This window comes from Schistocerca gregaria, chromosome 11 (genome assembly GCF_023897955.1).
Source record: "Schistocerca gregaria isolate iqSchGreg1 chromosome 11, iqSchGreg1.2, whole genome shotgun sequence".
Lineage (NCBI taxonomy): Eukaryota > Metazoa > Arthropoda > Insecta > Orthoptera > Acrididae > Schistocerca > Schistocerca gregaria.
The window spans coordinates 121,483,352-121,627,530 of NC_064930.1; the positions used below are offsets into that span (position 1 = coordinate 121,483,352).

The 144,179-nt window shown below is 40.9% G+C and overlaps 2 protein-coding genes across 4 annotated transcripts; one reads left to right on the forward strand and one right to left on the reverse strand.

Moving 5' to 3' along the window:
• Positions 1-8,514: 8,514 nt before the first annotated feature.
• On the reverse strand, positions 8,515-70,925 carry LOC126295273 (F-box/LRR-repeat protein 14-like). Of its 3 annotated transcripts, none has more exons than XM_049987700.1 (4): positions 69,790-70,925; positions 53,571-53,981; positions 28,505-29,149; positions 8,515-9,384 (listed from the first exon to the last, which is right to left on the reverse strand). In XM_049987700.1, exons 2-4 carry the CDS (start codon positions 53,969-53,971, stop codon positions 8,760-8,762), a joined length of 1,671 nt encoding a protein of 556 aa, XP_049843657.1. In that variant the 5' UTR covers positions 53,972-53,981; positions 69,790-70,925; the 3' UTR covers positions 8,515-8,759. The 3 variants fall into 3 exon arrangements, with proteins under 3 accessions (XP_049843657.1, XP_049843656.1, XP_049843658.1); XM_049987699.1 differs by having other exon boundaries at positions 53,571-54,000; positions 69,790-70,894; XM_049987701.1 differs by having other exon boundaries at positions 70,333-70,563.
• A 1,089-nt stretch (positions 70,926-72,014) lies between these two features.
• LOC126295304 (triosephosphate isomerase B-like) lies at positions 72,015-114,304 on the forward strand. The gene is made up of 5 exons (XM_049987746.1): positions 72,015-72,313; positions 87,689-87,802; positions 104,485-104,579; positions 106,408-106,626; positions 113,403-114,304. Exons 1-5 carry the CDS (start codon positions 72,205-72,207, stop codon positions 113,610-113,612), a joined length of 747 nt encoding a protein of 248 aa, XP_049843703.1. The 5' UTR covers positions 72,015-72,204; the 3' UTR covers positions 113,613-114,304.
• The last annotated feature ends 29,875 nt before the right edge of the window (positions 114,305-144,179 follow it).

Consider the following 144,179-nt stretch of genomic DNA (forward strand, 5'->3'; position numbering starts at 1 on the left):
AGGAAATAATTTTCCCAAAATGTCCACGATTTAATGGAGCTCAGACACCTTATTCTTAAAGCCTGCAGTAAAATCACATCAGACATGTTGCAGGGTTATCTCTAACATCAGAGTTTCGATGAAAGGAGTTAGGAATCAAAATGGTGGACATATTGAGGGTGTACTAAGTTAGAACAATTCTCCATGGAGCATTTTCCATGGTAGTATATATATTCCTTAGAGTTTGTCTTAACTGTAAAATGTTTATTCAGAAAATCAAAATGGTGACACCTTGTGTGTGCCACAGTGTACGTCTTCACCTCACTAGAACCCACATTCAAACCCTGTTCATACAAAACCAACCAATAAACAATGTTGTTGTTGTTTTTGTTGTTGTTGTAGTAGTCTTCAGTCCTGAGACTGGTTTGATACTGCTCTCCATGCTACTCTACCCTGTGCAAGCTTCTTCATCTCCCAGTACCTAATGCAGTCTACATCCTTCTGAACCTGCTTAGTGTATTCATCTCTTGGTCTCCCTCTATGATTTTTACCCTCCACGCTGCCCTCCAATGCTAAATTTGTGATTCCTTGAGGCCTCAGAACACGTCCTACCAACTGATCCCTTCTTCTTGTCAAGTTGTGCCACAAACTCCTCCTCTCCCCAATTCTATTCAATACCTCCTCATTAGTTTTGTGATCTACCCATCTAATCTTCAGCATTCTTCTGTAGCACCACATTTCGAAAGCTTCTATTCTCTTCTTGTCCAAACTATTTATCGTCCATGTTTCACTTCCACACATGGCTACACTCCATACAAATACTTTCAGAAACGACTTTCTGACACTTAAATCTATACTCGATGTTAACAAATTTCTCTTCTTCAGATCCTTGCCATTGCCAATCTACATTTTATATCCTCCCTACCTCGACCATCGTCAGTTATTTTGCTCTCCAAATAGCAAAACTCCTTTACTACTTTACGTGCCTCATTCCCTAATCTAATTCCCTCAGCATCACCCGACTTAATTCTACTACATTCCATTATCCTTGTTTTGCTTTTGTTGATGTTCATCTTATATCCTCCTTTCAAGACACTGTCTATTCCGTTCAACTGCTCTTCCAAGTTCTTTGCTGTCTCTGACAGAATTACAATGTCATCGGCGAACCTCAAAGTTTTTATTTCTTCTCCATGGATTTTAATACCTACTCCAAATTTTTCTTTTGTTGCCTTTATTGCTTGCTCAATATACAGATTGAATAACATCTGGGAGACGCTACAACCCTGTCTCACTCCCTTCCCAATAAACAATAATACCCACATTTTTATAGCATTCACTCCTTCCACATCAAATGCTCGCTTTCCAAAAGCCTATGCATCCGAGGCAAATATATCGGTTCCAGTACCAAACCCCTTAACACGTACAGTCTTCCCCAGGCTATCCTTCTCTGTCACTTCCCTAGAAACGTTACTCACAAACAAATTTCTCAGACAGAATCCCTCTCTCACCTTCTGATTAGTACAGCTCCCACTTCCAAAATATCACAAGGATGTCCCTCGTTACTCACTACTAGTCTGGCATTGAGTCCCTCTATAGTTTACTACACAAAGACTACAACTTTCTCAAGTCGGGTCCTGAAATGAGATCCTCCCGCTGATATATCTTTGTTGTTCTCTTTTTTCTGCTTTACACAACTATTTCTTCTACTCTGGTACGCAAAGAGTAATATCTTTACTGGAAAAATTGTACAATGGCAAAATAACTTGAGAGACAATGCATGTTGTTATACTGATTTACTTGTGTCCTCTGCACAGTATTTTATACAGGATGATTTTTTCCACTGTGTAAAAACTCCAGGGATTGATCAATGAGACAATAGAGAACAAAAAGATCTAATTAATTTATGTTCAGAAATGCATGGTTTCAATACTAGAACCATTTATTTAATCATACATTGTTACAGAGACTGTGGATTACTAGGTGCTGTACCATGCAGCCACAGTTACAGTATGTGTTAAAAATGGTTTCCACATGCGTCGACACATGCGTGTATGCACTGCAGCATGTTCTGTCTTTCATGCTTACATCAGCCAGGCTGCGTCCAAACGGTATGAAAGGCAGCGCGAATATGCTGCTGCGGTGTATCCACATCTGGAATGGGCTCTGCATACATGATACTTTTGAGATGGCGCCATAACCAGAAATCAAACAGGTTGAGATCCGGTGAATGAGCAGGCCACGCACCCGGATCCCCTCGTCCAATCCACCAACCAGGGAAGACACGATTGAGATGCGTCGGGACATTAATGGTGAAGGGTGCTGTAGCACGATCATATACGAGGGTCACTCCAAAAGAAATGCACCCTTTTTTTTTTTTAAATCCATCTTTTATTCTACATGTTTGAAAGTTTTACAGTGTGTAGATACATCCTTTAGGAACAATATTTTCATTTCTCCACATAATTTCCATCCCTCTCAACTGCCTTACGCCATCATGGAACCAGCGCCTGCAAACCCGCACGGTAAAATTCTGGACCAACCTGTTGGAGCCACTATTTGGCAGCGTGCACAAGGCGGGAGGGGGAGGAGGAGGAAATTACTGTTTAACGTCCCGTCGACGACGAGGTCATTAGAGACGGAGCGCAAGTTCAGATTAGGGAAGGATGGGGAAGGAAATAGGCCGTGCCCTTTCTAAGGAACCATCTCGGCATTTTCCGGAAGCGATTTAGGGAAATCACGGAAAACCTAAAGCAGGACGGCCGGGCGCGGGATTGAACCGCTGTCCTCCCAAATGCGAGTCCACTGTGCTAACCAATGCGCCACCTTGCTCGGTTGCACAAGGGAGTCATCATCTTCAAACCTTGTTTCACGAAGAGAGTCTTTCAGTTTCCCAAAGAGATGATAGTCACACGGAGCCAGGTCAGGACTGTAAGGTGGGTGTTTCAGTGTTGTCCATCCGAGTTTTGTGATCGCTTCCATGTTTTTTGACTGACATGTAGCCGTGCAGTGTTGTGCAACAGCAAAACATCCTGCTTTTGCCACTGAGGTCGAACACGACTCAGTCGAGCTCGAAGTTTCTTCAGTGTGATCACACATATGCATCAGAATAAATGGTGGTTCCACTTGGCACGATGTCCACAAACAAGAGTCTTTCGGAACTGAAAAACATCATAGCCATAACTTTTCCAGCAGAAGGTGTGGTTTTGAAATTTTTTCTCTTGGGTGAATTTGCATGACTTCACTCCATTGATTGCCTCTTTGTCTCTGGTGAAAAATGATGGAGCCATGTTTCATCACCTATCACAATTCTTCCAAGAAATTCATCTCCACCATTCTCGTACTGTTCCAGAAGTTCGCTGCATACCGTTTTTCTTGTTTCTTTGTGAGCCACTGTCAACATCCTGGCAACCCACCTGGCACAAACCTTTTTTAATGCCAACACTATCAGTATTCTGCAAACACTTCCTTCCCCTATCCCAAAGTAGCGTGAGAATTCGTTCACTGTGATACGTCAGTCAGCAGTCACCAATTCGTTACCTCCCTGCACATTGTCTGGAGTGTGTGCAGTGTGAGGCCTGCCGCTGTGAGGACAATCCTCAATATTGCCGTGCCCGCTTTCGTCACGTAACCTGCTCCCCCACCGACTAACTGTACTGTGATCGACAGCAGCATCTCCGTACACCTTTTCAAGCTCTTGTGGATGTTTCACACTTTCTTGTTTTCACAGCACAGGAATTCTATGACAGCACGTTCCTTCTGACAAATGTCAAGTGTTGCAGCCATCTTGAAGACACGCTGTGTCAGCGCCACTCGCGGGAACAGGTTGAACTAAGTTTGAAAAGAAGTGGGAAGGATGCATCTACAAACTGTAAAACTTTCACACATGCAGAATGAAAACTGTATTTTTACAAAAATAGTGAGCATTTCTTTTGGAGTGACTCTTGTAGCAGCCACATAACCCTCGAATCATCAAAGGCGCTTCTTCCAGCAGGGGAGGCAAAGTCATCAACAAGAAATGCGTATAGTTTCAGCGTGTTAGGTGATGTGGAAGGAAGACTGGTTCCAAAATACAGTCAGTCACCAGTTATCCCGGCCCACCCATTCCAGCTACACTGATGCTGAAGATTCAATGTCAAAGTACCATAGAGATCCTGCAGATTATCCCACAGATGACTGTTATGAAAGTTGAAGATACCACTCCATCTAAAGCTGGCCTCGTCTGTGAACACGATGGATGACACAGATTCTGGAAATGCGGTTGCCTACCGAAGAAACCAGCAACAAAATGAAACTGCTCCCAAGGTGGAAAGTCTGTCACTAATAAGCCCTGCAAACACTGTAGGTGATAAGGGTGGAACAACTGTCATGGAGAATGTTCCACACAGTCATCTGGCTTACCCTGTATGGGTGGGCCAACTGCCTGGTACTGACACGGTGGTCCTCTTACACACTGTTAATCAAGTCTTGTATCCGAACATTTTGGATACGTTCTTCATGATTTCCTGCTTCCTCAAATGATGCTGTCTCAGACAAACTACAAAACACTGTTACAAACATTGAATGCTGACACTACCTTGCTGCCTGCCGCCTGTTGCCATTTGCCTATCTGTAAGTAAACACCATGTTTGCAAGCTCTCGATTCGAATATAGAACTTTTGTATAAAATGCTGTATCACATCCACCAAAATATGAGTCAGTAAGAGAAGTGAACTGGACACAACATTATCAATTACTATGGCAAGAGAGGGACTAGGGAATGACATATGAGAAACAGTACCACCCTCCAGGAGGATGCCATGCATACTTAACTGTGGCTGCATGGTACAGTGTGTATTAGACTGCAGTCTCTGCAACAGAGTATGATTAAATAAATGGTCTTTGACGCTGAAACTATGCATATCCAGACATAAGTTCATTAGACCATTTTTGTTCCATATCCTCACATGGATCAAACCCTAGAGTTCGTGCACGGTGGAAAAAAATCGTGACCACCATTAAACTGGCTGAGCACATTAACAGATATAAAACAACTATCTGCCTTGGGGACACTGAGTATCCATTTGTCAAGTATGCTCTACAGCACAACTCGAGGGGCTTCAGAGCCTGTTACACCACACAGTCTATTTTGATCTTCTCACCCCATACTAGTTTCCCTGAACTCAGATGATGGACGTTTCTTTCTCTCAGCTGATCACAGGCTGTGTTCGAAAAATGAACAGCTTAGAGAAAGTAGTGGTGACAGCTTCTGTAGGACCCACACTCCCCATACTTCAGCCTTCAGGACTTCACCTCGATTCCTAAACTGATGGAAGCACTTCACAGGATTTGCTTTGGAACTGTCACAGAGATAATTCGAGCAGAGGTAGATGGTTCCATTCAAATTACCGACACAACATGCACTGCTAAGTGTATCCTATGACTTTCATATCACTGGCTATACATTATACACAATGCTAGTGACAACATCGAAGGACAGTAAAACTTTGAAACATATATCTATTATGTATAAGTTGTGCATAAATAGTTGCCATTATTAAGCTACAAAACTTGTACAAAACAAACAGAAAGGGTCCCAATACACTTACCTGGGGCACACCTGAAGTTTCTTTAGACATTTGCTGATAATTAACCATCAAAGATAACATGCAGTGTCCTCTCCATCATGAAATTATGAACCCAGTCACAGAATTCATTCTATCCCCATATGATTGTAACGTATTTAATAAGCACATCTATGGTACTGAGTCAAATGTCTTTTGGAAGTTATGCACACACCTGACTCCCTTAATCTACATCTACACCGACATCCATTCTCCACAAGTCACCTGATAGTGTGTGGTGGAGGGTACTTTGGGTACCTCTTATCGGTTCTCCCTTCTATTCCACTCTCGTATTGTTTGTGGAAAGAAAGATTGTGGATATGCCTCTGTGTGGTCTCTAGTCTCTCTGATTTTATCCTCATGGTCTCTTCGCAAGATATACATAGGAGGGAGCAATATACTGCTTGACTCCTTGTTGAAGGTATGTTCTAGAAACTTCAACAAAAGCCCTTACCTGCTACTGAGCGTCTCTCTTACAGAGTCTTCCACTGGAGTTTATCTATCATCTCCATAATGCTTTCTCGATTACAAACTGATCCTGTAATGAAGTGCAATGCTCTCCATTGGATCTTCTCTATCTCCTCTATCAACCCTATCTGGTACAAATCCCACACCGGCGAGCAGTATTCGAGCAGTGGGCGAACAAGTGTACTGTATGCTACTTCCTTTGTTTTCGGATTGCATTTCCTTAGGATTCTTCCAATTAATCTCAGTCTGGCATCTGTTTTACTGACAATTAATTTTATACGGTCATTCCATTTTCATTCATTCCTAATTCCTACTCCCAGATAATTTATGGAATTAACTGCTTCCAGTAGCTGACCTGCTATACTGTAGCTAAATGATAAAGGATCTTTCTTTCTATGCATTCACAGCACATTACACTTGTCTACATTGAGATACAATTGCCATTCCCTGCACAATGCGTCAGTATGTTGCAGATCCTCATGCATTTCAGTAGAAGTTTCCATTGTTACAACCTCTCGATATACTACAGCATCATCTGCAAAAAGCCTCAGTGAACTTCCGATGTTATCCACAATGTCATTTATATACATTGTGAGTAGCAACGGTCCTACGACACTCCCCTTCAGCACACCTAAAATCACTTTTACTTTGGAAGACTTCTCTCCATTGAGAATGACATGCTGCGTTCTGCTATCTAAGAACTCTTCAATCCAATCACACAATTGGTCTGATAGTCCATATGCTCTTACATTGTTCATTAAATGACTATGGGGAACTGTATCAAACGCCTTGTGGAAGTCAAGAAACATGGTATTTACCTAGGAACCCATGTCTCTGAGTCTTGTGGACGAGTAGCGCGAGCTGGGTTTCACAAAATTGTCTTTCTCGAAACTCATGTTCTGATTCATACACAGAATATTTATAGTCTCCAGAAAAGTCATAATACTCTAACACAATATGTTTTCCAAAATTCTACAACTGATCGATGTTAGAGATCTAGGTCTATAGTTCTGCACATCTGTTCGATGTCCCTTCTTGAAAACGAATGACCTGAGCCCTTTTCCAGTCTTTTGGAACGCTACGCTCTTCTAGAGACCTACAGTACACTGCTCCAGAAGGGGGAAAGTTCCTTCATGTAGTCAGTGTAAAATCAAACTGATATCCCATCAGGTCCAGTGGCCTTTCCTGTTTTGTGCGGTTTTGATTTTCTATCCCCCTGTCATCTATTTCGATATCTACCATTCTGTCATCTGTGCGACAATCTAGAGAAGGAACTACAGTGCAGTCTTCCTCTGTGAAACAGCTTTGGAAAGAGACATTTAGTATTTCGACCTTTAGTCTGTCATCCTCTGTTTCAGTACCATTTTGGTCACAGAGTGTCGGGACATTTTGTTTTGATCCACCTACCGCTTTGACATAGGACCAAAATTTCTTAGGATTTTCTGCCAAGTCAGTACACAGAACTTTACTTTCGAATTTGTCAATGGCTTTCAGGATTTCATGTCGAGAAAAGCATAAGCCAGGTTTCACAAAATCAATCTTTTCAAAACCCATGGTGGTCAGCATTCCATTCATGATATCTCATTTCTTTTGAACTCAAATTATGCTCACTGCCTGTTCTCTCTGTTGTGCCCTCACTCCCCTGGCCCCCTTCATACGTGCCATCTCTCATCCTCATTACAGGTGGCTTTCCATCTTCCTGGGGTTTGAGCAACATGTCCTGCCTTTTTAAGTTCCCCAAAATCATTTCTCTCCCCTCCCAGCGACGGAATTATTCTTTTGGTGTGAAAAAAAATTTGGCCATGAATATCTTTTGCCATAAAATTATTACTGGGTGTTCACTATATTCACACAATACATTTTTGATGCCAACAATTATTTTGGGATTAGCGAAAGTGTTTTGAGGCAGTGAAATTAGTGAACCAGCAGTTTGGCTAAACAAAATGAGTATAATTCTGTTCTTTTTTTATAGCTGTACTGGAAGATGAAACCAATTTAGATGATTTACTAAGAAGCAAATTGAAGCAAAACAAATTATTGCGATGAAGGTGAAGAGCACTCGAGCTTAATCCTTGATCACCTCGAGTAAAACATTTTTTATTATTTCTGGTTTACAAACTAAATCATCTGAGTAGAACTGCTGTAGATTTTGATGAAGACATAGATGTAAGCCTGACTTTATTTTAATTCTGGCTTACCATTCCTCATGCAAGGTGCTGTGAGTGCACTCTAAATAAATTTTACCACATATCATAACCATGCTGAGCCAAAATGTTTTAAACAGTGTTACTGTGCTAATTAAACTACTCTGAAGGAAAAATCACAGTTCATAAATAACTGTCACAGTACACGAAGCATTTCCATTTCACAACAGCAACCAGAAGAAACCTCCTTTTGGTTATGTAGTAGGTACTTTTACACGAAGTGTCTAATCAGTTTGTTACTGGGCAACAAATATTCTGTTGGGTTTACTTTGTTTGTTTTTATTTGTTGTGTAATATCATTAAATGTTTGCTACCTGGGTATAGTCTGAAGATAGCTTAGAAATTCACCTTATGATAAGAATAGATAGTATTTCAGTATTGTTCCCAATAACTTTGCATTACATCAATTACATAACGTGACATTTTGACATAAATGTATACAGGATGTAAAGGAGCAAAATTTCTTCGGCCACACGAGTGCACACAACACCCGACGCAAAGGCACACATCACAGCCGCACCTTGCCCTTTATTGACAGTTTCGGCAGGAATGCGGTGAGCCGTTGCAGTTCCTCCTGTCTGACACCCCGGCACCCGTAAACGGTGAGTGTCTCGAGTTCAGACAGCCGTCCCACCGTCTCCTGCAGCGGCACACCCTCCAAGTCGGAGCCGTGCAGGTCGAGGTGCCGGAGGCCGGACGCGTGCCGCAGGTCGGAGTAGGCGGCGGGCGGCAGGCCGGCATTCTCGCCCACGTCCAGGGCGCGCAGCTGCGGGCAGTGCCGCAGGAATGACAGGTCGCGCACCCCGTCCCCTGCGGTCCCGCCTACGCCCGACACATCGAGCCGCTCGAGAGCGGGAAGGTGGGGCAGCAGGTCCGCGGCCAGCTGCTGCCAGCCAACTACGCCGCCGCAACGCGAGAGGCGCAGGGCACGCAGCCGTCCCAGGTGCCGCAGCTCCCGCACCACCGCCGCGTCCACCCATGCGCACCATGACAGGTGCAGCTCGGCCAGCCCGGGCGGCAGGCTGGCGGCACACGACTGGCCCCCCACGACCGACGTCCCTGACAGGACGAGCTCCTCCAACTGCGGCAGTGACCCCAGCACGGCGTCCAGCGAGACGTTGCGCAGGTCGCACCTTGTAATTAAAAATTATTTAGTTTTATTAAAAAACAGTTGTAATTGAAAATATTTTATGTTAAAATGCTAACATTGAAAGCAATGGAATAACTTCATGTGGTGTGCATACTGTAAGACCTTCGGTACACACACCATCAGATTATTTGACCTGTCGCTCTAACGAAGTAGGCGAGTGTCAGCAATATGTCTCGTGGTCTTATTGTGGCGTGTTTATCTTCTGCCATTAGGTCAGACAATAGAAATGCCACTTGCACGCTTAAGAGTAGCATATTGACAGTGACCAACTTTAAACAGAACTTGATTAATTTTCACACACATTTATTAAAATAATAGACATTAGATGATGATACCTCACCTGTCATCAACATCATCTTTGCCTCAGCACTTCCGCCTTGACTGACATCTCTGCCCAAACTCTTTGACTTTAAATATGTCTGCTTGTGTCTGTATATGTATGGATGGATATATATATGTGTGTGTGTGTGTGTGTGTGTGTGTGTGTGTGTGTGTGTGTGTGTGTGTGTGTGTGTGTGCGCGCGCGCCCACGCTTATATAGCTATCCTTTTTTCCCCCTAAGGTAAGTCTTTCCGTTCCCGGGATTGGAATGACTCCATACCGTCTCCCTTAAAACCCACATCCTTTCATCTTTCCCTCTCCTTCCCTCTTTCCTGACGAAGAAACCGCCAGTTGCGAAAGCTCGAAATTTTGTGTGTGTGTTATTTTATTGTGCCTGTCTACTGGCGCTTTCCTGCTTGTTTAGAATATATATAATGCTACACATCTAATCTGTATTACCTCTGTTAGCAGAACAAAGAAATGTGTTGTCATTAAAAACTACCAGTGAAATTTTCAGCAAGTTTTTGTTTATTCACTTGGCCTGTTCACTTAAAATAATGTTTCATTATACAGAAATTACACACGGCTAAATCACAAAAAGGCGGTAGAAAATATAATTTCTTACTGGCAGTAATGATTGTGTTGGCACCGGATGACTTTATGGGAGATGCACAACAAATGATATCCTAGTTATTTCCTGCCCTTTTGATCGCAGTGCTGAGTTAGCTGTGTGCAAATGAACATGAGTTTTTCCCACGTTGAACATGTGTTCATTCTTCAAAGTTACTTCAAATCAAAATCTTTCTCAAAATGTCAGGAAAACTTTAGTGTAGCTTTTCCTAAAAGAAGGCTGCCTAACAAATCAATGATTTGACACACAGTAGCTTGTTTCAGAACGACTGGCAATTGGAAGTGTGTATGAATGTGAATGTTCTGGCCAGACTTCAGTCTTAAGTGATGCCTCATTGGAAAATAATAAGCTTCATTGTTACTTTCACCAAGGAAGTCAATACGAAGACTGTCTCAGCAAACTGGAATGTCTTACAGGAGTGTTCGCAAAGCTACAAAGAAGCTGAAACTCACAAAGAAGCTGAAACTCCGCCTTATCGCTTTCACATTTTGCATGAACTTCCAGAACCTGATAAGAGGAGAAAGTCTACATTACTGTCAATGATTCTTGCACCTTACTCCCAACTGTGTTTTGGTGATGGATTCTGTTTTCTACTCTGATGAAGCATGGTTTCATCTATGTGGCTATGTAATCCATCAGAAGGACAGATATTGGAGTTCAGGAAGTCCTCATGTTTCCCAAGAGACCCCGCCACATTCACAGAATGTTGGAGTTTGGTGTGCAATTTCATCCAAAAGAATTGTAGGCCCAACTTTTTTCTTGGAAATAACAGCAGCTGAACTTTACCATGACATGATCATGCAGTTTACTGCAATGTTAGTGGACGATGAATTATATTGTTGGTTGCAGCAAAATACTGCAACAGTGCACAAGGTGAATAGCAGCACAATAATGATGTGCATGTCCTTTGGGGGGACATTATTTTACATGATCTGTGGCTGCCTAGATCCCCAGATTTATCTCTCTCCAACCTTTTTTCTTTGCGGAAATGTCAAGGATACTGTCTATAATAACAGCTCTCACACAACTGACCAACTGAAGCACAATGGAAAAGGTGTAATATACCGCAGAAGTGTAGTGACCATCCAAAAAGTAGCAGCTAACATGAAGAAACGTGTTGAGATGTGTGTTCCAGGACATGAAGGACATTTCCAGCACCTTTTATGATAAAATATATATTGCGAGTACACTGATCATTCAAAACATTATAACCACTGCCCACCACAATGTTGGATGCGACCTGGTGTCATTGTGGAAACATAATGAGGTAAGAAAGGTATGTAAGTGGAGCAGATGTGGACGCAGAATCACCCGAGTGGAGATACGGGCTACAAAGAAGGGAATCCATTGAGATAAGTGTCTTTGACAAAAGGCAGGTTATAATCATTATGCAGAGACTGTCAAAGAGTATACCAAAAATGGTGAAACTGGTTGAATGTTCACAAACTACTGTAATGAGCACCTGTGGAAAGAGGCAGGAGGACAGTGAACCTACCGCTAGGTCAGAGGCGGGCAAACGTTGCACGCGGCCATGAGCGCACTGCGCTGCATTTGTGCTGCTCGCGTGCAATTGTCGAATGGGGCAGTGGCCACAGCCGGCAGGTTGCGCCAGTGTAGTGCCAGGCTAACCTGCGGAGCGACCACTACGTACTGAGCGTTGTATTTCAAGAACCGGAAAACGCAGAGTGAATCAAGGCAACGGAGAAGTGGAGATTTGCTATCTCTGAAAAAGGAAATGGAAAATCATTTTTTCTTTGTGCAAAAATGTAAAAATTCAAAATGTTTAATATGTGGCAGTATTCTCGCTGGTTAGCGGAAGTTTAATATTGAACGCCATTATAATAAATTTCAATATGTTCCCGTACTTAGTGCAATAAAAGAGGAATTTCTCAAGCGATTTGAGGATATATCATACTTATCCCAAGGTTTTGAATAGTTCTCGAGACAATTTGCTGTTTCTGTAGATGATATTCATCCCAGTTTGCAAATGGAATTAATAGATCTACACTGTAGATTCTACAGCGTAATTCTTGTATGAGAGACAAGTTCCTTTTGGCAAGCTGTGTAATAGATTTTTATCACAACTTTTCACAGCAAGATTTCCCTCGTCTCCATCGTGAAGCCGCGAAGATAATATGATTGGCTCGACATACGTTTGCGAGAGATTTTTTTCTGTTGTGAAAATTAATAAGTCTCGGTTAAGAACAAACATCAGTGATGAAAATTTACATAACTGTTTGCGTTTGTCCGTATGTAGAAATTTTGTTCCAGACATTAAACGCATTGTAAACTCCACCTGTGATAAATAAATACAACGTATTGTAGGTAATAGGTACTCTTTCAAACCATGATTTCTTTCAAGCACATTACAGAGGAAGAAGTGGAGAGATGGTATGGTGGGGAGGGGAGAAAAGCGGGTGGCCAGCTTGACCCTGTGTGCACGCAGAACACCTGTTAACTGCACGTGTGCAAGTGCACCGCACACGTGCAGGATTCCTGCCCGCCCCTGCACTAGGTGCTAAATGGTGGGATGTCAACAACTCTTCACAGAATGTGGGTTTCGAAGGCCTGTCTACCAGTAAAGTAGGATAGCTGGTGATCTGTGGCATCTCTGCCAAAAGAGCACAATGGTGATGCACACACAATTGTTTCGGAGCACACTGTTCATCGTACACTGTTGAACGTGGAACTCTGCAGTGTACCACCCCTACAGCTGCAGTGAATTGCAGTGGGTACATGACCATCAGGATTCGACCATCAGTCAACGGAAACATGTCAGAGGGAATCACATTTTTGCTACATTAGGTTGGTGGTCATCTCGACAAATGCCACAACTGAGGCGAATTGCAGCTCAAAACGTGCAGCATGCCGTGGATGAAACTTTGCCCTTGATATGTGTGTTTCAGGTTGGCAGGATAATAGTTTACCGAGTGAAGAATGAGAAGCATGTGGTGCCAGGTGTGTGGCACGAATCAGTCCCAGTGCAGTAATCACTTCCTGTCATGACGTCAAAGCTCCCACGTTGCTGGCTTTGTTTTGTGTGTACATAAGCAACACATATTGTGGTTGGTTTCTCCTGTGTGATTGCATTGTTCTATGCTTCAGGAAATTCTGACATGAGGAAAAAGTCACAGAAAAGAAATCATTTATACAATATGTTGTGTCAAGGTGTGCCACCAAACAGCCAGGCACTGGAGTTATTACAGAGAACTATTGAGTTTTATGAGCAGGGAGAGTATATGTAAGTATTCACGAACGGCCATCGGTTCCTGCCAATAAAGTAGTAAAATACACAGGAAAAACTCTTAGACTTATTGGAGGAACGGTAATAGGTAAGGGAGTGATACTGCAAAAGCTGAGAGATGGAGATGCGGACCGTAATGATTCAGAGGCGTCTGGATTGGATAATGTAATTTTAGTAACTCCTGGAAAGAAGAAAAGGCAGCCTGCTCCCCCCTCCCCCCTCCTCCCGCCCCAACAGACTTAGATTCCTTTCAGAGTGATGGTATTTGCAGTCATCTTTATGCTTACTGCAGCAGGAAAGAGTAGCCTACCATAGCAAAGTTGCAATTATCGTTAAAAGAAAGTGAACTTTTCAGGGGTGGGAAAACTTCATTGAAAATTGTGCTGGAAAGTATAGGTTTCCATTACAAAGTGCTAGATGGATGGAAAGTCCTGTTAGAAAAGATGCATATTGTAACAGTTCAAAGCATATTCTTGCACAAAGTTGTGGGCACAGACATTAATTCTGTAATATGGCTAGACAAAACATGGGTTAATGCCAGGGAAGCTGTCAGTAAATGGTGGATGCATGACACTCCAAGTAGTAGTGGTCATCACACAATGGTAAGAGGAGCTAGATTAATTGTAGTCCATGCAGTTTTCTCCAGTGGTTTTGTTCCCGACACACTTTCAACTTTTTGGTCGAAAAAGACAGGTAGTTACCATGAGGACATGGATCACACATGATTTGTTGAGTGGTTCTGGAAGATATTAATGTGTACTCATGGTTTTCTTCAGCAAATCTGTACATACTGTAAGGTCACATCGCTAAATATTATCATGTCCTATTTAAGGACAGCAGTGATTGAAAAGGGAGCGTGACAGGGCTGTAGCCTATCCCCAATGCTATTCAATTGGTACACTGAGCAAGGAGTCAAGGAAGCAACAAAATACAGAGTGTCCCAGGAGGTATGATCAATATTCAGGGTTCGACAGGAATAGCAATTTGAAACAAAAAAAGGCTAGTAGCCATGGACTCTAAAATTCATACCTTAGGAGCTTTGAGCACTTGTTCAGTATAAGGGATTTGTTTCACAATCATGAAGATGAACAAGTGCTCATGGCTCCTGACTTATGCACTTTAGAGTCAATGTTTACTACATTTTTTTGCTCTGAATGAGCATCTTATCATCTCCCTGAACGCTGACGATTCCTTGTTGGACACCCTGTACATGAAGAGAGAATTAAAGTTCCAGCAGAAAAAATAATAAAAAAACTCTGAGACTAACTGATGCCACCGATATTGTGTCAGACATCAAAGGACTCGGCAGAGTAGATGAATGGAATGGTTGTTGTTGTTGTTGTTGTTGTTGTTGTTGTTGTTATCTTCAGTCCAGGGACTGGTTTGATGCAGCTCTCCATGCTACTCTATTCTGTGCAAGCTTCTTCACCTCTCAGTGCGTACAGCAGCCTACATCTTTCTGAATCTGTTTAGTGTATTCATCCCTTGGTGTCCCTCTACAATTTTTACCCTCCACACTGCCCTCCAATACTAAATTGGTGATCCCTCAATGCCTCAGAATGTGTCCTACCCACCGATCCCTTCTTCTAGTCAAGTTGTACCACAAACTCCTCTTCTCCCCAATCCTATTCAATACCTCCTCATTAGTTTTGTCATCTACCCATCTAATCTTCATCATTCTTCTGTAGCACCACATTTCGAAAGCTTCTATTCTCTTCTTGTCTAAACTATTTATCGTCCATGTTTCACTTCCATACATAGCTACACTCCATACAAATATTTTCAGAAACGAATTCCTGACACTTAAATCTATACTCGATGTTAACAAATTTCTCTTCTTCAGAAACGCTTTCCTTGCCATTGCAAGTCTACATTTTATATCCTCTCTACTTCGACCATCATCAGTTATTTTGCTCCCCAAATAGCAAAACTCTTTTACTACTTTAAGTGTCTCATTTCCTAATCTAATTCCCTTAGCATCACCCGACTTAATTCGACTACATTCCATTATCCTCGTTTTGTTTTTGTTGATGTTGATCTTATATCCTCCTTTTCTTCTTTGCTTAGAACTGGGTTCCATCTGAGCTCTTGATATTCATGCAAGTGGTTCTCTTTTCTCCAAAGGTCTCTCTAATTTTCCTGTAGGCAGTATCTACCTTACCCCTAGTGAGATAAACCTCTACATCCTTACATTCGTCCTCTAGCGAGCCCTGCTTAGCCATTTTGCACTCCAGTTGATCTCATTTTTGAGACGTCTGTAATCCTTTTTGCCTGCTTCATTTACTGCATTTTTGTATTTTCTCCTTTCATCAATTAAATTCAATATTTCTTCTGTTACCCAAGGGTTTCTACTAGCCCTCGTCTTTTTACCTACTTGATCCTCTGCTGCCTTCACTATTTCATCCCTCAAAGATAACCATTCTTCTTATATTGTATTTCCTTCCCCCATTCCTGTCAATTATTCCTTTATGTTCTCCCTGAAACCCTGTACAACCTCTGGTTTAGTCAGTTTATCCAGGTCCCATTTCCTTAAATTCTCACCTTTTTGCAGTTTCTTCAATTTTAATCTACATGGAATGGTTAGTGTCTTGAAAAGATATTATAAGATGTACAGCAACAAAAGTAAATGAGGGTATGGAATGTATGATCACTTTGAATCAGGTCATGCAGTGAGAAAATGAGTTAAGACATTTTGGGCAGCAAAATAACTAATGCTAGCTGAAGTAGAAAGGATATAAAATGCAAACTGGCAACAGTAAGAAAAGTGTTCCTGAAAAAGATGAAGTTCTGTATGCTGAATATATGTTTAAGAATTAGGAAGTAATTTTTCTGAAGGCATTTGTCTGGAGTGTAGCTTTGTACAGAAGCAAGATGTTGACGATATGCAGTTCACACAAGGAGAGAACAGAAGCCTTCAAAGTGCAGTGCTACACAAGAATGCTGAAGGTTAGATGGGCAGATGGCATAAATAATGAGGACATATTGAACTGAATCAGTGAGAAAAGAAATTTGTGGTACAATTTGACTAAAAGAAGAGATCAGTTGACATAAAAAAATCTTGAGGCATCATCAGCTTGTTAATGGTGGGAGGATAAAAGCTGTAAAGGGAGACCTCGGCTGGACTACAGGATGTAGGTACAATTGGGGGTATGTTGCAATGGTTCATTCAGCGATGAAGAGGCTGGCAGAAGATAGACTAGCATGGAGAGTTTAATCAAAGCAATCTTCAGACTGAAGACTGCAGCAACAACATCATTTTTGTTTCAATACAAACCACATGTTTTTGCACTAGAAAAGGTTTTTGTTTGTTTTGGAGACCCTCAGGATAAGGTTAAAGGAATGAACTCTTGATAAAGAAAAAGCATCCAAATGAAGAAAGCTCACAATAACTGTGTCCATTCTGCCAGAATGATGTTCATGCAAAATCTGTTGCTCTCTTACCATCTTGAAAGGCTTCAGATGCCGACAGTGTTGCTGACAAACAGATAGAAACTGCAGAAAGGGTCAAATCAATTTTGCCATGCCTTCTCAGAGGTTTGATAGATGATACATTTCTATAGCAAAATTGAAAAGCTTACATCTGAAATACATTAGTACCAGCTAGGACACTATTTGATACTGAAGACAGCTCATTTGTGGACCCATATCTACTGGTACGATTTTGCTTCTTTCACTCTAGTCAGTTTATACTATTAGATATGATTAATGACCAGATTTACATGCAAATGTGTGATGCAGCCACGTTTGCACAATTTTCCCATTTGGGGAGTAAATGTACATTCGACAGTTTTGTCGATACACCTGCATGAAGTTAGACAGATATATTGCATACTGTATCATTTTATGGCTTCAGATCATACACTGCAATAACTTCCATGACAGCACGATTATTAACATTTTCACTAGGCCTAAATGAATTAAGCTGAGAGTGCAGAACATCAGTAATTCTACATTTTTTTGTTACAGCCTGTTAACTCGTAGTGGGCTAGAGCGCCCCAGTTTCAGCTGGGCGGATGCCAATAGAAAACAATACATTTTGTGTCAAAAAATGTAAATGAAATTACGGTCATACTGTTATTAAGTGATGCTGTCTCGAATGTGATTAAGGCAAGGAACATAATTAAAATATTTTATCCTAATACCCTAAAGCATTAGCCCACAGACTCACTGGGTCAGCTACACAGTGTATCATAACATATAACAATGTGAATAAGATGATATCCTCGACAAACAAGGTAAATAGACACACAAAAACAAAGGTTTGATAAGTCAGGCAGCATTAATTAAAGTCACATGGGGACTTTTTTCCTACTGAAGGTATCCTTGAAAGCACCTGGGCCACCGCACCCTATTTTAACCAGATGGGGTACCTGAATGAATACCGCCATCTTTAACTGTGATAATTTTGATGAATATAAGTTGATAAGAAACCATAAATTCCCACAAATTTATTGAAATTAACATCTGTTTGATTCATTCTATTGAAAAACATTAAGTTACTGTCTGCTGATTGTTTTTTCCACTTTCAAAGTTACTAATGCAGTTTGTGGAAGTGGCATTCAACAACACACATTTGAAGAATGACCCAACTTACATCAAATCAGATTTTGTGCACGTGTCAGCAGCAATATGTTGGAAGCCACAGGTAATTGGTGGAATCTCTGACAAGTATCGAAGAGGTTGAAAAATCTTTGCAATCATTCTGTGGAAAAGTGAGTGTTGCAGCAAAACATAAAAAATAAAAGTTATTACATCAAATGCTGATTCTGAATTTTTGAAGTTAACAAAAAAATATAAGTGCTCCTAAAATAGTGTAAAACATCTTGGATTTATTTTATGAGCATAACATGGAGTCACAGGAGCAATGACATACACAACATAAAAAATAATCCATAAAATACTTGAAAATAGCCTAAAGCTGAAACTGTACAATTGTATCTAAAATAAAAAGAACCGCAGCTGAGGACATAATGAAATTTTTCAAAAAATGCGACACAGATGCAGACCCTATCACAGTGAAAATGATATGACTTGTTCAAAATTTCTTCATTTCAGTACACGTCTGTCATTTCTTGTAATACAGAAAGGTCATTTTCCATGCACAAAAATGTTCTGTCTGAGAAATGCAAGAGACTACATGACAGAAATTGTAGAAATGGCTGTTGTGTCCTATTTTAGAAGAAAATAGAAACAAACACAGAACTGAATTTTGATATCAAATATTTTTATTGTTTTGCTGCTTCAATGTGCATGCTTACATATGAAATACTGCTTGATGCAAACACATTTTAATACTTGACCATCTGTGAAAATACAGGTTCTAGTTATGATATATACTTTCAGCCTGTACTTAGTGTCAGTAGTGACAAATTCAAACAACCAGTTCTTTTATTTTTCATTATTCAATCATATGAGCATTTTGCAATGCCATAAATGGTTTCGACCAGCAAATGATCATCTTTAGACTAAAGACACTGTGAAGGAACACTAGTGTTCACTCACAAAATTTTTATTCTATATCTTCTTTTTCATACTAATAAGCTATGGTTTTCTCTTCCTGCTTGCAGGACGATATTTGATTCACATTTTATAATACTGTATTTCATGATAATACATAGTTAATGCCGGACAAATGATGTGGTGGTGCCTCATGTGGGCAGCAATGACAACTGGGAGAGTATGATGGATTGACGGAACGGAGCCACTGCCCGACAGATGCCACTAGTGAACTGGTAGCGTCAGGTGGTGATACCAACAGACATTAAAGGGAATTAACTATGTTAAAAAGAATAATCTCTCTTTGGTGAGATAGAAAAGACAATACATTATACATGAAAAAGAATGTAACTCGAGATGCTCAGCCATTTTGTCAATGTATGAAGCGTAATTTAATGTTAAAAGTGAAAGATACAAATGTATTGTTTTGTCTCTGGCATTCTCTGTACTGAAAAAGGAATGGTATGTCAACTGTATTGAAATTTGTGACTATTGCACCTTGTCTAAAAAAACTGTAAAAATTAATTCAACACTGTTTTCTATTAAATAGAAAACAATCCAGCTAGTTAATGTTGGTATATTGTCAGAGTCTACTGTAGTGAGCAAACTGAGTGGAAATCGACTTTGAGTTTAATTTGCAGTAAGATTACTTCATGACAAGTTAGACTACTGTGAAGAATTATCATCAAGCAGTGCATTGATTTTTTTCCTCTCTTCACTGACATTGCCAAAAAGCACAAGGGGAAAAAATCAAGGCTCTTCCATACTGCACATTTGTGGCAAAATGAAAATTCGAAGTGCGGCATGAAGTTTTTTACTGGCAAAGTTTCCTTACTGTGTAGCTGGATAAAGCGTCTCACTAAAAAGTAAATAGCACTATACTCACACGATGCTCTCACCATAATTAATATTTTTGTCTCTGCTAGTAAACAACTGCAGATGACAAGTTCAACAATTTCAATGTGGAACTGCTATTTGCAAGGCTTCATAAAGGAACTCGCAGCACATGCTGGAAGCAGTGTGCATTGTACCACGTGTACCGGTATAAAATGAGCGTTAAGATACAAATGTGTCGGTAGGGAACATTTGTTGTGAACGAGCCTTAATTTTTTTTTTTTTTTGTTGGTATGACATTTGTCAAAGATATTTAGTATACATCAAGTCATGGAACAAACAACGTAATATGTTTTCATCGTGTTAACAGTGTTGAATTTTGTACCAGAAAGTGACTATTTGCAGAAAGCATTAATTTTTTGTTTTCATTTGAAAAAAAGTATTGCAGAGTCGCGTCGAATGCTTGTCAAGGCATATGGTGGTCGTGCTCTATCAGAAGCAACATGCAAAAGATTGTTTCAACGGTTCAGAAATAATGATGTAAGAAATGAAGAACGTGGAAGGCCACCAAAAAAGTTTGAAGACGCCAAATTGCAAGCAATGTCGGATGAATATGATACTTTGAGTCAGAAGCAAATAACACCAATGCTAAATGTTGAACAACAAACAATTTCTGAGCGTTTGAAAGCTATGGGAGAGATCCAAAAGTGTGGAAAATGGGTGTCGAATGAATTGAATGAAAGACAGATGGAAAACTGAAAAACCATTTGTCAATCAATTTTACATCGAATTGTTACTGGCAATGAAAAATGGATTTATTTTAAGAATCCTAAATGGGAAAAATCATGGGTTAATCCAGGACAACCATCAACATCGACTACAAAACCAGATTGATTCGGTGGGATCAGAAAGGTGTGGAGTATCATGAGCTTCTAAAACCCGGTGAAACTGTGAATACTAATCACTACAGACAACAAGACAACAAATGATCAATCTGAACGATGCATTGATCGAAAAAAGACCAGAATGGGCCAGAAGACATGGCAAAGTAATTTTTTTTATTTTTTTACACGACAATACACCTGCACACAAAGCAAACCTGGTTCAGGATACAATCAAAACATTTGGCTGGGAGCAGCTACCCCACCCACCGTATTCACCAGGCTTGGCCCCTTCCAACTACCATTTGTTTTCATCATTGGGACACGCATTGGCTGAGGAACACTTCGATTCCTACGAAGAAGTCGAAAATTGAGTGTCTGATTGGTTTGCTTCAAAAGATAAACATTTCTATTGGTGTGGTGTCCACAAATTGCCATAAAGGTGATCAAAATGTATAGAAAGCAATGGTCAGTACTTTGAATAAAATGTTTTTTACTTTTCAGTTCAAAATTAGTGTTTCATTTTCACAAAAAAACGCTCATTTCATACCAGTACACCTGGAATAATCAAAAACACAGTGCAGTACAACATGAGAGTATTGTTGATGACATAAGGAAAGTAGCTTGTGGGTTTTTGCCATTGGAGAGACACTGTTCACCCAAAATAATGTACCAGTGTGGTGTTACAGTTCAGATCTCACAACTGCTGGAAGGTGCATGCCACAGCTGGGGTTGACAATGGTGTGGCAGACTGGAAGTTGTCAATAACACATACAGCACAATACAAGAATATTGTCGATAACATAAAAAACTGTTGGCAGCATATGCCTTTAGTCTGGCGACAGCCAATAGCTGGTCAACAACGGTTATGGCACTGTGAAATGTTCATGCGATTGAGTTGCAATAAGTGTAAAAACACAGAATTACTCATAAGTATGTCTGGGATACATGGAGGAGGCTTAGAGACACTGAAAGGTTTCGGATAGATTATTTAACGGTAGGAAGGAGATTTAGGAACTAGGTTTTAAATTGTTAAGATATTTCCAGGGGCAGATGTCAACTCTGACCACAATCTATTGGTTATGAACTGTAGATTAAAACTGAAGAAACTGCAAAAAGGTGGAAATCTAAGGAGATGGGGCCTGGATAAACTGAAAGAACCAGAAGTTGTAGAGCATTTCAGAAAGAACATTAGTAAACAATTGACAAGAACAGGGAAAGAAACACAGTAGAAGAAAAATGGGTAGCTTTGAGAGATGAAATGGTGAAGGCAGCAGCAGATCTAGGTAAAAAGACAAGGGCTAGAGGGAAACCCTTGGGCAATGGGAGAGATACTGAATTTAACTGATGATAGGAGAAAATATAAAAATGCAAGAAATTAAGCAGACAAAAGGAATACAAACGTCTCAAAAAATGATATCGACAGGAAGTGCAAAATGATTACGCAGGGATGGTTAGAGGACAAATGTAAGGATGTAGAGACTAATCTCACAAGGGGTAAAATAGATACTGTCTACAGGAAAATTAAAGAGACCTTTGGAGAAAAGAGAACGACCTGTACGAATATCAAGAGCTCAGATGGAAACCCAGGTCTAAGCAAAGAAGGGAAGGCAGAAAGGTGGAAGGAGTACACAGAGGGTCTATACAAGGGCGATGTACTTGTGGACAATATTATGGAAATGGAAGAGGACGTAGATGAAGATGAAATGGGAGATAAGATACTGTGTGAAGAGTTTGACAGAGCACTGAAAGACCTGAGTTGAAACAAGGCCCCGAGAGTAGACAACATTCCATTATTACTAACTGACAGCCTTGAGAGAGCCAGTGCTGAAAAAACTCTACCGTCTGGTGAGGAAGATGTATGAGACAGGCAAAATACCCTCAGACTTTAAGAAGAATATAATAATTCCAATCCCAAAGAAAGCAGGTGTTGACAGATGTGAAAATTACTGAACTACCAGTTTAATGAGTCACGGCTGCAAAATACTAACGTGAATTCTTTACAGACGAATGGAAAAACTAGTAGAAGCCGACCTTGGGGAAGATCAGTTTGGATTCCGTAGAAATATTGCAACACGTGAGGCAATATTGACCCTACGGCTTATCTTAGAAGCTAGATTAAGGAAAAGCAAACCTACGTTTCTAGCATTAGAGAAAGCTTTTGACAATATCGACTGGAATGCGCTTTTTCAAATTCAGAGGGTGGTAGGGGTAAATTACAGGGAGTGAAAGGCAATTTACAATTTATACAGAAACCAGATGGCAGTTGTAAGAGTCGAGGGACATGAAAGGGAAGCAGTGGTTGGGAAGGGTCGTAGCGACTATAATGAGGGAAAAGAGAGTGGACTGGAAAACCAGAAGACTTATAAACTCATTATATCTTAATCAAAAAGTTTCAGTTAAAGTGAGAGGCGGAAGTACAGACTGGATCAGACTAGGAAATGGAGTAAGACAAGGATGATGTTTATCACCTACTCTTTTCAACCTCTACTTGGAAAATATGACTTACCAGTGCTCATTAGATGACAAAGGAGTAGAAATTGGAGGAAGAAGAGTAGGGTGTTTGAGGTTTGCTGATGACATGGTCCTTCTAGCCACAGGGGAAAAAGAATTACAGGATTTGCTGGACACCATTGCAACTAACAGAAACAAATGTGGAATGAAAATTAACACAAATAAAACAAAAGTATTGGCACTAGGAGGAAATAAGGAAATAAAAATTATGCTGAATGGAGAAATACTAGAACAGGTGCAAAATTTTAAGTATCTTGGAAGCAGGATAGACACCAACTGGAAGTGCACCACAGAAATTAAAACAAGGATAGCAATGGCAAAAGAGGCGTTTTATAAGAAAAGGAGAATCTTCAACAGCGGTCTGGACAGAGTACTCAGGAAGAGACTCATAAAATGTCTTGTATGGAGTGTCCTTCTATTGGGTGCTGAAACATGGACTATGAGGAAAAAAGACAGAGAAAGGTTGGAGGCTTTTGAGATCTGCACATGGCGGAAGATGGAAAGAATAAGTTGGATGGACAGAGTAAAAAATGGAGAGGTACTGAGAGAAATTGGATTGGGCATACATTAAGATAGAATGATGGACTGATAAAAACAGTTTTAGAAGATTATGTAGAAGGGAAAAGGAAGCGAGGAAGGAAGAGATTCCAGATACTGGGTGACATGATGGACGGTACAACATACAGCAACCTTATGAAGGAAGCAATGGATCGCAGAAAATGGAGAGGCAACGGACCTGCTAATTTAGCAGATAACTGATGATGATGATGATGACTGAGCAAGCAGTAAAGGACACAAAAGAAAAAAATTGGAGAAGAAATAAAAACTTTGAGGTTCGCTGATGACATTGTAATTCTGTTAAGAGACAGCAAAGGACCTGGAAGAGCAGTTGAACGGAATGGACAGTGTCTTGAAAGGAGGGTATAACATAAACATCAACAAAAGCAAAACGAGGATAATGGAATGTAGTCGAATTAAGTCGGGTGATCGGGTGATGCTGAGGGAATTGGATTAGGAAATGAGACACTTAAATTAGTAAAGGAGTTTTGCTATTTGGGGAACAAAATAAACTGATGATGGTAGAAGTAGAGAGGATATAAAATGTAGACTGGCAATGGCAAGGAAAGCATTTCTGAAGAAGAGAAATTTGTTAACATCGAGTATAGATTTAAGTGTCAGGAAGTCGTTTCACAAAGTATTTGTATGGAGTGTAGCCAGGTATGGAAGTGAAACGTGGACGATAAATAGTTTGGACAAGAAGAGAATAGAAGCTTTTGAAATGTAGTGCTACAGAAGAATGCTGAAGGTTAGATGGTTAGATCACATAACTAATGAGGAGGTACTGAATAGAATGAGAGAGAATAGAAATTTGTGGCAGAAGTTGACTAAAAGAAGGGATCGGTTGGTAGGATATGTTCTGAGGCATCAAGGGATCACCAGGTTAGTATTGGAGGGTAGCGTGAATGGTAAAAATCGTAGAGGGAGACAAAGAGATGAATACACTATGCAGATCCTGAAGGATGTAGATTGCAGTAAGTACTGGGAGATGAAGAAGCTTGCACAGGATAGAGTAGCATGGAGAGCTGCATCAAGCCAGTCTCTGGACTGAAGACCACAACACATCTCTGGGATTTGTGAAGACGACTGCACAAAAACTACTGTGTGTCATGCACATGAAAATGAACACATCTGTAATGAGAAGATGTACCCCATTAGTTCCATCAGCTACCACAACATAGTACCACATGTATTACCAACAACAAATGAAGATGCCAATGTAATGGATACAGATCATGTAGAGTACACAATATTTCACAGTTCACTGCTCGGCAAAGATGACATTTTCAGAAGAGCAACAAGTTTTGTAGTTGAACAGTATTTTCCCAATCATTGATGATGATGTGTGTTTTAGGACACTCAACAACAAGGTTATCAGCGCCCGTTCCCAAAATAAATGTTGACGAGTGCAACCAAGATCTTTTAAACAAGGATCAATTCAGAGCCGATCTTTGCACGAATTGTAAATGCTCAAATTTCAAGATTGGACACAGCACATCAAAACAGGTAGACAAAACTAAAAATAAAATACCAGTACAAAACAGGTAAAAATAATTAACTGTGGCTGGGTGACCACTTACAAATAATGGGTGACCAAACCACTTTACAGCACATTAAGATCTCAATCCCAATATTTTGGGAAGAAGTCCAGGCATCACACAAAAACGTAAAACTCTAGCCACACTCGCCTCATTATTAGTTAATATAGAGGGCAGGTCTGGTGGGAAACTTAAAATCTTCCCTCAAACCCACATATAAAACACACTCAGTTAAAATAAGTTATATCGACAGCTGTGTCCCACATGTCTGACACATTAGTGGCTCCTCACTATGTAACAGGAAACCATGTGTCAATGGACAATGTCCTTTTCGAAGCCGTGTAAGATCTGCTTCCTCAGCTCGTCATGGGTGGAACGAGGTAAGCCACGGTCGGACAGTATCCTTCATCGCTCGCAACTTATTATCCCTCACTTTCAGCCACTGAGCCTCCCACCAACACATGATCTTCCGAGTCACGAATGATGTTATTGCCTGCAGAGGGACGTAACAGTGAGCAGGAGGTGGGATGAAGCAAGCCTCCTTGGCAGCCGCGTCTGCAAGTTCATTTCCAGGAATTCTTATGTGCCCTGGAACCCAGCAGAAAATTACATTCTTACCCTGCTTTTGCAAGAGCAGGAGTGCGTCCTGCACTTCTTGCACCATCTGATCTGCTGGGTAAATCTGTTCAAGAGCATGTAGAGCACTTTGGGAATCTGAGCAGATGATTAAATTCTTGCCATGATGTCGTCGCATATGCTGTAATGCTTTCAGAATGGCAAACAGTTCTGCACAGTAAACTGAGAACTGCCCTGGGAGCCCAGTCATTGACATGCATGTGTTATTGACAGATTTTCTGGTAAAAATCCATATGCCACTGTGGCGAACAATTCAACATTAACAAAATTAATCATCTATTTCTGTGACTGCAGATCAGTTACAGACAAGAAGAGAACTGGACGACCAGCCACTCTGAAAGATGCTAAATTGGCTGAGATGGAGGATGCATTCACATTCAAAATGTATGAAGACAGTATCTGCCCAGTCTCAGATACTGATGCTCAAAAAGAAGTTAAAACTTCATGAATGTTCATGGTGTACATGAATTGATGACACATGGTTGTTGTGTATCAATACATCATTAAACAGTTCACTTCATTTCTTCAGGCAGATGAACAGGATTGTCAGTTACTGCACAGCAGTGCCAGCTGTCACTTTTCTAATGAAACAACTCATATGTTAGGTGAAAATTTTGGTGATCGAATCATCTCCAACGGATTACGGACCCCACGTTCTCTTGATTTAACACCTCAAAGCTTCTTCCTGTGGAGGCTACCTTAAAGGATGGGTCTATATCAGTGGTTCCCAAGGGGTGGTCGACAGACCCCCAGGGGTCTGTGAGCTCTGCCGGAGGGGTCTGCAAGATGCTATTAGAATAAAAATTCTATTAGAATAAAAATTATTAAATATATTTCATATGACAACAGATTTTTTGTTATGGCCGCTTCCTGCATGAGGAGAGCTTTAGCGAACGCTAACTTCTGCGTCTAGTGTTTTCCTTAGAGCCAACTGACACTAGCACACTCTAGTGCAAAACTAGAATGTAATAGAGACAAATAGTTCTGCTGTATGCCGTTAGACAGCGTGCGCTGCCTCTTTGCAGCTGACAACTGAAAGTCACTTTACACAGAAACTCACATTTCAGATGATAATTGACCATTATGAATTTATTGCCAGTGCTTTCACAGACCGTGTTGTTTACATATTAGTTAAAAATGGACCGTTGATTAAAACGTGGCTCGTAAAAACGAAAAAAGGCCTACAGAAATAAAGGACTCAAAGGTCAGACTGAACTCATCTCATTAAGAACTGAAAATTAAAACTAACTGTGTACTGATGGAGTACTCTGTTGTAACTGCATTTTTTCAAATAAATAATACCTTGTATGAAATTAGTGTTTTCATATTTTTCACACGTCTACTCAATGCAATCTCAAGTGTAGTACACTTGAAAGACCAATACACTCAGTTTTAATTTTTTCCTGTCATTTTCAATTCATACTCAATTTTTATTTTTTTAAGGGGGTTCGTTATACTAAACACCCAGATTTGAAGACAAAGATTTTGAGCAATAATCAAAAATTTAACAACAACAATGATGGCTAAAGTGAAAAAGTTTTAAGTTCAATATTTTTTTCAAAAATGAATATGTACATATTTTTTCTAAGTACTAAAAATAGAAAACGTATAAAAAACTCTTAACTTGGCTTTTTTAGGTACTTGATACTGTGAAATGACAAGGTAACAATCGTGCTCGATGAGGAGGTCCTCGATAAAATTTTGTTGGGAACCCCTGGTCTATACAAAGAGACTGCACATATTGGCAGAATTGAAAAATCAACATGGCAATGAAGATTGACAACATCAGTGGTAATTTGCTCTGCAAAGAGGCTTCAAACACAGGAAAGTGGGTTTCTGCATGTGGTACTGAACAGGGAAACTAATTTCGAGTACATATAATAAAAATTTGTGTGAAGTTCTGAAATAATATACACAAATTACTTTATTTCTTTTTATGTCCACAACTTTTCAATCACCCAGTACAAGGCATACAGAAAAATGACATCGGCAGATAAAGTTTCTGTCCAAGTTTCAATTCATAATGCACACTGTGCAGAGCACACCACTAGGGAGCAGGTGTGTCGGTACATGTATACGAATCATCTGCTCTGCACGGCCACACCAAATAACTTTGCACCTACAGACAGGCAACTCAATGAACGCCTTTCCAAAGTGGGCTACTGCCGTTGCAACTCCCAGGGTAGCAGCAGGTGACATTTGCAGGTCACAAAATGGTTCCATCTTGAACACCTGCAATGTGAGTTAAAAACTTGGAGGCATAATGTATCTAATGATATATGTCTGTTTTCTGTACGTCTCGTACTTTGCACACAGCTGTCATCTGAAATCTGGGGGGTACTTACAAATAACCCTCTATATGAACATATGTCCACACACACTTTGTGACTTTTCCAAAATTTAGACAAACGCTCCTAAAAGGGACAGAAACAATACGTGGAAAGAGGTACCTGCAAAGATTCAGAGACCGGAGCTGCCCAAGGAACCCGAGAGTGCCGAAGGTGTCCCCGTCGAAGCTGTCACAGTCCGCGAGATCGAGAGTGCGGAGGCGCACCCAGGGACGGAGGAAGGAGAGGTCGCGCAGGCGCCGATTGCCCGCGAGGTTCGCTTCCTCCAGCGAGGCGAGCCGCCCCACCGCCCCGACCAGGCGCTCCCCCTCCAGGGCGCAGCCGTCCAGCACCAGCCTGCGCAGGGCGGGTCCCGCGGCGAGGCCGTCCAATCGCACGCCGTGACAGCGGGACAGCTCGAGCTCCTCGAGGCCGGCCGGGAGGAAGTCGACAGCGGGCAGTGTCGCGACGGAGCTGACGCGGAGGCGGCGGAGGTCGCCCAGGTCGGCCAGCCCCGCGAGGCCGCGCGCGCCCAGCCTCTCCGTCCACTGCAGGTGCAGGCGCTCCAGATGCGGGCAGCCGCGGCACGCCGCCAGCAGCGGACCGTCCATCTCGACGCCCCGACTGCTCGCGCCTTCCACTGTCAGTGAACGCAGCTCCGCCAGCAGTCCGGAACCCAGGAGCCGCGCCAAGGCGTCCGACAGTTCCGCGGACGGCCAGTCCGTCACGCCGTTGTCAACAGTCAGTGACCTCAGCTGTGGCGTACACCTTCCACACGTTAAAGGTGAACCGTTACGGCCCGGCTTTGACACGACACTGGTACACTTATTTTTGCAGAATGTCGAGTACAAGGGCATTTCGAAAAGTAAAGATACAATGGCTCGCAGTCCTTAAATAGAACATTTATTTAAAATTGTCATTTACATCTTATTAACTGGATTATTTGTTATTTTTTGACATAATCACCCCGTTATCCAAACATTTGTTAAGTCGGTGTGCAAGCTTTTGTATCCCACAGTCATAGAAGGTTGCCGCCTGTTGTCGGAACCACATTTCAACTTCGCCTTTGATCTCTTCGTCATCGTGGAATGATTTTCCACCAAGATGTGACTTCAGGTAACATAAGACGTGGAAGTCGGTGTGTGCAAGGTCAGGGATGTATGGCCGATGGTTCAATACATCCCATTTGAATTGTCTGAGTGGTGCTTTGGTAACGGGCACTGTGTGAGGCCGAGCGTTGTCACGAAGCAAGTGGACTCCACTTGTCAGTGTTCCCCTGCATTTGTTTTGAATTGCCCTTCGAAGAAGGTTCAAAGTTTGGCAATATGCATCAGCATTAATTGTCATTCCAGGAGGCATAAATTCCAACAGAAGAATGCCTTGTCTGTCCCAAAAAACAGAAGCCATGATTTTCTTCACTGCAATCGACGTTTTGCATTTCTTAGCTTTTGGTGAATTCGAATGGCGTCATTGCATCGATTGTTGGTTGGATTCAGGTTTACGGTGATAAATCCCCGTCTCGTCACCTGTCACAATGTGCTCGAGGAACTCATCACCTGCTTCAGCATAGTGTGTGAGGAATTCGAGTGCAAAGCTCATCCTTTTCTGTTTGTGTTACTTCGTTAAGAGTTTTGGAACCCAGCACACACACAATTTCCTGTACCCTAACTCGACAGTCACAATGTCATAAAGAGTTGTCATTGACATGTCCGGTTTGATCTGATACAATTCTTTCAATGTGAGACATCTATTCACACGAATTGCTTCCTCTGTTCTCCGAAGAAGGGCATCAGAGATCACAGATGGCTGACCTGTTCTTTGTTTGTCATGAACATCGGTCCTACGTTTGGAGAAATGATGACACTATTTTGTTACATTTTGTCAATTCATAATGTTCCAATAAACAGTAACAATTTGTTTGTGAATATCCACTGGTCGCTGACCTTTTGCATGAAGGAAATGTATGACGGAGCACACTTCGCATTTGGCGGGATTCTGAAGCCATTTAAAACATGACCTACTACAACCAGAAGCAACGTTCAACTGCCGAACGACCGCGAGGAGAAAGCTAACAGTTCAAGGTTAACACCAGTGTTGCCAACTTGCTCGCCAAAACTCTTGTGTTCCTCTGGTGTACGGTGTATCTTTACTTTCCGAAATAACCTTGTAATAAGCTCAGATTCATGTAGGAGTATGTGAGATTAGATTAGATCAAGTTTACACTCTATGCACCCAAAAATGAAGGAATTCTTGTTGTGGAACACGTCAGAAAGTATATCACAAAAAACAAAGGACATCTGAATATAACAGTCACTTCCCTGATCACCTCTCCGGAGAGTGTCAAGATACATGAATACGTTACAATACACTGGAATCACTAATATTTATAGAATTAATACACTGTCAGTATGAAATCTAGTTATGCACTATTAATAAATTTATCATACACAAAATAGCTAATGTTGACTGTTGTGGCCAAGCACTGACAAAACTGAAATCTAGCAGACATTTTTACTTAAGGTGCTCTAACAATCCCTGTTTTCATTTATAGAGTAGCAGGTGTTCTCTACCAAAACGTCTTTCAAACTCCGTTTAAGCTGTGCCTTATATGGAGCTAAGTTTTTAATGGTTGTTGGTAGTTTATTGAAAATTTGTGTTCCTGAGTATTGGATCCATTTTTGGAACAAGGTAAGTAATTTTAGGACTTTATATAGATTGTTCTTATTCCTAGTGTTGATACCATGTATTGAGCTATTGGTTGGAAATGGGCACATATTATTTGCAACTAATTTCATCAAGGAACAAAGATACTGACAAGCAGTGGTTAGAATACCCCGTTCCTTGAATTTGTTGAATTTACACCACAAACAAGACTTATAATACGTTTTTGCACTTCAAAAACTTTTGCTCAGTTTGATGAGTTACCCCAAAAATATGATCCCATGTGACATAATAGAATGAAAGTAAGCACTCATTACAGTGTATCAAGTATTACACTATAATATATTTCTGATTGTGCTTATTTCTTTCACATTTATCACCTGTTATCCAACACTAACTGAAATTTGTAGGACATGATATTATCAGGTAAGAGACAGATAGTGATCTGCATTACTTACTAGAAATTTTAATTGTTCAATCACAATATATTGTCATAACAACTACATGATAACAGGTTTCGATTGACTAGCGACCATCTCTAATGATGCTTACACTTTAATTGTTACCAAAGTACAGTACGGACCACAGCAACTTCATCACTAAGTGTAACTTGCCAATATGCATAGGTCCATGCTTAATAATCTTTAACATATTTTACATGTTATTTGGTTATAACACTAGCTGTGATTAACGCCATAGTTTGATAGCTATTACAACTTAAGCATATGTTGCTATTAGCGTTTTAATACTTCCACAAAAATGTATGTTGTTTAAATATTTTAGGACGTTTTGACATTAACTGAAAGGCAATTTTTCTGCCTCTTTCTTTAGATCTGGTGACGGGTGCTATTTAATTGGTACCATGTTTGGGGAAACTGAATGTGCTCTGTGTATCAAAGTTGGATACACTATTTCATTTCCAGGATTACAAAACTTGATAATCTGAAATTTTGTGTATACACACTCCATTGCAACAAAAATTTGCAGTCTAGAAAGATGACAATTCAGTTATGTAATCCAGCTTTTGCATCAAAATGGAAAACAGTCAAATAAAATTTCTAGAAAGAAATTGAGACCAGTTTTTAAAATTGCTCATAGGTCAATACTTGCACATTTCAAAACCACTGTTTAACATTCATACCTTAAGAACTTTTGTGAAAGAAATTGTATTAGAAAACAAATGGTGTAAAACATTTTCCTCCTTATTCAAAGGATAGCACTTTGTAATGTTCTGCAAAATTATATTCATTTGATCACAAACCAGCTTCCTGCTTCTTAGGCCATCTTCAGATGACAATTGAAGGTCACAAACACAGATAAACATGATATTATCTGTACTTACTTACTTACTTACTTCCCGTGTCCAGAACTAGACTTCAGACTTCCAAAAATCAGCAGGCAATATGGCCTTGTCATTTGCCTCCCACAAGTCATTCATTGTGCAGGGCTGGTCTAAATATGGACAGATAAGCAGGTGTTGAGGATCCTGGACAGAACCACACAGACAGAGTGTGTTCTCATTCTCTTTTAGGAAACCCCATTGCTGCAGGTTTGTCTTACACTTTGGCACTTCTACCCTCATACAGTTTAGGGTTTTCCAGACTGTGTATGGTAGGTCTCCACCAGGCGCCAGTTCTTCTTTTACATCTTTATGGGGGTTTCTCAGGTCGATTTCCCACCTTTTCAAACGATTCTCTGCAGCCGACCCTTCCAGGGCTTGGGTACGTGACAGGAAACTCTTCCTCGAACAAAGCCCTCGGTCAGCAGGCTGGTGTCCATATAAGAAGATACAAAAATGACAGTGTGTTTACATAGGAGAACATTACTTTTTGTCACACAGAAATAATTACATTACCTAAAAAGGAGGAATGGGTAGAAAGTAAAGTTTTTATGTGGAGTTACATTTAACAACAGATGAGAAACAAGTTGAATATACAGTTTGACTTTAGTATTTGTAATGAAAACTTAATTTAACAAAGGGGAAAACAGGAACTGAGTGTGAACCTTTAATACTAGGTTGGTATTCTGTGTTATGTGTTATGTGTTTGCTGATTTTCAATATTTCTAGTAAAGCCATTTTTATGCTTTTTTTTAAAAAAAGGAACTTAAAACTTCACATTCTGCCTCATATGCACGGTTTACAGCTAAAATATGATCACAAAGGTTGAATCATTTGTTCCCAGTTTCCAGCTTCTCTCATGTTCACATAACCTAATTGCCACAGCTGCCCCTGACTGACCAATAGACACTTTTATACACTGCTTGCAAGAGATTTTATATACACTACTCCATGCCAATGGTTTTAAAGAGTCATACTGTAAATTCAGCTATTTCTCATGTTTTGTTAAATGTGACTTCACACGAAAACTTTGTTCATATCCCTTTTTTAATTAAGGTAATTATTTTTAAGTGAGCAAAAACAGTGTAATGTTCTCCTATGTAAACACTTTGTCATTTTTGTATCTTCTAAAAAATAAAATCTGCCTAAGTCGCACATCATGTTTGTCTGCATTTGCGACATTCAGCTGTCACCTGAAGATGGCTTGAGAAGCCGAAAGCTGGTTCGCAGCCAAATAAACATAATTTTTCAGAACATTAGGAAGTGTTTTCTTTTCAAGCATCATCATCATGTTCTCCAAGCACCAATGAAAGACTCAGTTAATTTTTCTCATTATTGTTACACTTAAAGTTTACATTAATATATAATTTTCCCACTATAATTTTACAATACTATTAATAGCAGTAATGAACTTCTGAATGGGCTGTTACATTTTTATATACAGGCCAGTGCAATGACAAGTGAGTGCAATCAGTTCTTTTTATTGTTGTTCAGGTTAGAGTTGTCTGCTCTGTTGTTGTAAAAGATTGATACAAAAAAATGTACAGATTATTTAACAAGCCTCAAATTATGTGTATGAATACATGTTTGAAGACAGCACATTGCAATACCACGTGAGCTAAAAAATCAGTGTTTTGTTCTACAGTTTAAAAAAGTGACATTATTCTCTCACTTAAAAAAAAGCATTTGGCCAGCTTCCTCAAATAAGTCTTTCAATTCAACATACTCCCCTTCTTGTAATGTAAAGTATATAATATGATTACTTTGGTTAATCTGCACCATGGTGCATGACTGGAGACAGACTGAATTATATCTGAAGTGCTTGCCATTACAAGTGAATGTCAAATTGGCTTGAAGTCCATGTAGTACATGCTATTATTTGCATTCCAGCACAACTGCATACGTTATGTAAGAATAATGGCATCCACAGGATATCCAATGAAGAAAACCAAGATTTAAAAATTGAATATCTTGAAAACTAAGACTGACATACAACTGCAACTAACATACATTTATTGCAAAAGCTATATAAATTTTACACAGAAGTTTCGAAATAGATGCTAACAGATGGTGATGCATGTCTCAATGCAAATACACTACTGGCCGTTAAAATTGCTACATCAAGAAGAAATGCAGATGCTAACATGCAATTTGGGTGCATAGATCCTGAGAAATCAGTACCCAGAACAACCACCTCTGGCCATAATAACGGCCTTGATACGCTTGGGCATTGAGTCAAACAGATCTCGGACAGTGTGTACAGGTACAGCTGCCCATGCAGCTTCAACACGATACCACAGTTCATCAAGAGTAGTGCCTGGCATATTGTGACGAGCCAGTTGCTCGGCCACCATCCACTAGCCATTTTCAATTGGTGAGAGATCTGGAGAATGTGCTGGTCAGGGCAGCAGTTGAACATTTTCTGTATCCAGAAAGGCCCGTACAGGACCTGCAACATGCAGTCGTGCATTATCCTGCTGAAATGTAGGGTTTCGCAGGGATCGAATGAAGGGTAGAGCCACGGGTTATAACACATCTGAAATGTAAGTTCCACTGTTCCAAGTGCCGTCAATGCGGACAAGAGGTGACCAAGATGTGTAACCAAAGGCACCCCATACCATCACGCCGCATGATACGCCAGTACGATGATGACGAATACACACTTCCAATGTATGTTCCCCACGATGTCGCCAAACACGGATGCTACCATCACGATGCTGTAAACAGAATCTGGATTCGTCCGAGAAAATGACATTTTGCCATTCGTGCACCCAGGTTTGTCGCCGAGTACACCATTGCAGGCACTCCTGTCTGTGATGCAGCATCGAGGGTAACCGCAGTCATGGTCTCTGAGCTGATAGTCCATGCTGCTGCAAACGTCGTCAAACTGTTTGTCCAGATGATAGTTGTCTTGCAAACGTCCCCATCTGTTGACTCAGGAATCGAGACGTGGCTGCATGATCCGTTACATCCGTGCGGATAAGATGCCTGTAATCTCGACTGCTAGTGATATGAGGTCATTGGGATCCAGCAGGGTGTTCCGTACCACCCTCCTTAACCCAGCGATTCCATATTCTGCCAACAGTCATTGGATCTCAACCAACAGGGGCAGCAATGTCACGATACGATAATCCGCAATCCTGACCTTTATCAAAGTCAGAAACGTGATGGTACGCATTTCTTCTCCATACACGAGGCATCAAAATGTTTTACCAGGTAGTGCTGGTCAACTGCTGTTTGTTTATGAGAAATCGGTTGGAAACTTTCCTCATGTCAGCACGTTGTAGGTGTCGCCACCAGCACCAACCTTATGTGAATGCTCTGAAAAGCTAATCATTTGCATATCACAGCATATTCTTCCTGTTGATTACATTTCATGTCTGTAGCAAGTCATCTTTATGGTGTAGCAATTTTAAAGGCCAGTAGTGTAGATTCAGAAACCACAAAGCCTGACTGAAGCTCAACCATTGTGACGGGACGATTCTGGTAGACGGAGCCATCCCATGTGCCCCACAAAATGAGTACGATCAGGCAAATGAGGATGCCAATTCATCAGTGCACCAATAAATTTCCAAGAGACCAATGTAACAACACTCTTCCTGAAGTGTTCATCAAGAAAGCGAAACACTTGTCTGCTCCCATAGTGCATGAAGAACTCTGTGCCTGGGTAATCCTCCAATGTAGCCAAAATTGCAATGTAATGGTCACTAGTGATTCTTTCTCACACGAAAAAAGGTTAAGTAATGCTTCTGCAGCACAAATTTTTCACACACACGGGATTTTCAAAACCTCAAAATTGCCAGTTCTGTTTATTCACCACTCAGTTCAAGTGGAAATGTGCTTCATCTGCAAACCAGATGCAGCCAGCATCAAATCCTCCATTATCCATCAGTGTGAGATTCTGTTTCGCTAAGTCAGACCTCTGTCCCACAGCTCGTACAGGTATGGAATGGTGGCTTTGCATTCTGAATGGAAACACATGTAAGTTCTGTCTGAGTATTTTCTGCATTCTGAAACACTTCAAACTAGAGTCTGTTGCAATTCATCTGATGGATTTCCTCAGATTTCACCAAATAACTCCAGAAACCTTAGTACCGTTTTCAAACGTAATTTTTAGTTTGCCTCACATCAACATTCCCTGAGTAAGCGAAGGAACTTGGCCCCCCTTCTTGCAACAGTGTACCGTAGGTCTCTAAAAGAGTGTAGCGTTCCAACAGATTGGAAAAGGGCACAGGTCATCCCCATTTTCAAGAAAAGATGTTGAACATACGTGCAGAACTATAGACCTATATCTCTAACGTCACTCAGTTGTAGAATTTTGGAACACGTATTACGTTCGAGTATAATAACTTTTCTGGAGACTAGAAATCTACTCTGTAGCAATCAGCATGGGTTTAGAAAAAGACGGTCGTGTGAAACCCAGCTCGCGCTATTCGTCCACGAGACTCGGAGGGCCACAGACACAGGTTCACAGGTAGATGCCGTGTTTCTTGACTTCCACGAGGCGTTCGGTACAGTTCCCCACAGTCATTTAATGAACAAAGTAACATCATATGGACTATCAGACCAATTGTGCGATTGGATTGAAGAGTTCCTAGATAACAGAACGCAGCATGTCATTCTCAATGGAGAGAAGTCTTCCGAAGTAAGAGTGATTTCAGGTGCACCGCAGAGGAGTGTCGTAGGACCATTGCTATTCACCATATACATAAATGATCTTGTGAATGACATCGGAAGCTCACAGGCTTTTTGTGGATGATGTTGTAGTATATCGAGAGGCTGTAACAAAAGAAAATTGTACTGAAATGCTAGAGGATCTGCAATGAATTGACACATGGTGCAAGGAATGGTAATTGAATCTCAATATAGACAAGTGTAATGTGCTGCAAATACATAGAAAGTAAGATCCTTTATCATTTATCTACAGTATAGCAGGTCAGCAACTGGAAGCAGTTAATTCTGTGAATTATCTGGGAGTAGGTACTAGGAGTGATTTAAAATGGAATGATCATATAAAGTTGATCGTCGGTAAAGTGGATGCCAGACTGAGATTCATTGGAAGAATCCTAAGGAAATGCAATCCAAAAACAAAGAAAGTAGGTTACAGTACACTTTTTCGCCCACTGCTTAAATATTGCTCACCAGTGTGGGATCCATACCAGATAGGGTTGATAGAAGAGAGAGACAGAGAGAAGATCCAATGGAGAGCAGCGCGCTTCGTTACAGGATCATTTAGTAATCGCGAAAGCGTTACGGAGATGACAGATAAACTCCAGTGGAAGACTCTGAAGGAGAAATGCTCAGTAGCTAGGTACGGGCTTTTGTTGAAGTTTCGAGAACATACCTTCACCGAGGAGTCGAGCAGTATATTGCTGCCTCCTACGAATATCTCGCGAAGAGAGCAAGAGGATAAAATCAGAGAGATTAGAGCGTACACAGAGGCATACCGGGAATCTTTCTTTCCACAAACAATACGAGACTGGAATAGAAGGGAGAACCGATAGTGGTACTCAAAGTACCCTCCGCCACACACCGTCAGGTGGCTTGCGGAGTATAGATGTAGATGTAGATGTATCATCAGCAGCACTGCTCGTCCACTGGAATTTGGCGAAGAGCTTGCGAATAATTTTTGCGTCGGGTTCTTTTGAACTGCACCTTGTTAGTCTAGGACTGTGTTCTAACCTATAGTCTTCCAGAAGCACCATGTTGATCAATGGAATACAGGATCTCAACTCCTCCTTTTGGTTCGCTAACCTCCTTTCAGATTTCAATGACGGAACTGATTGCTCTGATCCGCGGCACACTATTTACAGGCACTATGTATTGCAATCATAGTGCCGTCTGTTAGGGGGTTTCCAAACTATTTCTCAACTTCTGTACAAATTCTTTATAAAATTTTTATTGCTTTCACAGTAAACATACCATTTGTGGCAGTTGTCTACCAATCTAAGTCTATGAGATACTTAATTTTGAAATGAGGTACTCATTTACTGGACTCCGTCATTCTGCATGTAAAGAAAGATTACAGAGCAGGTTGCTCATTTCAGTGTTTTGTTTCTGAGAAGATCGTCTTATGCCTCGCATACAAAGAAGTAGCATCTATTGTAACACGAGTCAGTCTGCGAGCTTTGAAACTGGCCTTTTCCATGAGCAGCCAAGGAGGCAGGACCGCCATTTGCAGTGCCTCACACTTCACAAACCACTATGCCGTCACCACGCAGCTTCTGCTAATCCGCCTACCGCGACCTTGCTGGACACTGCCTGCCTCACGTCCTCGAATGTCGTCGGGCACTGCTGTTGCACACCACAGACCTGTGCCTCATTGGACTGGGCAGTTACAACCTCTAAGAGACAATCCCTCTTTGGTCGTTAAACCGAGCATCTTCTAACTGGTGGATACAATGGAATTTTAATTCTAGTTGTCTAGAAGTGATTTTATTTTCCTAGTACTAAGGCTTCGTGTTGACTGACTAAGTAAACTGTTGTTCTTCACTACCACTGGCACATCAATCAGTGATTCCCCGTTGTTGTCACAGACGTACGAGGTATGTTCAAAAAGTTCCAAAACATTCATAATTTCATGTTCAAATGGCTCTGAGCTCTATGGGACTTAACACCTGAGGTCATCAGTCCCCTAGAACTTAGAACTACTTAGACCTAACTAACCTAAGGACATCACACACATCCATGCCCGAGGCAGGATTCGAACCTGTGGCCGTAGTGGTCGCGTGGCTCCGGACTGTAGTGGCTAGAACCGCTCGGCCACACCTGCCGGCCATAATTTCACGCCAATGGTGTGTTGGAGTGAAATGCATTTGGCATTGCTGCACCTGTCTGTGTTTAATGTGCAACTGCCGGAAGTTTCATTATTGTATATCTATTAGTTATGGTTCAGTGCTGTGTCGAGGAGGACGTAGTGTCGTATAGTTTGCAGATTTCGAGATGGCAGAGTTAAAGAAGCAATGTGTCTGCATTACATTTTGTGTAAAACTCAAGAAAATATTTACAGAGACACACCAAATGATGCAGGAGCCCTATGGTGATGAGTGATTAAGCCATACTCGATGTTACAAATAGTTCACACTGTTAAAAAATGGCCAAACAGAAGTTATGCATGGAGCAGCGTGGGCAAGAGCCGATTTTTGGAAGGTGCCATGGCTCACGGAGGGCAGCCCTCCGGGGCTATTGATATGCACATATAGAAGACAACTCTTGTTCAGGATTCTCTTCAATATCCACTGGTGACATTCATCTCAGGAACATCATCAAAATTGTGATTGCCAATCAAAGACAGACTGTCTAAGAGATTGCAGAAGAATGTAACATTTCAGTTGGGTCATGTCATGAAATCCAGACACAGCATCTCGGAATGCAGCGTATAGTCGCCACAGATCATGACTCGAGACCAGAAAGACAGTCACCTCACCATTCCCCTCTGCAGTCATCCTCTGTAGTCTCCAGACTTGGCCCCTGCGGACTTTCTTATAATTCCAAAGTTGAAAACCCTGTTGAAAGGACAATGTAGAGAACACCATTGAAAGGGCAATGACAGATGAGATAAAAGAAGATTCGCAGGTGGCACTTCATACGATCCAGCAAGAGACATACCAAGACCGCTTCCAAAGTGGAAATGGCATTGGGAGTAGTGTGTCAACTGTGGAGGATTTCAGAGGAGACCATGTATAATAAGTAAAAGATAAAAAAATCAAACAACTGAAAATCCATGATGGAATGTAACAACATTATGAAAAGGAAAGTTGCCGTTTAACTTATAGCGGACATGCTGAGTCACTGGTTGGCACAACAAAAAGACTGTCACAAATAAAGCTTTTCGCTCGTGAGACCTTTGTCAGAAATACACACCCACCCACCCACACACACACACACACACACACACACACACACACACACACACACAACTTAACACTCACAGTGGCTATAGTTGCCCAAGACTGCAGTTGTTTGTGTAAGTTCCGTTAGCATGTGTGCACGCGTGTGTGTGTGTGTGTGTGTGTGTGTGTGTGTGTGTGTGTGTGTGTGTGTGTGTTTTTTGACAAAGGCCTTAAGGGCCAAAAGCTTTAATTGTGACAGTCTTTTTGTTGCCTATCTGTCACTCAGCATCTCCACTACATGGTAAGTGGCAACTTTCCTTTCCATAATACTGTTATAAGTAAAAGTACGCACAGAAAAATTTTGTGGAAAAAGTTCTGGAGTTTTTTGAACAGACCTCGTATAAATTCATACACAATTTATGAATGTGAAACTTACTGCATACACTGGATTGACCAAAGTCATGGAATACATCCTTTTGCCCAGCACAGTAAAGCAATTCAGCATCACACAGACTCAACAACTCGTTGGAAGTCCCCACTGTCTATAGCTGTCCGTAACTGCAAAAGTGTTGTTGGTGCAGGATTTTGTGCTCAAACTGATCTCTCTATTACATCCCATAAATGTTCAGTGGGTGGCCAAATAATTCGTTCTGTCCAGAATGCTCTCTAAATCAACTACGAGCAACTGTGGCCCAGTATCAGGGCACATTGTCATTCATAAAAATTTCATTGTTGTTTGGCACCATGAAATCCACGCATGCATATAGTCTCCAAGTATCCAGAAATAACCATTTCCAGTCAATGATCAGTTTGGAGTACCAAGTCCATTCCGTGTAAACACAGCCTACACTATTACGGCACCACCAGCAGCTTTCACAGTGACTTGACATCTCGGACTCGTCGCTTCATGGGGGCTGCACAACACTCCAACCATACCATCAGCTATTACTGTGATCCATCTAACCAGGCCATGGTTTTCCAGTCATCTGGGGTCCAACCAATATGGTCACGAGCCCATAAGAGGCGCTGCAGCCAACATTATGCTGCAGCCAACGTCACTCATCTGCTGCCCTAGCCTGTTAACGGCAAATTTTGCCACACTGTCCTAACAAATATATTCGTCATTTGTCCCAAACTGATTTCTGTGGTTATTTAATGCAGTCCTGCTCGTCTGTTAGCACCGGCAACTCTAAAACACAGCTGCTCTGTCATTAAATGAAGGCCACTGGTCGCTGCATTTCCCATGGTGAAAGGAAATGCCTGAAATGTTGTATTCTTGGCACACTGTTGGCACTGTGGATCTCGAAATATTGAATTCGCTAATGATTTCCAAAATGGAATGTCCCAAGCATCTAGCTCCAACTAACACACCACAATCAAAGTCTGTTAATTCCCATTGTGTGGCCTTAACCCCATCGAAAACCTTTTCACATGAATCACACGAGTACAAATGACAGCTCTGCCATGCACTGGCCATTAATACCTTGTGTCCACAACACTACTGCCACCTGTATATGTGCATATTACTAACGTATAACTTATCACTTCAGTGTAATCTTTCCTTGTAAACACAATGTGTTTCTCCTACCCAGTGCTTGATAAATATCCAGTCGTGTGACCTCCTGTAGTGCAGAGGGGAAGGGGGGGGGGGGCTGAAATTCATTATTTTAACTTTTCTGTGCATTTTAAAAGTGCAAATATAACATTTGTACTAGTAAAAAATAAAGTTATATCATACCAAATCTCAAAATTTGCAGTTCTGATTTTTTCTCATCTTGGTGCGTACTATCACAAATCAAGCACTGCTCCTATCTACACTACTGGCCACTAAAATTGCTACACCATAAAGATGATGTGCAGCAGATGCGAAATTTAACTGACAGGAAGAAGATGCTGTGATATGCAAATGATTAGCTTTTCATTGCATTCACAAAAGGTTGGCGCCGGTGGCGACACCTACAACATGCTGACATTAGGCAAGTTTCCAATCGATTTCTCATACACAGCAGTTGACCGGTGTTGCCTAGTGAAACATTGTTGTGATGCCTTGTGTAAGGAGGAGAAATTCGTAGCATCACGTTTCCGACTTTGATAAAGGTCGGATTGTGGCCTATCGCGATTGCGGTTTATCGTATCATGACATCGCTGCTTGTGTTGGTCGAGACCCCATGACTGTTAGCAGAATATGAAATCGGTGGGTTCAGGAGGGTAATACGGAATGCCGTGCTGGATCCCTATAGCCTCGTATCACTAGCAGTCGAGATGACGAGCATCTTATCAGCACGGCTGTAACGGATCGTGCAGCCACGTCTTGATCCCTGAGCCAACAGATGGGGACGTTTGCGATACAATAACCATCTGCACAAACAGTTTGATGACATTTGCAGCGGCATGGACTATCAGCTCCAAGACCGTGGCTCTGGGTTGCCCTTGACGCTGCATCACAGACAGGAGTGCCTGCAATGGTGTACTCGACGACGAACCTGGGTGCGCGAATGGCAAAACGTCATTTTTTCAGATGAATCCAGGTTCTGTTTACAGCATCGTGATGGTCACATCCGTGTTTGGCAACATCGCGGTGAACACACATTGGAAGTGTGTATTCGTTATCGCCATACTGGCGTATCACCCGGCGTAATGGTATGGGGTGCCCTGGGTTACACGTCTCAGTCACCTCTTGTTCGCACTGTCGGCACTTGGAACAGTGGACGTTACATTTCAGATGTGTTACGACCCGTGGCTCTACCCTTCATTCGATCCCTGCAAAACCCTGCATTTCAGCAGGATAATGCACGACCACATGTTGGAGGTCCTGTACGGGCCCTTCTGGATACAGAAAATGTTTGACTGCTGCCCTGGCCAGCACATTCTAGATATCTCTCACCAATTGAAAACGTCTCATCAATGGTGGCTGAGCAACTGCCTCCTCACAATATGCCAGTCACTACTCATGATGAACTGTGGTATCGTGTTGAAGCTGAATTGGCAGCTGTAGCTGTACACGCCATACAAGCTTTGTTTGACTCAATGCCCAGGCGTATCAAGGTCGTTATTACTGCCAGAGGTGGTTGTTCTGGGTACTGATTTCTCAGGATCTATGCACCCAAATTGTGTGAAAATGTAATCACATGGCAGTTCTAGTATAATATATATGTCTAATGAATACCCGTTTATCATCTGCATTTCTTCTTGGTGTAGCAATTTTAATGGCCAGTAGTGTATTTGGAGTGGTTATGCAGAAATGCATCTCTTTTGCACATCCAAGAATGTAGTGCACATCCTGCCAATTTGCCTTTTGTTGTCAGCTGTCCTCACAAGTTTGCAATTTTAATGACTAGCAGTGAATAATTCAGTCATTTTATAGCAGTTTTATGATCAAAATTGCTTGATGCAATGGGTGATTATGAGTAAATACAGTACCATTCAGAATATGATGAGACCATGGGAGTACTACAGTTGTCCTTTAGAGCAGTCAGTGAAAGAGAGGGCAGCTTATTCTTGTACTGTTGTAACAAATCATTTGCTGCATATGCCTGCATGTTAGTCCTGTTTCATACTGTGGTCACCGCAACCAGTTTCCAGCTGAAGGAGAAAGCGAGTGTTCGTCCTGCCTGAAGATGATCATCTGGTCTTACTTTAGTCCTTCTGAATGGGTTGTGGTCGGAGCCACCTAGCCCGATTTCAAAGTGAGTGATTTTCCCACGATGATTGTTTTTTCCCTTCGTGCATTCCAGGGAAAATGACAGGAAGCAGCACCCTACAGAAGTGCTGTAAGTAGGAGCAGTGTACGACCAATAATGAAATGCCTAGGTTATGCTTCTGTTTACGATTGACTGAAAGGCCTAAGAGTTAAACAATTTTGTGGAGCAGTTTTGAGCCCACAAAATGAGGGAGTTGGCCGGCAGTCCTCATGGGACTGAAATAGAGGACTGTGGACCCACTGGGTTGGAGTTTATGTTTTCAGGCATTTATAATTTCAGATGTCTGGAGACATTTTATATGCATAAATGACCTAATGGATAGGCCAAGCAGCAATTTACAGCTCTTTGCTGATGATGCCATGGTGTGCAGTAAAGTGCCATCATTGAGCAACTGTATAAGGATATAGCATGCTTTAGGCAGAATTTCTAGTTGGTTTGATGAATGGCAGCTTGCTGTAAATGTAGAAAAGTGTAAGTTCATGCGCATCAGTAGGAAAAACAAACACTGCAACGTTTAAATGCAGCAACAGTAGTTTGCTGCTTGATACAGCCACATCAAATAAATACCTAGGGGTAATGTTACTTTCTAACACGAAATGGAAAGAACATGCCAGTTTATTAACAGGAAAGGTGAATGTTCAACTTCATTTTATTGAAGAATTTCATGAAAGTGTAGCTTATTTATAAAGGAGACAGCATATAGAACACTAGTGCGATCCATTCTTCAATATTACTCAAGAGTTTGAGAACCTCATCTGGTACGATTGACAGAAGATATTGAAGCAATTGAGACGCATGCTGCTACATTTGTCAGTGGTAGGTTTTATCAGCGGCAAGAATTACAGAGATGCTTCGTGAACTCCAATGGGAATCCTTGGAGGAAAGACGACATTCTTTTCCCAAAGCACTATTAAAAAATTTAAAGCACTGACAATTGAGGCCAACTGTAGACCTCAAAGATAAGATGAGAGAATTAAGTGATTGTATGTAGGCTTGTAGACAGTCATTTTTCCCTCGCTCTGTTTGCAAGTGAAACAGAAAATAAAATTACTAGTACTAGTATGTGGTACCAACCACCATGCATCACATGGTGGCTTGTAGGGTATGTAGGTATAGATGTAGATTTCGGGACCCTTCACGGTTCACGAGGCTGCTGTTTTGGTACAGAAATCCTACAGAGTATTCAAGAGTATGTTCCCATGTGTGGCTCTGGAATTCTGCTTGGGCACTTGGCAGATTGTCCCATCGAGTGTTGTGAATTGGTGGGCATGGGCTGGTTTGATAGAAAGAGATCTCAGAGCAAAGTGTAGAGAAATTAGCTGGCTGGAGGTGATGTTGGATAAAGTGATGGGCTTAGCTACTCGTGCCAATAAATTTCATTTATTTCTGTGAAAGTTTGAGTCTAGTGTTGGTGTGTGTCTTTTTCCCTGCTGACATTAATCTGTATTCCTGTTTTGTTACCATGGAAATTATCAGGAGAGAGATTGCTTGGAGTCAGTTGGAGGCCATGATGTACGAGGGTGGTTTGAAAAGTTCTCGGAATCACCACGAGAGGTCAGCGCTAGTGCAATGAGTTATTCTTCCCTGCTGACATTAATCTGTATTCCTGTTTTGTTACCATGGAAATTATCAGGAGAGAGATTGCTTGGAGTCAGTTGGAGGCCATGATGTACGAGGGTGGTTTGAAAAGTTCTCGGAATCACCACGAGAGGTCAGCGCTAGTGCAATGAGTTATTCACGTGATACTCATTGGACTGTTGCCTGTAAACATGTGCCACATCAGTTCTCTTGGAAGAGAGCTGTGGCAGTGACATGGCTCTGTTGTTGTTCCCATGTAATGATTTGCGAAGATGGGGGGGAAAAAAATAAATAAAGAAAGAAATAAAATTAAAAACAAAATAATCGAGATTCGAGTAGTGATTAAGCACTTCATAAAGAAAGGTATGAATGTAAAGGACATTTATGCCGATTTCCAGAACACTCTGCTTCTTCATATTCAACTGTTGCCAAGTGGACAAATGAATTTAAATTTCGTCAGCAGAGCTTAGATGGTGACCCGTGCAGTGGTCGACCAAGATGTGTGACTACTCCAGAAATCATTGCAAAGGTGCACAAAATGGTCAGGAAGATTGCCGACTGAAAGTGCGTGAAATTGCTCGTGCTTGCTAGATGTCATCTGAAAGGGTATGCCACATTTTAACTGAAGAATTAGAAATGAAAAAAATTATCTGCAAGATGGGTGCTGTGACTCTTGACTCTGGACCAAAAACACATGAGAATGGACATATTGGAACAATGTTTGACCCAATTTAGGAGAGACAAACAAGATTTTTTGCACCGGTTTGTGACTGCAGATGAAACTTGGGTGCACTACTATACCCCAGAGACAAAACAACAGTCAAAGCAGTGGAAATATGCTGAATATCCGGCACCAGAGAAATCAAAGACAATTCCTTTGGTGAGAAAGGTCATGGCATCAGTGTTCTGGGATGCAAAGGGGATTCTGTTTTAGATTATCTTCCCACTGGAGTATACTATGCCAACCTCCTGGACAAGTTACATCAAAGGTACGTCAAAAAAGGCCAGGTTTACCTTAGAAGAAAGTCATCTTCCACCAGGACAATGTGCACCTGCACACATGCTGTTGCCATGGCAAAATTACATGAACTAAGGTATGAATTGCTGCCACACCCACCTTATTCACCTGATATGGCTCTGTCAGACGTCCATCTCTTCCAAAAACTGAAAATTTTTCTTCGTGGGTGAACATTCGCTGAAAACAAAGAACTGATAATAGCTGAAGTTGACAACTATTTTGCAGGCCTGGAGGAAACTCATTTTCAAGATGGGATCAAGGCTTTAGAACATTGTTGGATGAAGTGTATTAATCTAAAAGGAGACTACATAGAAAAATAAAACAAAGGTTTCAATTATGTAAGTACATTTTTTATATTCTGCTCTGAGAACTTTTCAAACGACCTTTGTATCAGCAAATACAAAGTAGTGATTGAACACTAAGATTCCCTGTTAGTAAACCACCTGATACTGGGTGCATTTTTTCATACTTACATAGTTTTATTCCACTATGCTGAGTTGTACTTAAATGTATTCCATACATGTCACTCTTAGTTTGAATTAATTTCAGTTTTTATATTATATTAAATATTATTATCAGTCACTTCTAAATATAAAATATGCACAATTTTAATGGATTTTCATTAAGCTTTCAGGAACAATAAGAAACAGAAGGGGGAAAATCATGTATTCACACACGTAAAGAATATTGTATAACTGCTGTGAAATGTTACTAATGAATTTGAATTAGATTGTATATGAATTATTATTATCAACATGAAATCTGTGCTTGTAAATTTACAACCCTTTACGTAATTCATTATTTATTTATGAAACAAGGGAAAATCCAGAATGGAATGTAACACCTTATTCACATTCCTCCAGAACCTCAACAGCTTCTCCCCTACTTGCTTCACCTGGACCTACTCCGTCCAACAAACCACCTTTCTAGATGTTGACCTACATCTCAGAGATGGGTACATCGGTACTTCTATCCATATCAAACCTACCAACCACAGGCAATACCTCCACTTTGACAGCTGCTGCCCATTCCATACCAAGAAGTCCCTTCTGTATAGCCTAGCCACCTGTGGTTGTCACATCTGCAGTGACGATCGGTCTCTCTAGAAATATACCAAGGATATCACTGATACCTTCACACATCATAATTATCCTCCCAAACTTGTACAGAAACAAATCTCGCATGCCTCATCTTTCCAGCCTCCCACTGCTCAGTGTCTGACTACAGAAGAGCATTCCTCTCATAACTCAGTACCACCCAGGAATGGAGCAACTGAATTACATTCTCCACCAGGGTTTTGACTACCTCTCATCATTCCTTGAAATGAGAAATGTCCTGTCCACTATCCTTCCCACCCCTCCCACAGTGGTATTCTGCTGTCCACAGAACCTACATAATATACTAGTCCATCCCTTCACAACCCTGCTCCTAATCCCTAACCTCATGGCTCATATCTCTGTAATAGACCTAGACGCAAGACCTGTCCCATACATTCTCCCACCATCACCTACTCCAGTCAGGTCACAGACATCACCTATCCCATTAAAAGCAGGGCTACCTGTGGAACCAGTCATGTGACTGAAATTTGTAAAGCAGATTTGTTTTCACTGATAGTTTCCCTGACACAATTGCTTTCAGTTACTATTGAATAGAGTCTGCAACTCAATTGATTTACATTATTATTTCCAGTTGCTTTTACAGTAATGGGAAGTGTTAACTGTTGGTATTCATTGTGTTTTCTTCTCCTGAACACCTGTATTTGTGTTATTCACTAGTTAATATCTCGGACATTTATTTGAACGATGTCACCATTTTGTTAGAAACTGTGGAAACAGTAGAAGAAGTCGGAAATAATTGACAATTCCATGAATTGTACTTCAAATGATGACTGTTGAGCCAATAAGAGTCTGGAATAAGAATAAAAAACTCATCAGGTCATTTATGCACAGTCCAGTCACATTATTGTGATCACCACGTATGTTTGATGCCAACATACAACAACCACACACAGCTGCCCTGTGGCAGCAATAGCAGTGGAGAGTACACAAAGTGTGTCAGAGGGACACGGAAAAGATTGCAGTTGTTGTCGCAATGCAGAAACGGAGCAATTTATCTGACATCCAAAAAGACCACGATCATTGGCTTTTGGTCCAAGTGTGGAAGCATTTACGAAATGCCTACATATGTAAACTGTTTGCATGCCACCATGGTTAACTTTTTCGGGACGCAGTGCATTTCCCCAAAGCGGAGCAATTCGGTGGTGCTGTGCGAGTTCCATATCCCTTAGGCTTCTTTCGCCTCTTATAAAATCTACAGTTTTTGACTTATCAGTGTAAATTTATTTTTTTTTTTTTTTGTAAATGAAGCTTAAAACATGCTCTTTACTGGCATATTATTTTCATTATTCCATATCGCACACTTTTTGACTTGGCAATGGTGTGCAATAGAAAAAAAAAAATGATAAATTTGATTTTTTTTTTACTTTTTTTTTTTGGTTGAGAGGTGATGCCTTGAATTAGACATATTAAAATTAGTTGTATCTTATTCTTTAAATTTTTAGCTTTAAAACGACATATAAAATAAAATTTTATCTCTTATGGGACGTCTATGGGAAGAAAAGCAAAAAGTCCATTTTGAGGGATGAAAAACTTGATTTATGTCAATTAACTACTACATTTCATAAAATTTGCTTAAAACAAACTTTACAACATTGGCATATCGATTTTTTGATAGGCAACCATGTTTTACAAGTCCTTTTGGTAAATTTGCTACTTTTTGATACCTGTTGAAGCACTCGGGCACACGAAGAGAAGAGTCGGACAGACAAGTTTCGCCGAAAAAGGGGGGACTGTTTTCGTCGTCCTGGTTTGGAGCAATCACTGCAAATGACAGTCACCTTGTTTTCCGGTATCCATTCTTGCGATATCATGACACAGGCCGTCCATCCTGTGTAGGTCACCATGCTCAGAGCACGGCCTCTTCCTCAGTGGGGTCGGTTGAGCCCTGACGACACCCACAAGTTCCTTGACGAAACTCTTCCGAAACTGCAAATGACTCTTTGGTGTCTCTCCTCTTTTCTTTGCTACGACATATAGCAAGTAAACGTTGACGATCCCCACCTGAAATTAGCCAGAACAATTACCCTTTTGCCAAAATAAAAATTTACTATGTAGGACAAGGCCTATCAGAAAAGTGAATATTGTACCTCGAATAACCAGAAGAAAATTTTCCTCGACCATTTGAAGGATTTCGTGGCAAAATGGAATGCAGTGATCGGCTCTGTCTACGGCTCCCATATTTGCCGTGTAGTCACAAATAACCAATGGCTTCTGACGTGACAATCAGGCCACGCACACGGGCCTCGCATCCTATAGTGAGTGCCACATCGGGCCAAGTATACGGGCTTCACATCCCGAAAGGGTTAAATTATACTGTGCACGACAAAACGGTGCAATCCAAATCAGCACTGAGGTAGCTGTTGTGCACCACAGGGCACAGATGACAAGGGTGAATGACAGCTGTGGAGATGCAACTGTTGAGCAACTGACCACCCAGACTACTGACAGAGTTTCCTCAATGACCATTCTGCGAACATTGCTACACACGGGCCTCCCGAGCAGGTGACTAGTTCGTGCGACTGCTGTTCACTGACGAACAAGGCTGGAATTTGCACAACTGGATGTCCACCAAGTGTCGAAAAGAGACCTTTTCAGATGTGTCACATTTTCTTTCCGTGTAACACACAGCTGTTAGCGTGTGTGGTGTGAAAATCTGACACCAAAGAACCTGCAGCAATCGTCACAAGTAGCCGGGCCGAGGGCATTCCTCGAGTGATCTCGTCATTCTGGAAGGTACAGTGGGTTGACAAGAATGCATCTATCCTCGGGAATCATATCCAAGCATACATGCAGTTTAAATGGTAACAAACTGAAAACCTCAGCTGTTGACAGGTGTTGTTGATATACCTCGATGTGGACAGCTGAAAATGTGTGCCCCGACCGGGACTCGAACCCGGCATCTCTCGCTTACATGGCAGACTCTCTATCCATCTGAGCCACCGAGGACACAGATGAATAGCGCGACTGCAGGTACTTATCCCTTGCACGCTTCCTGTGAGACTCACATTCCCAACTGTCCACAATTCTACATATGTATTGTACCTTCTAGACATCTTTCGAGAACGAGTTACTGTCTTCGTATACATAGTTAAAGGCTACCCAGCCACTGACCTTCATCTGTGCGAATGCGCGCAGGTTGCCCAAACTCTTACGGGAATCGCCAAAAGTATGCGAGAGTAATGAATGGGTGGGCAAATGTCTGTAAGGTACAATACATATGTAGAATTGTGGACAGTTGGGAATCTGAGTCTCACGGGAAGCATGCATGGGATAAGTCCCTGCAGTCGCGCTATTCATCTGTGTCCTCAGTGGCTCAGATGGAAAGAGCGTCTGCCATGTAAGCAGGAGATCCCGGGTTCGAGTCCCGCCCGCGGCACACATTTTCAGCTGTCCACATTGAGGTATATCAACAACACCTGTCGGCAGCTGAGGTTTTCAGTTAGTAACCATTTATTCCAGAGAAAAGCTGCACGGTCATCAACAGTAACTGTTCTTTCGAGAACAAGTTACTGTCTTCGTATATACATGCAGTTTGTTTTCCTTTAGCGTGGTGGCATCTCCCAGCAGGACAATGAGATATGTTGCACGGCTCACTGTGTACGTGCATGGTCTGAAGAGCACCAAGATGAATCTAAGATACACCTTTGGCCACCAATCTCCCCAGATCTAAAACCGATCTAGTACCTGTGGGACCACCTGAATTGGGCTGTTTGGACCGCAGATCCTCAATTGAGAAACTTAGGACAGCTTGCCACGGCACTGGAGTCGGCAGGCCTCCACATCACTGCCGGTACCTCCCAGAAACTAATCAACCCTCTTCCTGCACACCTCACAGTGATCTACAGTGCAAAAGGTGGTTATTCAGGCTTTTGACAGCTGGTCACATTAATGGGACTGGACAGTGAATATACTGTGGAAACTAATAGACCTATAACAAGGGCAACTACCTTCCAGGGCTTTCATATGGTTTAGGCACAGTTTCTCGTGCCTTTAACAACCTCTATATCGATACGGTGTTTCTTATAGAATTTTAAAATTTTGTTTGAATGTTTTCCTGCATTACACTGTTTACTGGCTTTTTACATTTTATTGATTTTTCCAATATATTTTCCTCTTCTCTTATACGAGGGTAACTCCAAAAGAAATGCTCACTATTTTTGTAAAAATACAGTTTTCATTCTGCATGTGTGAAAGTTTTACAGTATGTAGATACATCCTTCCCACTTGTTTTCAAACTTAGTTCAACCTGTTCCTGTGAGTGGCGCCGTCACAGCACGTCTTCAAGATGGCTGCTATACTTTACGTTCGTCGGAAGCAACATGCTGCCATAGAATTCCTGCGCTGTGAAAATGAGACAGTGGGAAACTTCCACAAGAGGTTGAAAAAGATGTATGGAGATCGCGGTGCAGTTAGTCAGTGGGCAAGCAGATTACGTGATGAAAGCGGGCACAGCAATATTGAGGATTGTCCTTGCAGCGGCGGGCCTCGTACTGCACTCACTACAGACAATCTGCAGAGAGTTAACGAATTGGTGACTACCAACGGACGCATCACAGTGAACGAATTGTCACGCTACGTTGGGATAGGGGAAGGAAGTGTTTGCAGGATACTGGAAGTGTTGGCGTTAAAAAAGGTTTGTGCCAGGTGGGTTCTCGGGATGTTGACAGTGGCTCACAAGGAAACAAGAAAAACGGTATGCAGCGAACTTTTGGAACACTACGAGAATGGTGGAGATGAATTTATTGGAAGAAGTATGAAAGGTGATGAAACATGGCTCCATCATTTTTCACCAGAGACGAAGAGGTAATCAATGGAGTGGCACCAAGCAAATTCACCCAAGGAAAAAAAAATTCAAAACCACACCTTCTGGTGGAAAAGTTATGGCTACGGTGATCTTCGATTCGGAAGGACTGTTGCTTGTGGACATCATGCCAAGTGGAACCACCATAAATTCTGACGCATATGTGATGACACTGAAGAAACTTCAAGCTCAAGTGAGTCTTGTTCGATAAAATTGGTAAAAGCAGGGTGTTTTGGTGTTGCATGACAATGCACGGCCAAATGTCAGTCAAAAAACAAACGTGGAAGCGATCACAAAACTCGGATGGACAACACTGAAAGATCCGCCTTACAGTCGTGACCTGGCTCCATGTGACTGTCATCTCTTTGGGAAACTGAAAGACTCTCTCGATGGAACAAAGTTTGAAGATGATGACTTCCTTGTGCACGCTGCCAAACAGTGGTTCCAACAGGTCGGTCCAGATTTTACCGTGCGGGTATACAGGTGCTGGTTCCAAGATGGCGTAAGGCAGTTGAGAGGGATGGAGATTCTGGTGAGAAATGAAAATATTGTTCCTAAAGGATGTATCTACACACTGTAAAACTTTCAAAGGTGTAGAATAAAAGATGGATTTAAAAAAAAAAATAGTGTCTATTTCTTTTGGAGTGACACTCGTACATTCTATGTGCCCACAATTTGTTCTCTGTCTCTGTCTGTCTGCTGTCTGTCACCCCCCCCCCCCCCCCCCCGTCCCCACAGCCCCTGCCTAATTTTGCAAAATTGATGTCACGCCATTTAAATCAAAGATTGTTTTTCTCTTAGGTCAATCTGAAGGTGCATCGTGTGAGGCAAAAAGTGTCACTGACGGATTAATCAAATAAAAAAAAATTAGTTTTGCAACCAAGGCTGTCTGTTACTTTTACATCTGAAAATCTCTCCCTGCTGAGAACGACATACTGTGTTCTGATTGGTAGAAACTCTGCAATCCAATAACACAGTCAGCCTGAGGCCACACACACTCATTTTGTTCATTAGGTGGCAGTGATGACTGTACCAAATGCCTTCCAACAGATACTCTGTCTGATGTAAACATGCGATTGTAGGGTCACCAGTGCCACTCAGCTATTGCATTCCATTTGCAGACAGAATGAAATCCTCTCACCTGGCCAGGCTGGTGACGTTGGACCAGACGAGGAAGTCGCCCGGGATGCTGAGGCTCCGGACGCGGCTCCCGGCGGTGAGAAGCTCGAACTTCTCCTGCTGGAAGATGTCCCAACGCACCGTCACCGAGTCCTCTGTGGCCCGCAGGCAGAAGCGGTTGCCCGCCTCAAGGGTGAGGTCGCGCCCGGTCGACAGCATGCGGGCCACCAGGTACGCCTCTTCCGCCTGAGCCTCGTCCGGCGCCTCGTAGGTGCGGCCCCGCCAGGGGGCGCGGAATCTGAACAGCCGGCGCCAGTGCGCGCACACGTGCAGTGCGCACGTTACCGCGTCGGCGAGCGGCAGCCGCGAGAACACCTCGAGCAGGACCTCGTCCGGCAGGTCGGCCAGAACCGTGTCCTCCATCGTGGGGATGCTGCGGGTGGGCAAACGGCCTGTGAGGACATTTTCTCAATTGCAGGTGCTGGGTAGAGTCTCATTTACACCAGATATAAAAACACATTTCTGTTTATATGTGGTGTCTGTTCTTTCCTACATCCAAAATAACAGACTCTATTTTGATCCAACAGCCATTACAAGTTAAGACACAAAGGAATTACAGACATTGACTGTAAGCAGGCATTGATTAAAATCAATGTAGTTGCAATGACTGCTGCATCCAGATGGCTCAATGGTCAGAGCATCTGCCTATTAAGCAAGAAATCTACGTTTGAACCCCGGTCTGGCACAAATTTTCTACTTTCCCCATTGATTTCAATCAATGATCACGTGCAGCCAATCTCTATAATTCCTTTGTGACATTTCTGTTTGCAACATTGTTTCTGACAGAATCTACAATACATTTTCAACTATATTTGTTATTTGTCTCCCTGTCCACATTAGTGACAAATTGATTGTAATCTAAAGTACCTAGATCCTCATATAGGTGTAGGTCATTCATCTTTGTAGCGAAGAGGTCGATACATTATAACTTTTGTCATAAGTAAACTACATGAACATTATTGCGGATCATCCTCATCGCTTCATGCTTGAAGTCCCCCCTCCCCACCCCCTTTAGGCGATGACATCTTCCAGCAGAATACCTGTCTGTGTTGCAAGGTCAGATTCGTGACACAGTGACCTGAGGGGCATTACAGTGAATGCACATTGACGTCTTGGGCATGTGCCCGATCTGTATCCACTGGAATACATATCGGGAACTAGCTGTGTGCCCGTAAACCGCCATCCCATAATTTGCAGGAATTGCTTGACTTATGCACAGACACCTGGTGCCACATACTTCTGGATTCCTGTCGAGGACTTCTGGAATCTGTGCCGAGCAGACTCTCTGTTGTACTGTGTTTGAAAAGTGGAACGGTACGCTATTAAAGAGGTTATCATCTTGCTTTGGCTAATCAGTGTAAATTACTCAATTTATTTTGAAGACATTTACATAGCTTCACAGTAATTGTTAAAATTTCACATTTTATGAAATTCAGTAGAGTAAATTTTTGCCCTTAAATCAGAAATATGTATTTCAAAATTGTCTGTCCCTTGTGCAGAATATGTAGTCACACCAAATACTTGTTAAATAAATGTTTTATCATTGTAAATCATGATAAATTAGAATTGTAATAATGTAGTAAGAATCATCAATTGTACAAAGCATTTATATAATGGACAGAGCTGGCCAAAGAGTCAGATGCAGTCAGTGATTTAATGGGCTATTGTGAGTTAATCAATTGTAGAATGAAATGTTGGTCATGATGGAGTTTATCAATTAATGGAGAAATTACACAGCATATTTATCATAGTTTATTTCAAATATGATGTATGTAAAGTTATTAAAAGTCCAGGACTTATTGTCTGTGAAAACAAGAAATAGCTACATTACACTTGACACTTGTAGGGAGGTGGCAGCAGCAGTTTTGTATGTGGTGCTGACCACTCACATCTTGTGACGTCACTCATGCCTGCAGCAATCCAGAACTGCTCGAATTACTTTCTGTGCATTCATCACTTCAGCCCTATCTGAAATGTTCAAGTTGCTGCTACTGCATTAATATGAATGAAACACCTTGCTAGCACGGGTCGTTAGCGATTAACTCCTGACGACAATGGCAAGAGACAGCTATCAAAAGCTCAAGCGTTTTATTCGAAGTTACACACCTTACAAAATGAAACTATTTTATTGAACCGTGCAACAATGAACAACTCAGGGTACACGAGAAATAATTACAATCAACAATTCCCAAAAGCATCGAATCTTCATTCTGTTCTGTTTTCTGCTCTTATTCTTTTACACACTACTAAACACTCAACATGTTATTTGAGCAAAAGTTTTACAGTTTCTGTCTGTTTATCTGTATCATCTTCAGCATTGAAGCTGGCGGCAAAAATTTCACAAGTATTCACATTGTATGCTACACTATGACCAGGGGACAGGATGAATTAATAATATGTAATGGTTTATTATTAATATTTGACAATAAATCTGGAACAAATACTAACAAAGAGAGAGAGGGGCTGGCCAGTACTTACCTCAGCTCAGTACAGCCGATAGATACACAAAAAACAACCGAAAATTTACGTTCCTAGCTTTCGGAATAAATATTTCTTCACCAGAGAGGAGAGAGGGGAAAGAAAAAGAAGAAGGGAAAGTCGATTTAGTTACTCACAACCCAGGTTATGAAGCAACAGGGAAAGGGAAACAGGGAGGGTAGCAAGGATGGAGGCATGGTTGTCAGAGGGAAGCCAAAGATATTCTACTGTAAGTACTGTGCCAGCTTCACACCAAAGAGGATGCATACAGAAGTAAAGAGGTATATAGTATAAAGATAAACACAACTATGTAGGATGAAAAGATGCGTGAATGGCTAAAGAGGAAAGGGAAAGAGTGGAAGACTGAAGAGTAAATGGGAGTGAGGTTGTTTAACGTAGGTTAATTATGCTGGTAGCGGAGCATGCCCTCCAGCATAATTCTAGGGACCAAGGAACCTGCTACACCATATGTGCCATTTGTCTTCTCCCACCAAACACCAGTCCCTCTGAACTGCGGAGATGAGAACTTGCACTCCAATACATCCTGTCACCCCACCATCCCCCTGGACTGAACCTACGTTAAACAACTTCACACCCATTTACTCTTCAGTCTTCTCCTCTTTCCCTTTCCTCTTTAGCCATTCACGCATCTTTTCATCCTACATAGTTGTGTTTATCTTTATACTAAATACCTCTTTACTTCTGTATGCATCCTCTTTGGTGTGAAGCTGGCACAATACTTACAGTAGAATATCTTTGGCTTCCTCTGACAACCATGCCTCCATCCTTGCTACCCTCCATTTTCCTTTCCCTGTTGCTTCATAACCTGGGTTGTGAGTAACTAAATCCACTTTCCCTTCTTCCCTTTCTTTCCCCTCTCTCCTCTCTGATGAAGGAACATTTATTCAGGATGCTAGGAACGTACATTTTTGGTTCTGTTTTTTGTGTATCTATCGGATTTACTAAGCTGAGGTAAGTACTGGCCAGCCCCTCTATCTCTTTGTCAGTATTTGTTTCACGACTTTATATGAGATTTTCCATTAATCATTTACAATACATCTGGACAAAGACAAAGGCTTGAAAAGAGTGTTGGACAAAACTCACTAGAGCAAAGCTGGCAGACATGACACACTATGTGATCTAAATGTAGAAGAAGGCATTCCTTCTTTCAACTTCACTGTGATTTCAGTTCCCAATTTTAAAATTATAATGAACTGAGGTGTGACATCATTTCAGGGAAAATGATAGGTCACACCTATATCGTCCTAGATGTGGAAAGGTGATTGTGAAGTTAAAGTTGTCATATTTTAGAATTAAGGCAAGAACAGCCCACTGAGTGGGAAATGGTATGCTGTTATGTGCATATGTCGCGGGTTTCATGGGTGCAGCATAATATGTGGGCAGAACGATGAACGGGCGGCACCTCTTTCTCACAGAAGGTGCAGCCCAGAGAGGTGCTATGGCCATGGAAGGCCACCATAAATAATCCATGAAAGGTTATAAAAGGTGGGAATTATTTTATTCTGTCATTAATAATGAATTGTATAGCATAAGATAACTAGTAGAAGCCGACCTCGGGGAAGATCAGTTTGGATTCCGTAGAAACACTGGAACACGTGAGGTAATACTGACCTTATGACTTATCTTAGAAGAAAGATTAAGGAAAGGCAAACCTACATTTCTAGCATTCGTAGACTTAGAGAAAGCTTTTGACAATGTTGACTGGAATACTCTCTTTCAAATTCTAAAGGTGGCAGAGGTAAAATACAGGGAGCGAAAGGCTATTTACAATTTGTACAGAAACCAGATAGCAGTTATAAGAGTCGAGGGACATGAAAGGGAAGCAGTGTTGGGAAGGGAGTAAGACAGGGTTGTAGCCTCACCCCGATGTTATTCAATCTGTATATTGAGCAAGCAGTAAAGGAAACAAAAGAAAAATTTGGGGTAGGTATTGAAATCCATGGAGAAGAAATATAAACTTTGAGGTTCACCGATGACATTGTAATTCTGTCAGAGACAGCAAAGGACTTGGAAGAGCAGTTGAATGGAATGGATAGTGTCTTGAAAGGAGGATATAAGATGAACATCAACATAAGCAAAACGAGGATAATGGAATGTAGTCGAATTAAGTCGGGTGCTGCTGAGGGAATTAGATTAGGAAATGAGACACTTAAAGCAGTAAAGGAGTTTTGCTATTTGGGGAGCAAAATAACTGATGATGGTCGAAGTAGAGAGGATATAAAATGTAGACTGGCAATGGCAAGGAAAGCGTTTCTGAAGAAGAGAAATTTGTGATCATCGAGTATAGATTTAAGTGTCAGGAAGTCATTTCTGAAAGTATTTGTATGGAGTGTAGCCATGTATGGAAGTGAAACATGGACGATAAATAGTTTGGACAAGAAGAGAATAGAAGCTTTTGAAATGTGGTGCTACAGAAGAATGCTGAAGATTAGAAGGGTAGACCACATAACTAATGAGGAAGTATTGAATAGGATTGGGGAGAAGAGAAGTTTGTGGCACAACTTGACCAGAAGAAGGGATCGGTTGGTAGGACATGTTCTGAGGCATCCAGGGATCACCAATTTAGTATTGGAGGGCAGTGTGGAGGGTAAAAATCGTAGAGGGAGACCAAGAGATGAATACACTAAGCAGATTCAGATGGATGTAGGTTGCAGTAGGTACTGGGAGATGAAGAAGCTTGCACAGGATAGGGTAGCATGGAGAGCTGCATCAAACCAGTCTCAGGACTGAAGACCACAACAACAACAATAACATAAGATGAGATGTCTTGTGAAATAAGATTATGTATGGAATAAGATCTATCAATATCAGAAGAGAAAATATATGTACAGTTAACTTAAAATGCCTACTATCATTTAGTTTGTTGCATAAGATAAAAAAGCTTCTCTCTTTTAGCTTTAGAGCACAGCCTAAACTGACAGAAGTAGTAGTTTGATGCCACAAACCAATTCGGAACAGATTATCTAGTCAGAAAGAGAAGGTTACTGATATTTATTTACTTCCATTGCATGGATGAGAAGACTAAACCTAGACTTATTCTACACCAGAAGAGAGACAGGAACAGTTCAAAATTTGATGGATCTATTTGTTTCAAAGAAAAACACATATCTCAAATAAGGAATACCCGAGACGCAAAGACTGTGGTGTTCTGCATCACCCACATGAACCAAACGCATTTGGCAACAAACACATTACGACAAGTAAATAATCAATTTTTGAGAATATACTGTAATTGGATAGATACAAAATGTACTCACCAAGCGGTGGCAGGAGAACATACATATAAAAAAAGGTTTTATCTATTCAAGTTTTCGGAGTCAGTGGCTCCTGCTCCTGGAAGAAGTGTTGATGGAGAAGGAAGAGGGGCGAAGGAAAAGACATGGAGAGGTTTAGCAAAGGGATAGGTTTTGGAAGAGTCATCTAGAGCCTCAGGTCAGAGGATGGGATGAGAAGGAAAGGCATTGTTGGAGCTGCACCAAATGAGGTTTGAAAACCTAAGAGGTTAAATGTGGAAGACGGGGTAATATGTGAGACAGAGATTACTGCTAAAACATCATGCATGAATTAATAAGAGTGGAGGGAGGGGACAGCGAAAAACAGACAAGTCAGATAACAAAAGATGTAGAAAACTAAAAGGGCGTAATAAAGGAACAGTTATAGTGAAGAAATTCTAGGACTGAAGAAATTAATGTAATTTAAGGCCAGGTGAATGGTGAGAATGAAGAGCATGGTGTAGCACCAGTTCCTACCTGTGGTGCTCCGAGAAACTGGTGCCTGGGACAAAAATCCAGAGGGCATGTGTGGCGAAACAGGCTCTGAGGTCATCATTGTCATGTTTCAGAGCATGCTCTGCAACAGGATATTGTGTGTTGCTGGTATACAGCCTCAGCCTACGCGCATTCATTCCGGCTGATAACTTGGCGGTAGTCGTGCCGATGTAAAAGGCCGAACAGTGTTTACATAACAGCTGGTATATGTCATGTTGTTTCACATGTGGCTCTCCTTTTGACAATGTATGTTTTGCCACTTACATGGATAGTATAGGTAGTGACAGGAGGGTGTACAGCGGAGATGGTCACAGTACTAGGAGCCACAGTATAGGGAGATGGGTGCAGAAAGAGCATGGTGTTTGAGAAGGATATTGTGGATATCAGGAGAGCAAAGAAAAGCTATTCTAGGTGTGGTGGGCAAAATCTCAGGTAGAATAGATCTCATTTCAGGGCACGATTTTAGGAAGTCATGGCCTTGTCGAAGTAGCTGATTAATACATTCAAGACCAGAATGATACTGGGTGACAAGTGGAGTGCTCCAAAGTTGTTTATTGGGGGGATCAGCAGAACCAGGATTGGATGCGATGGCCTGGGAAATCTGCTTCTGGGTGACTTTTTCAAACTCTACCCCTTTTCCTAAACCTCTCCAGTCCTTTTCCTTCACCCCTCTTCCTTCCCCTTCAAACTTTCTGCCAGAAGAAGGAGTACTGGATCCAAAAGCGTGCATACATAAAACTTTTTTATGCGTGTTCTCCTGCCGCCACTTGGTGAGTAGATTTTTTTATCTATCCAATTACATTACATCACAACATGTGTCTCATACAGCTACCATTCAAGTGAATGCAAGCTTCAACATGTATCCTCATGGATATCTGTACATATTCAAACATTCCAGGCATATTCTGAATACACTGGCAACTGACCACAGTGCCTTTCCAGAGTTTGTCAACTATCGACAGGAATGGAATACACCGAAGCTTTTAAATATTTTCACATAAAAAAAAAAAAAATAATCCAACTTGTTCAAGCCAGGACCTGGGAGGCCACAGTATCAGCAAGCCACGATAGATAAATATGTTGTTGAAATGCTATTCACCAGCATTTAGGCATACAGCAAGGTGGCCACCTCTCCCATATTTCATGGGATGTATTATGTCAACATCCCGGCTTCCTTACTGACAGCCTCTCTCCCGTATATTTCATCAGTGATCACTGGAATAAATATTAATCCCACTAAGCACTACTGAAAGTTAAAATTCCCTAACTTGCAGATCTCTAAAAGCTTTTGTATAATAATCAATACTATTCTCGACGTAGTCTTTTTCAGTAATGACAAAGCTCATGTGCCTAGAAGAGTTGTCAGAGGGGAGAATGTTTCTCTGTCAGTACTGGCAACCCACATATGCACTTGCCTTGTACCGACCAGCAGCTGCAATATAAGTAAGACACGGAAGTAACAAGAACTCACGAATGCAGATTACACAGATATTATTGTTTAAACACACTCATTACATAATTTATTCCTTGACCGACTCACACAACACAACAAAATTTCAAAATATGATACTCTGTGGCAAAATGGTGACCTATTTATCTTGCTCACAAAATAACTTATTTCTGACGTGTTAAATGAAAAATTGTTTCAGCCAGAGTTCTTTAACATCAGTGGGTAGTTCTTGCTGAGGATATACATTTTGTGTATCCCCACAGGATGTAGGAGATATGTGGTACAGGTTAAATTTTGTAAGTGAAACCATATACACTTTATTCAGAAGCACACTTACCCTTTCTCCAAGAGCTATTGAAAAATGTGTCACAACATACCATTTTTGTCAACAAATCGTAGATGTGCAAATGGTAAAGAGTACACAGTTTGTGAAGAAAAGAGCTGTTTACTGCCTCGATTGTACACATTGTGTACACAATGTGGAGCTGTAGTAAAGGTGTGGGTGTTTGTTTATGATTTCTGGGTGGTATAAACATAGGTACTCCTCTGCCCTCAGTGCACCTCATCTGTTGTTGCCTTAGCATACAAATACACTGCATACTAGGGTAGTCGAGCATCAGAGTAACTTACTAACTGCATGGTGGCAGTGCACACTGTGAATACAATTTTTGTTGTGTAAAGTTGTATGATGTACAAGTATAACGAAAAGGTTGAAATGCTGCAGATCTACGGAGAAAGTATGTTGGCAAGAAATAATTTAGTAACTTGTATTTTTATAATTTCTTTGTTGTCAAGTTTTTATTATCGTTATGCTATTATGCCTATCTTGTACTCTGCTCTAAATACCTGTATGGTAATTTACTGCAGGTGAGCGAAATTGTTTTCAGGCACAACTACTATACAGCAGACGATTCCTTTTTGCTAGATGTTTGGTCATCTCATTTCTCATCTACATGGAACGGTAAGTTGAAATGCAAGAGCTCGAAATCATCATAGAACATGAAGAGAAGAAGCTGCTGAGGTCACTGTGCTCACTGCCGTAGCTGTGAATCCTCAAGTCAGCACACGATGGAATTCAACATGAAGTTGTTGTTCCGAAAACAAGTACACACAATATTCTGCAACATCGTAAATTCCATCCTTCATTTACACCAAGAACTTCATGGGAATGACTTCAACAATAGGGTTCAATTTTGTCAGTTGGTTCAGCATCAAGACCTGACTTATCCTAATTTCATTTCAGATGTTCTTTTTACCAACGAGGTGTCATTGTCCATTAAAGCAATTGTCAATATGAGAAGTATGCATTTTTAGTCCCTCAATAATCCACAATGGCTCAGACAGGTAGAGCATTAACATCTGTGTTAATTTTTGCTGCAGAATTATTGCAATTACCATTATCGGGCCTTTCTTTGTAAATGGCAACCAAAATGACAATAGTCAAATTTAACACAAAATCTTCCTGTTCTCTTACACAATGTACGTTTAAATGAGAGAATAGTCATGTGGTATCAGCAATATGGATGCCCTGCACATAACGCCTTATGAGCACGATGAATTCCAGACCATAAATACCCTGGTAGGTAGGTCAGTTAGTTGACCTGCCCAATCTCCAGACCTTACATCGCTGTTTTCGTTTGTTCCCCCCCCCCCCCCCCCCCCCCCCTCGCATGGTGCAGGGAATGGCAATTGAATCTCAATGTAGACAAGTGTAATGTGCTGCGAATACATAGAAATATAGATCCCTTATCATTTAGCTACAAAATGGGGAATGGACATGGAGAAGGAAGCGATGTACAAAGAGAGAGAGGAAGAGGAGGAAGAGCAACTGCAAAGTACTGCAAGGTTTGCTAAAATTTGTGTATATGTTGACTGGAATACTCTTTCAAATTCTGAAGGTGGCAGGGGTAAAATACAGTGAGCGAAAGGGTATTTACAATTTGTACAGCTAGCAGACGGCATTTGTAAGAGTCGAGGGGCATAAAAGGGAAGCAGTTGTTTGGAAGGGAGTGAGACAGGGTTGAAGCCTATCCCCAATGTTATTCAAGCTGTATACTGAGCAAGTAGTAAAGGAAACAAAAGAAAAATTTGGAGTAGGAATTAAAATCCATGGAGAATAAATAAAAACTTTGAGGTGTCTCAATGACATTGTAATTTTGGCAGAGACAGCAAAGGACCTGGAAGAGCAGTTGAACGGAATGGACAGTGTCTTGAAAGGAGGATATAAGATGAAAATGAACACAATCAAACAGATGATATGGAATGTAGTCATATTAAATCAGGTGATGCTGAGGGGATTAGATTTGGAAATGAGACACTTAAAATAGTAGATGAGTTTTGCTATTTGGGGAGCAAAATAACTGATGATAGTCGAAGCAGAGAGGATATAAAATGTAGAATGGCAATGGCAAGCAACGTGTTTCTGAAGAAGAGAAATCTGTTAACATCGAGCATAGATTTAAGTGTCAGGAAGTCTTTTTGAAAAGTATTTGTATGGAGTGTAGTCATGTATGGAAGTGAAATATGGACGATAAATAGTTTAAACAAGAAGAGAATAGAGCTTTTGAAATGTAGTGCTACAAAGAATTTTGAAGATCAGATGGGTAGATCACATAACTAACTAACGAGGAGGTACCAAACAGAATAGGGGAGACAAGGAATTTTTGGCACAATTTGACAAGAAGAAGGGATCGGTTGGTAGGACACTGTCTGAGGCGCCAAGGGATCGCAAATTTAGTACTGCAGGAAAGTGTGGAGGGTAAAAATAATAGAGGGAGACCAAGGGATGAATACACTAAGCAGATTCAGAAAGATGTAGGTTGCAGTAGTTAGTCGGAGATGAAAATGCTTGCACAGAATAGAGTAGCATGGAGAGCTGCATCAAACCAGTCTCTGGACTGAAAACAACAACAACAACATCAAATGTCAAAAATACGGATCAGACCGACAGTACTTTGCTGAAGTGAAAATTATACAGCATGCTAGTCCAAAGGTGCTATTAGATGAATGATGAGAAAGTACATAAAATAAAGCAAAGGCAACCTCAGGTGTGAGCATTTGGGTGTCTGTGTGGTTGTGTGTGTTGATGTGTGTACTTTTTCTAAAGAAAGAGGAGTAGCTCAAAAGCTACTGCAAATACTGTTGTCTGTTGCGCGTTTCTATGTGCCACACATTAGCCAGCTACAGGTGAGCAGTTGCCTTCCATTTATTTTACGTATTATTCCATCCAGGAATCTCCATTGTCATTATGAAAGATAATGCAGACTGACTCTTACAGAGAAGAGAACAGCAATCTGTCAGAGTCAACCTGTATTTTGTACACAACAAACGGCTCAGAATGTCAGTTTTTGACAAAATAGCATGAAAGATAATACTGTTACTTAGACACTAAGTAACAATAAGCTAACCTACAAATCAGAATATAGGTTGGAAAAAGCTTTACCAACAAAAATAGCATTTGTAAATTTAGAAACAGCTGCTGATGGGTATACTTTCTTTAATATTCTGATGGCAGCATGGACAATATACGTGGAGCAGAAGATTACCTCCACATTGTACAGAAATCAGATTGAAGTTCTAAGTGTCAAGGGATGTGACCGGAAAGCAGTAGTTGCGAAAAGAGAGGGACAGGGTTGTAGCCTATTCCTGATGCAATTCAATCTGTACACTAAGCACGCCACGAAGGAGAGCATAAAGAAATTTGAAAAGAATAACAGTTCAGGGAAATGAAAAAAACTCTAAGAGTGTCAAAGTCGTCATAATTCTGTCAGAGGTGGCAAAGGGGCTTAAAATGACAGCTGAATGGGACGCATAGTGCCTTGAAAAGAGATTATGAGATGAACATCAACATAAGTAAAACAGGGGTAATGGAGTAGAGCCGAATTAAATCAGGTGATGCTGAGGGAATCAGGTGTATTGTGTTTTTGGAGTAGCAAAATTACTGATAATGGTTGAAGTAGAGAGAATATAAAACAGAGATTGGCAATAGCAAAAAAAAATATTTGTTAATAATATATAAATTTATAACATAAAATATAAACATAAATTTATCTCTCAATAGGAAGTAAACTACAAGACGTTACATAGATAAAATACTAATGAGAAAAGTAAAAAGTAAAAATATCTCAGATCAGGGTTCTAGTTAACAGGCAAAGCAGTCAATAAGCTGAATTCCATCATTTGGTCAGACAAAATTAGGGAGAAAAAACACAAAAAGAAGGTTGTATGAATCAGTAATACAAAGCATTTGTTTACTCAGATACACACATGCCCATGCAACTTGCACACACATCTGTAGTCTCAGACATGTGTGCAAGTTGCATTTGTGTGTGTGTGTGTGTGTGTGTGTGTGTGTGTGTGTGTGTGTGTGTCTATTGCTGACAAAGGCCTTAATGGCTGAAAACTATAACTGTGTGAATCTTTTTTTGTACCTAACACGACTCAGCATTTTCATTTTCACTATATGGTGAGTGGCAACTTTCCTTCTCCAAGTGTTAAATTCCTTCCTGGCTTTTCCATTGTTTGAAATCATTTATTTATATGGAGCAGATTCCTGAGGAACAACAAAACAACTCTTTAAGAAGATTTGAGGCTGTGCAAATGGATTTTCTGAGATGAAGCTACATAGTTTCAAGGAGAGAGAAGATCCAAAATAAAGAAATCAGGAAGTAAATGAAAACTCCCATATTCATCACTAAAGAGGTGGAAAAAATGACGTTCAAAATCGTGTGGGTAGGTGGGGAGACTAAAGGGATGAACAATGGCCAAAACAAAAAAATAAAATAAATAAATAAGAAATCTACACACTCTCTCTCTCTCTCTCTCTCTCACACACACACACACACACACACACACAGGGTGTCCCACCTAACACCGCAACTTTATATTTCTGAAATGAAACAAAATGTGAAAAATACAATTGGCCAGGGATATACGAATCTCATGGGCTCACACAATGGGCAGGACAGTGCAAGCAGCCTGCATTGCAGCATCATGGCACAAACTGTGGAGCTGTTGTCATCCTTTAAAGTTAAGTATTTCAGTAGGAATGAATTATACAACAGTGAAACCGGGTCTGCCATCACTAATTGTGCCTCCCGTTTTCATTTAGATATGGGGAAAAAGACATACTTGTGTCATTTAAATATACGTAACTTTGTGTTGAAAGTGATATTTGTTTACGAAACTATGATTCTTGCTTCATTAGAACAATTTATTAATTTGCTACCAATTTCAACAAACAACCATCATCTGACATAAAGAATTAGCTACTGCCAAGCCACATATCAATAATGTAGAACCACATTGTACAATCACATTAATTGCTAATTTCATGAGTAATAATACAAAAGAACAACAATTTTCAAACATCAGCAACCTTTCTCATGCACACACATGGTGGTTTGCAGAGAATGGATGTAGATGTACATGTAGAAATTGTGTGAATGAAGAAGGTTGCCGATGTGCGAAAATTAATGTTCTGTATAATTATTCCTGAAACTGACACTTAATGGGATTGTATGATGTAATACAACTGAAAAATGAACCGAAGTAGCCAAATTTTTTTTTTTTTTTTTTTTTTTTTTTTTTTTTTTTTTTTTTTTTTTGTGTCAGATGATAGTTGTTGACTAAAATTCTCAGCAAATTAATAAATTATGCTAATGTGACCAAGTGCGAGGAATTTCCTGAAACATATAATACTGCTGACAGTTACCTGAAGAAAAAGACACCTGATATTTGTCTACTTTTATGTACTGTGCATTCCTGTACCAATGAGCAAGCCCCTGACATACATGCACCACTCGCCAATTGAATTTTTCACATTTTGTTCCATTTTGCAAATATGATATATCGCAGAGTTAGGTGGATACCATACATACACAGGGTGTTCGGAAATTCTCAAGTTCTAGGACCTGTAGAGGAAAGTACGTACATGACATTCTGAACAGGAACCTAGGTTTGGAAACTTACCATTTACGTGCTACAGCCATCTGAAAACACTTTTGCTAGCTAGGTATGCAACAGGGCAGTCACAGTGGGGGACAGCTGCGTAGGATTGGCCAGTGTCATTTGGCATCCATCCTACTTCTGTGACCTGGTTCAAGTCTCAGTCATGTGACTATAAGTGTTAGAGCACGCATTGTAGAATACACCAACATGATCATTCTGAACGGTGAAGCTCACAGCGATGTAAGAGCTGATTATCGCCTGTGTCAAAACCATTCTCCACAACGTCTGACTATCATGTACCCTTTTTGCCACAATTATGCATCAACTTCGAGAAAGGGTACCTTCACCAACAGCAGGCGCACTCCAAGGAGATGCTGCACATCTGAATTGAGAGAGGCCACGCTGCATCACATTGAAGAACACCCATCAATGAGTAGATGAGCAATTTCTTTGGATATTAATGAGCGGAGCTGTAAAACAAGTGATGCACTGGGTAACGCCTACTCAATTACTTGCAAAAGTAGTCATGTTACCAACATGTTTCCAAATGATTTTAGCACAGAAAAGGAACATTTCCCGACATGAGTTCCAATTCAAAATATTATCTATACATGATCAATGTGTAGAATTTAAATGTTACAATGTCGTTTTTAAAGGTATTTGCATGGAGTGTACCTTTGCATAGAAATGAAATGTGCACAATAAGCAATTCAGACAAGAAGATAATATGATCTTTTGAAATGCAGTTCTACAGAATAATGTTGAAGATTAGATATGTAGATCAAATAACTAATGAGTGTGTACTGAACTGAACAGTGGAAGAAGATATTCATGGCACAACTTGATGAACAGAAGGGGTCAGCAGATAGGACACATTCAGAGACATCAAGAAATTATCAGTTTGGCAATGGAAGGAAGTGCATGGGTGGGTAAAATTATGTACTGGTCTCCCCTGATATCTTGGATGTGGTGACAAACTGATCTATACCACAGTCCGAGGTCTAGATTAGGTTGAAACATCACAATTTGATTGTTAGTTGGTGAAGCTAATGAATGTGAAAGCAGAAAAATCTGGTTGTGACAAAAAACTGGCTGGTAGTAAACCCTAATGCTTATGTATGCACTATATTGAAAATATGCAAGGGAGGTCCAATAGCTAACTTTTACTGCGTGGGCTAAAAATCATAGGAGGAAACAAAGGCTTGAATGCAGTATGTTGATTCAAATGGGTGTAGGTTCCAGTAACTATGCAGAGATGAAGAGGCTTGCATAGGCAGACAGCTGCAACAAACAGACTGAAGACCACAACAACAAAAATCATACAGTGATTATGGCAATTCAATGGTAGTTAAATGATTTTCCTTTATTGCTGTAAAACTGGCTCATTCCACAGTCTTGAACGTTCTCAAGGATGATGAAATCCCTGGAACATAGTGAATGAAGAGGGAGCTCAGATCACATTCCTCTGCCTTGCACATAAGTTTTGCCATCTGATCATCAATGTACAAAGAAATACTAAACGAGAACTTACTAAACAGCAAGACATTTTAAGTAGATACTTTTCTACTACCCTGAGCAGCAGCTAAAGTACCAACTATAAGAGGAACATCATTTCTTACACCCCCTCCTTCTGAAACTGTCACTGACCACCATTCCCCTCAGATCTTGACTAAAAGCAAGCTCTTCTCAAAAGATTACTTCTACCGCGATGACAGTGCAAGAGGCTTCAAAAAGGAGTTTTTACAAACATATCTCTATCAGTAACATAGTTTGTACAGTAATAAATAAATAGTAAACCCACGACTTCCATGAGTTATATAGAACATCTGCTGTTTATCTTCTTTTGGTCGCTTAGTACTTATTTGATTACATTGGTATTGATATCTGTAAAAACGTGAGTCCAATTTCCAATACCTTATTTTTTATCATGTAGCATATAATGAACACTGCCACTTGCTATGTAGGTACCAGAAATTTTCAATTATTAGATAATTTGTCGAAGAGACATTTTTAAAGAAAATTTGACATATGACTTCATAACAGCTGCAGAATCCAATTATTTGAACTTTAAAAGTTTTGTAGTCTTAGAAATGGCATCTTTCATCTCTCCTATTTCATTATAGACGAGAGCTGCTGTTAATTTATAAGTATTTGTCATTAAGTCAGGTACAAGAGATATCAGTATGGAAGAAATTTTGATGCACATACCGTAATTCTGTGGAACAACTGCCTGAGGGACACAATTAATTCGTACTTTGAAGAATGTTTCCAGTTTGGGAAAACACAGTTCAGCTCGCTGTCATATTCTGACGAGTAATAATAGGTAAAAAATTCCAGCCCTTTATCTAAAATAATAGCCGCTCCGGAGCGGTGTGCATGAAAGTACGTGATTAAACATTTGCCCTAATACCATATATAGATGCCTAGCGCACCTTTTCGAGCTTTAGCACCAATTTTAATATACTAAATCACTGATACAAATATTGAATGGGACTAAACTGTAATACGATACTTACACAGTTCTACATCCAGTTATTAAGGATTTAGCTGAGGACACAATACTGCTGGAGAAGAGACTGCGCTTTTCCTCCTAACGGACGTCTTGCGCAAAATTTACATTACCCATCACCATAAAATGTTCAATTCACATGACATTAAGGCTGTAAATTAAGTCGTCCATTCCAACTTTTAAATTACATACATGTCGCAGGTAATAGCGTTAATAATTTGCATGAGAGGCCCTGATCTGGTATTCCATCTTGCTGGTGTGAAACTTTGCTGACCAAATAGTTCATTTAATTTAATCAACTGACTTATGCAAGTTACGTGAACACTAAATAACAAATTTAATTCGTTTGTATAATATTTTTGCGCAAGATTAAATGTCTAGTATAGTACTGCGCAATTTGGAAACGCCGCGTCTGGAATACATTACTTTCACGCAATGCAAGCATCAAACCACACGAGTCGCTTAAATTTATTGTACATGTCATGAAAATCCATGGCGCAAATCTCTGAATCAACAGCAGACGAAATTTAAACAGCCTATTCTCACTTGCAATTAAAATCAGCAGCATTTACCATGATGCCAACATTGGAACAGCATCTACTTCTATTAAAAGCGGGCGTTCAAACGAAGAACAGAAGTGACCTAGAAATTCTATGAAATGTTAGTCATGAAATCGGAAGCTTATGTCAGGTTGCAAAAAAGAGATGGGTGGCGTGACTTTTATGACTGGGTAGCACCCATTTTTAATATAGCTTAAGATGAAGACAAAACAATGCGGCACAAATTACTGCGAATATGGTCGCTAAAGTAATTTTCGAGACTGTCTATTACAGAGAGGTAAAAGTATTTTTTGTTTTGTAAAAAATTTGTCTGGTTTCAGACTTATGATGCAGTTTACTTCCCAAAAAATTAAGTATTTACGAAAATCAATTTACAGCCAATCTAAAAAAGTAAAGCTTCAAAATAGCAGCTCGCAAAACGCTAACGCAACGGATTTTCGTTATTTCTGTGTGTAATTTAAGTACTTGATAGTACTCTTGCTTGGACCAGCCCTTAGTTTTACCAGACCTAAAGCTACAAAAACTTCTGTCGAACAACATTTGAGCTTTTTGCTGGTTTGATTTCAGTGTATTGCTTAAAGGCAGTGAAAGTTCGTTTTACCAGAGGGAACAAAACTGCATGTTATGTTAATATCTCTGCAGGCGCACCATTTATTTACACATAGCCATAAAAAGATAGAAAAGAAAATCTGTTTGACTCAAAATTATTAGTTTTAATCTAGATCTGAATACTGAGAATTCTGTGAAACGTGCATCTGTAATATACCACTATGGCTGGTAAGAGTTTTCCCATTGTTATAAACATTGTAGTGTGATTAGTTGGTCTTGCTTTGCCGTTCGTTCTTGGTATTTCGCAAATATTTGTGATGGGACATATCCAGTGATTTGTACGTGTTGAGCGGCTAGTTTAGAGAGTATAGTAATATAATTTCCGTAAAAATGTTCTGATACGCAAGGTGCGTTAATTTGGTGCAGTCTGATCCGAGTTACGGAATACTATGATGTAATTATGTTAGCTCAAAATATGTTTTTAAATGGCAAATGAAAGCCATCAGGTGCATTCTAGGACTTAACGCAACGCGAATCATACAGCGTATATTTCACGGAGGAGGAGACTGGTGCTTAACATCCCGTCGACAACAAGGTCGTTAGAGAGGGGCGATTATTTCAAACAACAATGCCAAGTACCAGTACAGTGCCAGCTAACAAGGACATACAGTGTTCGGGTTTGATGTTGCGTGAAATGCTCAAATCGTGTTATCTTCGAATGAGATGTTCTGTCTCATACGTACTGTTAGAATGGACGTACAACGCACCGATCAACAGAAGATTTATCAGTCCTCTGAAATGGAATAACTTAATTCTGAGAAATGGTAAGACCTGAAAGTTAGCAAGAAGTATCAAAATGATAGCTGGTTGTAGGTTAAAATTGGAAGTGAAATGACATTGACCTTTAGACGATTCGTTTAGGTACCAAGCGTAGCATTACACTGTGCACAGTGTGCATGTTAATATTTTGGTTTGCTATCAGATTAATTCACAGTGTGTTCCAGAATGTTTATGCTTTTCATTTTCTGAGCTATATCGATTTGCCGCTGATCAGTTGTGTCACACTAATTAATTGTTATATTCAAAATAATATAAATCGGAGAAGGTCGATATAACAACGTTGCACAAGTCGATTTGTAATCCCATCGATATGTGTCTGTCCTTGCGAAGGTCAGATCCTGTAGTTTGCAGGTGCACGAAGGGCAGCAGCGGGTTGCTTGAGAGCTTGGCTGTTATTCTTTACAGCTTGCTGTGATTGTAAACGACGCCCTCAGTCGGGTCCTTGTCCGTGTGTTGGTGGCGTTCCAGGCGAAATGGGTCGAAGATTTATTGTCGGTGGAAATTGGAAGATGAATGGAGATAAGAAGAGTATCGAGGAAATCCTGGGATTTCTGAGGCAGGGCCCGTTGGACGAAAGTGTCGGTAAGTTGATACCTTAATTACATTCAACCTCTTTGTTTAGATCTTCACCATAACAAATGTTTGTGAAAAGGTACACAAGAAAAACTTATTTTTCCCTTGGTGCTTCCTCCCACAAAACCTCTCCCCTTTCAACCCACTTTTCGGCATTATGAACTCTATACACCCACTGATTGGAGAAAGTTTCAATAATCTTCAAAACGCAATGTAGTAATATGAGTCACCTGCTACTACGTTATGTCACGCACACCAACAGTCTGTGAGCAGGGAAGAGCCTCAATATGTGTCTCTATCAAGAATTTTATTCACCGTAGATCATTTTACAATCATATTGGCTTCGTCATTCAAGATGTACATACTACAGAATAATAAAATAAACTTCTGTCAATACATTATAGAATACATTTGAAACATGGCAGTGTACAAATTAAAAAGGATAGCTTTTAAAAAGTTAATGCAACAAGCTATCTTATAATCTAATATAATATGGTATTTTATTGTTTATAGTATAAACTTTGTAATTACACACGATTAACCACAGAACAAAATAATATGTTTAACTACAGACAACTTTTAAATGCTTATATTCTGCTCAGGCATCTCAAAGAATTCTTTAATGTCATAGAATGGATGATCTGACGGCCACCTGTACCACTTAATTTTAAAAGAATTTGTATCCATAGACTGAACATGAACTGGCAGTTTATTGAACATTTTGAGTGGGTTAAATTTGTGTGAATTTCCTGTTCTCGCTAATCTGTGGCACGGTATGTCTAAATTACCGTTAGCCGTGGTGTTTTGTTTGTGTATTTCCCTTCTGGCAATAAATTCTGAAATATTATTTTAAATATAGAGTACAGACACACAGATGTATAAATTTGAGAGGAGTGCCCCCATATAATCAGACCATATGAAATATGTGATTGGAATAGCCCAAAGTATGTCACCCTGAGATACTCCAAGCTCACTACCTGCCTTAGTTTCAAGAGATTGTAGGCTACCAGAGATATTTTTTCACATACACGATTGATATATTCCTACCAATATAGTTTTGAGTCATTGTGAATACCTAAGAGTTTTACTGACTTATTGCCTACTTCATTTGATGTTCCCATTAAAAGTTGTTGTTTTGTCAGGGTTGCATAGGTTATTGGCTGCAAACCAGTCCAGGGCCTTAATCTAGTGTTTCTTTTGTTAGGTTATTCAGATCTGAAATGTTCTGATGTGTGGTAAGTAGTGTTGTATCGTCAGCATAACACACAACAGGGTGAGCTATATTTTTAGGTAAATCATTAATAGCGGCAATGAAGAAGGGTCCAAGGATAGACACTTGTGGTACACCTGTGCTGATTTCCATGATGGAAGAATTTAAATTTCTGACTAAATCGAATTGTTTTCGCTTACTTAAATAAGAATTGATCACAGATAAAGTGCTCCCTCTCACCAAATAAAACTCTAGTTTCCCCAGTAGTATGTCAACAGGAATGCAATAATTGAAAGCTTTGCTTAGGTCACATAATACCAATGATACCATGTTGTCATTTTCAAAAGCTTTTAAGGTTAGGTCAATGATTTCCAAGATGGCCCCTGTTGTGTTCTTCCCCCTTCGAAAGCCAAACTGATTGTTACATAGGATATTGTGTTTTTCAGAGAAGTTGCTTATTTTTGTGTGTATCAGTGCCTCAAATACCTTTGAGAATATTGGAACAATGGAGACTGGTCTGTAGCTTTGGGGGAGGTGTTTGTCTCCTTTTTTAAAAACTGGGACAACTTTTGATACCTTGAGTGCATTCGGAAAAACTCCAAATTCTACTATTTATTAAATATAGAAGCTAATGGTTTAGCGATTGAGTGTATTGTCTTTTTAATTATGTTATTTGATAACCAATAACAGTCCATACTTTTTGAACCTGAAAATTGGGATACAGCTTTTATAACATCAGCAGGTGTGACAGCCCTCCATTGAAATGCCATGTTAACAGGCAGTGGTGTTCCAACAAGGTTCATTGCAGATGAATTTGTTGCTTTGATACTGTTACTTATTTTTTTAACTGAGTTTAAAAAATACTCATTTAATTCTTCAGGATCGAGCAGAGCTGTTTCTTTGTGTTTCGTTGTATTCTCTTGTTTTATTATTTGCCAGGCTGCCTTGCATTTATTGGGAGCTCTTCTATGTAGTTCTCCGCTGCTTGCTTTTTTGCCAGAAGTAGTTTAGCTTTATAGTATTTTTTGCATTTCAGATATGACCTATGACTGTTCACACTCTGTTCTGCCCCTTGGTCAGAGGCTTGTTTATGCATCTGGTACAGCATATGCAAGTTTCCTCTAATTTCTACTAGCTCTTGTGTGAACCAGTTCAGACTTCTCTTTTTCATTTCATTTGGATATCTAATTTTATTTACTGGTGAGCAGGAATACCACAAATCTGTGTACTTTTTAAAGAAGTTACCAAAGCTAATTTCAGCTTCCTTTTTTCCAGATTGATAATTATATGTAAAGTCCCAATCTACACTTCCTAATCTATCAACAAACATATTTATGTACTCTTCCTTCTGCCTTCGTACCACTTCTACTTTAGATTCTTCAGTTTTAACTGGCTGCCTCTTACAGAGTGTAAGGAGTAGTGGCTTATGATCTGCAAGTCCACTTCATGCAAGTCTAACTGTAAAATCCTCCCTATGGAAATTCACAATAATATTGTCTATACAGGCATTCTTACGTGTGGCACACTTTGTGCTAAATCATGAACTGAACCTGTTGCTTAGAATTTGTTAATTAAATCATGTACAGTGTTACATTGTGGACCCCTGAAAGCTGGAAAATGCAATTTAAATTGCCACCTCACATGCTCCGTGGAGTTTCCTTCTGTACAGAAAACCTCTTCCACTAAGAATGCTCTGTCTGCAATTGTAAGCATTCTTAGTGCACTCAGCTTACAGACAAGACACAACTAACAGCTACAATGCACACCCAACACTACTACCCATTAATTGTGTGTCGGTATTGGACTCAAATATCTGTACGGCAATGCAGATGTCAATAGTGTACCCTGTGTGTCTTGCTTAAAGACAGGCTTGTTCTGTTAATTCAGCTATAGCTGTTGACAAGAGTAATGCCCACTTTATTCTTCACCTGTGGCCAACCTATTGATGGGCCATCTAGAGGAATCCTTCCTAAACACCCAGAATCCTCAACCTGTCACCAATTTTGATTCGTTGATGACATCTTTGCAATCTGGGTTGGGGGTGAGGACATCCTATCCACATTCCTCCAGAACCTCAACAGATCCCCTGCGGGTCTGGGGGTTAGAATAGGCCCGAGGTATTCCTGCCTGTTGTACGAGGAGACTAAGTTTCACACGTTTCGGCTTTTATGTGATGGTCCCCCTGTAGGGTTTGACCTCCATTCTTCAAAATTTTTCCGAAGCGCAAGCCAATTGGAGAAGGGTGTCATACAAGGTACATCATATCCATTGTGCATTGAGATCTTTAGCCCACTTTCTCGCCATCACATTGCAGTCCTGCCCATTCTCATGCAGTGTCGATTTCTGCGTTGACGGTGACCATGGACTTATTTGCACCTGATATCCAGCACAGTAGCCAGTCCATTGTGGTGGTGCCGCCATGTACCCTGTTGGTTGTAGCCTCCTGACCACACGGGGATTGCTGTGCTGATGCCTGCGCCATTAACTCTACCCATATGCTGAGGGGTAGATGCCCATCCTCCTGTGGCATCGGGACTCCCGTCAATGGCCATCCTGCCAGGCGGCCTTTGCTGTGGCTGGGTAGTGCCCGTGGGGAGGCCCCCTGGTAGGAGTGGGTGGCATCAGGGTGGGTGACACAAGATGATGCATAGTCCATCATTTCTTGCTGGTGGTGAAACACCAGTAGTCTCTAAGCAATCACGAGCTCAATTCAAAGCACAGAAGTACACCCCAGATTGTTCACCTCTCTGGCCACACCGTGGGAGGAACATCAGGCTAAGGATGGCAGCGGATCTTATTCGCCCCGGTACTTTGTATGCTTAGAGAGCTGATGGGGAAGCTTTCATGATGATGAAGAAGCTTCAGTTTTTGTTGATCACTTAGAGTACAAGTTCGGGGAGGTGAAGGTCTTGTCCAAATTGAGATCTGGGTCAGTCTTGATCAAAACAGCATCCTCTGCCCAGTCATGGGAGTTACTCGCGTGTGACGAGCTGGGGATGTTTCTGTAACCATCACGCCCCATAAGAGCTTAAATATGGTCCAGGGTATCATATTTCGCAGAGACCTTCTTTTGCAGTCTGATGATGAGCTGCGTGCCAATTTAGAGGAGCGAGCTGTACATTTCGTCTGGTGTGTTGTACTGGTTGTTACCTATATCGTTTCTTAGCTAACTGAAAAATTGTGGAATCTTACGTGGTATATTGTGGTAGGACCGCACTCTCACCATGTGTTCCTTGAATGAGAATAATATGAGTAGTTCCAGCACAATTTCAACAAGACTTATTTTTTTTAGTAGCTGCTGAAAGATTACACACTGCAGATCTCGTTTGTCTATGGGTTCTCAAAGTTTTGTCTGCAAAATAATCATTCCAACAAGCATGGCCTGGGTTTTCTTCCTGTTTGGAATAAACACTACCGGATCTGAAATACTTTCAGCTAAAAATTATATTTATTCGTACCTTTTGTTAGTAAGTACACCATTTTCACTATGAACATTGATACTCTAAATGCTCTATACCGCATTTGTGATATAAACACGTCCATCTCCTTCCAATACAGACAAAGCAGTGGCGGTCAAGCCAACATGTGCCTGGAAGTTGCAGACATTCCTGCATTCTAGATTCTTTGGTCTACTGACCTTATCAAACTCCAAAGATACATATAAATATACAGCATTTAACATCTCAAACGAATCCATTATTTATCATAAAAGAAAATATTCATAATTAAATAAATTAAACACATTTTCTGGCAACATAATGAAATTGCCTTAACTTTTTACTGTGGGCATCGTACTTTTCGCATGAGATAAACTTTATCCCCGACAGCTAATTACATTAGTGTCCACCGGGGTCTGAAGGCTAATCAGGTTGCCACCGGTGCCTTCATCTTGGCCTTTGAGGGTGATGCATTGCCTGAGAAGGTCGAGGTGATGGTCTACTGGAGTGATGTCAGGTGGAGTTTGCTTTTATGTCCCATGGAGTAAAAGACCCAGGACCGACTGACCTACACATAGGCTAAGAGAAAATTTGAACGCCTGCATCCTGTGCGTCTGACATCATCTTATGCTGCCACTACAACAGTTCTGGCAGCATCAGCTCTGCCAATCCAGGTCTCCTCTCAGAGCTGGAAGACTACACCTGCCCTCTTGATGATGGGGGGCATTTCCCTGCTTGTTGCTCCTGTACTACCTACTTCGGGAGCAACACCACCCTCAACCATCGGGGACATCCATCCCCACTTCTAAGCCAGAGAAGCATAAGTTTTCTACAGCTTCTATTGCTAGGAAGGTTCCATTGGGTCACTCATTTCCCAGGTTTCTTCTAGTGGGAAAGACAACACCCACCAGTCGCGGAAGAGCGCAAAAGTAGCTGGTCGGAGGGCTTCGTGCTAATCCTCAGTCCCGGAGATGGAGCCAGTGAAGTCATCCCACACAGGGAAACCCAAGGAGCAGCGAGAGAAATCTAAAAAGAAAACCTCTAATACCAAGGAAATTGCGGTGGCGCCCACACCACCACTACCTACAAGCTCTGTGGCTGGGAATGGGGTGGAGATTTTGGCGTCTGCTGAGTACTTAGATCTCGCCAGACCATCAGACACAATGGATACAGACTGCTCAGGCAATAAATCGGTGGCATCAGGTGACTGAGGTGTAAACTGCCTCATTGAATGTTCCATGCCTTCCCAGTCTCACGATGACGTCGTCCTCCACTGGAATTGAGGCAGTTTTTTCCACCGTCTGGCTGAGCTATGGCAACTCTTAAGCTTTACACCTGCTATCTGCATTGCCTTCCAGGAAATCTGGTTCCAGCAATGTGCCTGCCCTCCGCGGCTTTAAGGGATATTACAGGAACCGTAGCGACTATAATCGAATGTCAGGTGGAGTTTGCTTTTATGTCCCAAACTCGGTCTGTAATGAAAATGTGCCTCTTCAAACTCCTCTTGAAGCTGTGGCTGTCAGAACAAGGACGACACAGGAAGTAACTGTGTGCAATCTATATCTTCCTCCAGATGAATGTATTAGCTGCACTTATTGAGCAGCTCCATAAACCTTTACTAATTAGATTTTAATGCCCATAACCCCTAGTGGGAGATGTCGAAAATTTACTGCCACAATTCGACTTCTGCCTGTTAAATACTGGGGCTGACACACATTTCAGTGTGGCTCATGGTAGTTACTTGGCCATTGATTTATCAATTTTCAGCCCAGGACGTCTCCCATCTGTCCACTGGAGAGCACATGACAGCCTGTGTGGTTGTGACCACTTTTATTTATTTATTTATTTATTGTTCTGTGGGACCAAATTAAGGATAAGTCTCCATGGTCATGGAACAAGTCAATACATGGGATTTATAACACTATAGTAGAAAAAGATAAAATGAGATATAAAAAACATATTCAGGCGATAAGTCTTAAGTTTAAATAAAGAAAATCAACAATGTAACACTTCCCCATCTTCCTGTCACTGCCCCAGCATCAGGCACACAGACTCTTGCCCAGAGGGGCCTTGAACAAGGTGGACTGGGGAATTTTCACCTCTGTTGTCACTGCTAAATCTCCCCCACACAGTAACATCGATGTGATGGTTGAGCAGGTGAATAGCACAGTTGTTTCTGCAGGAGAAAATGCGAACCCTTGCTCTTTTGGGTACCTGATGCGTAAGGCAGTCCCTTGGTGGTCGCCGGAAGTCGCTGAAGCAATCGAGGAGCGTTAGTGAGCTCCACAGTGGCATAAGCAGCATCCTTCCCTGGAGTACCTCATAGCCTTTAAACGGCTCCGTGCCCGTGTTTGCTACCTTATCAAACAATGGAAGGAGGAATGTTGGGAGAGATAAGACTCCACCATTGGGTGTCACACGTCACCTTCCCAAGTCTGAGCAAAGATTAAACATCTTTTTGGGTACCAGGTCGCAACGGCTGTCCCCGGTGTTGCCCTAAATGGCGAGTTATGTACTGACGGTAACGCGATTGCCGAGCACTTTGCTTGAGCCTCTAAGTCACAGAATTACCCCACAGCCATTGACACGCTCAAACGGCGGCTGGAAGGGAATGTCTTCTTATTCACTACATGCTACAATGAATCCTATAACGCCCCATTTACAGAGTGGGAGTTCCTCAGTTCCCTTGCACATTGCCCCGACACAGCTGTGCCTGATCGCATCCACAGCCAGATGATTAAACATCTCTCATCAGAGTACAAACGACATCTTATCATCTTCAACAGACTCTGGTGCGATGACATCTTTCCATGCAATGGCAAGAGAGCACCATCATTCTGGTGCTCAAACCTGGTAAAATTCGCTTGATGTGGATAGCTATTGGCCCATCAGCCTCAATAATGTTCTTTGTAAACTGCTGGAACATATGGTATGTCGGTGGTTGGGTTGGGTCATGGAGTCACGTGGTTTGCTGGCTCCATGTCAGGGCAGCTTCCGCCAGAGTCACTGTACCACTGATAATCTGGTGTCCTTAGTCTGCCATCCGAACAGCCTTTTCCAGACGGCAACACCCGATTGCCGTCTTTCTTGACTTACGTAAAGCATACAACATGACTTGGCGACATAATATCCTTGCCACACTGTATGGTTGGGGTCTATGGGGACCACTCCTGATTTTTATCCAAAAACTTACTGTCGCTCTGTACTTTGCATGTCCAGGTTGGTGACTCCCATAGTTCCATCCATATCCAGGACAATGGAATCCCGCACTGCTCTGTATTGAGTGTGTCTCTATTTTTAGTGGCCATTAGCGGTCTAGCAGCAGCTGTCGGTCCATCAGTTTCACCTTCTCTGTACTCAGCAGACTTCTACATTTTGTACTTCTGCTCCAGTACTGTTGTTGCTGAGTGGCGCCTCCAGGGAGCCATCCACAAGGCGCAGTCATGGGCTCTAGCCCACGGCTTCCAGTTTTCAGTCGCAAAGTCGTGTGTCGGCGTTGTACCGTTCATCTGGAACCTGCACTTTACCTTAATGATGATCCACTCACTGTAGTGGAAACATATCAATTCCTAGGACTGGTTTTCGACGCTCGATTGACTTGGCACCCTCATCTTCGTCAGCTTAAGCAGCAGAACTTCAATGCCTTCCGTTGCCTGAGCAATGCCAGTTGGGGTGCAGATTGCTGTACACTGCTGCGGCTCTACAGAGCCCTTGTCCAATCCTGAATTGACTGAGTGTGGTTTATGGTTCAGCAGTGCCTTCAGTATTGCACTTACTTGACCCTGTGCAACACTGTGGGGTTTGATTGGCGATAGCAGCTTTTAGGACGAGTCCAGTAACCGACGTACTGGTGGAGGCTGGTGCCCCTCCACTGCAGATCATACGTGTGCAGCTGCTCCCCAGTTACGCAGCACTCATTTGCAGTTTCCCTGAGCATCCGTATTAGCATCTCCTTTTCCCGCCCACGGCAGTCCATCTCCTGCATCGGCAGCCCAGATCGGGACTAACGATTGCGGTTCGCGTGTGGTTTCTTCTTCCCGAATTGGTGTCCTTTCCTTTACCACCTCTACTTGCGAGCTGTTCACGTACACCTCCATGGTGTACGCCTCTGCTGCAGCTTCGTCTGGACCTTTTGCATGGCCCTAAGGACTCCGTTAACCCTGCCGCTCTCCACTGTCACTTCCTCTAGATTCTTGACGTGTTTCGGAGCTCTGAAGCAGTTTACAGTGACGGCTCAATGGATGATGGTCACGTAGGCTTCACGTATGTTCGTGGAGGACATATTGAGCAACACTTCTTGCCAGTTGGCTGCAGTGTTTTCACTGCAGATCTGGCAGCCATATCTCGTGCTTTTAAGTACATCCACTCATGCCCTGGTGAGTCATTTCTCCTATGTACTGACTCATTGAGTAGCCTACAAGCTATCAACCAGTGCTACCCTCGCCACACTCTGGTAGCGTACATTCAAGAGTCCATCTATGCCTTGGCGTTTGTATGGGCCGCAGGACACGTCGGAATCCCCGGCAACAAGCTTGCCGACAGACTGGCCAAACAGGCGACGCGGAAATTGGTTCTGGAGATAGGCATCTGTGAAGCTGATGTGCGTTCTGTCTTACACCACAGGGTTTTCTGGCTTTTGGAGATGGAATGCCATAGCAGCACGCACAACAAACTGCGTGTCATTAAGGAGACTGTGAATGTGTGGAAGTCTTCCATGCCGGCCTCTTGCAGGGAATCAGTTGTCCTCTGCTGGCTTCGCATTGGCCATATGTGGCTAATGCGAGGTTACCTGCTGCGTTGCGAGGACCCACCTCAGTGTCGCTGTGGCTCCCAAATGACAGTCGCACACCTCTTGCTGACTGCCCACTTTTAGCCGTTCTGCGGCAGACTTTTAACTTTCCCAGCACCCTGCCTTCGATGTTGGGTGACAATGCCTCCACAGCAGCTTTAGTTTTATGGTTTATCCGTGAGGGTGGGTTTTATACATCTATGTAAGTTTTAGCGCATGTCCTTTGTCCCTCTGTGTCCTCCACCCCAGTGCTTTTAGGGTGGAGGTTTTAATGTGTTGCAGAGTGGCTGGTTTTCCCTTTTTATTCTCATGGTTGGCCAGCCACTGTAATCTGCTTTCATGTTTTACTCTCTTCTGTTTCTAGCATCTCTGTTGTTTTCTTGTCCTCTTTTGTTCATTTCAGTTTTCATTGCCTTCCCTTTGTTCTCGTGGCTATTCCTTTCTTTTCGTTTTGTTATATTTTTTGTCCGTTTTATTCTCACACCTGTGGCATTGTTTTATTAGGAACAAGTGACCGATGACCTCGTAGTTTGGACCTTTCTTCCGCCTTTAATCACCCCCTCACCTCCCAAAGTCTTACTGTCGCCCTCAGAGGAGCGTTCCCCTCGTAACCCAGTACCACTCAGGACTGGAGCAACTGAATTACATTCTCCGCCAGTGTTTTGACTACCTCTTGTTATGCCCTGAAATTGAATTGGCCTGCCCACTATCCTTCCCACCCCTCACATAATGGTATTCTGCCGTCCACCGAACATCCACAATATACTCACCCCCCCCTCCCCCCTATACAACCTATGCTCCCAACCCCTTACCTAATGGCTCATATCCCTGTTATAGACCTAGATGCAAGACATGTCCCATACATCCTTTCATCACCACTTACTCCAGTCTGGTCATAAACATCACTTATCTCATCAAAGGCAAGGCTACATGTGAAACCAGTCATGTGATGTGCAAGCTAAGCTGCAACCACTATGCTGCATTTTATGTGGGCATGACAACCAACAAGCTGCCTGTCCGCATGAATGGCCACAGACGAATTGTGGCCAAGAGACAACTGGACCACCCTGTTACTGAGTACTCCGCCAAACACGGCATTCTTCATTTCAATGACTGCTTCACAGCTTGTGCCATATCAGGGTGTATATGACCTGGGAGATCTGGGAAAAACCCAGGAATTTTTTCATCTGGGAGAAAACCAGGAAAATCCCGGGAATTTTTCATTGTTTTAGTTACCAGTTAAATTGTTGTGATTTTGTCTGGTAAGAATCAATACTCTAATGCGGGATATTACTGCATCCCGCTTCTGCAGAATAATACTGCAGCAACAAACCATGCACGAGAGAAAAAAAAATACTAAAATAAAACTTAAGTCGCAAAGGAAATGCGCTGCATACAACAACAAAACACAGTGCTCATACAAGTGTCTGCCAACCAAAGTGTGTCAAAGGCTTTAGGTAGAATATGCAGTGATTCCCAACAACAAATTGCCTCTGATGAGCGTGATGTGACAACTGATTACATTAGATTCATTTGAGCAGTTGTGGATAGGCTCTTGCGCATGCGCAGTTGAGTCGCGTATTAGTAGTACCTTGTTCCACTTCTGGCTACAGATGTGTGGCTGGGTGCCACTACCTAAATTGCTCCGGTTCGGAAATATCGTAGATGCAGGGCTGATGCACAGAGCAGTCTGAGTTGTAGTGGGGAGGTGGGTAGTCTCCACGTGACCTGTGTTAATGTTTAGTGATTTTGCAGTTTCCTCTTCGTTTGTTGCTCTCACATTAAATGAAAACAAAACAGATTTCTGTGGCCGGGAGCTACCAAATGAATTAAAAAACGTTCACCTAATTAAGGAAGGTTAAAATATGTTGTTAGTTTCGGGTTTTATTTTCATCTTTCTGACAGTCAAGCACTAATCGCCTTGCAGAACAATTTTTGTCGGTTTGCTAAAGAGATTTGGCTTTTATTAATCTTTTGCACTGAGGCAGTCAATTTATTTGAAACAAAGTGTTCAATTTCACACTGTTGGCTAGTTTCAACTGTTCACTGCATTTCAAGTGCAAGTTTTCCATCTTCTAGCTTATATGGCATTATGCCATAATAAAGAACCAAACATGAGATGACTGGTAGTCAAGAAAATTTACATCCAAATCTGGACATACTATTCTGCACTTTAAGCCGAATTATGCATTTCAGTATGGTTCACAAAATTCCGATGCTCTTGAAGTGTCCTTTGATGTCTTGTTTCTTTTATGACATAATGCAAGATTTTTTAATATTTTACACGTACGAACATGCGGGCTTCCTGCGTCATTGTAGCTGCGCAGGCGCAGTGACGCCTGTTATCTGGCTCTCTCTGGCAACTGCTGAAACGAACCAATTTCTAACAGGTCACGGGAAAATATTGCGAATGGTGGTTTGGAAAGTGCTACTTTCAAAGTAAATTTCCTTTTACACAAGATGAACTATGTGCGAGAATGTACTCTGAATTTCTTAAATCAGAGTGTTATACTCTCATTTAAAAATCAACTCTTTGAGGATGATCATCTAGACGAATTTCCAGCCCAGAAGATCAGACATTTACGTCGTTATTAAAAATTTTACTAGCACATTTATGCGATGTACATTAAAGTGCAACACCCGCAAAAAGATCACCATTATATGTGGAAACTTAGCTTCTCTTGCAACTTATCAATCTTAAAGACCAATATTATTTGTGAAAGCTTTGTTCTTCTTGTATCAACACTATGTATATTAATTTAAACCATTAACTTTTCTTTTTTGTGTGTTCACAGTACTTAAGTTTTCTTGCCATTGGTTGACTACATCACGTGGCCTATGCTGTCATCAGCTAGCGAGATCACGTGACGTGAGCTATGACTGAGTTACAAAAGCGCGTCGCAATCTCGATTTCATTGCTTCTGAAAGTAACGTGCAGTGTTTGGTGGTATTCGAATTTATACCTCCGTAACATGAAAAAATGCAGCGTACATGTTGCTGCACATCAAAGATCTTTCCAAAACATGTTTTTTCCCCCCCTGGGTTTAGTTTTCTAAAGTGTCGGCAAATTCCTACGTCTGTGTAGAAAACCATAAACATTCTAAGGATGGATAACTTTTACATTGCCAAGGAAAAGTATACTGTCACTTAACACGGAAAAAATGTATTTTCACCTGGGAGAAAGTCTATTTTCAACCGGGAAATCTGGGAAAAATCCGGGATTCCCCCCCCCCCCCCCTCCTTTGTTCATGTATACACCCTGCATCTGGATTCTTCCCGCCAACACCAGTGTTTCTGAATTGCACATGCGGGGACTCTCCCTCCAATATATCCTGTGTTCACATAACCATCCTGGCCCCAACCTTACCCATCAGTCCCATCCCTGTTCCCATTGCAGCACTGCACAGGCCTCTATTCCACCTATGTACTTTTTAGTTCTATCCTTTTTCCACCTTCCCCCACTCTCCATCTAAGCTCCCGACTGCACCTAGCTGTTCTGCCCTCTCCCTGCACACTCCCCAGCAGCACTCACCATCCCCCACCCCTACCCTACTATCCCTCCCCCTCCCTGACACAGCCTCCTCCTTAGCCCCACCCAGTTGTCTCTCCCATCATGCACTGCTGCTGCTGCTGCTTGTAGTGTGGCTTCAGCTGCCAGAGACTGTGCTCGTGTGTGTGTGTGTGTGCTCGTGTGTGTGTGTGTGTGTGTGTGTGTGTGTGTGTGTGTGTGTGTGTGTGTGTGTGTGTGTGTGTGTGTGTGTGTTTTGCGCGCGTGCCCGATGTGCCCTGAAATGAGAATTGTCCTGCCCACTATCCTTCCCGCAGTGGTATTCTGCCATCCACCGAACCTCCACAATATACTCATCCATCCCTATACAACCCATGCTCCCAACCCCTTACCTAATGGCTCATATCCCTGTAATAGACCTAGATGGAAGACCTGTCCCATACATACTTTTATCAAACTTGACAGTAAGTGTAGATGTGGTACTAAGTCAAATGCCCTTAGGAAATATAGAAATACTGCATCCACCTAGTTGCCTTGATCCAAAGCTTTCAGTAAGTCGTGTTGAAAATTGCAAGTGGGGTTTCGCATGATCAGTGTTTTCAGAACCCACGTTGGAAGCCTTTTAGGAGTTCAGTCTGTTTGAGATATATCATTGTGTTTGAGCTCAGAATATGTTCTAAGGTTCTACAATGAAACGATGTCAAGGATATTGGATGGTAGTTTTGTGGATAACTTCTACTACCCTTCTTGTAGACAGGTGTGACATGTGCTTTTTTCCAAGAATTGAGCACGGTTTTTTGTTGAAGAGATCTAAGACAGATTACAGTTAGAAAAGGGGCTAGATCAATGCTAATTCAATATAGAATCTGACAGGGATTATATTGGGTCCTTGGAGCTTTGTTTGGTTTTAACAGTTTCGGCAGTTTCTCAACACCACTGACATTACAACCTATTTCAACATTAAAACTTATTTCATTCATCTTTTCAGTTGTACAAAGATTAAGTTGGGAAGTTATTTGTACAGTGCGTCTGAGTGCTTATTAAGAATTGTGTACATGACCAGTGTATGATATCTATCCTTTCTTCCCCTACACATATTGAGGTGAACTTTCCATCAGTTGATAATATACACTGTTAGTCCAAAGTAATGATGAAAAATTAGTATTATTTGCATACATTGTGGTAAACAGTGGTAAATTCTTCAGTGTAGGAAACATACACTTGATGGTGCACGGGACTTCACACCTGCATCTACATTCATAATGTGAAAACCACTATGGAGTGATTGGCAGAGGGTGCTTCCCATTTTATCAGTTATTAAACCTTCTTCCCATTCCATTCATGTACGGAGTGTGGGAAGAACGACTGTTTAAATGCTTCTGTGTACACTGTAATTACTCTTCTCCTTGGGTACCCTACAAGAATGATACATAATGGATTTTAGTGGATTTCTAGAGTCATCGCGCAAAGTTGCTTCTTCAAATGAAACTTGGTGAGTAGGCTTTCTTCAGATTTTGTCTCTATCATCCTGTGTGGCAGTTAAGTTTCTTCAGCATTTCTGTGACACTCTCTCAGGTCAGACAAGCCTGTGACCATTCGTGCTGCCCATCTCTGCAGACATTTTATATCTCCTGTTAGTTATTCGGTGTAAGTTCCATCACACTCGGTCAGTATTCTAGGATCAGTCACTCAAGCGTATTGGAAGTGATCTGCTTTGTAGGCTCACTACATTTCCCCAGCATTCTACCAATGAAACAGTCTGCCACCTGCTATACGTATGTCAGAGCCTAAGTCATAATTCCATTTCATATTCCTACAGATTTTTACACCACCCAGGTATTTGAATCGGTTGGCTGATACCGATTGTGAATCATTGATATTGTATGCAGTTTTGTAAATTGCAAAACTTTATATTTGTCAGCAGTTAAAGCAAATTGCCAATCTTTGAACCAGTTTGATATCAAGATGTGGTTATATTGTTGTGCAGCATTTGCCAGACAGTATGTTATTACCGGTAACTGCATCATTTACGAATAATCTGCAACGTCATTAATGTACTACATGAACAGCAAGAGTCCCAACATACTTTCCTGGGCACACCTAAAGTTACTTCTCCATCAGTTGATGACTCTCCATGTGAGAACATGCAACATAATCCTACCAAGAAATCCTCAGTTTGGTCACAAGTTTCACATGATACATATATGATGTTACATTTAGCAATAAGTCTAGGTGTGGTAATCAGTGAAATGCTTTTATGAAGTAAACAAATACTTCATCTACCTTAAGGTGCCTTGAGTCGAGGTGTTCTTAATGTCATGTGAGAAAAATGCAAGTTGGATTTTGCACGATAGATTTTTGGAATGAGGTCATGCTGTTTGACATACTTCATTACCACATCCATCCTGTGTTGCTGATACCCATTAATTTACTGTTGCAGAGATAATAGTTGGCGTGCCAGCTATATATCTGGACTACGTGAACCAGAAGCTGCCTGGAAATGTTGTGGCTGCGGCACAGAATTGCTACAAGGTCCCAAAAGGTGCTTTTACAGGTAGGCTGAATGAAAATTCCAGCTGTGTTACTAATTTAATAGTAGTTCACATTTTAGTATGACATTTAATGTTTTGTTTGTCTTGTCCGAATGACTCGGGCCTTACGTATAGCTGTCGGTGCAAGCTGGCATGTGGGATTCGCACACATTTCATATGTTCAATAGTATGTTGATATTTAAGAGAAAAGTTTTATTTATACAAAATCCAAAATTTTGAAGTATATGCTACAGTTTCTGAAAATTACAGCTCAGAGTAAAATAAACGAAATTCAACATAACACCTTCTGTTGTATTTATGTGGTTACTTAAGACTTCATGTCACATTTCATATGTGAAATGACAAATAATGCCTCATTGGTAGACGGTGTGCATATTGATGTGTGGATCGTCTCAGGTTTATGGCGTTTGCCCTCACAGTGGCCATGTTTTCAGGTGTCTTAAATTTATTAGGACCTGGCCACTTTTTCCTTAAAATATTGTTATTCTGAAAGCTGTACCCTGTTGTAGGACAGTATTGTGAATCACAGCTTTACAATTAAAATAATGTTGATGTCTGTCACATTGCATCAACTGACAAGGCAATTAGGTTTAATGTATTATTCACTATCATGCAATTGTCCATTGCAACAACATGATGTCTTCATCCTCGCTACTGACAGTGGTGTAGTGGGCAATCTGAAAACATTAGTTTCCTGTGGGGCACTTCTGTAGTTCTTAGTGTGTATTGGTGTGAGTACCACTTCACTGTTCTGGTTTGGCCTCATTCACCGTCAGAGTACTTATGCATCTAATATTCATATCCATTCAGCCTTGACACTTAACAACACAATTCTTAGATATTCTTTGATGTTTCGGGAATGTTGCCGAATATACCATAGTTAGTGGTTCTGTACTTCAACCGTGTTCAAAGATTTCTAACTCGTGAAGTTGTTGTTGCTGAGGCTCAGGTTTGTATTTGCAATGTTGAGTGTTCCTACCTCATGAAGTGACCTGTCACCCCGATGCTGTTCATAATATCAGTTGCCTCGAATATCTTCTGACGGTCTCTCTTTTTTTTTTTTTTTTTTTTTTTTTTTTTTTTTTTTTTTTTTTTTTTTTTTTTCCCCCCTCGATGCAGTAGTCCTGGTATGTAGTGCCACTAATTTTACTGTGGAACTTCTCCATCTGTGGGGGGTCAAGTGCAGTAAGGAAGCTCATATTCTATAGCAGCTAGCTAAGAAATTGCATAACCACTCTTTAAAGAACTCTTCTCTGTGTAACAATTATGAAAAGTAAAGTTTCTACTCACCAAATAGTGGAGATGCTGAGTCGCAGCTAGGCACAACAAAAAGATTTTCACAAATTGTTGTGCCTACCTGCGGCTCCTTAACATTTTTCATGAACTCGAGTGAACATATCGCTCATTTACAACTTGGTCGTAGCCGTCGAGATGTAATGTTCTGAATGACGGATAGTAAGAGATCACGTGTTATAACTTCTTTCTGGGGTTTGACCACTATCATCAGACTCCTTCTCTGGAGTCCACAACATCCCAAAGCACGACTGCAAAGTATAAGTTCCTTCTCTATAGCAAGTAAAGACACTCTATTCTAACGTTCTAATTTTACATCTAAATCTACGTGGATACTCTGCAAATCACATTTAAGTGCCTGGCAGAGGGTTCATCGAACCACCTGCACAATTATCTATTATTCCAATCTCGTATAGCACGCGGAAAGAATGAGTGCCTATATCTTTTCGTACGAGCTGTGATTTCCCTTATTTTATCATAATGATCGTTCCGTCCTATGTAGGCCGCTGTCAACAAAGTATTTTCGCATTCGGAGGAGAACGTTACTACTTGGAATTTCGTGAGAAGATTCCGTCGCAATGAAAAACGCCTTTCTTTTAATGATTTCCAGCCAAAATCCTGTATCATTTCTGTGACGCTCCCTCCCATGTTTCACGATAATACAAAATGTGCTGCCTTTCTTTGAACTATTTCGATGTACTCCGTCAGTCCTATCTGGTAAGGATAACACACTGTGCTGCAGTATTCTAAAAGAGGACGGACAAGCATAGTGTAGGCAGTTTAATTAGTAGGTCTGTTAAATTTTCTAAGTGTCCTGTCAATGAAATGCAGTCTTTGGTTAGCCTTCCCAACATTTTCTGTGTTCCTTCCAATTTAAGTTGTTTGTAATTGTAATACCGAGGTATTTAGTTGAATTTACGGCTTTTAGATTAGACTGATTTACTGTGTAACCTAGGGTCAACTGCCACTTTTCGCAACATTCAGATATTTTTTCTTAATTGTTTTGCAGTTTGTTTTGATATTCTGATGACTTTATTAGTCAATAAACAACAGTGTCACCTGCAAACAACCGAAGACGGGTGCCCAGATTGTCTTCCAAATCGTTTATACAGATAAGGAACAGCAAAGGACCTATAACTCTACCTTGGGGAACGCGTGAAATCACTTCTGTTTTGCTCGATGACTTTCTGTCAATTACTACGAACAGTGACCTCTCTGACAGGAAATTGCAAATCCAGTCACATAACCGAGACGATATTCCATAACCACGCAATTTCAATAAGAGCCGATTGTGTGGTACAGTGTCAAAAGCCTTCCGGAAATCCAGGAATATGGAATCGATCTGAAATACCTTGTCAGTAGCCCTCAGGAACGATGTTTCCTAAACCCATGTTGACTCTGTGTCACACTTAGTGTGAGTGTGAATCTGGGTTTATTTCGGTTTATTCCCCCAAACCACCTTTCACATCTTTAGAAGGTGACTTACTTGGAATTTGCAGCCACTCTTCTCAACTGGATAGCCATAGAATAACGGTAGGGACAGGAATTTTTAGACTCTTTCTACTTATGAAATAAGTAGACATACAAACTTTACTTTTCGTCAATTAATGATGCATTTAACCTCCATACACAATAAAACTCTCACTTTCTACATAAATATGTAACTTCCTAAAAGTATCTTGTGCAGCCGAATGTCAGAAACAAATTGAGTTACAGTTAAAAGAAAGTTGGCTTAGATACCATAACTTTTCTTAACATGAGTCAGAACAAATGTCTTGCCCATAGCAAGAGTTCTGTTTCAACGATCTTTGTTTTAATAACAATAGCCAATGACACACAAAGCTCAGAGCTGCATATAAACTCCACGGTTCTTCCTTGCACACTCACTAAAACATCTATGGATTTCCTGACAGGTACTTGCCGTTGCCGTTCGTCCGCCACTTCTACTTTCTTCCCGCGACTGATTTTAAACCTGCATGCACAGACATGTGACACGCAGTAGGTAGGATTCTACAATCCCACACTCATATCCAGAATATCATGTGTTCAAGACAGTAGAAGGCTGAGTGGTTCTAGAATTTCCATAGAAATTCTCAAATCACCACATATCTCCCCCCCCCCCCCCCCCCCACCCCTTAGATCAAACACGCGATATTTTAGACATAATCATTATGCAAATAGTATCACTCATAACAACATTTCATATCTTAACAGTACACGTCTTACATATATTTATATACATATCTTTCCTTTCAATAACAATTCTGTCCTCTCCTGAACAATCTTTCGCTTATTGTTTTTTACTCTTATTTTAGTTTGATATTAAGATATGAGCATTTACTCATAGTTTTAGTCGGCGTTACTAATATTTAGGAATTGTGGGGACCTTTTTTTTTAAAAAAAAAATAAATAAATGAAAGTTCTCTTTTGACACTCATTTGTTTCCACAAAACCTAATAATGATAGTCATTCATAGAATTTACACTTCCCAGAATAATCCCTATAAAATTTGTGACTTTTCTCACGATGCTGTCCCCTTGTCCTAGGATCAGCACTTATTCCTTGCTTGGGGGTTGACCTTAAGAGAGCACTTCCCTCCATTCTGGTAGGGTACGCCCCTTACAAAACATCCCTATTTTTGAGGCCACAGATCATCCTATCTCCACGTAGGTATGCCTGTCCTTTATACTTGGTGAATGCCAGGTATACGCCCCCCTTATCCTTTGAGTAGGCCTCACGGTTTATTACCCTAGTATACATTTCTATGTATACCATAATTAAGTATCTTCTGGTAAAGATATAAATCTATTTTAAACTTCGCATTCATTCTTTAATGTATCATTTACACCATCGAGTCCTATAGGTATCAACTCATATATTTTCAATAGATACTACGTCTACATATACTATTTATGTCCCACTATCATCTAATTCATCAGACTACTTATTGCACTGACATTTCTCAATGATCAACATGGCTAATTTCTATCTTAATTTTGTTTTCTTTCTTTGCTCACGCCTCGTTCTTATTCATCCATTACTCATTACTACGTTATATATGCTTTTTTTCTCTCCTTGCACATGAGTTCATTTTGCCTACTGTTATAGAAATTTAGAACTGCCACTGTTCTTTGTTAATGTGTACCTCTTCTAATGTACATTCAATGTAGAACCGTCTTAGCTTCCTATATATTGGTGCAAATTTCCATATGTACACACGTTTTTCCCCTACAACACCTGGTGGTTCTCACATCGTGACAGGCTTTGTTTTATGTAATTTAATGTTAATGTAGAATTGTATATTTGTGTATATGCGGATGCGTTTTTGTGTAGTCTGATTTTTCGGACTTCTTATCTAAAGATAAGATTAACGTTTCTAGTAAACATGGAAATAAGGAAGGACTTCAGCAATAGAAGTTTGTGGATATGAAAAGAGGGAAAAAATAGACAGATCCTCAAATCAGAAGTAAGAAAAGAAAAAATAGATGTGGTTGTTAGGATCGAAGAAGAAAAATAAGATACCCCTAAAGACAAGAGACCCTTCCAACCTCCCTTGCCGAGGATCCCTATCCCTCAGGTAATTGAATGAGACACCAGAAGAAATCAGGTGTTAAATCATCCCCTACAGAACAGACTTGTCCCACTTTCACCCTTTGAGGTCCCCGAAGGAAATCCTAGCAACTCTATGGAAATGGCAAGTGATGAAAAATCAGGCACACTTGTTTGTGAAGGTTGTTTGAAAGGTATGTGTTTTTGTGTTAGTCATGATTTATCTGTTCTTGTATATCATGTTTTTAGCTACAATGCCCACCCATTTCAAAATGTATACAAACCCACTCATCTATATCACATCTCGTAAAAGGTATAAAATACTCTATACAAAATAGAAAATGTATACACTATGGTATAACAGTTGTTCAGCTAGTCACATCGTATTATATTTTCCACAAATATAATACTCTATTCAGTTTATTTCTTCTGAATATCCCCTTTTTTCTGCGATTCTCTTAAGTTGTTCTCTATTTTATAATCGTATCCGGTTTTCTAAGCAATAATATTAGAGAATAGTTACGGATTTTAAAGGAATTTGGTGCAGAAAAACTATTTTGGAAAAAAACACAAAACATCTCAGGATCCGTCGGTCGTTACTCCGCCCGTTAACTCAGATTTACATCCTTTACATTGTATTACCCCTTCTCTAGTCCAATAGTGGGATCTACTAAAAATAACGTCTTAGGATGGACCACTTTTTGTACCCGGTACAGTCTGTCATATTTTTGGAAAAACTTTATCAGTCTCTTTCTTCAGAGTAGAGCTGTGAAGATGATGTTTTATGAGAACCAGGTCATTGACATGGTACTGAGTTTCCACAGCCTGTTTGTTATGTTTACGCACTCTTTGTAGTGCCTTTTCAATTAAATTCTTAGAAACTATTTCCTGATTTACTTCGTAATTGACACTAGGTTGTTCGAGCCATTTGAAACACTTAGAGGTTCTGCTATAAAAGGTTTGCCTATAACTTCTGAAGGTGCCAACCCATTTGATAAATGGGGTAATTCATTTAGGATAAGTTCAAAGTCCTTAATTTTTGTTACCCACAAAGTATGTTTTCCATGGCAGTAAGTACGACATAATTTTCCAATTTCATTCATTACTCATTTACAAGGATTTGATGACAGGTTATAATTGGATATTAACATTTGTTGAGTATTTTTCCATGCTAGGAATTATCTGAATTCGCTACTCTCAAAATGTGGTCCATTATACATAGGAAACCATTTTGTTTTACTTACTTCTTGAAAGTATTGTTGTAAACAATGTATAACTGTCTACGTATTTGCTCTTTTAATAGGATATAATTTAACATATTTTGACTAGCATTCTATGATAACCAAAATATATGATACTACTCCCCTTTCCTTGTGGAATTGGTCCAAAAAAATCTGTTGCTGTGAGGTCATGTAATAACTTGGGAATAATAGGATATATTTTGTATTTCACATGAGTATTATTCTCTTTTACTTTCTGGCAAGTTTCACAGGTTCTAATCAAAGATGTTATTTTATGACCTAGTTTCTTGGAATAATAAAATTTATTCATATGGGAGTTACATTTTTTTTATTCAGACGTGTCCCTATTCCGTGTGAACGTGCCATACAAGTTCGTCTTCCATTACTTTTCGTATGCATGGGCGTCATCGCTGTGATGTTACACTGTCTCTTAGACAAGTTATGATCTATAATTTTCCATTTTCCTAATTGACTTGGAGGTAACCATTTCTGGATACACAAATAAAATATTTCTGTGAAATAAGGATCGTGATGACATTTCCTGTTATTCTTTGAGCCATTTCCTTTACCGTGATGTTCGGATATTCTGCTGACATAAAATATATGGCAAAAACCACACCTGGCCCTTCAGTACATTTCAATTCTTCCATTTGTATGGGTAGCCTCGATAAAGCATCAGGTACAATATTTTCAGAACATTTTGCATATTGTATCTTATAATCGTATTCCTATAGCAAAAGCATCGATCGTGTCAACCTACTGTGTAGTAATTGAGTACTCATTAGAAAGGATAAAGCTCGATGACTGTATAAATATGGATTTCTGATCCCCATACTAGTGTTTGAAACTTTTGAATACTCCACACATTCGCCAATAGTTCCTTTTTGATAGCTGTGTAATTTAGTTCATGCTTATTTAGGCTAGAGCTATCAAAATATATGGTTCTGTGTTCTAAATTACTTGGATCCCATTGTCCTTTGAAAAGTTCAGCAGCGACATCGTAATCAGATGCATCTGTTGAAAATTTAAATGGTTCGCCCATAACTGGATGATGTAATATGGGTGACTCAGGAAGTGCTCTTTTAATGTTTTCAAACGCACCATTTGCACCTTGATCCCAAGTCCATGGTACTCTCTTTCTTATTAAACGTAAAATTCTCAAGTCATTTAACTCTCTCTCTCTCTCTCTCTCTCTCTCTCGTACGTACCGTCGATAGTATCCAGCCATACCTATAATTCCTTTTAATTGTCTTACATTTTTGGGGCGCAGGGCATTCTTTGATAGCTTTTTTGCATTCTGGGTCCGGTCTAATTCCCTTTACCCCTGTAATATGACCTAAGAACTTAAGTTTTTGGTGTGCAAAAAAACATTAGACAGCTTCACCATAATATCTTTTTCTTTAAATTTTTTCAGTGTCTTGCACAAAGTTAGACAATGTACCTCCCAAGAAGCTGATATTATTAAGATGCCGTCTACTTATATTATCAAATTCTTCAAGAAGAGTCTCCCTGTTGCTTCATCTAACGCACATATAAATATGGACACAGAGATATTAAGTCCAAATGGCAATACATTGAAATGATAAGATATTCCATTAAAAACAATATCTTATCATTTCAATATAAAAACACACAAAATTTCGAGCTTTCGCAACCGGCGGTTGCTTCGTCAGGAAAGAGGGAATGAGAAGGAAAGATGAAAGGATGTGGGTTTTAAGGGAGAGGGTAAGGAGTCATTCCAATCCCGGGAGCAGAAAGACTTACCTTAGGGCGAAAAAAGGATAGGTATATACTCGCGTGCGCACACACATCCATCCATGATGGATGGGTGTGTGTTGTATATTAAAAACAAAGATTCCAAGACTTACCAAGCGGGAAAGTGCCGATAGATAGGCACAATAAATAAAACACACAAACACACACAGAATTTCGAGCTTTCGCAACCGGCGGCTGCTTCGTCATGAAAGAGGGAAGGAAAAGGAAATATGAAAGGATGTGGGTTTTAAGGGAGAGGGTAAGGAGTCATTCCAATCCCGGGAGCGGAAAAACTTACCTTAGGGGGGGAAAAAGGATAGGTATATACTCGTGCGCGCCCACGCACACACACACTGGATGTATTTTTATATGCTAATATCCCGCAGTCAAGTCCCTTGTGCTATAGTCGATCTGTCTCCGTCTCTGTATGTCAACTCAATGTACGAGCCTCTAAGACTAATCGTACCCCAACTGTAGCTTTCTTCACTACAACCAGAACGTTATTCATTACTTCATTCCATAATATTATTATCAATCATTTTGTTAATCTCATCCCGAACTGCTTCCTTCAAGCTCACTGGTATTGGATATGGTTTGCAAAAGAATGAAGTGTCATCGTTCGTTTTGAACTTACAGATATAATCACTAATGTTACTTGGACAACCGAATACACCACTTCATACTCCATTAAAATTTTATAGAATTTTCATCTTTGTTTGTTGATTAATAACAGGGATTTATTAACTTTGTCTGGTATATCAGTTAAACTTGTTACTTGATCGATATTATCGATTTTTGATGATAATTGTGCAGTAGCTGTTAATCGTAAGACACTGACATTGTTGTTTGTTCCTCAATGTGGCTGTTTGTCACAAATCGTGTCCAGCATCTACTGTCCCCTCTAAAAAAAACAAAGAGCATCGAAATGAAGTTATTCAGCATCAATGTGACCCTCCCAAAGGTGATGTCTGCTGTAGTTTGATGGAAGATCGTGTGATTGGTCATTTCTGTTTTGTGGAAAAAAACAATAAACAGGGACGTTTGCTGTGGCATGTTGACAGAGTACGTCTTTCCCCAAATGGATGATATTGAGTCGGAAAAGGGGCTTGTGTTTTTCCAACAAGATGGCGCCCCACCTCATTACAGTAAACATGCGTGTGCGGCTCTTGGGACTCGCTTTCCAGGAAGGTGGATAGGAAGGGCTGGCCCAATGCCTTGGCCACCACAAAGCACAGACTTAACCCCACTGGACTTTGGGGCGAAATAAGAAATGATGAAATGTTGGTGAATACATGGTGAGAAATAGAACATCGTCTTGCCGTATTCAGGGCAACAAATGGATTCGAAGTTGAAGTCTACAAACAAGTCTTGAAACAAAACTTGAAGGAATTGTCTTTCATGATATGTACTCATTGATGTAATTTTTCATTTATTTCCCCATTAAATTTATTCTAGAAACTAGGGAGTTCTTTTTCAAACAGCCTGTATAATAACCAAAAGAAATGCTTTCGTATTTATGAGAACACACAAAGCTATGAATCTGTAAATGGAGGACAAGGTTGTAAATGAAATGTGGTTAAACTTTAACAGTATATTTTATTGAAATAAAAGTCAATTTACACAATTCCACACAGCCTAGTATTTAAAACAAAAAAATGCTCTACATGAAATGCGCAATATTCAAATCCACGCATATGCTATTCTGATTTCTAATAACAGTTCCAGTTGCAGATAATTAAGTAAAAGTTGAAGAAAGATCTCCTAAGATCATTTCATCGAATCAACAATTAATTGCGTAACATGAATCGAGCTAACCGACAGAGACAAGCACAGTGGAAAAAAGAAAAGAGCAGAGCAAAAAAGAGGAAACAGAGTGGTGCCCTTGTTTCACAACTGTTTATTGTAATTACACACAATGATTTTTGTATGGTTATCAATTTATTATCCAGAGGTATCTGACATAGTTACATAAATTTCGATAAATTTCATGTAAAAGTTGGAACATTACACACTCCAATTCTGACTCACACAATGTGAAGTTTTGTACATGTATATGGTCACAGCACATAAAAGCTGTATTCACAGAGTAATTAAAATAGAGATGTTCAATTTTTGTATGGTTTTTGCTGAATCTGACTGCTTGACTGCTAACAAAATGGAGATGGCCACAATTTAATAGGGGAACTTGGACTGGCTGGCTGACATTCTGCATTATGTGCAGTTATAGTTATAAGAATAAATTTCAAATTCTGTCATTATATTTTATATCAAGAAAGCGAGCAAATTTACAGCATCAACATTATGCTTGGCAAAATATCGAATCTTGTTTAGTTGTGTGTTGGATAGTGAAAAAATAAACATTATAGGAACTGTTTTGTGATAACAGTTTCTGCTTCCACACGGATTGACAAATCCCAACAAAAAAGGCTAAAAAAAAGGCAAACTAAAAAAAATTCAGAATCAGAAAATTCAGAGGTACAAAACTACAGTTCTGAATTTTGGAATAACAGTTTTAGATTGGAACTTTCTGGCATGCAAGAATTTTAATTATGAATATTTAAAAAAAAGTGTTGGAAATAGTAAAGTGTTTTTCTGAGCAGTGTAGCAAAGGGGCTTTTGACTGAGACCTAATGATGATATAAACAACCAGATATTTGGTTCTTGAAAACCTCATCTTCATCTGTTCTGTAGGGATTGAAACTTCAGAAATTAGTCATTGAACATAACTATAGTAGACGTGTTACATACAAAAAATTAGGTAAATAAGGAGTAGAATTGTAGCAAGTGAATGTACGCGCAGCTTCCAATGTCTCAACTTGCCATGTCAAGTAAGGCCTATACTAATTTTTTCACATTAGTGATCGAACTTGACAAAAAAAAAAACTACCTGAGCAAAGTTTTAGCTACTGACATGAACAAAAAAAAAAATCTGGAATATCATTTTCCATAAGATTTCTGTGCTTGTAACTGCCTGATGTACAGTCCTGAATCTCACGCCGATATCTTGTCACTGTCACCATTGTTTTTCTGATGAGAGTGGTGGATCACCAGTTGAAAGCAATTGAAAGTTAACTATATATTCATGGAGAAAATCACATATATTTTGCCTGTAGCATCGGTTACAAATTTCGTGGAGCATATGCACATAACTCAGAATTTTCAACTCTTCTACATTAATTTTCTTTCTTCTAACTTTTGCAAATAGTGTATGAAATATTGGTATAATATTCCAGACATAACAGTTTTTGTGTATCATAAACATAAATTAAGTATATTTATTGACAGCTATAAGTAGCAGTCTGTCTTCGTTTTTAGATTAAGTAGCAGTATGTCTTTGTTTGTAGAGAAAACGGCCTTAGTTAGGAGCGAGACCTGCTTAATATCACTGTATTTTGAGGCCTGCTTTCTTTTACATTGCATTCCATTTTCAAAGTTGAACTTATCTACAGTGTACATCCAAGATTCTCTGAAACCAGATATTTTGTTGTTCGCATCTATAACAACCATTTCATTTCATCCTGTAACTACCACATTATCTTGTGTACTGAGGCCTTTTAGCTTCTGTCTTTTCTTTTGGAGTTAAGACTCTTCAGGAATATAACTATATTTAATTTTTTTGCAACCAGTGGGTTTGTGGTTTATACAAGGTGCATTCAAGTTCTAAGGGCTTCAATTTTTTTTTCTAATTAAGTACTCACCCGAAATCGATGAAACTGGCGTTACTTCTCGACGTAATCACCCTGCAGACGTAAACATTTTTCACAATGTTGACGCCATGATTCCATGGCAGCGGCAAAGGCTTCTTTGGAGTCTGTTTTGACCACTGGAAAATTGCTGAGGCAATAGCAGCACAGCTGGTGAATGTGCGGCCACGGAGAGTGTCTTTCATTGTTGGAAAAAGCCAAAAGGCACTAGGAGCCAGGTCAGGTGTGTAGGGAGCACGAGGAAAATCACTTCAATGTTATCACGAAGAAACTGTTGCATAACGTTAGCTCGATGTGTGGGTACGTTGTCTTGGTGAAACAGCACGCGCACAGCCCTTCCCGGACGTTTTTGTTGCAGTGCAGGAAGGAATTTGTTCTTCAAAACATTTTCGTAGGATGCACCTTTTACCGTAGTGCCCTTTGGAACGCAATGGGTAAGGATTACGCCCTCGCTGTCCCAGAACATGGGCACCATCATTTTTTCAGCACTTGCGGTTACCCGAAATTTTTTTGGTGGTGGTGAATCTGTGCGCTTCCATTGAGCTGACTGGCACTTTGTTTCTGGATTGAAAAGTGGCACCCACATCTCATCCATTGTCACAACCGACGAAAAGAAATTCCCATTCGTGCTGTCGTTGCGTGTCAGCATTGCTTGGCAACATGCCACACGGGCAGCCGTGTGGTCGCCCGTCAGCACTCGTGGCACCCACCTGGATGACACTTTTCACATTTTCAGGTCATCATGCAGGATTGTGTGCACAGAACCCACAGAAACGCCAACTCTGGAGGCGATCTGTTCAATAATCATTCGACGATCCCCCAAAACAATTCTCTCCACTTTCTCGATCATGTCGTCAGACTGGCTTGTGCGAGTCCGAGGTTGTTTCGGTTTGTTGTCACACGATGTTCTGCCTTCATTAAACTGTCGCACCCACGAACGCACTTTCGACACATCCGTAACTCCATCACCACATGTCTCCTTCAACTGTCGATGAATTTCAATTTATTTCACACCACGCAAATTCAGAAAACGAATGACTGTACGCTGTTCAAGTAAGGAAAACGTCGCCATTTTAAGTATTTAAAACAGTTCTCATTCTCTCCGCTGGTGGTAAAATTCCATATGCCGTACGTTGCTGCCATCTCTGGGACGTATTGACAATGAACACGGCCTCATTTTAAAACAATGCGCATGTTTCTATCTCTTTCCAGTCCGGATATAAAAAATCGGAGACTTTAGAACTTGAATGCACCTCGTAACAAGGTGTCTTTAGTTGTTTCTAACTGTTTGTCTATACTATTTAACCATTTTGCAGGCCACAGCCAATACGCTTATCACTGTGTTTCTTTACCCTCTTCCTGGCTAGTAGTGGTAGTCCACAGCACAAGCTGTAGTTTGTTGTGGATTACAGCATTTGTCATGAAACGTCTCGTATGTCTTTTGTGGGCCATGGGAAATATACTTACCATAAAACTAATACTTCCCTTTGGGGACTGTACGAGATATACTTACCACCAGCTTAATTGTGTTACTATGATTTTGGGAATATGTCTTACTAATTCAAAATGTGGCCGGCATCTTTTGGTAATACATTGTACCAGGTGCGTCAAAATGACTACAGCAATGAGTTGTTGAGAGATTACTAGCTTTGTCAATTGTGAACTTGGAACACAATTGGTTCATTTCTACAGTATCCCGCACTCGTGGGCTCAAGCAGAAGTTGCCAGATTTTTAAATCTGGTACATATCAAGTCGTCTTCCCCAGATGTGTTTAGTGTCAATTCAAAATTTGTGTAATCGCATCCTCCAACAGCACACAAAAGGACTGTGGGAAGAATACTGCCCACAATAGTTTTAATAAATGTCCAAAATAAAATGATCAGAAATTAAATATATTCAGTTGATCATTATCCTAATAAGATACAAAAAAAAAAAAAAATAATAATTCGCTGAGTCCTTACAAAAACTGTGCCCAACGAAGGGTTAAATATTTTTGTAAGTTTAACCACCATTTTGCGTAAGACAATCTTCATGCATTTTATGTTGATGGCTTCTCTTGATGTATGCTGTATCATCATATTGAGCAGCAAAAAATTCACAGGATTCCTAATCACCACTGTGGTGACATTAACTTTTTTGGACTCCAGAGTAATGTTACAGTGACAGGAGTCCTAACTTCTACCAGAAATTGAGAGAAAGTACTTCAAGAAAGTAATATTACCTTCTGTTTTCAACAAAGTCTTGAAATGACATTTCCCTTCAGTGTGCATTCTGCCAAGGAATATGTTAGTACACAGTAAGAGACAGATACCCCCAATTATCGCTAGCTGCTGTTATACTGTGCGCAATCGGAGAATTCTGCATTTACGTGATGGGAAAATATCTTTTTCAGATACGGACTTTTTTCCCTGATTCTTCACTTAACTGGTCCAGTAATGATTCATAATACTCTCCAGTTATTATTCATCCTTTTGTAAGTAGTCAATGCGGATGATTCTGCATGCATCTGAAAATCCATGGCCATCATCTTGCCAGCCAATTTCACATTCTTTTACATCTTTGGGGTCCATTAATCTTAAAAAAAAAAAAAAAAACCACGCTATTTTGATTGTTCTTTAATCTCTGGAGTATAGTTGAGTACCTATGTTTTGTCCTCAGTTAGGTATTCAAACAGAAACCTGTGTTGACCGCACAGAAGGGTTTATTCTCCACTGTGAGCAAACATGGCACCAATCTTGCTGAGGTCTTATTGACAGCCAATTATTCATGCAAAGTTGAAAACACTGTACCTTGTGAGATGAGATGCATGTGGCTTCAGTTATTTTATACACTTCCATCTGTCAATCATTCAAAATCATGTTGTCGATTTTGTCAGTAATTTTGGTGGTGGTCAGGTTTGTTGGATGTCCCAAATGGAATTAATCTCGTGTGGATGTACAGCCACATTTAAATTGATTTACTCAATTGTAAACAGTTGCAACACAGGAGCAGATGTCGTGAACTTCATCCAGCTCAACTTCTGATCGGTTTCACTGTTAAGCCTTTTAAATAGATGTGTTTAATCACCATTTGAAACTCATTTTTTCCCGTGTTTTGAAGTAATCATATGCTTCTTACTTAAATCGACTGGAACAATGAAGCTAGGTGATGGATACAGCTATAATGTAACCTCCCCTCTAGCAACAGATGGTGCTTACTACCAGCAAACTGTTTTGATACTAAGACTGCCATCTCTTGTACTTTATAAGGACAAATAGGATGAGCTTTCAATAAATAGTGCACACTTTTTTTTCAATCAGCCGATTTCAGTTAAAAAACACAGAATTTGCTGTGGGACGTTGTCGAACATTCTTGCTTCAGCCCCTATAGTTTCATGAAGTTTCAGTTACACTATACATAACCTTCAAAATAGTGTCTGTAACGGAGGTGTGTTCCGAGTAGAAAACTGTCATTGAGTTTCTTTTGGCAGAAAATCAGAGCATCGCAGAGACGTGGTAGTGAACTGAAGCGTGATGAGTCGTCACAACAATGTCACACAAACCGCTCCGATCTCCAGCATGTCGGCCGGTTACATACAGGTGTGCTACCTGCCAGAAATTAAAGAAATGACTTCAGTGCATTCTTCACCACAAAAATCAAAACAAACTTCTCCTCTGTGATAATGCAAGGCCTCACAAGTCTGCACACATCCATCCTGTAGCCCGAATCTCGCACCTTCAGACTTTCATCTAGATGACCCAATGAAGAGTGTGCTCTGTGGGAAGCGGTACATAGATGATAGAGGTTATTTATGCAGGAAGAAGTTGGCTCAGATGTCGATCAGCAGTATGGTACCATGCAAGCATACAGACCTTCCCAGTAAAGTGCTGTAAGGCCGTTGCATTCAGTGGAGTTGATGTTGAAAATAGGGTTTTGTAGCCAAAAGTGTGGGAAATAATATGGTGTACTGGATTCATGAATGAAACCAAACTGCTTTCAGAAAGTAAATGTGTCGCATTACATATCGAATGCCACTAGTGATTTTGAAACAAATACTCACCTGTTTGTCAAGTCGCTTGTTTGTTACTGTTCAGGCAAGTTTTCTAAGAAACCTGTAATCCATAAATGTGAGTTTTGCTTGCCTAGTTTTTGTACCTCTTTGTGTGTGCTTACTTTCCTTGGTGTCGTCAACATGACTTTCAGTATAGACACACCTGTGAAAAGATCTGTTAGCGTAACTTTCACGATACTGCAAGGTAAAATAATAGCTGGTATTTTGACAGTCTTCTTTGATGGCTCTGCCTGGGAATTCATTGGGATATTATCAAACTGTGTGATCTTCACTTGTTTTGATGTGTACAGGTCATATGGATAGAACAGCTTGCACAAGTATTAAATTTAGGTGCTGCAGGGTGGTCGGAGGAACTGTAACGGTGCAAGCAAATTAGTGACACACACACACACACACACACACACACACACACACACACACACACACACACATGCACACACATGCATAGGAACTTTATTGTGCTGTGATACTTAACTGAAGTTGTGCAGCAACTCGCTGGATATACTTGCGGAAAGATAAAACTAAGCAGTGGCCTGTCAATGTGTGCATTACTGAATACAATGTCAACAAGACTGTGTCTGTCCAGAAGCCACACTGTCAATCACTGTAGTAAACATTTGTCTCTATGCAAAGGCTATCTATAGATGACTACTTGAAGACTATCTCACAGGCTTCCACTGTGAACTCTAGCTACGAACAGCAACCCTGGAACTCCGTATTAAAATTGTTGTACACAAGAGCTGAATGTGAATCGTCTCTTGCTGCCTGTGGTGCCGCTTATCACAACAGCGGAAGTCCATCTCATTGCCAGCAGTGCAGAGATTGCCAATTGGGCTGCAGTTGTGGTTGGCAGTGAATTTAATGCTGCCTGTGGTGCCAGTTGGAAAGTCTCAGCAAGCCAACTACGATTGTGTCTATTGGCATGGACACACACTTTCAGCAGAATGTTATTGTGCTTTGTCCTGAAGGATTTTATCTAGGATCGCACAGTCCCTCGAATCCTGCTTACTTGTGCTTCTGGGTTTCTACTTCCTTGATCTTTAAATTACAGGTTTCATTGTCCTCTGATGATCATTGTTTATTGTTTCAGGTGAAATAAGCCCTGCAATGATCCTGGATATTGGCGTTAAATGGGTTATTATTGGCCACTCTGAGCGAAGAAATGTTTTTGGTGAAACAGATGAAGTAAGTACTATTAATTACTTGTATCTTCCCCCCCCCCCCCCCCCCCCTCTCTCTCTCTCTCTCTCTCTCTCTCTCTCTCTCTCTCTCTCTCTCTCTCTCTCTCTCTCTCTCTCTCTCTCCTCCTCCTCCTCTCCCCCTCCCCCCTGTCTCCCCCCCATAGACTACTGTTTTTTCACTATATTATTTTCAAAATTTTTCTCAGTGCATAGTTCCTCAGCCAGAATAAATTTTTTGAAAGAATTGGTTGATCACTTGTGAATGTAACATCTTAATTGCAGTGTGCCATTTGGAGCCCACCTTCTGTACTTGCTACCCTGGCTGCCAGATTTCTGCCCCATAGCAGAATACTGTATTTATGTAAAATGCTTTTTCTTACATGTAATTGACTATTGACAATAAACCTCACAAGGGTACAACCTTTAACAGGGTACAGACTGTAACACACACATGTAGCAAGTGCAGTGTGAGAAAAAGTTTACTGAAATAAAGCATAAAGAGACATTAACCTGTCCTGTGGTCTTCATCTGTGTGTGGTTACTGCAACTTAAACCCGTTTCAGCCTGTTTGCTGTATTCATGTGTAGGTCTGCCTCTGGCCTCTCACATTTCCCTCTGTTGCTAAATTTACCACCATTGATGCCTCAGGGCGTGTCCTATCGACTGGTCCTATCTTTTGATCAAGTTGTTTCCTCAGTAACGACTCTTTTCATTCCTTGTCTAAACTTTGTATCATACATGCTTCACTATTATATATGGCTATGCTCCAACCAAATACATTCAGGAAATACTTTCTACCACTTAAATTTATATTCAGTGTTAACAGCTTTCTCGTTTTCTGGAATACTTTTCTAACTATTGGGAGTCTGCATTTTATATTTTCTCTACTTTGGCTATTGTCAGTTATTTTACTGTCCGTGCAGCAGAACTTGTTTACATCTTTCAGTGTCTCATTGCATAATCTAATTCCCACTGCACCACTTGATTTAAGTCCATTCCATTGCTCTTAGATTACTTGATGTTCATCGTATAACCTCTTTTTAAGATATTACCCATTCCCTACAACTGGTGGTTCCAAGTCATCCTCAATCTCTGCCAGAATTAACGCTGTCATTGAAAAACGTGAAACTTAAAATTTCTTTCTTATGTGCATGGGTAAAAGAACATGCTAGTGACAATCCACAAATGTATGCAACACTTACAAAATGTATTTGCTTACTGCAAATTCTAGTGCATCAGTTGTATTAGGTCTAATGGACCATAACGTGAGGATGTAGATAGTGTCGCATATGGAAGTTTGGGTCAGTCCAGGGAGCGTGCACAGATAGCCGAAGTTAAGTGGACCACAAGTGGGAAATGTGCGTTCGAGTACTGTGTGGCACAATTTTTCATATTTCATTGGGATGTACAACTATACCTAACTCAGTTGATGTCGAGGAATTTTAAATTCTTGCCCACGATTTTTAATTTACTTTCAAAATCTCGCTTTGGGCTCTTTTACTGCTTTCTCTGTGGATGGCTTGAATAACGTTAGGGTAGGTTTCAACCCTATCTCACTCCCTTCTGAAGCACTTCTTTCTTTCCGTATTCTTAGTCTTATAACTGCAGTCTGGTTTCTGCAAAACTTGTGGAGTACCTTTTGCTTCCTGTTTTTGTCCATGATAATTTCAAAGGGTGTGTACCAGTCAGCTTAGTCATAATTGTTCTGTATTTATAACTGTTATGGGTGTAAGTTTTTCTTCCTTCAACTATTTTCTAACATGTCTTAACATCAGCACTGCCTCGCATAGTCCTACATTGTCGTACGAGTAACTAAATTACGTGGTTTGTAGCTCATTGCAGAAAAATGTGCGCACGCTCTGGAGTCGGGCCTTTCGATTATTGCGTGCATCGGGGAGAAGCTGGAGGAACGTGAAGCGGGACGTACCACGGATGTCGTGTTTGCACAGACAAAGGCAATCGCTGACAAGATAACCGACTGGAGCCGCGTCGTGCTGGCATATGAACCTGTATGGGCAATCGGCACTGGGAAGACTGCAACCCCTCAGCAGGTAAACTGTGTGTGTGTGTGTGTGTGTGTGTGTGTGTGTGTGTGTTTACACTTCTGTGTCAACTACAACAGGTAGTTAATAAAACAGAAAGAAACTTCCACATGGGAAAAATATATTAAAAACAAAGATTCCAAGACTTACCAAGCGGGAAAGCGCCGGCAGACAGGCACATGAACAAAACACACAAACACATACACAGAATTACGAGCTTTCGCAACTGGCAGTTGCTTCGTCAGGAAGGAAGGAAGGAGAGGGAAAAATGAAAGGATGTGGGTTTTAAGGGAGAGGGTAAGGAGTCATTCCAATCCCGGGAGCGGAAAGACTTCCCTTAGGGGAAAAAAAGGACAGATGTACACTCGCGCGCACACACACACACACACACACACACACACACACACACACACACACACACACACACATATCCATCCGCACATACACAGACACAAGCAGACATATTTAAAGGCAAAGAGTAAGGGCAGAGATGTCAGTCGAGGCGGAAGTACAGTGGCAAAGAAGTTGTTGAAAGACAGGTGAGGTATGAGTGGCGGCAACTTGAAATTAGCGGAGGTTGAGGCCTGGCGGATATCGAGAAGAGAGGATATACTGAAGGGCGAGTTCCCATCTCCGGAGTTCGGATAGGTTGGTGTTGGTGGGAAGTATCCAGATAACTCGGACGGTGTAACACTGTGCCAAGATGTGCTGGCCGTGCATCAAGGCATGTTTAGCCACAGGGTGATCCTCATTACCAACAAACACTGTCTGCCTGTGTCCATTCATGCGAATGGACAGTTTGTTGCTGGTCATTCCCACATAGAAAGCATCACAGTGCAGGCAGGTCAGTTGGTAAATCACGTGGGTGTTTTCACATGTGGCTCTCCCTTTGATCGTGTACACCTTCCGGGTTACAGGACTGGAGTAGGTGGTGGTGGGAGGGTGCATAGGACAGGTTTTACACCGGGGGCGGTTGCAAGGGTAGAAGCCAGAGGGTAGGGGAGGTGGTTTGGGGATTTCATAGGGATGAACCAAGAGGTTACGAAGGTTAGGTGGACGGCGGAAAGACACTCTTGGTGGAGTGGGGAGGTAGTTATGTTCACAAAATATTCTGTCCTGCTTCCTTGGTTTGTCTGCCCACCTCATTTGTCACAAGCTACAGGGTGTTTCAAAAATGACCGGTATATTTGGAACGGCAATACAAACTAAACGAGCAGCAATAGAAATGCGCCGTTTGTTGCAATGTGCTTGGGACAACAGTACATTTTCAGGCGGACAAACTTTCGAAATTACAGTAGTTGCAATTTTCAACGACGGATGGCGCTGCAAGTGATGTGAAAGATATAGAAGACAACTCAGTCTGTGGGTGCGCCATTCTGTACGTCGTCTTTCTGCTGTAAGCGTGTGCTGTTCACAACGTGCAAGTGTGCTGTGGACAACATGGTTTATTCCTTAGAACAGAGGATTTTTCTGGTGTTGGAATTCCACCGCCTAGGACACAGTGTTGTTGCAACAAGACGAAGTTTTCAACAGAGATTTAATGCAACCAAAGGACCGAAAAGCCATACAATAAAGGACATTTTTAAAAATTTCAACAGACTGGGAATGTGACGGATGAACGTGCTGGAAAGGTAGGGCGACCGTGTACGGCAACCACAGAGGGCAACGCGCAGCTAGTGCAGCAGGTGATCCGACAGCGGCCTCGGGTTTCCGTTTGCCGTGTTGCAGCTGCGGTCCAAATGACGCCAACGTCCACGTATCGTCTCGTGTGCCAGAGTTTACACCTCTATCCGTACAAAATTCAAACGCGGCAACCCCTCAGCGCCGCTACCATTGCTGCACGAGAGACGTTCGCTAACGATGTAGTGCACAGGATTGATGACGGCGATATGCATGTGGGCAGCATTTGGTTTACTGACGAAGCTTATTTTTACCTGGACGGCTTCGTCAATAAACAGAACTGGCGCATATGGGGAACCGAAAAGCCCCACGTTGCAGTCCCATCGTCCTTGCATCCTCGAAAAGTACTGGTCTGGGCCGCCATTTTTTCCAAAGGAATCATTGGCCCATTTTTCAGATCCGAAACGATTATTGCATCACGCTATCTGGACATTCTTCGTGAATTTGTGGCGGTACAAACTGCCTTAGACGACACTGCGAACACCTCGTGGTTTATGCAAGATGGTGCCCGGCCACATCGCACGGCTTTAATTTCCTGAATGAATATTTCGATGATTGTGTGATAGCTTTGGGTTATCCGAAACATACAGGCGGCGGCGTGGATAGGCCTCCCTATTCGCCAGACATGAACCCCTGTGACTTCTTTCTGTGGGGACACTTGAAAGACCAGAATCCAGAAACAATTGAACAGCTGAAGCAGTACATCTCATCTGCATGTGAAGCCATTCCGCCAGACACGTTGTCAAAGGTTCCGGGTAATTTCATTCAGAAACTACGCCATATTATTGCTACGCAAGGTGGATATGTGGAAAATATCGTACTATAGAGTTTCCCAGACCGCAGCGCCATCTGTTGTTGACAATTGTAACTACTGTAATTTCGAAAGTTTGTCCGCCTAAAAATGTACTGTTGTCCCAAGCATATTGCAACAAACGGTGTATTTCTATCGCTGCTTGTTTAGTTTGTATTGCCATTTCAAATATACCGGTCATTTTTGAAACACCCTGTAGTTAGCACAGGCTCTTTCCTACAAGTGCTTGTTGGTTTTGTACCCTGAACTTTGTCTAAAGTCCACAAGACTTGCACATTAAGTTTGTTGTCCTCTTTTTTTTTTTTCTAATTTTTGTAACATACATGTCAGTTTCTTCGTGTTTGTTTATTTGTTTTGGAAATAGGTGTTAGTTGGTGTTCCTATATGTGACCAGAAAGTCTGCCAATCGGATCATGACGAGACGTACGCAATGTAGTGGCAACCCCCAAGTTTTGCTCAGAAGCACCTATATGGTCTTTTTATCCACGAATCAGACACTCGGTAAAAAAATATGAAATTGGAGATTCTTGTGTTCTGTATTGAAATATCGACATATACAGAATGCATTATATAATACACAATTTGTTGACCCTTTTATAGTTTTTCTTCATATAGAATAACAACTCAAATATTGGTCTGCCCGCTCCACTCCTTTCATGTATTTGTTATAGTCTAATAAGCTTTCAGGTTTTTTTTTATTGTGTAATTGGTTTTTCTACATTTCCTTTGAGTGTCAGTCAGTGGCATTATGTATTGAAGAGATTATTTGTATCGTTTTAGTTTTTGAAGTTCTCTGTATCTGTGTGAATACTTCACCTTTCTGTTGATGACAAGCTTCAAACACATTGACTTTTGCACGTTATAATTTTTCTAGAAATCCTCTATTTTGCCATATCATTCCACAAACTCAAATTTTCTTTTCAAGTAACTTCTCTGCAAATTCTACACTGTTATAATAATTATACATGTAGGAGGCGGGGGTATCAAGTTCTGCTTTTGTATATCACTATCACAGTTAACAAAATCATCATGTATTTGTAATTCCACTTCCTCTTTATGATTGAATCCCAGAACCCATGGTACGGTGCAGTACCTTTGTCTGTTCAAAAACAAATGTGTGTTTTTATTGATGCTGTGCTCTGTCACTGCAGACATCCATTTGGCAGAGTTGCAGCTTCCTCATGTGCAGCACCCAAAGGTGCATTATTGCATCAGTTTTAACCATTGAGTGGAAAATGGTTTTTATGTTGTGCTTCTCTGTTATTCTGGCAGTCTTGGCTGTTGGTGGCCTTTCACACAAATGGTTCAAATGGCTCTAAGTGCTATGGGACTTATCTGATGTCATCAGTCCCCTAGAACTTAGAACTACCTAAACCTAACTAACCTAAGGACATAACACACATCAATGCCTGAGGCAGCATTCGAACCTGCAACTGTAGTGGTCGCGTGGTTCCAGACTTGAGCGCCTAGAACTGCTCGCTCACACCGGCAGGCCCTTTCACACAGGAGGGACACCAGGTGGTTTGTTGTTTATTCATCTATATTGTTTCTTTCTTCTTCCTGCTCGGCTGGAGCGCATATCTTATTTGTGTCTCTAAGTAGCCATTCTTGTGAAAGATTTGTGCAGATATTGTAACTTGATAGGCAGACTTTCCTTGTCGCATAGGGCTCATATTCTATCAGGATGGTGAGCTCGGATTTGTGCCGTGCACGATGAAGGGAGCTTTGCGCCGTGCTCGATGAAGGGAGCTATTGGTGTTTGGGTACTATTTTTTTCCTGTAGATGGATTTTCCCTGTGTGCCATCGGGGTTCTTCATCAGAACATCTAGGAATGGTGGGTGCCTGTTCTCTTAAACGTCCATGGTGAGTATGACATTGCTGTTTATGCTGTTAAGGCAGCACAGGAATTCCTTCTATTACCTCTACCTTCTGGCCAAACCAGGAATGTATCACCTACACACCTGTGGTACAGGTCAACAACTCGGGACGAGGCAAGGATATGGTCCGAATGCAGTGCCCCATAGCATCAGTACCACAGTGGCTTTATGACTTCCCAAAAATATTCAGAGGGAGTTCCACTGCATCAAAATAGCAAGGTCCAGAAATTTGCAAATGTGTAGCAAAGCCAAATACATTGCATAGCAACTGAAACCACTTGTGTATCACTATCCACACCATGTCTATAACTTGACAGAGTTTTTGAAAATGCTTAAAGTGATTTGTCTGAACATGGGTGATCTAGACATCACATTCTCTTAACAAAGGATATTACCGTATACCGCTTCTGCAGAATATTACTGCAGCAACAAAACATGAACTAGGAAAAAAAAGCAAAACTTAAGTCGCAGAGTAAATACATCATGTACAAAAATAAAACACAGTGCTCATAAAAGCAGTTTCCCAACTGCAAAGTGTGTCAAAGGCTTTGGGAAGACTATACAATGCTTCCTAACAACAGATTGTCTCCGATGAGTGTGACGTCACAACTGTTTACTTTAGATTCATTTGAGCAGTTGCGGGGAGGGTCTTGTGCATTTGCAGTTGAGTCGGTATGAGAAGTACCTTCTCCCGCTTCTGGCTACAGATGTGTGGTTGGGTGCCATTATCTAATATTGACCCAGTTCGGAAATATCAGAGATCCGGGCTGATCCACAGAGCTGTCTGAGTTGTAGTGGGGAGTCTCCACGACCTGTGTTGACATGTAGTGATTTTGCTGTTTCTGCTTCATTTGTTGCTCTCACATTAAATGAAAACAAAATGGATATCTATGGCCGTGAGCAATCAAATGAATTGAAATAAGTTTGCATAATTACGAAAGGCTAAAATATGTTGGTTTCAGGTTTTGTCTCCACCTTTCTGACAGACAAGCATTAATCGCCTTGCAGAACAATGAAGTTATTTTTGTCAGTTTGCTAAAGAAATTTGGTTCTTATTAATCTTCTCCGCTGGGGCAGTCAATTTATTTGAAACGATGTGTTTAATTCCGTACTATGGGCTAGTTTCAACTGTTCGCTGCATTTCAAAAGTGCATGTTTTCATCTTCTAGCACGTATGGCATTATGCCATAATAAAGAACCAAAGAGGAGATAATACAGTTCTGGTACTCAAGAAAATTTACATCCGAATCTGGACGTACGAATGTGCACTTTAAGCCGAATTACGCATTTTAATATGGTTCATGAAAGTCCAATGTTCTTGGAGTATCTTCTGATGTTTTGTTTATTTTATGGCATAGTGCAAGATCTAATGTTTTACACCTACGAACATACCGGCTTCCTGCATCATCGTAGGTGTGCAAGTGTGGTGACACCGGTTTCTGGCAACTGCTGAAACGAACCTATTTGTAACAGGTCACGGGAAAATATTGCGAATGGTTGTTTGAAAAGTGTAACTTTCAAAAGTAAATGCAAGATGAATTATCTGCAATAATGTATGATGAATTTCATAAATCAGAGCATTTGACTCTCATTTAAAAATAAAGTCTCTGAGAACGTACCTTAAGAAAAATTTCAAGCTCACAAGATCAGACATTTATATCTTTATTAAAAATTTTACTGACACATTTGTGTGTGTGTGTGTACCTGAAAGTGTAACATGCACATAAAAATCAACATTATATGTGAAAATGTAGCTTCTCTTGCAGCTTATTAGTCTTAGAGACCAATATTGTATGTGAAAGCTTTGCTTTTCTTGTAGCAACATTGTGTATGTTAATGTAAACCATTAACTTTCCCTGTTTGTGTGTACGCGCTACTTAACAGTGATATTGCTATTGGCTGACTACATCACATATCGTACACTAGGAGATACACTGTGGAGATACACTGTCATCGGCTGGCGAGATCACGTGATGAGTTGTGACTGGCTACAGAAGCGCATTGCAATCTTGATTTCAATGCTTTGGAAAGTAACATGCGGCATTTGGTGGAATTTAAATTTACACTTTCATAATACAAAAACATGCAGCGTAAATGTTGCTGCACATCAAAAAAATTTTTTTTCATATATAGTGGGTTTGGTTTTCTAAAGGTTCGGGAAGTTCTAAGACAGTGCATAAAACCATAAACATTCAAAGGATTGATAAGTTTTACAGTTCCGAGGAAAAGTATGCTGTCACTTAACACGGAAATAGTGTATTTTCACCTGGGAGAAAGTGTAATTTTAACCGGGAAATCCGGGAATTTTTTTTCTTCTTGTCCACGTATACACCCTGTTACAGTACTATTCATAGTTTGTCACTCCTTTTTCTCTGCGTTTTTTCTGGAGACTGAGTGCAAATGCTGTAATGTGCAGGCTCAAGAGGTGCACCAGCAGTTGCGGTCGTGGCTGTCGACGAACGTGTCCCCGCAGGTGGCAGAGCAGACACGCATAATGTACGGTGGCTCCGTCACAGGGGCCAACTGCAAGGAGCTGGCGCAGGAGGCAGACATCGACGGCTTCCTGGTGGGTGGCGCCTCACTCAAGCCGGAGTTCGTCAACATCGTCAACGCCCGTGTCTGTTGATTGGCCCAGTCGACGGGTGTGCTACGCTACTGCCAGTTGACCTGTTATTCCTTTCCCATTCTTACGTTACCTTCGTACCCGCACAAAGGTTTCGTTCTTGAGTTGACTTCCTGTGCATACCATCAGAGAATGTTATTCAGTGGCTATGCCATTTGCATGTATAAATGTTGCTGAAATATTAAAAAAAGTATTTATCGGACAAAATATGAGGTTATTTTCTTCCTCTCATTCAACATCAAGTGGTGTAATGTATTCACTGTTTTGTTGTGTCTAATCTTAGATTCTTTTTGGAATCTTGAAGTTATCAGACAGAATATGCAGCAAGCAAAAGGTTGTCTTAACATTGTACAGAAATTGAGTTGAGCAACATGAGAGGAAGACAGGCAGACAGTTTTGTAACCAGTCACCTATGTTACTCATTCTGTACACAGTGAGCAGTATAAGATGGAACTATAAATAAATCTTATCCTGGCAGTGACATTGTAATTGTTGGAATCAGCAGAGGACAAGGGATCAGCAGTACAGTAAATCCCATTAGCAATAGAAGAGATGGTTAGAGATGTTTTTCAAATAATCAAGCTTTTCTCTGAAAACCGAGTGTCCCAAATTTCTGAGAAAAGGCACTATGTTCAGTTATCTACAACAAATAGTCATACCAACAAATGATGTAGCACATGAATAAAAGTGATTAGACAAAGTAGAATAGTCCAAATTTTTGGGTGCACATATTGTTGGACATTTGAACTGCTCAAACAGCTAAGTTCATCTACTTTTTTCTTTATATAATTGCTAGCCTTGGGAACAAACGAGTGAAGCTTCCGACATATTTTCACATTTCCACACAATAATGTCATATGGAATCATTTTCTGGAGTAACTCACCACTTAGAAAAAAAGTATTGATTGCACAAAAATGAGAAGCAATAATAATGTGCTGTTCACCCACGGTCATCATATGTAGGTACCTCTGCAAGGAGTTAAGCTTTTTAACTGCACCATCAGAATGTATAGGTTGACGAATGAAATTCATCCTAAGTAATCCACCAAATTTTGAGAAGAATATGATGTCAGTGCCCAAAACACTGAATGAAAAGACATTTAACAGTATTACCGATTATTAAAGTTTTCAGTGGGTCAAAAATTTTTTGATCATTGGCCAAAAACATAAAATGTTAGATAGCAAAGCAATTTTAAATCTAATTTAATATCATCTCTTTTGGTCAGCTTCTTCTGTTGCTTTACTGGTAGCTTAGAAACCTTTTTTACAAATTTAGTTTCAGGAGTAGGACTAAAAAGTATGTTCATTAAAACATATACATATGCTGTAAACTGACCAGTTTCACATTTCAAAAAAAGATAACACTCCAGTGATCTACTTAACATGTAACCAACTAATGGAACGGATAACATCTTGAAAAGAGGGTACAAGTTAGAAATAAGAAAACTGAAATGAGGGTAGGGGAATGTAAATTTAACCCTTAAGCGGGTGTGCCTGTGTGTAAAGAGTGCCAACCCCAGATAAGATTGCCTTGTACTGTTCCACTGTTTTACAATTGTGAGCCTGTTCCTATTTCTTCAGTATTGCTTCATGTAACACAGTGATCAGTTGTGTTATACATCCAAGTAGCAGCAGTAATGTAAAATAAACAGTGAGCTGTGTGAGAAAGCAATTATGATTTGTGCAAGTAAATGCACCAAATTCCAAGCATGCAACACAATCCTACGATAAGTTAGTTGATGATGAAGTCCCATACTCCTTGACAGAGTGTAGGGGAAAGGTGCAGGAGACTCGCACCGCCGTACTAGGCAAGGTCCTAGTGGAGGTGGTTTGCCATTGCCTTCCTCCAACTGTAATGGGGATGAATGATAATGAAGAATGAAGATCACATAACAGCATCCAGTCATCTCGAGGCAGGTGAAAATCCTTGACCCCGCCGGAAATCGAACTTGGGACCCCGTGCTCGGGAAGCATGGACACTACCATGAGCTGCAGACAGGATATAGTTGCCTCATAGATAATTACTGAATGAATAAGCGCTGGGATCTGATGCAACTGCACTGTTTAATGCTACGAGTGGGTCATTACTGTGGGTTAACCTTGTATGCAGCAGCAGAGTGGCGTAATGAAAGTTTATTTTATTATTGTTTTATTAAACAGTGATTAGGTCATATAATGTAAGTTTATTGTATTGCTGTTTAATTAAACTAACAATAAACTATGATTTTGCTCATATTTGTTTACATTGGCAACATAGAAACAGCTGTTCTTTTGCACGTGTGCAAAGTACACTACGCACCCGCTCGTGTAACAAAAATTGGCATGCCTGCTCAAGGGTTAAATCGGCTGATGCTAAGAGAATTAGATCAACTAACAGATGGGTTGAGCTATTTGAGATCCTAAGTAACTGATGATGGGTGAAGTAACTGATGAAGTTGCAGAGTGGCAATCGCAACAACAGCATTTATGAAAGAGAGATGTTTTAACTTCAAATATAAATTTTAGTTTGAGAATGTCTTTTCTGAAAGTGTTTGTCTGGGTGTAACCTTGTATGGAACTGAAATGTGGACAATAAACGATTTAGACAAGAAGAGAACAGAAGCTTTTGAAATGTAATGCTACAGAACAACATTGAAGATTGGGTGGACAGAGTGAGTATCTAATAAGGTGGTACTGAATTAAATTTGAAAGAAAATTAGTTTGAAATGTTCTGATAAAAGAAGTGGTGTTTTTCTTGTTGGTGTAGGGTTTTATGTAGCTGCTGGCTCTCTCCTTGTAGCCAAAGGTGGATCAGAGCACTTCATGAGATGTCAGCCAACGTAATATCTGACCTATTACCTTTTTTTTTGCCGCCGTAGTCGTTTTTCTTGACGTAGAGGTACCGGTAATCACTGCCTGTAAAATCCTATGTGTAGTTGAGGAAAGGCTTGACCTCTTCACATTCTGCAAATGTTATTGGAGCAAAAGAAGATAACTTCTACTCATACCGCAAAAAAGCATGTCCTTTACTTTCGTTTTACAAACATGTACACTGCTGGCCATTAAAATTGCTACATCATGAAGATGACGTGCTACAGACGCGAAATTTAACCTACAGGAAGAAGATGCTGTGATATGCAAATGATTAGCTTTTCAGAGCATTCACACAAGGTTGGCGCGGTGGCAACACCTAAAACGTGCTGACATGAGGAAAGTTTCCAACCGATTTCTCATACACAAACAGCAGTTGACCGGTGTTGCCTGGTGAAACGTTATTGCGATGCCTCGTGTAAGGAGGAGAAATGCATACCATCACGTTTCCGACTTTGATAAAGGTCGGATTGTAGCCTATCGCGATTGAGGTTTATTGTATCGTGCCATTGCTGCTCGTGTTGGTAGAGATCCGTTGACTGTTAGCAGTATATGGAATCGGTGGGTACAGGAGGGAAATCCGGAACTTAATGGGTACCAATGGCCTCGTATCACTAGCAGTCGAGATGACAGGCATCTTAACCGTGTGGCTGTAATGAATTGTGCAGCCACATCTCGATCCCTGAGTCAAGAGATGGGGACATTTGCAAGACAACAACCATGTGGACAAACAGATCGACATTTGCAGCAGCATGGACTGCCAACTCTGAGATCCTGGCTGTGGTTACCCTTGACGCTGCATCAGAGACAGTAGCGCCTGCGATTGTGTACTCGATGACGAACCTGGGTGCACGAATGGCAAAAGTCAGTTTTTTCGGATGAATCCAGGTTCTGTTTACAGCATCATGATGGTGCATCCATGTTTGGCGACATCACGGTGAATGTACTTTGGAAGCGTGTATTCACCATCGCCATACTGGCATATCACCCAGCGTGATGGTACGGGGTGCCATTGGTTACATGTCTCGGTCACCTCTTGTTCGCACTCACGGCACTGGAAACAGTGGATGTTACATTACAGTTGTGTTACAGCCCGAGGCTCTTCCCTCCATTCGATCCCTGCGAAACCTTACATTTCAGCAGGATAATGCACAGACTCATGTTGCAGGTCCTGTATGGGCCTTTCTGGATACAGAAAATGTTAGACTGCTGCCCTGGCCAGCACTTTCTTCAGATCTCTCAGCAATTGAAAACTTCTCGTCAATGGTGGCCGAGCAATTGGCTCGTCACAATACGCCAGTCACTACTCTCGAACTGTGGTATCGTGTTGAAGCTGCATGGGCAGCTGCAACTGTACATGCCATCCAAGCTCTGTTTGACTCAATGCCCAGCCGTATCAAGACCGTTATTACGGCCAGAGGTGGTTGTTCTGGGTGCTGATTTATCAGGATGTATGCACCCAAATTGCATATAAATGTAATCTCGTGTCAGTTCTAGTATAATATATTTGTGCAATGAATACCCGTTTATCATATGCATTTCTTCCTGGTGTAGCAATTTTAATGGCCGTTAGTGGATTTCCTTGAATGGGGGTGCAGATGATTAGAATGACTCGCGAATTAGAGTAGAACACAACTTCTCATACGACATGAACCTCAAAGGCTGCACATGACAACAAAACCATATTGTCTTTTGTTTTCATTCTTGGTGAGTGTGTTTGCTTCATGTCAATTAAGCCACTGCCAAGCAGCAGTGCCAAAATGTAAAAGGACCACCCACAGCAGATGAAGCTGTTTACTTGTTGCCACACTCTGCCATTTTCTCATCTTCTACACCTCCTGTTTAATGTTTGCAACTACGAAAACAAATGCCTGTGCACAGTATATGTTCCCCAACACACACCCTACTTAATATTATTTTGTCAAGATCATCTTTGAAATGTCATTTGCCTAAACAGTGTCTAACACTTCGGAAGGGATTGGTTAAAAAGATACAGCTTGAGACATCAAAGAATTGTCAATTTTGTAATGTAGGGAAGTATAGGTGGTAAACATTGTTGAGGCAGACAAAGGGAAGAATATAATATACGGTTGAAATGCTTTAGTTATTCAGAGATGAAGAGACTTGACAGTAGACACTGGAGCGGAGGGTTGCTGTCTTTGGTTTCAAATTAGACAAGAACAAAAATAGTAGTAAGTCTTTAGTATATACACACACACACACACACACACACACACACACACACACACACACACACACACACACCATGTGACTGAACACAAGGTCAAACAGCGTGAAGTCCAGGATGGAATAACAACAATATGTAAAGGATATCTTGTTGCTCAGTACGTAGAGGAGGGATTTAATCACAGAATTTTGCAGTGAACAGAATGCTAGAAATATTTCCGCTTTTAGACAAAGAAGTGGAATACTCACTCGAGCAGCATTCTCAGCAATTGGGTCGTCCAGCTGTTCCTCGGCCACAGTTTGTTGGTGGCCATTTGTGTGTACAGCTTGTCGGTTGTCATGCCCACACAGAACGAAGTAACTGGTTGCAGCTTAGCTTGTAGATCATATGACTGGTTTCACAATTAGCCCTGCCTTTGATAGGACAGGTGATGTTTGTGACTTGACTGGAGTAGGTGGTGCTGGGAGGATGTATGGGACGGGTGTTGCATCTAGATCTGCTAGCAGGGATATGATCAAAGAGGCAATGGGTTGGAAGCAGGGGCTGTGTAAGGATGGATGAGGATATTGTATACATTCAGTGGGCAATGGAATACCACTGTGGGAGAGGTGGGAAGGGTAGTGGGTAGGACATCCCTCACAATGGGAGGTAGTTGAAACCCTGGCTGAGACTGTGATTCAGTTGCTCCAGTCCTGGATGGTATTAAGTCCTGGGATGGTGGGACTTCAGGAGGTGGTGGGTACTGGAGAGAGAGAGAGAGAGAGAGAGAGAGAGAGAGAGAGAGAGAGAGAGAGAGAGAGAAGGCACAGGAGATCTGTTTCAGTACAAGGTTGGGAGGGTAATTATGGTGTGAGGTGTTGTGTATTGTTTGTAGGTTTGATATGGACAGAGGTACTGATATAACCATCTTTGAGTTGGAGTTCAACATTGAGGTAGGTGACATGTTGGGTTGAGAAGGACGGGGCGGAGCGAATTGGTGAGAAGATGCTGATGATCTGGAGGACTGTGGACAGGGTGTCTTCACCCTCAATGTAGATTGTGTAAATATGTTCTGAATGAAACTGAACAAGGAGAGGGGGCTTGGGATTCTGGTTGATTAAAGAGGATTTCTGTTGGTGGCCTATGAGTGGGTTGAGATAGGATGGTGCCATGCAGGTGCCCATTGCTTTATCATGGACTTGTTTGTAGTTGATCCCTTCAAAGAAGTAGTAATTGTAGATGAGGATGTAGTTGGTCACGGTGGCCAGGAAGGAGGCTGTATGTTTGAAATCAATCAGGCATTAAGAAAGTGTTCAACAGCAGTTAGACTGTGGGAATTAGGAATGATCGTGTAAAGGGTAAAGGGAGGTAGGAACAGTAGTGACGAGCGGGTCACCTCGTGGTAAACGAGCAGCAACTGTGGAGAGTAGGTGGAGGAAATGGTTGGTACCTTTTCTGTTGGATAGGTTGTGGGCAATAGACTGAAGCTGCTGGTCTACAAGAGCAGAGGTTCTCCCAATGGGGGCACGGAAACTGGCCACTAAAGATTTGATGAGAGACTGGAGATAATGTTGGATTTAAGGAATGCAATATGTCTTACATTCCCATAACCCTCCTGGTCTCAACATCTGTAAATCATTGTCCTTCACTCACCTATCCCCTTCCCTGTTTGCACTCCAGCAATACACAGCCTTCCATTCCATAAGTGCACCCACAGACTTTTTTCTCTCCCCCCCCCCCCCCCCCCCCTCCCCAACTCGTCCTCCATCTAACCTCCTGACTCCACCTAGCTTTCTTACCCTCTCTCCAACTCATCCCTGTATGCTCTCACAAGCAGCACTTTACCCTTACCCACCCCTATGCTGCTATCCCTGCCCCGCCTTACCCTCACTACCCAGATTGCTTCTCCCATCACGCGCAGTTACTTGCAGTCTCACCATGTAGCCAGAGACAATGCTCGTGTCTGTGTTTGTGGGATTGTGTGGAGGTGTATGTTGTCTGTTTCAGAAGAAGGCCTTTTGGCGGAAAGCTTACGTATTTAGTAGTCTTTTTGTTAACTCTATTAATTACTTACCTACGTAATGAGTAACTTGCATTAAAGGTTTATCTAGCACTCATTTACACTCTCATTTCTTTTACTAGTTGACGTAACGCAGTACCACAAAATGTCAAGTTCTGTAGGTCATTTGAACTAGTTATATATATTGTTATATAACATCAACAAAAGCAAAACGAGGATAATGGAATGTAGTCGTTTTAAGTCAGATGATGCTGAGGGAATTAAATTAGGAAATGAGACACTTAAAGTAGTAAAGGAGTGTTGCTATTTGGGGAGCAAAATAACTGATGATAGTCGAAGTAGAGAAGATATAAAATGTAGACGTGATGGCAAGGAAAGCGTTTCTGAAGAAGAGAATTTTGTTAACATTGAGTATAGATTTAAGTGTCAGGAAGTCATTTCTGAAAGTATTTGTATGGAGTGTAGCCATGTATGGAAGTGAAACGTAGACGATAAATAGTTTGGACAAGAAGAGAATAGAAGCTTTTGAAATGTGGTGCTACACAAGAATGCTGAAGATTAGATGGTAGATCACATAATTAATGGGGAGGTATTGAGTAGAATTGGGGAGAAGAGAAATTTGTGGCACAACTTGACTAGAAGAAGGGATCGGCTGGTAGGACTTGTTCTGAGGCATCAAGGGATCACCAATTTAGTATTGGGAGGGCAGGGTGGAGAGTAAAACTCGTAGCGGGAGACCAAGAGATGAATGCACTAAGCAGATTCAGGAGGATGTAGGCTGCAGTAGGTACTGGGAGATGAAGAAAACCTTGCACAGGATAGAGTAGTATGGAGAGCTGCATCAAACCAGTCTCAGGACTTAAGACCACAACAACAATCACCAATATGGAATGAAGAAAAAATGCTACAGTTGGAGATTGGCATTAAATACCTCCTACAGATCCCAGACAAAATCAAACAATGGAAAATCCAGGATGGAGTGTGACAATATTACGAGACAAGGAAATGCATGTCCACCGTGGAGCTATGGTTCAAATCTTAGTCAGGTTCCTTTTTTTTTATTTTATAGCTCTCCATTCCGTAGTTCTCATTGTTTATAAGCAGGGCATAATTTTGTCACATGCCAATAGCCTATCACATGTCAGTGGATCTATTAAACTGCATGCATGTGTCTACTAACTGTGTAGTGTACAACCATAACTGGTCCTATCAAGTTCATTTATTGGCAGCTTTGAGATGGAGTACACAAATGTTGAATACGTTGATGTGCTTTCGGTGCTGGGTGGATGCGATAACCAAGCTGTTGCTGCACTGCTCCTCCTCTGTGCATAATGCGTGGTGCCCTCAAAGGTGTCGACCTGATAAGAATGTTTTTCATCACCTGGAGCAATGCCTTCAGGAAACTGCTAATCTTTGTCCACAAGTACGGACGGAAGTTATCCCAGGACTAAAAGGACTTATTCCACAAATAGAAAACATGATTCTTAAAGCTGTTCAACAATCATATCCCTGGAGTATCGGTGATATTGCAAAGCAGTTCCAGGTACCTCAATGACCGGTTGTTGAAGTGTTGTACAATGAAAAATGCAACCATAACATTACGCACAAACTTGACACCAGCAACCAGAGGATCGCACTCGGCGAGTACAGCTTTGTGACTGGGCTTTTGCTCCAATTGGAAGATAATAAACATTTTATAAATAACATGTTACTGACTGATGAATCTAGCTTCATTTGTGAAGGTATTTGCAACCTCCAGAACAGCATTATTCATCTGAACTAACCCACATCATCTGTGAATGTCGCTTTCAGGCACACTTCGGCATAAATCTGTAGGCTGGCATAAGGAGAGGAGTGGTTTTGGGTCCTTACGTATTGCAGACAAGTTGAATGCACCCCTGTATCGTTCATTTCTTTGTAATACTTTGCAGAGGTATTAGAAAACGTTCCACTCGACATGTGGCGACAGCTGTGGTTACAGAATGCTGGTGCAACACTACACTTTGGTACGAATGCCGGTAACTTTTTAAATGAATCATTTCCACTGGAATGAATTGGTGTTGGAGGTCCAATGTTCTGGCCTACACTTTCCCTGTACTTTAATCCAGTAGATTTTTGTTTCTGTGGTCAGTTACAGGAACAACTTTTTAGTACCCACACACAGATGTACATGACCTAATTGCTTGCGTGCATGCTACTTCAGCAGTAGTGGGGTGCAGGTGTGTTGTGCAGGGTCCAGCAAAGCACAATCCAGCGAGTGGCAGAGTGTTTGCAAATTCGAGGTGGTCACTTTGAACATCTTCTCTAAAGTGAACATTGCTCATACGCATACATATCTGCTCTCTGAAGATTAGACTTGATGCCAAATGTACAGAAGGAAATTATTATGCATAGCACGATATGCAATACGGTGTACCTCACTGAACGCAGACAATGTTACTGTATCCACTATATTTTCTATTTGATTTATTTGTGTCACGGATGAAGCAAAGTGATCATGTCTGTAAGAAGTTCAAGTTATGACTTGTGTTTAAATAAAGATAACAGTAACAAAGAAATACACAAGATACTGCATTGTGGAGTTGCAAATTGGATAGTATTTGATGATTTAACTAAAAAAAGCCGCCTTTTTTTATGCAATTTCTGTTAAATCTGTTTTTGGGCCTAGGTTTTGCTTTGTTACGAACTGTGATGAGGAATGGCATTCTGACCACCAGGTGCATCATTTTTTCTTGACCCTATATATGGCCAATGAGTAAAGCAGAAATTTGCCTGACATACTTCAATGAGCTAAAAACCACACTAAGAAACTTTAAGAAAGTAGTACAGAAGATTAGAAATTGTATGTGGATGGCGATATAAGTAGAGACCTAAAATCCAATAAAAAAAATTAACTATTGACACAGTTCACTAATACAAAGCCATTCCATGTCAAGTGGTCTAAATTAGGAAAAAGCTCCCATATGACTGTCATGGAGTTTGCTGAAATTTTATGTAAATTTTTGCACAAATTATTAATGAACACTGACAAAGTTTTACTTTTGTCAATATAATACTTCCAGAGATTAGTCATTTGTTTGACTCCATCTACAGCTGCATCTATACTCTGCAAACCAATGTGAGGTTCATGGCAGAGGGTAAATCTCATTGTGCCATTTATTAGGACTTCTTCATGTTCCATTCATGTAAGTAGTGCAGAAAGAATGATTGATTGAATGCCTCTGTGCATGCAGTGATTATTCTAATCTGATCCTCGTGCAACTGACGAAAGTGCACTCCTGAGTTTTTGGCAGCTTTGAGCTTTGAGACTTGTCATCTCCAGCAATATTTTCTGGAGGGAAAACCACACACACACACACACACACACACACACACACACACACACACAGAGAGAGAGAGAGAGAGAGAGAGAGAGAGAGAGAGAGAGAGAGAGAGAGAGAGAGAGGGGGGGGGGGGGGGGGGGGGTGGGGGGAGAAAGGCCATCTTGTACAACTCTTTGCACTGTCTTAAGCAAAATAATACATTTCTTAAGCAGTTTTCATGTGGATAATTTGAAGCAAAGTGAGACAATAAAATAGATGCTAAAAAATATGAAGTTTATATTTTTATATTTCAAGAAGTAATTCCAAGATAAACCTGAAACTTTGCTAAAATAACCAATGACGGACGGAGCAAGGAGGACATCAAAAGCAGACTCGCTATGGCAAAAAAGGCATTTCTGGCCAAGAGAAGTCTACTAATATCAAATACCAGCCTTAATTTGAGGAAGAAATTTCTGAGGATGTACGTCTGGAGTACAGCATTGTATGGTAGTGAAACCATGGTACTAGAGGGAGCTATAGAGGGCAAAATCTGTAGAGGAAGACAGAAATTGGAATACGTCAAGCAAATAATTGAAGATGTAGGTTGCAAGTGCTACTCTGAGATGAAGAGGTTAGCACAGGAAAGGAATTCGTGGCGGGCCGCATCAAACCAGCCAGTAGACTGATGAAAAAAAAAAGAAAAAAAAAACTACAGAATCAAGCTGTATATAAACTTCAAAATTTAACTGTGCATTACCAAGGCAGTAAACATAATGGTAGTAAAATTGTTCCATAACAGCCTGCAACACACACCATATAAACTTCCTTCAAGTTTTGTACCATTGCCACATTGTGTAAGTTTTAGGGTCATTCATGACAGTCTGCTGGACATTTTTTGAAAAGGAGTCGTGTTACAGAGAATACTGAGTATGTCTTTTAATTATGCAATGCTGTTGACTTGCTAGATTAATTCCAGTTGAAAGTATAGCATATTTTGTGTTAACATTGTTTGCAGTTAATGTGAAATGGTGAGAATTGGGTAAATGTGGTGCTATGGTTCATTGTGGCTTTATCCACTGATGGTTTCTTTTAAGGTGGAGAAAACCAGCATCCCCATACCCATTGCCGCAGGCGGGTGCAACAGCAGTCATCTGTAGGATTTTTTACCGCAGGTTCCCAAACCTGAAAGGGTTTCTTTGCGCAGCGTCCAAAGCCTCGTGATACATTTTTGCTTGTGTCAAGAGGACAAACCTAGAAGAGTTGGCTTTTAGCGTCCTGAACTTATGGTTCCTTCAAGGTACTTGAATTTTTTATATATTTCATTTGATTGCTGTAGAATGCCATGAGAAAAACTATAGTGCTGGCCAGACTATGTCACTGAGACTGTTGTAATATCTGCAATAATCACTGTTCTGGAACCTGGCAATTGTCACTTCTTGATTGGCCCATAAAGTGAACTTGCTGGATCAAGTCAGTGCATAAAGTGTATTAAAGCATGTTTCTTTCCAATGGAAGTCTCACGTCTTTTTCTTAAATGCATGCAGCAAATTGTCTTTGCTGCCAGTCTGATGTTAATATATCTGTTTCACTGCTGTCTTTAATTTTTAGACAGAAGTTGTGAGGCAGCATTTGAAAATTTGTTGACCTGAATTGTTGTATCATAAATCGGCAAAAATGATGATTTTTTTTCTAGTTCTTGCTAAAGTATTGTGGGGCAGCGGGTGGAAAATTATTTCAATTGTATTGTTGCCGTCCTGAACACAGGCTTTCTAACTACAATGTTGGCAACCAGAAAGTGATTAGCAAAAACGTGATGCCTGCAATTAAAGTTCACTGTGCCCACTCTGATGGAGAAATAAAGTTCTTCACCATTGAAGTTCACTACTCTGAGGATTTAGGATTATGTCTGGGATTCATAGAAAATGCAGTTTACTATAACAATTTTCACTATATTCTGCAAACAATAAAGCGTAAAGTTCCAAATGAATATTTAACCAAGCAATGGTACTATTAGCTATTGTACTATTAGAGCTGTTCAGAGTCTATTGCGCAGATCCTATTAGCCTAGATAACGAAACTGTTCAATAACCATTATTGATGTAAATGTTCAAAATGAATGCCCGCCAAAATTTGATGTTAATACTCAACAAACGCTACGATAGTAATGATAGAAGGCCTGTCCTGTGGCGACACGTGAAAATACGACATACACAAACTGAGAATAAATCATTGGAGTCATTCTGCAATTAACACTTTACCCAATGTGAACTCATTGTTACGTGTATACCGAGTTACGTAATGCGGCATCCAAGGCTATTCCTTGCAACTGCACTAATGCGACATGGCTTTCGACACGGAGTGCGCGCTGACACGAATCTAGAAGAGAACTGGGGCCTGACTCTAGCTTATATGCTCTTATTTATATATCCGCGGGGCGGACTGCTGATGGCGCAGTCAACACCATTTGCCTTCAACAAGCCGCTCGGGGTAGTAAAACACCACTTCAAGATACCAAATAATTAATTGCTTCAGTCACTAAAGGCCAATGAAGCTCTCAATTTAATTGTGCAATCAGCACACAGGTAAGTATCTATAATAAAATTCTGATGTGGCTTGGTTAAATACTTTTGGCGAGAGAATTATTTTAGTTGCACTGCACGCAATGGATGAGCTCTGAACTTGCCCTTTTGAGAGACACTTCAGCTATAGTTTTATAGCCACCTTTTGGAGACTTGTCACACCTTTGTTATTATAGTGTATCTCTATTCTACCAAAATCTAAACATCCGAGCTTTATCTAATCACTTACTTAATCTATCTTGCTTCCATACTCGTAGGACACAAAAACAGAAAATCATGAATTTCAACCAAAATATTACTATATGAGATCCAGCATGCTGTTTCCATTAAATGACAATGAAAAAGGAATCCGAATATAAATTTGGAAGTTTCTAGCTCCTTCCTGTTGCGCTGATGATTTTTATGTAAAACGTCCAAATTTCGAAAACTGTTAAAAGTTACTAAACTGAAACTTAACACATCATTATTTTAGCATCGCTCCTGACACGCTATTAACTTTTCAGATTATTTACTTTTCTTTTAAGGTATTGTGCAACATTCATGACTTCATAGCTAGTTACAGCGGACGTCGTAGCTAGTTACAGTGGACTAGGCTGGCACACAATTTTTCATCAGTTCACAAAAAACTGCAAAGTATGCAAACACAAAATATGCTGTACTTCAAACTAGAATTAAACTGACATGTCAATAGCATTGCACAATATAAAGACAAGCTCAAAATTCTCTGCAAGATGAATCCTTCCCAAAAAATGTTAGGCAGACTGCTATGAACTTCACCAAAATTTACATGTGACAATGGTGTGAAACGTGACGGCAATATATATGTTATGTGTTGCAGCTGTTATGTAATAATTTTACTACCATAATCTGCTCCATGGCAACACACTGATAAATTTTGAAGTTTGTAACCAACCGATGGAAATTCCAGGTGTGAATATAAAAAATATAGGAAAAGACACATTGCTACTTATCGATAAGAAGGCACATTAAGTTGCAGCAGGCATAATTAAAAGACACTTACGTAAATCTTTTTACCACAGCCTTCACCAGCAAAAGAGAAACTCATATCATTCATACACACAAGCAAGCACACCTCATGCACACGACAGCCAACTCCAGCATCCTGTGCTGGAATTTATAACCAGTTTGATTCCAAGTTATAATAGAAAAACAGGCTGACAGGCTGAAATTTGGCAACATGAGCCAGCCACCAACATTCTTTTCACCACCTCCCATTGCCGCCCCCCCCCCCCCCCCCCAACCTCCGGTCACCTCTAAGCCACATCCCCCTCCCACAAGGTGTTCTTGCTTGATCTCACTTCACAGGTATCAGATTTGATTTGTGTACAAGTGGAACATGAGATTATTGTAAATTGTTATTTAGGGCTTTGTGTGCTTGCATCGCAAAACCAAATAAAGTTTTTTACATGTTGTTAAACATGGTCTTTCTAACAAAAACAGTTTTAAAGAGTTTGCACAAGACTTTTGCAAAAGTGGGTTGGACATAGTCATTTTGGCTGCTCTTTCAAAACTAATGCCCTCAATTTGTAAGTTATTAGAAAGCAGTAGGAGGATGAAATTTTGTGTTCTAAAACCTTGTATTGGAAAGTTATTATATGCAAAGCTTCATGTTATCCTGCAATTATTTCTGAAGATATAAAAAGCTAAACTTCGCATTTTTTTTGGGTTAGTTTGCTGCAAGTTATCCATACAAAAATTCCTAAAGATATTTTTATTATTTCAGTTAAGACAGCACAGAAAGTTTTACAAGATAGCCTAACTTTGTTAGTGTCAAGCAAATATTGCTGGAGATGACGTCTGAAAGTTGCTGACATCTCAGGGGTGAACTGTTGATAGTTGTGCTATGAGGTCTAACAAATAACTGTACTTCTGGAAATATTATATTGGCAATAGTAAACCTTTACCAATGTTCATTGGGAGCATGTACAAATGTTCAGACAAAATTTCAGCCAACCTACATTAAAAAGTATCACATTTTTCACAGCACAATGATAGGATGTACTGAAATATAGCTGTAAGTGTACTTGGTTCTCTGTTACTCAGAACCCTCCAAGACACAATGGAAAATGGCTTATTTGCAGTATACAATAAAATAATCAAATCTACTACAAAACAGAAATTTTAACCCTTGAGGGAAGGGTCTTTTAGTATCAACAAAATATTTGATAAAGTCCTGTCCCTTTGTTTCAGTTGCTGATCACTAAACATATTATATACAACTTCCTGGCAGATTAAAACTGTGTGCCCGACCGAGACTCGAACTCGGGACCTTTGCCTTTCGCGGGCAAGTGCGAAAGGCAAAGGTCCCGAGTTCGAGTCTCGGTCGGGCACACAGTTTTAATCTGCCAGGAAGTTTCATATCAGCGCACACTCCGCTGCAGAGTGAACATCTCATTCTGGATATTATATACAGTTACGATATACATTTTACTTCGTGTGGCAATTACTGTTGCATCCAAATTTAAATGCTTGCAATTCATTATGTGTGATCTTTGTTAGAGTACAGCATGAAATGAGTATGACCATATCAGGCTTCCCACTTGTTCCTTCACAGAAATTACTCTTGCTCCCCATCATACACATTTTGTGATTCTCATGAAATTTCAGCAAGTTCTTATGTAGCCTTCGGGATGTGTTTTCATGAAGTGTGCCCTCATTGGACTGCACACACCTTAAAAAGGTGACGCCTCATCTGCCTAGTGTGTCATAGTTTGTGTTTTGTTACTCTAACAAGTGTCTTCACAGAATTATAGGGGAGAGACACCAAAATTGTGCCACTTTTGATATTTTATTTATTGCAACCTAAAAAGTAAGTTACAAAATGATTTAAACAATGCCATCTTCAACTGTACAATGTTCTTGGTATCTGATTTAAAGAGAGGAAACTCTGAGAAAATAAAAACACTACTCTTAATTTTCCAAACATCTGCAAGTGGTACAAATTAGGAGTCTTGTTTCCTAATTTGTACCAATAGGTACAGGTACATAAACTGTACCACCCATAGAAACTATGTCCCTGACCTTAAATGTATGCACTAGTTAAAGGAAGTGTTTCATATTTTAGTTCTTACATCACTGTTTGCAGGCATTGCAATACAACTTCTTGACTCCTGCACACTTTGCATGAAAGCACATTTCATGCAGCTGATCACTTATTCCATTTGATTTTCCTTACACAGCTTGCTCTCCATTTTCCTGTTTCATGAGAGAGTTTCTATAGTGGCTTTCCTACAATCTCCAAAACACTTCCTTTTCACAGGTGCCATTGTGGTTCCAGATTTCTTCTCTTCTGTTTCAGATTTGTTTTCTTTTCGTTTTTATGGACTGCTTTTCAGCTCATAGACTCCTTGGCTAGGCCTCGGGAGTTTTGTTTGGATCATCATTTCCCTTGGATTCAACTATATTTCTTAGACAGACATTTTCAGCCCATTTTTTTGTCTGCCTTGGCGTCTTCTGCATTAAAATTACAGGGCAGTCTGTTTCATTCTGCAGTGTACGAAGCAAGCTTCCTTACATGAGACATGCTTAACCAAACATTATCACCTCAAATGTAGGAATATGCCTTCCAGTTCATCAGAAAACACTGCATTGTGAGCAGAAATTTTTATGTCCCTGATATATTCCAACAGGCCTATAAATGGTTGGCTTAGGCATATTTTAGATGTGTGCATATTCATTTAAACTATGATCCCCTGTTTAGATATCCTGTTCTGTGTAAATTGTAGGTGGAGGGGGGAGGGGGAGGGGGAGAAGAAAAGGAAAATGAAGGAACTTACAATGCCAGCTGCACTGAGATTTCACACAGTCAGTGGCACCGAGTGAAAATATGTGCTAGGCCGGGATTAAAACCTGGGATCTCATGATTACTAGGCTCGACCCAGACACTGTGTTCATTACGATTGCTTGGACTATTTCAGCCGACCCACATTCCCACCTAGTGATAGCTATCCACAGTCCCAGTCCAAAACTCCTTCACCAAAGAGGACGAAGTAAATATTCCTGAATTCCAATTGAGAACAACTGTCAAGATGACAAACATAGAAGAAGATATCCTCGGAGTAACGAAGCAGCTTAAATCACTTAATAAAGGCAAGAATTCATTGGAACCACAAAGGGAAATGAATGGAGGCATCCACTACCATAATCCATTCTCTGGTGACACCGCCCGTATGACTTCTCGGTGTGGCAAATTCTGGGCTTCATGCCATATCTGGAATAGGTTGTCGATCTATCGACGCCTGTGGTGCTGCCTGGTGGTGTGTGCTGCGCTTACGACACCACAGTTTGAATGCCTTTGCGCATTGTAATGTAACGGACTACTGAAGAGTGCGATACCACCCTTATAGTTGCATCTGCCCTTGCAGGGTCAATGCTCCAATTTCATTTCTATGATTTTTTTTATTTAATATTATTGTATGTAGTATTTAATTTTGCCCAAATCTTTTTTATTATATTATTCTATAATGTGAACTTTATTTGTTTATTTCTGGAGAATATGTTGGCACCAGTGTGAGCCAAAGACATTCGTGTGTGAAAGGTAGAGTCGGACATTGTTAAGGTGACTGTTGGAGTGAGTTAGTTGGACTGTTGTGGGAAGAGCGTGGTTTTTGGTGAGTTGGACTGTTGATGGGGAGTACGGAAGGAAGTCTGTCGTCTTTATATAGAGAGTATCTATAAATAGTATGTGATATGAAGATGGGAATTATTGTGAAAAAGTTAAATTAATAAAAATGAAGAATCAATAGTAAAACAAAAAGCGAGTACCAGTTTTCATTAGCACACAAAGACCTGGACATAATATTAACAATGTTAGATGGATGGAACGCACCATGGCGAGAATCAAGACAATGAGACCAAATTCAGCATCTAAAGGTAAGGTATTTTAATTAGTTTTAGTATTCTGTGATGTATCATTCTTTTGTCTAAATATTAAGCTTAACATCATCTGTTGTAGATACAAACCACCCAAGCTGGCGGGGTGTCGTCAATTGATCATCATAATCTCAGGGTTTGAAATAGCATTTAAATGAATTGAAAGTTTGTCACTTGATATTTGATTTTCACCCCAGACGAAAGAGGGTACATTACAGCATTCTCTAATTATTCTTATCTTTTCCTAATGATCCCTATGTGAGTGATACATAAGGGACTGTAGTATAATCCTAGTCATCATTTAACACCACTTCTTGAAGCTTTGTTAATAGGCTTTGTTGGATTAGTTCAAGAGTCTTCCACTTTAGTTCCTTCAGTATCTCTATGACACTATCCCATGGATCACACAAATCTGTGACCATTCATGCAGCTCTTCTCTGTATATGTTCAATATCCCCTGTTAGTCCTACTTGGTGTGGGTCCCACAAACTTGAGCAATACTCTAGAACCGTTTGCATGAGTGTTTTGTAAGCAATCTCCTTTGTAGACCGCTTGTACTTCCCTAGTATTCTACCAATAAACTGAAGTCTACCACCTATTTACCCACAGCTGAGCGTATCTGATCATTCCATTTCATATCTGTACAAGGTGTTACACCCAGTTATTTATAAAAGTGGGCCGATTACAGCTGTGACTCATTGGTCTCTTAGTCATAGTATGCTACATTTTTGCATTTGTGAAGCGCACAATTTTACATTTCTGAATATTTAAAGCAAATTGGCAATCTTTGCCCCACTTTCAAATCGTATCAAGATCTCACTGACTATTTACATATTTTCTTTCAAACAGCACTTCATTGTAGATGACTGCATTATATGCAAAAAGTCTGTGGTTACTATTAAATATATTGTTTGCAACTTCATTAACATACAACATGAACAGCAAGGGTATGAACACACTTCCCTGTGGAACACCCGAAGTTCCTTCTCTCTATGCAAGACATCATGCTGCCTGCTTCCTACCAAAAGCTCACTTGATCATACTTTTGACAATAATCGGGTAAAATGCTTTTAAGAAATCAAGAAATATTGCATCTGCCTCAGTGCCTTGATCCATCTCTTTTAGGATGCCATTGAGAAAAATGTAAGTTGGGTTACACATGATCTATATTTTCGAGAGCCTTGCTGATTGGTGTAAATTGATGACAAGGATACTGGGTGGCAGTTTTGTGGATCTCTTCTAATTAGAAGAGGGGCTAACTCAGCCACAAATTCTGCATAGAATCTGACAGAGATTCCGTCTGGTCCTTGAGCTTTGTTCAGTTTTAACTACTGCAGCTGTTTCTCAACACCACTGATACTAATACTTGTTTAATTAATTTTTTCAGTGGTATGATGTAACAATGAAAATAATCAATTTTTGGCAATATAATGTAATTGGATAGATAAAAAATCTACTCACCAAGTGGCAGTAGGAGAACACGTTTTTCTACCACCACTTGACGAGAAGATTTTTTTTATCTGTTCGGTTCATTATGTTTTAAGTGGTATGAGGATTAAACTGCAGCAATTCTCCTGGGTTTTCCTTTGTAAAGGAACATTTGAAAACCATGTTAAGCATTTCAGCTCCTGTTTTGCTACACCCAATTTCAGTTCCTGTCTCATTTGATAGGGACTGCACACTGACTTTAGTAAATAATAATTAATTGAAACCCTGAGCTGCCGACAGGTGGTGTTGATATACCTCGATGGGGACAGCTGAAAATGTGTGCCCCAACTAGGGCTGTCCCAGTCAGGGCACACATTTTCAGCTGTCTCCATCGAGGTATACCAACAACACCTGTCGGCAGCTGAGGGTTTCAATTAATTATCGTTTATTCTAGAGAAGCTGCACGGTCATCTATGGTGTCTGTTCTTTTGAGAACAGTTACTATCTTCATATATACTGACTTAAGTGCCAGTAACAGCCTTTACACATAACCAGAAATTTTTTGGGTTTTGTGAAAGGTCAGTTGACAATATTCTGCTATGGTAGTGACTGATGGCGTCACACATTGCTCTCTCGACAGCCAAACACGTTTCATTCAGCATCTCTCTATCTATAGGCCTATTTTTTGTTTCACACTTATTATGTAGCAATCTCTCTTTCTTTGGAAGCTTCTTTACAGTGACTGTATACCATGGAGGTCCCCTCCTGTTATGAACTATTCTACTGTGTGCATATCTATCCAGTATATGGTCACCTATTCTTTTAAACTTGAGCCAGTGTTCCTCTACATGCTCCTGACCTGTGCTGAAAGATTCAAGCTCCTCATCGAGATATGACATTACTGATTTATCATCTGTTTTACTGAACATGTATAGCTTTCTGCTTGTTTAACTTGTCCTTTGTACTCTGGTAGTCTTTGACGAGTTAATCAGTGGGCAGGCAGCTTGCAGATCTACATCATCAAAGTTTAGCGAAGGTGTCTCCAAAACCCAAAAGGCCGTCATTCATCGAGGTTCAAGATGCAAGCACAATGGTGGCATGACACCCTGCCTTGAGCCCTGAAACTCAATTATTCATACACCTATAGCTGTGCTTCTGGCGTATTCCTACTGGCAGTGAAGGTGGGGGTGGGGTGAGGTGGGAGGTGAGGGGGTTTGTCTCATTACCCATCCTGTCAGCTTTTTCTAGCTCACTCTACACTGGGCATCAGTCGCTAGGCCATGTTAAATTTGCAACATTTGAGTTTCTCAGTAGCATGCAAGTGCTCTGTGTTCCAAAACACTACTGCACTCTCGGTCACACTGTGTTGCAGCGTTAGCAGTTCTGTGCCTCAGTTGTGGCCATTGCCACTAACCCCGTCTTTCTGGAGTGTTTTAACCTAATGTCAACAATACTACCCAGTAGCTTACTTGGGTAGCTGGCCTCTGCTACCTGACCATCTCTGGAAAAACTTTAAAAAATTTACAATTTGTGTCCCGAACTTTTTTAGGGCGCAACAACCAATACCCAAAAATATTCTACCATTGTTTAGTGTGTATTAATACAACTTATTTATACTTTTAAAATTGCTTTCATACTAGATGTGTGGGTGAAGTAATCACTAATGTTCTAATATTCTGCAGATATTGCTGCAGCCAGGAGATGCCAGTGTTACTGGTCTGCCGTCTCCGGCTGTGATTATACAAGGGTCACTCCAAAAGAAATGCGCACTATTTTTGTAAAAATACAGTTTTCATTCTGCACGTGTCAAAGTCTTACAGTGTGTAGATACATCCTTCCCACTTGTTTTCAAACTTAGTTCAACCTGTTCCCGTGAGTGGCGCCGTCACGACATGTCTTCAAGATGGCTGCTACACTTGACGTTCGTCACAAGCAACGTGCTGTCGTATAATTCCTGTGCTGTGAAAACGAGACAGTGGGAAACATCCACAAGAGGTTGAAAGAGGTGTATGGAGATGCTGCTGTTGATCGCAGTACAGTTAGTCGGTGGGCGAGCAGGTTACGTGACGAAAGCGGGCATGGCAATATTGAGGATTGTCCTCGCAGCGGCAGGCCTCGTACTGCACACACTCCAGGCAATGTGCAGAGAGGTAACGAATTGCTGACTGCTGACAGACGCATCACAGTGAACGAATTGTCATGCTACGTTGGGATAGGGGAAGGAAGTGTTTGCAAAATACTGAAAGTGTTGGCGTTAAAAAAGGTTTGTGCCAGGCGGGTTCCCAGGATGTTGACAGTGGCTCACAAAGAAACAAGAAAAACGGTATGCAGCAAACTTTTCGAGCAGTATGAGAATGGTGGAGATGAATTTCTTGGAAGAATTGTGACAGGTGATGAAATATGGTTCCATCATTTTTCATCAGAGATGAAGAGGTAATCAATGCAGTCGCATCATGGAAATTCACCCAAGGAAAAAAATAATTCAAAACCACACCTTCTGCTGGAAAAGTTGACGCTACGGTGTTTTTTGATTCCGAAGGACTTTCGGTTGTGGAAATCATGCCAAGTGGAACCACCATAAATTCTGATGCAAATGTGATAACACTGAAGAAACTTCAATCTAGACTGAGTCGTGTTTGACCACATTGGCAAAGGCAGGACGTTTTGCTGTTGCACGACAATGCACGGCCACATGTCAGTCAAAAAACCGTGGAAGCGATCACAAAACTCGGACGGACAACACTGAAACACCCGCCTTACTGTCCTGGACTGGCTCCATGTGACTATCATCTCTTTGGGAAACTGAAAGACTCTCTTGGTAGAACAAAGTTTGAAGATGATGACTCCCTTGTGCACGCTGCCAAACAGTGGCTCCAACAGGTTGCTGCAGAATTGTACCGTGCAGGGGGAGGGGGGGAGGTGGGGGGGGGGGGGGGATTATGTGGAGAAATGAAAATATTGTTCCTAAAGGATGTATCTACACACTGTAAAACTTTCAAACATGTAGAATAAAAGATGGATTTTAAAAAAAAAATTGTGTGCATTTCTTTTGGGGTGACCCTCGTACATGAGTAGGAAGTTGTGATGAATGTGGAGACAAGAATGCTTTCTAAAGAGGAACATTCTGTACTATTAGTTATCTTTCCTAGAGCATTTAATGGTGTACAAGGAGTCAGTGTGGCTAGTAAAAGTGGCAGAAGTCACAAGTGGAATGCCGAGGCAGCTGGCGACTACGGTTCCCTCTCCGGTGCGAGTCAGGTGTCAGCTCCTCAGTGCGACAAAGCTTGGTGGCTGGGCTAGTGAATTCTACGTGCAATCCTAGGTGTTTGGCAGAAATATGCAGCTACCCTGACCTGAACACAGGACCCTCACAGACTGGCTGTAGTGTCACGCGACACACGTCATTTTGAGTTTCAGCTGTAGTATACAGAGAAGTTGCAGCATTAGAAAATTGCAGTGAAATGCAGGAAGACCTGCAGTGGATAGGCACTTGGTGCAGGGAGTGGCAACTGACCATTAACATAGACAAATGTAATGTATTGCGAATAAATAGAAAGAAGGATCCTTTATTGTATGATTATATGGTAGCGGAACAAACACTGGTAGCAGTTACTTCTGTAAAATATCTGGGAGTATGTGTACGGAACGATTTGAAGTGGAATGATCATATGAAATTAATTGTTGGTAAGGCAGGTACCAGGTTGAGATTCATTGGGAGAGTCCTTAGAAAATGTAGTCCATCAACAAAGGAGGTGGCTTACAAGACACTTGTCCGACCTATACTTCAGTATTGCTCATCAGAGTGGGATCCGTACCAGGTCGGGTTGACGGAGGAGATAGAGAAGATCCAAAGAAGAGCGGCGTGTTTTGTCACAGGGTTATTTGGTAACCGTGCTAGCGTTACAGAGATGTTTAACAAACTCGAGTGGCAGGCTCTGCAAGAGAGGCACTCTGCATCGCGGTGTAGCTTGCTCACCAGGTTCAAAGAGGGTACATTTCTGGATGAGGTATCGAATATATTACTTCCCCCTACTTATACCTCCTGAGGAGATCACAAATGTAAAATTAGAGAGATTCGAGTGCACACGGAGGCTTTCTGGCAGTCATTCCTCCCACGAACCATGCGCGACTGGAACAGAAAAGGGAGGTAATGACAGTGGCACGTATAGTGCCCTCCACCACACACCATTGGGTGGCTTGTGGAGTATAAATGTAGATGTTGATGTAGATGTTTATTTCTGTACTGTAGTCATTCCAGTCATGAGACAAGCCACAGTACAACCATACAAAATAGGCACGGTGTGTATGTTTAAGAGCAGATTACATATTTATAAATCAGATTGGCAGAAAGGCCACTTTGAAACTTTGAGCTAAACTGGGTATGCGGCAGCGTGCAATTCGCCGCAATGACGTGGTTGTTGAAACAGAAAATTAGAGAAATGCAATGGATTTTGACAGATATCAGAACAGTAAATGACACTGCATGAATGGCAAAATAAAATGGCATTACATAGTATATGAATTTCTTTACAGATGAGTATCATTTACAATGAAAATACTCAGATATATAAATGTAACAATACATATTATGTTTTAGTGGATTATTCATAAGATAGTAAATATAATTTCGTCAAGGCATGTTTCCTAGCTTTAATAAAAATATGCTTCATTTCAGTAGTAACAGTCTTTTGAAAATAAGCCTAGCAGACAGAATAATGCTTTGCAATTACATAGTACGACCCATATTTTAATTTGATTCTATTCCCTGCTTCCAAATAACATCAGATTTAAAATAAGTGTCATAGACAATGACGACAACTGTAGTTAAGTGATTTTAAGATAGTAGTATGGTTTGAAACATTCCTACTAATTACAGTGCCATAGGGTTTATTTCATCATAAAAGTTCCTAAAGTTTAGTATTACTTACACAAGGTAAGTTTAAAAAAATCCAGAACATTCATTATTTCGCACCAATGCTTCGTTGGAGCAAAATACAGGGTGATTCAAAAAGAATACCACAACTTTCGGAATTTAAAACTCTGCAACGACAAAAGGCAGAGCTAAGCACTATCTGTCGACGAATTAAGGGAGCTATAAAGTTTCATTTAGTTGTACATTTGTTCGCTTGAGGCGCTGTTGACTAGGCATCATTGTCAGTTGATGCTAAGATGATGACCGCTCAACAGAAAGCTTTTTGTGTTATTGAGTACGGCAGAAGTGAATCGACGACACTTGTTCAGCGTGCATTTCGAACGAAGTATGGTGTTAAACCTCCTGATATGTGGTGTATTAAACGTTGGTATAAACAGTTTACAGAGAATGGGTGTTTGTGCAAAGGGAAAAGTTCTGGCCGGCCGAGAACGAGTGATGAAAATGTAGAACGCATCCAGCAAGCATTTGTTCACAGCCCAGGAAAATCGACTCGCAGAGCTAGCAGAGAGCTGCAAATTCCACAATCGACTGTATGGAGAGTCCTATGAAAAAGGTTAGTTATGAAACCTTATCGTCTGAAATTGCTTCAACCACTGTCTGCAGCTGATAAGATTAAAAGAATCGATTTCTGTGATTTTATCCTTGCTCAAATGGAAACAGATGAATCTTTCATTTCAAAGATTGTGTTTAGTGATGAAGCAACTTTCCACACTAACGGGAAAGTCAACCGTCAGGATGTCTGTATATGGGGCACTGAGAATACGTGGGAAGCAACTCAGTATGAACGTGACTCGCCTAGGGTGAAAGTTTTCTGTGCCATTTCAGCCAATAAAGTTTTTGGTCCCTTTTTCTTTGAAGGTGCTACTGTAACTGGCTACAGTATCTGGAGATGTTAGAGAATTGCCTGTTCCCTCAGCTCGAACAAGAAGCACAACAATTCATATTTCAGCAGGATGGAGCGCCACCACATTGGCACTTATCTGTCCGTAACTACCTGAACGTCAACTACCCGAGGCGATGGATCGTCCGCCAGGCAGCCCGTGACAGAGCACTTCATCACTGGCCTCCCAGAAGCCCTGATCTTACCCCCTGCGATTTTTTCTTATGGGAGTATGTTCAGGATATGGTGTTTTGGCCACCTCTCCCAGCCACCATTGATGATTTGAAACGAGAAATAAGAGCAGCTATCCAAACTGTTACGCCTGATATGCTACAGAGAGTGTGGAACGAGTTGGAGTATCGGGTTGATATTGCTCGAGTGTCTGGAGGGGGCCATATTGAACATCTCTGAACTTGTTTTTGAGTGAAAAAAAACCTTTTTAAATACTCTTTGTAATGATGTATAACAGAAGGTTATATTATGTTTCTTTCATTAAATACACATTTTTAAAGTTGTGGTATTCTTTTTGAATCACCCTGTATGATTGGCAACCTTGTTTAATGTGTGACTGCCAGAAGTTACATTTTTTTATGTCTGTTGGTTATGTTCAGTGCTGTATTGAGAAGAACATTGTGCTGCACAGTTCGCAAATTTTGAAGCGGCAGAGTTAGAAGAGCAACACATCTTCATGAAATTTTGTGTGAAACTCAAGAAAATCTTTACAGAGACACACCAAGTAATGCAGGAGGCGTACGGTGATGAGTGCCTAAGCCATACTCAGTGTTATGAATGGTGGACATTGTTTGAAAATGGCTGGACAGAAGTTAAAGATGACCCTCATTCAGGAACCCATTGACATCTACTAATGACGCTCGTGCCAGGAATATCAACAAAACCATGCATTCCGACTGAAAACTGACTGTCCGATAGACTGCGGGAGAATGTAACATTCCAGTTGGATAATGTCATTAAATCCTGACACAGCATCTTGGAATGCATCGTTTTGTCGGTCAAGTTCATCCCACAGCTGATGAGTCGACACCAGAAAGATCTTTGCATCACCATCTGTGAAGAGCTTATGGATTGCGCATATGAGAATGAGATGTTCCTTAAGAGAATCATAACTGGTCATGAGGCAAGAGTCTACAGTTATGATGTTGAGAGCAAGGTTCAGCCTTCACAATGTGTCAAGAAAAGTTCTCCAAGACAGAAAAAAGCTCATCAGGTCTGGTCAAATGTCAAAGCCATGTTGATAGTTTTCTTCAACTTCAAAATATTAGTTCATCATGAATTCGTGCCACAGGGACAAACTGTTAATCGGTGATACTATCGGGACAAGTTGCAATGCATGCGAGCAATGTAAGAAGGAAATGCCCTGCTGTGTGGCAAGATAATTCATGGCTCTTGAGTCATGATAAGGCACCTGCACATTCATTCCTGTTGGTGCATGACTATTGCACAAAAAACAAAATCACTGTGCTGCTTCATGCTATGTATTCTCCAGATGTGGCCCCTGCAGACTACATACACTACTGGCCATTAAAATTGCTACACCAAGAAGAAATGCAGATGGTAAATGCGTATTCATTGGCCAAATATATTATACTAGAACTAACATGTGATTACATTTTCACCCAATTTCGGTACACAGATCCTGAGAAACGAGTACCCAGAACAACCATCTCTGGCAGTAATAACGGCCTTGATACGCCTGGGCATTGAGTCAAACAGAGCTCGGACGGCGTGTACAGGTACAGCTGCCCATGCAGCTTCAACACGATACCACAGTTCATCAAGAGTAGTGACTGGCGTATTGTGACGAGTTAGTTGCTCCGCCACCACTGACCAGACGTTTTCAACTGGTGAGAGATCTGGAGAATGTGCTGGACAGGACAGCAGTCGAACATTTTCTGTACCCAGAAAGGCCCGTACAGGACCTGCAACATGCGGTCGTGCATTATCCTGCTGAAATGTAGAGTTTCGCAGGGATCGAATGAAGGGTAGAGCCATGGGTTGTAACACATCTGAAATGTAACGTCCACTGTTCAAAGTGCCGTCAATGCGAACAACAGGTCACTCAGACGCGTAACCGATGGCACCCCATAACATCACACCAGGTGATACACCAGTATGGCGATGACGAATACACACTTCCAATGTGTGTTCATCACGATGTCGCTAAACACAGATGTGACCATCATGATGCTGTAGACAGAGCCTGGATTCATTCGAAAAAATGACATTTTGCCATTCGTGCACCCAGGTTCGTCGTCGAGTACACCATCGCAGGCACTCCTACTGTGATGCAGCGTCAAGGGTAACCGCAGCCGTGGTCTCCGAGGTGATAGTCCGTGCTGCTGAAAACATTGTTGAACTGTTCGTGCAGATGGTTGTTGTATTGCAAACGTCCCCATCTGTTGACTCAGGAATCAGGACATGGCTGCACGATCCATTACAGCCATGCGGATAAGATGCCCATCATCTCGACTCCTAGCGATACGAGGCCGTCGCGATCCAGCTCTGCTTTCCATATTACCCTCCTGGCCCACCGATTCCATATTCTGCTAGCAGTCATCAGATCTCGACCAACGCGAGCAGCAATGTCGCAATACGATAAACCGCAATCGCGGTAGGCCACAATCCGACCTTTATCAATGTCGAAAACGTGATGGTACGCAAACAAAGCATCACAACAACATTTCACCAGGCAACGCCGGTCAACTTCTGTTTGTGTATGAGAAATCGGTTGGAAACTGTCCTCGTGTCAGCATGTTGTACGTGTCGCCAGCGGTGCCAACCTTGTGTGAATTCTCTGAAAAGCTAATCATTTGCATATCACAGCCTCATCTTCCTGTCAGTTAAATTTTGCATTTGTAACACATCATCTTCATGGTGTAGCAATTTTAATGGCCAGTCATGTATTTGTTTATTTTCAAAGTTATTTCAAAAGGACAAAGATTTGCAATGACAGATGAGATAAACGAAAATTTGCAGACGGTGCTTTGTGCGATCCAGTAAGAGGTGTACCAATACTGCATCTGGAAGTGGAAATGGCAGGTGGTAGAGGGTATGAATTGTGGAGGAGAGTATTTCAAAGGGGACCATGCATAATAAGTAAAAGGTAAGTGTAGATCATTCTTCTGACAGGCTTGATATGGGCTGCCTCGAATTCACCTCCAGTGCCAACACAACTTTATGATCTCAGAGTAGTACTTGCAACCTACAGCCTCCGCAACTCCGTCTACTACCATGGAAGTTATTCTGTGATATCTTAATAGGTGTCAGCATTTTCCATATTTGCTTTCCTCACACCTCCTCATTTTTTTACGTTATCAGTCCACCTTGTTTTAAACATTTTTCTGTAGCACGATATCTAAAGGCTTCAATTTGTTTGTGTTCCACTTTTCCCTAAGTCCAAGTTTCACTACCATACATTTAACTACCGTACAGTGCTGGGCTCCAAATACACATCCTCAGAAATTTCTTCCTCAAATTGAGGTCTACCTGTGATACAAGTAGGCTTTTATTGGCCAGTACAGTGTTACATGGCTTTATGCTTAATTACAGACTTACTATTTTATCAGTCAATTTGTTTTCACCACGTAATGCCCGCGGTTTACGTCCTCCTTCACTGCTGAGCGATGTATCACTTTCCATTCTGATGCCGCAACTCTTCCTTTCCTATATCTTTACTACTTTTTATGTATATAAATCATGGACTATTGGTTTTGATACTTAAGAAATTTTTAATAACTGTGGCAGTATTACAGGCATCGGGTCACCTGCCTAGACGTTTTACGTGAACCTTTCAAGACTCGATCGATCTGTTTAGAAAGAGAAAGCAGAATATCCCCTCCTTTGACGGTGTCCGATAACAACCTAGGAAGCTCGACGGCCTCACGGCCCGGGCTCTTCCGTGGCTCACGGTAGTTTGCTGCATTAATTTTATTCCTTGCCCACTTGCCGCTACGTCGAACTTTCGTGGTGATTGTTGGGCAACGTCTTCCACGTTATCTGCAACATAAATAAACTTTCTTCCCACAGTATTTCTGAAAACCCAAAAACAAACTTAAAGAACATAATAATAATAACTGTTCTTACAATTATTCGTACGAGTCTTGGTCGATTTAATGAGTGGTGGGACAGGCCTAAGCTTTGTGACACAACACCAGGGATGCCCTTTTTGCCAGTGCTAGCCTGCTTTCAAAGTCCTCCTTGGTCTGTATTATTTTGCTGCATAGGTAGAAGAATTCCTAAACTTCATTTGCTTGTTGATCACCAATCCTGATATTAAGTTTCTCAGTGTTCTCATTTCTGTTACTTCTCACTACTTTAGCCTTTCTTCAGTTTACTCTCAATCCCTGTTCTGTGCTCATTAGATTGTACACTCCACTCAGCAGAGCCTGGAATGCTGCTTCAGTTTCACTGACTATAGTAATGTCATCAGTGAATTTCATCATTGATATTCTTTCGCCCCAAATCTCAGTTCCATCTTTGATTCTTTCTTTTATTTCGATAATTGCATCTTTGATATGCAGATAGAAGACCTCATCCCTGAAACTTCCCGACTGATCAAAACTGTGTGCTGGGATGAGGCTCGAACTCGGGACCTTTGCCTTTCGCAGGCAAGTCCTCTACCATATGAGCTACCCAAGCACAACTCACGCCCTGTCCTCACAGCTTTACTTGTGCCAGTACCTCGTCTCCTGCCTTCCAAACTTTACAGAAGCTCTCCTGCGAACCTTGCAGAACTAGCACTCCTGAAAGAAAGGATACAGAGGAGACATGGCTTAGCCACAGCCTGGGGGACATTTCCAGAATGAGATTTTCACTCTGCAGCAGAGCGTGCGCTGATATGAAACTTCCTGGCAGAGACATGGCTTAGCCACAGCCTGGGGGACATTTCCAGAATGAGATTTTCACTCTGCAGCAGAGCGTGCGCTGATATGAAACTTCCTGGCAGATTAAAACTGTGTGCCTTACCGAGACTTGAACTCGGGACCTTTGCCTTTCGCAGGCAAATGCTCTACCATCTGAGCTACCCGAGCACGACTCACGCCCTGTCCTCACAGCCTTACTTCTGCCAGTACCTCGTCTCCTACCTTCCAGACTTCACAGAAGCTCTCCTGCGAACCTTGCGGAACTAGCACTCCTGAAAGAAAAGATACTGCGGAGACATGGCTTAGCCACAGCCTGGGGGATGTTTCCAGAATGAAATTATCACTCTGCAGCAGAGCGTGTGCTGATATGAAACTTCCTGGCAGATTAAAACTGTGTGCCCGATAGAGACTCGAACTCGGGACCTTTGCCTTTCGCGGGCAAGTGCTCTACCATCTGAGCTACCCAAGCATGACTCATGCCCCGTCCTCACAGCTTTACTCCTGCCAGTACCTCGTCTCCTAAACAAACATCCCCCAGGCTGTGGCTAAGCCATGTCTCCGCAGTATCCTTTCTTTAAGGAGTGCTAGTTCTGCAAGGTTCACAGGAGAGCTTCTGTGAAGTTTGGAAGGTAGGAGAC

Excerpts from the sequence above, each read along its gene's own strand:
- LOC126295304 (XM_049987746.1), top strand. The coding sequence starts at position 72,205 with ATGGGTCGAAGATTTATTGTCGGTGGAAATTGGAAGATGAATGGAGAT. Across the intron at positions 72,314-87,688 it reads CCCGTTGGACGAAAGTGTCG|AGATAATAGTTGGCGTGCCA; the intron begins GTAAGTTGATAC and ends TTACTGTTGCAG. Across the intron at positions 104,580-106,407 it reads TTTTTGGTGAAACAGATGAA|CTCATTGCAGAAAAATGTGC; the intron begins GTAAGTACTATT and ends CGTGGTTTGTAG.
- LOC126295273 (XM_049987700.1), bottom strand. The coding sequence starts at position 53,971 with ATGGAGGACACGGTTCTGGCCGACCTGCCGGACGAGGTCCTGCTCGAG. Across the intron at positions 29,150-53,570 it reads AACGTCACCAGCCTGGCCAG|GTGTACGCCACAGCTGAGGT; the intron begins GTGAGAGGATTT and ends AACGTGTGGAAG. Across the intron at positions 9,385-28,504 it reads CGGTCTCTGAATCTTTGCAG|GTGCGACCTGCGCAACGTCT; the intron begins GTACCTCTTTCC and ends TTTAATTACAAG.